Here is a 110,633-nt window from a genome sequence, read left to right as displayed (position 1 = left end):
TGCCATGAAAACGCTAGAGGACGTCACCCCAAGGGTCAGACATGACTCGGTGTTTGCACAGGGGATACCTTTACCCTTAATCTGCCTTGAGTCTCAGTGAGAAAGGTGGACTATACATAACCTAAATAAATTTTAACCCACCCACCCCTATAAGTCATTGTTTTCTGTAGGTTCAGTGGTACTGAACTCCTCTGTCCAGGAGCTGTAATAGTTCTTGCTCCCAGGGGGCAATTGGCTTGGCCTCTTTAGTCTCACTAGTCAATAGGGCTACACCCGCAATAAACGGATACCGAAATACACTGCAGCCTTCCCTGCCGCCTCCACCTTGGCACAGGAGGCTGGGTTTGGGAGAACTCCAGGCCGGGCTTTCCTGCTATCCTTGGAGCGCAGAAGCACGGCCTTTGCTTCGTTCTAAGACGTGGGTAGGCGCACAAGCTGAGCTGAATCCAGACCGGATTTTGTCTCCTCCTCAGCCAGCGCCTCCCGGGCTCAGTGCCTGCAGTGGGGTGTTCAAATCTCAGCGAGGGAAGGAAAGCTTGACTCAGGGGCTGCCGGCGGACAGAGGAGAGCTGGCTGTGATCTGGTCTGTCTAGCGGTCGGGTCTGTACGCTGCAAACATGGTGAGTCAGAAGTGGCCGCCGCACTCCTCGGGGAAGCGTTGTTGGGTCCGGTTTCTGTTGAGATCCGGCCGGCCGAGTGGTTCTTTGTTTCCGGCTCTGTTCGGACACCAGCATTCCTTTCCCCCTGCCCCAAACCCTGTGCCAGAGTCGATTGAGTCCCCTTATTTTTCGCACGTGGTTCCCTGCTCGTCTCCGAACACGGCCGCGAGCCGCGCCGACCCCACCGATAGCGAAAAAGACGGCTAGTTTGCAGATTTTCAACCCAGCAGGAGTGGAATGTCCCAGATTGAGAGAGAACCAAGAGTCAACTTTGAATTGTGTGTGTCTGTGCGACTTCCGTCCCCCCAAGTGAGGGCGATCCTTTATTGAAACTGCGTAGTAAATAGTCTGCGCAGCAAAAATATTCGGCATGTGCGATGGTACCCGATTTGCTTGAGAACTTCTGTTGGTGCAGAGGTTGCCTCCTAGAGAACTTCGTATTGTGACATTCATTCCGTGATAGTTTTCTAATTAGTCGTAGATCTGGATAAACCGGAACGCATTATAGTTTTGATGTGTGTGCTTCCTTGCCTGCCCGGGCTCTGCCTTTATCCTTTGAGTTTATCAAGCTAGGCTAGTGGCATTACAGATTCTCTTGCTGTCAAACACCCTGATAATTTACCCTCAGTGAATATGAGTTTGCCACACCTCTAGGGTTAAGCAGTTTTCCTTCTTACTGATACACGAGTATGAAAGAAAACAATACACGACCCCCTCCCCCAAAGCTGTTTTGTGTGTGGTATCATTTACTGTGGATTAAGGATTCCTTTATAGCCCCTATAACTCCTTTGCACTTAAAATCAAGGATTGAAGATGGTGAGGTGTAAACTTAAAAAAATCTTTTAATTCATGTTATGTGCGGTTTGCAAAACAGAAACCATACATAACCGACCTGGATAGCCCAGGCAAGCCCAATCCTGTCAGATCTTGGAAGCCTAGCAGGGTCACCCCTGCCTAGCCCTGGGGGGCCAAGCAATGGCAAACCATCTCTGGATGTCTTGCCGGACAGCCAGGCAATCATAGCATCTCCTGGCTATATTACATACTTGCCATATGATAGTTAAATAAATAGAATCACTTCAGGCAGCTGTTTGCCTGGAATCAGGGTGTGGCTGTTATTTTTAATGAAGAAGAAGAGTTGGTTCTTATATGCCACTTTTCACTACCCGAAGGAGTCTCAAAACAGCTTACAATCGCCTTCCCTTTCCTCCCCCCACAACAGACACCCTGTGAGGTGGATGAGGCTGAGAGAGCCCTGATATCACTGCTTGGTCAGAACAGTTTTATCAGTGCTGTGGCAAGCCCAAGGTCACCCAGCTGGCTGCATGTGGGGGAGTGCAGAATTGAACCTGGCATGCCAGATTAGAAATCTGTACTCCTAACCACTATACCAAACTGGCTTCAGATTAATCTGGAAGCTTCTGTTGCATGTATGTATGCTATCTGTATTGTATGTAATCCTTTTCTCTTCCACTTTTTCCTGTGGTCTTTGTTATTCACAAGGAACCATGAAGACCGTCATTTTATTCCACATGGCCGCTTTCATAAGAGGACAGTGAATCCCACCCATAGGCTCCTGTTGTGCAGCCATGAAATACCAGGATGGTTCCCTAGAACAGTGGTCCCCAACCCCTGGTCTGGGGACTGGGACCGGGCCGCGGCTCCTCTTCGTCCTCTTCTCCGGCTGCTGCCTTGGGGGCTGCCCTGCCACTCTGCCACCAGCTCACTTTTGGTACTCTCCGGCGCCCACCATGGCTGGGGCTCCCCCTCAGCATGGCACTGTGCAGCTACTGCTGGCAGCGCCCCCCAGCAGACAGCGGAAATTTAGGGGCACCGGCAGGAAAGCAAGCGGAGCAGGGCTTCAGGCGGTGGCAGCGACGTCCCTTGGCAAAAGACTACCCCCCTCCACGGGCCTCAGTAAAATTGTCAAGCTTTGACTGGACCCCGGTGATAAAAAGGTTGGGGACCACTGCCCTAGAATGAAGCGAATGCTTGAGGTGGCTCCCTTTCCTCTACGATTCTAGCCTTCTTCTTAGAAGAGACCACCTGAAAAAAGTGTGAAAAGTACAATTTTTGTTCTTCCTCAGAAGAGTTCTTTGCATGTAATAACATGGTTATGTCCCATGTTAACCAGTCATTAGCTTGGATTTCTGGCCTCCTTATTTTTCAAAACGTGTCATAACAGGTTTTACTTTTGTGCTCCATAAGTGACAAGGCAAGCGTACATCCTGACTTGCTCATCTGGAACGATGTAGGTCTTCCTATTTATTTTAGCTCATGTTCTGCTCTATCCCAGATGCTCAGGATAAATAACAATACATTTTTTACTGTTTAGTAGAATACAGTGAGCTTCCTGCTTGCTTTGTGTCAGCAACTAAATGCTAGTCTTTTAATTTTAAAAGCCTGCATTCTACTTTTTCAAAATAGAGCCAAGGGCTCTAATGAACCTACAGGAAAAGGAATTTCACAACCTCTGTTACCATTTGCAAAGAGTGTACCCTTCTGTGTACCCTTAGTGATATATGAATACAAGGTACTTTTTGTCAGTTGTAGGGATCATGATGGAACATGGGGAACATAACATTTAGGATTTTATAGGTGAAAATCATTAATGCTAATTGTATCACAGTATAAGTGGTATAAATTGTGATATAAATTGTGATATAAATTGTGAGACTCTATTTCTTACCTGCCATAGATGGGACAACCCATTACATTCCATACCTGTCATAGTCTCTATATACAAAGGCAGCCCCCCCTCCCCAGTATAGTGATCAGACTGGAACGGACAAAGGTGTGAATGATGATAGGTCTGTCTGAAAAGAAAGGAAACTATAGCCGTTTACCTACTGCTTAGGTGCCACAATGGGTTCAGCAAGTGTAAATTAGTGGCTCTGCTGGAAGAGAAAATCCGTGGATTAGAGAAATGATTGAATACACTGCAGAAGGAGGGAAAGCTATCAAAACAAAATCAGGAGCACCTAACACAGGAGAGTAATAAACTGAAGGATCTTACACATGGGAGTAGAAGAATAAGGAGAAGGTCTGACCCACTGATGCTCAGCAATCGGTTCCAAGGTCTGCCTGAAGAGACTGATTCAGGAACACAGGAGCATGTGCAATCCCCCATGAAGAGCAAGGCCCATCATAGAACAGGAAAAAATTCACAGGCTCCTACAGGTGAGAGTTTTAAGTCTTCTCCTCCGCCGACCCCACCACGAAGCTCAGGAAACACTTCACAGGCACCACAGGTAAGAGTTTTAGGTCTGCTTCCATGGGTACAAAGAAATAAGTACTGGTAATTAGGGATTCCTTGTTGAGAGGCATAGAGGCCAAAGTGTGTAGACCAGACTTGTTGTCTCGAGAGGTCTGCTGCCTACCTGGTGCACACATCAAGGATGTCACAGAACGGCTGAACAAGCTCATCAAGCCCACAGATCATTACCCCTCATCCATGTGGGAACAGATAATACTGCCCAGCAGAGCATGGAACATATTAAGAAAGACTTTGTAGATCTGGGGGAAAAGGTAAAGGACCTGGGAGTGCAGGTTGTGTTTTCATCAGTCCTTCATGTAAGTGGCCGTGGCTTAGGAAGAGAGAGAAAAATCATGCAAGTAAATGACTGGCTACGTGACTGGTGTTGTCAGGAAAGGTTTGGATTTCTGGGTCATGGTCTACAAAGTCAATATGAGGGGCTACTATCAGGAGATAGTGTGCACCTCACAAGGGACGGGAAAAGTATTTTTGGAAGAAGAAGAAGAAGAGTTGGTTCTTATATGCCGCTTTTCCCTACCCGAAGGAGGCTCAAAGCGGCTTACAGTCGCCTTCCCTTTCCTCTCCCCACAACAGACACGCTGTGAGGTGGGTGAGGCTGAGAGAGCACTGATATCTCTGCTCGGTCAGAACAGTTTTATCAGTGCTGTGATGAGCCCAAGGTCACCCAGCTGGCTGCATGTGGGGGAGTGCAGAATCGAACCTGGCATGCCAGATTACAAGTCCGCACTCCTAACCACTACACCAAACTGGCTCAAGACAACCCTTGCACACCTGGTGAAGAGGGCTTTAAACTAGACACAAAGGGGGAGTGAGACATAAATTCAGAACTTCGTGTGATGCCAAGAAGATTGCAAATCTACAGGGAATGTTACATAAGCAGGGAAGTACTAGCTTACAGAGCCTCTTGTGGCGTAGAGTGGTAAGGCAGCCAACATGCTGTCTGAAGCTCTGACCATGAGGCTGGGAGTTTGATCCCAGCAGCTGGCTCAAGGTTGACTCAGCTTTCCATCCTTCCGAGGTCGGTAAAATGAGTATCCAGCTTGTTGGGGGGGGGTAAATGGTAATGACTGAGGAAGGGAATGGCAAACCACCCTGTATTGAGTCTGCCAAGAACACGCTAGAGGGCGTCACCCCAAGGGTCAGACATGACTCGGTGCTTGCACAGGGGATACCTTTACTAGCTTACGTTCAGAAACCAAAACCATGAGGCACACAAAGGATGATGGTATCTCTACACTAATGCACAGAGTATGGGAAACAAGCAGGAGGAACTAGTAGTCCTAATAGAGGAAGGGAGCTATGACCCAATAGGAATCACAGAAACTTAGTGGGATAATACTCACAATTGGAATACTAGAATCAAGGGGTACAATCTATTCAAAAGGGATAGACAAGAAAGAAGGGGCGAGGTGTAGCAATATATGTTAAGAATCTTTATACTTATGAAGTATAAATCTTTATACTTATACTTTGTTGTCATTGGTGTTTGAACCAATCAGTGATTCCATCACAATTTGGTGATCCAAGGAAGTCAGCATGGATTTGTTTCCAAAAGGTCCTGTCAGACCAACCTGGTTTCCTTTTTTGACCAAGTGACAGGTTTGCTGGATCGTGGAAATTCGGTTGATGTCGTTTACTTGGATTTTAGTAAAGCTTTTGATAAGGTTCCCCATGATGTTCTGATGGATAAATTGAAGGACTGCAATCTGGATTTTCAGATAGTTAGGTGGATAGGGAATTGGTTAGAGAACCGCACTCAAAGAGTTGTTGTCAATGGTGTTTCATCAGACTGGAGGGAGGTGAGTAGCGGGGTACCTCAGGGCTCAGTGCTCGGCCCGGTACTTTTTAATATATTTATTAATGATCTAGATGAGGGGGTGGAGGGACTACTCATCAAGTTTGCAGATGACAACAAATTGGGAGGACTGGCAAATACTCCAAAAGATAGAGACAGAGTTCAATGAGATCTAAACACAATGGAAAAATGGGCAAATGAGAACAAGATGCAATTTAATAAAGATGTGTAAAGTTCTGCATCTGGATCAGAAAAATGAAAAGCATGCTTACTGGATGGGGATACGCTTCTAGGTAACACTGTGTGTGAATGAGACCTTGGGGTACTTGTGAATTGTAAGATAAATATGAGCAGGCAGTGTGATGCTGCGGTAAAAAAGGCAAATGCCATTTGTCATAGTCCCATTGCACTGGTCAGACCACACCTGGAGTACTGTGTGCAGTTCTGGAGGCCTCACTTCAAGAAGGATGTGGATAAAATTGAAATGGCACAGAGGAGAGTGACGAGGATGATCTGGGGCCAAGGGATCAAGCCCTATGAAGATAGGTTGAGGGACTTGGGAATGTTCAGCCTGCAGAAAATGATAGCCCTCTTTAAGTATTTGAAAGGTTGTCACTTGGAGGAGGGCAGGATGCTGTTTCTGTTGGCTGCAGAGGAAAGGATGCGCAGTAATGGGTTTAAACTACAAGTACAACGATTTTCGTAGGGCAAACTTTAATAAACTTGGATTTTCGTAGGGCAAACTTTAATAAGCTCAGAGACATGATGAGTGTCATACCATGGACGAGAATGCTGGAAGGGAAGGGAGCGTGTGAAGGGTGGGCGCTACTCAAACAAGAGCTATTGCATGCTCAATCAATGACTATCTCAGAAAGACGAAAACACTGCAGGAGCTCTAAGAAGCCTATTTGGATGAACAGAGAACTTCAAGAGGAACTAAGAAAGAAAAGGGAAATGTTCAGGAAATGGAGGGAAGGACAGAGCTCTAAAGAAGAGTACCTACAGGTTACTAGGCACTGTAGATCAATCATCAGAAAGGCCAAAGCTGAGAGTGAGCTAAGATTGGCCAGGGAAGCCCACTGTAACAAGAAAAGATTTTTCAGTTATGTGAGGAGCAAATGTAAAGTAAAGGAGGCAATAGGCCCACTGTTGGCTGCGGATGGACAAACTCTAACAGAGGATACAGAGAAAGCAGAAAGGCTCAGCGCCTATTTTACATCTGTTTTTTCCCACAGGTCAAAGGGTTTAGGCACATCTAGAGATGGCAGTAACCAAGAGATAGTGTCTGGGTGGCAGGTTGACATGGACAGAGAGGTTGTTGAGAGGCATTTAGCTGCACTGGATGAGCTCAAATCCCCTGGGCCGGATGAAATGCACCTGAGAGTGCTCAAAGAACTTTCCAGAGAATTTGCACAATCCTTGTCCATCATCTTTGGGACCTCTTTAAGGACTGGAGATGTCCCGGAGGACTGGAAGAGAGCAAACGTTATTCCGATCTTCAAAAAAGGGAGGAAGGATGACCTGGGCAACTACAGACCAGTGAGTCTGACCTCTGTTGTTGGTAAGATAATGGAGCAGATATTAAAAGGAGCGATCTGCAAACATCTGGAGGACAATTTGGTGATCCAAGGAAGTCAGCATGGATTTGTCTCCAACAGGTCCTGTCAGACCAACCTGGTTTCCTTTTTTGACCAAGTGACAGGTTTGCTGGATCGTGGAAATTCGGTTGATGTCGTTTACTTGGATTTTAGTAATGCTTTTGATAAGGTTCCCCATGATGTTCTGATGGATAAATTGAAGGACTGCAATCTGGATTTTCAGATAGTTAGGTGGATAGGGAATTGGTTAGAGAACCGAGTTGTTGTCAATGGTGTTTCATCAGACTGGAGGGAGGTGAGTAGCGGGGTACCTCAGGGCTCGGTGCTCGGTCCGGTATTTTAACATATTTATTAATGATCTAGATGAGGGGGTGGAGGGACTACTCATCAAGTTTGCAGATGACAACAAATTGGGAGGACTGGCAAATACTCCAGAAGATAGAGACAGAGTTCAACGAGATCTGAACACAATGGAAAAATGGGCAAATGAGAACAAGATGCAATTTAATAAAGTTAAGTGTAAAGTTCTGCATCTGGGTCAGAAAAATGAAAAGCATGCCTACTGGATGGGGGATACGCTTCTAGGTAACACTGTGTGTGAACGAGACCTTGGGGTACTTGTGGATTGTAAACTAAACATGAGCAGGCAGTGTGATGCAGCGGTAAAAAAGGCGAATGCCATTTTGGGCTGTATCAACAGGGGCATCACATCCAAATCACAAGATGTCATAGTTCCATTGTATACGGCACTGGTCAGACCACACCTGGAGTACTGTATACTGTTCCATTGTATACGGCACTGGTCAGACCACACCTGGAGGCCTCACTTCAGGAAGGACGTAGATAAAATTGAAAGGGTACAGAGGAGAGCAACGAGGATGATCTGGGTCCAAGGGACCAAGCCCTATGAAGATAGGTTGAGGGACTTGGGAATGTTCAGCCTGGAGAAAAGGAGGTTGAGAGGGGACATGATAGCCCTCTTTAAGTATTTGAAAGGTTGTCATTTGGAGGAGGGCAGGATGCTGTTCCCATTGGCTGCAGAGGAAAGGACACGCAGTAATGGGTTTAAACTACAACTACAACGATATAGGCTAGATATCATGGAAAAAATGTTCACAGTCAGAGTAGTTCAGCAGTGGAATAGGCTGCCTAAGGAGGTGGTGAGCTCCCCCTCACTGGCAGTCTTCAAGCAAAGGTTGGATACACACTTTTCTTGGATGCTTTGGGCTTATCCTGCGTTGAGCAGGGGGTTGGATTAGATGGCCTGTATGGCCCCTTCCAATTCTATGATTCTAAGAAATACAGGTACCTAGCATGAAAGTTCAATTGAGTATAGTTGGATAACTATAAAAGGAGTAGGAAATGAGAGTGGTATTCTTGTGAGGGTCTGCTATAGACCACCAAGCCAGTCAGAGGACTTGAATGAGATAATGCTAGACCAAATTACACAATTTTCAAAAAGGGGGTAAACACTCGTCATGGGGGACTTCAATTACCCAGATATCGGTTGGAGGACCAAGTCTGCTAAAAATACAAACTCTGTTATATTCTTAACTTGTCTTCTTGATAGCTTCATTTCCCAGAAAGTAGAGAGGGGAACCAGGAGGTCTGCTATTGTAAGACTTGATTCTTATCAACAGGGAAGATGTGGTAGATGAGGTAGAAGTAGTAGGCACACTTGGTAGTAGTGACCATGTGCTTTTGGAATTTTCAATTGTGGGAAAGAGAAAATCTTTACATAGTCGGATGTATAGACTGGACTTCAGGAAAGCCAATTTTAACAGACTAAGAGGTATGTTGGGTAGAGTCCCATGGTCAGAAAAACTGGCTGCGTCGGCCTGGAACAGCTGATTTGTATGCCGCCGCACATAACCCTATATCAAATGGTGTATCATGTTCAGATCACAGGAGGTGATGGTACCACTTTTCCCTGCTCTGTTTCGGCCTCACTTGGAGTACTGTGTTCAGTTTTGGGCATCCCAGTTGATGAGGGATGTACACAAACTGGAGCGTGTCCAGAGGAGGGCAACAAAGATGGTGAGGGGTTTGGAGACCAAGATGTATGAAGAAAGGCTGGGGGAGCTTGGTCTTTTTAGCCTAGAGCAGAGATGACTGAGAGGGGATTTGATAACCATCTTCAAGTATTTAAAAGGGTGCCATATGGAGGATGGAGCAGAGTTGTTCCCCTTTGTCCCAGAGGGACAGACCAGAATGAATGGGATGAAAATAATTAAAAATAAATTCCGTCTAAACATCAGGAAGAAGTTCTTGACATTTAGAGTGGTTTCTCAGTGGAACAGGCTTCCTCGGGAGGTGGTGGGTTCTCCATCTTTGGAAATTTTTAAACAGAGGCTGGATAGCCATCTGACGGAGAGGCTGAATCTGTGAAGGCTCAAGGGGATGGCAGGTTACAGTGGATGGGCGATAAGGTTGTGAGTGTCCTGCATAGTGCAGCTGGTTGGACTAGATGACCCATTGAGGTCCCTTCTCTATAGTAGTCATCTGCAAAGGGAGGACTTCCATCATTGGCAGGTGTCTGCTCCATCTGACAAATATTCTTTGTGCTGTCTGGATTCTGCTTTCGTTAACGTGCTCTAGACCAGTGGTTCTCAACCTTAGGATCAGGACCCTATTTGGGGTCGCCTGGCCTCTTTCCTGGGATCACCAGCTTGCCCCTCGCCATGGTGGCAGGCGGCAGCATGTGGAGGCATGTGGTGCCACCTTGATTGTTGTGTGCATGCATGCGCACATGCATTTCCAGCACCCTACTGGCTCCTTCTGTAGTTGCCCAGCCTGCCCGGAGGATTGCGCCGGAACCTGCTGAGCAATGCACTGAAATGCTTTGCCCAGCTCTTTCAGAGCTGGCATGAAAGTGACTGCCTCCCCTCATGGGTCCAAAGTGCCCCATCCCACCCAGCAAACCCCGCGCGCTCTGCAGCAGGGCCGCTGCAGGACACCCCCCCCCCCCGCAGTTAAAAGAAGGGAGAAAGGAGAGAAGCGGTGAGCCAGGGGAGCAAGACGCTTTCCCAAGCCCGGCCCGGAGCGGGAGAACGAGCAATGTGGATGCGGTGGTGGCAGCAGCCCACTCTCCCAGGAAGGGCCTTCGCCCCCCTCCACTCACCTCCTGTGGGGGGTCGCCTATGGCCACAAGTGTCGGGGCTGGCAGAAGCGCCTCCGTAGGGCTACCTGGCAGCTCCTCCGGCTGGGTCCCCGCTGGTCTTCGGTGATGAAGTTGGGGTCACGGTGAAGAAAAGGTTGAGAACCACTGCTCCAGACCATAGGAACTGAAATTGTGCAATTATCAGTGCCCTGAAGATACTTGTTTCCATATCTTCACTCAAGAAGCCACAATGTGGTTCAGTATAAAAGAGACAAGATGGAGCCCCAAAGAATTCCATAAGGGATATCCAGAATAGGTGATAGGCATCTGCCACACCCCCGTGGTCCTCTTGGCATGTACCAACAGCCAATAAGTATGTTGCTGCAGTCTAGCCTCAAATTCTTATTATCAACGGTAGCAATCCATTGGACTGGAGGAAACAGCAAGGTCATGTTGTGCAGCAAGGAACATGGCCCCTCCCCTAAGATCAATCTATACAATCCAGACCACAGTGTTCCTAAAGCAAAGAGAGGGTGCACTGCAAAAATAGATTGAGATGATTCATATTGCAAGCCAAGACCCACAATGTAGGGGAACATCAAAGCACTGGGCTCACTGATCACTAGGGCAGGAATTCCTAGCCCCAAATATAGTGATTAGTCAGATCATGAAGCAGTACCATAAATAAAGTCTTAGTATTATAACTCAGATCAGAAATTAAATTGGCTTGGGTAAGAATAAACATTTATGTTTCATTACCATAAATTACACACCTTTCGGGTGGCTTAATCTTAGCCTGATTCTATTTGGTAGGTATTAGCAAAACAATGCAAAAATCAAATCAAATAAAAATTGGGAACAACAGAGATAGAAGTAAAGCTTTTTTGCTTATTTATTTATTTGTTTGTTTGTTTGTTTGTTTTATTTATTTATATACCGCTCTCCCTGAAGGCTCATGTTCCTTAGTCTTGGCAAGGGAATCCAAGCTATGTTTGTGGTGCTATAAAATCAAACAAGAGCTTTATAATGCTTGAGTGTGTTGGATTGAGGAGATCACCCTTCTTCTTTCACAAGGAATTATCAGACAAACCAAGACATATCCATTTGGTTTTGACCTTGTCTTATGATCTGATGTAATATAACAGTGAGTAAGTTGCAAGCAGAAGGGAGGGAAGGCAGCATGGTCTAGTCTGATCTCATCAGACTTTGGAAGCTAAGCAGGATTGGTACTTAGAGGAGAAACCACCAAGAAAGACTCTGCAGAGAGGAAGCCAATGTCAAACCATCTGTCCTCATTTGCTAAAGTCGCCATATGTCAATCACAGTTTAATGTCACTTTATACACATGGTTACAGGCAGACATTAACGTAATGACATCTTCTCCCCCTGTAAGAATGGTTTTGGTGTGCTGCACTATAAGCAGATGTATTGATATTTTACTCTCCTTTTTATCTGCATAGTGGATATGATGGCAAGGAATAGGTTGCGTTGCTCTGAGCCTGGATCATGTGTGTTTTATCTGAGATCTGGTTTCTTGCAGTATTTAAAATGTCTTTGGCAAAGGACTATGAGGAAAAGTATGGATGACCGAAAAGAACATTAACTAAAGGTCATGCATTGCACACAAGATCCACACCTACTCACCCCCTGGGTTACTGGCACATTGCCTCTAGTCATTCAAATCTGTCTCTACAATCTCAAACATTATTTTAAAAGAAAGCTTTGGTTTTTAGAAATTCAGAAGTATTAGATTATGCATACCATTTTGTAAGCACAACTTCTGTAGGTGGCACATTAACTCAATAACTCAGTAGTAAAGTGAATGTTCTGCATGAAGAAGGTTCCATGTTCAGTCCTTGGTATCTGCAGTTAGAAAAGGTCTCAGGATCCTGTTCTCTACAAAACCTTGGAGGGTGACTGTCAGTTAGTACAACCCTTGACTATAAAGGCCTGTAATCTGACTGACTCAGTATCATGTAAGAAGGGTAGCCATGCTAGTCTGTAGCAGCAGAAGACCTTTTATGCACGGCAGCAGCTACCCTGCGCTGCCGCCATGCCGTTGTGGCAGGGCACAATGCCCCGCCATTCCCCGTGTACGCACAGGGGCGGGGCATGCTGGGCTGCCCTGGTGTAGCGGGCACGCGTTACGCGGGGGCCAGATCGCTGCTGGCCGAGGTAAGCGAAGTGACGGGTGGGGGGCAGGGGGGAGGGGCCAGAGGGGAGGGGCCACGGAGTCCACAGGGGCATGAGGTGTCCCTGAAGTCAAACCGCAGGTCGGGGCGATTATGCACAGCGCTGGCCCGCCTCAGCCCCTGCAGGCCCCCGGCGTACCCAGGAAGCTGCGGAAGTTCCCATGTTTTCTTAACATGGGCCTTCTGGAGCCTTGGGCCAGGACACATCTGTGCTGGTGGAGGCGGCGAGCATTATTGGGGATTTTCCCCGAAGCGCTGCGACTGCCAGTGTGGGCATTATGGCCCATGCATAATGGGCCAAAAAGAGCAAAAGTCCAGTAGCACCTTAAAAAGTAACAACACTTGTGGGAGCATTTGACATGAATTGTGTAGATCAGGGGTAGTCAAACTGCGGCCCTCCAGATGTCCATGGACTACAATTCCCAGGAGCCCCCTGCCAGCGAATGCTGGCAGGGGCTTCTGGGAATTGTAGTCCATGGACATCTGGAGGGCCGCAGTTTGACTACCCCTGGTGTAGATCATAAGATTCTACTAGACTGTTGATTTTTTTTCAGTATAATGCAGGTTCATGTGTTAGGATTCCAAAGACTTATTGACTTTTACAGAATTGTTTGTGGGAATTCAAAGCAGCATTTCTCTCTGTTAATGTTTTTTTTTTTTAACTTAGCCATGAAAATGTATACTCTTGAAGTTATATACATTATACACCATCTTAGTCTTCTTCACCATGTAATTCTAAATGGTGTAGGCAAAAAAGCAATGATGTTTTTACTATAGTTGTGTGGTAATTAAGGACAAATATCTGGTTTGTGTGTGGTGTCTTTTTTGGTTCTTTTCAGGCTGAAGGTAGTTTTCAGGACAGTCAAGCCTATTGGGGTCAGGAGGACATGTGCACTCAAGCACCAGTATGAATGGGATTCGGGTGTCTGGGAAACCTCCTTTGAGTGTTTGACTAGCTTCTCTTTCTGAAAGGGAATTGATGATCAGTGCAGAGCCAAAGCTGAGAATACTCATACTCAAAGGAATGTCTGGGGTTTGCTTCTGACCTTGAATGCTCTGAACATAGTCAGCCCTACTTGCCTGGGGGTGTCACAAGCTGTTTCCTGTAACATTGCTATTTTTAGAATGAGAAGGATACAGGACACAGTAGCTACTTCCTTCTGTCTACTCTTTCAGGACTATCATGTGAACAGTGTCCCCAATACATGAAGAACAAAAACATAAGTTCTGTGATTAAAAGGGGATCATTGCGTACACAGTTCCAAGCCTAACACAATCAATCTCCTAGGCCATTTCCACAGTTGTCCATTTTCTCCAGGTCTCCTTCATATTGGTCTTTGGAGGTCAACTTCGCATTTCCACCTGGCCATCTGCACATGTAGTTTCCAAATGACAATAATGAGGATTTGCTTTCTTTTCATGCCATTCACATTAACTTCAGAGGCAGGTGTTCCCATGTTTTTTTCAGAGGTGGGCAGCCCTGCCCCCTTCCTTTTTTCCTCTTTTTTTTTTCTTTGTGCATGCACAATAACGCACATTCTCACGTTTGATTTAATACTTTTGTGATACCTTTGTACCTGAGGAATGGGAGCTAGATGGAGCACGCTTGTTACCGAAGAAGTGTATATGCACACTAAAGCTTATACCTGGAATAAAACTTTGTTCATCTTTAAGGTGCCACTGGACTCCAAATTTGTACTGTAAAGTTGAAATGATTGAGGAGGGATCCTGTTCAGGAAGAAGGCGAAAAGGAGGGGTGGAGAAATGACGCCATTTCTGGTTTGCGCCACAAAAAGAAAGGTAGGAAAAAGGCAGGCTGAATGAAAAACAAGTGCAGTGCCACAAATACTTTCAGAGAAGCCCTTGGATGGTAGTGGGGAGGACATAATCATAATTACAATCATGCGTCTTAAAACAATCAGACAGAAAGAAAAAAAAACACAAGAAATCGTATCTCGGAAGCCCCACATCTGGTTCCATGGTTGGTGGGATTAGAGGGGTTCCTAAGTGAACACACATTAGGTGGTCATTCTAAGCTGATTTTAGATGCTAAATGGAAATAATTGTTGTTATTTTTTTTGTGGGCGTGTTAATTTCTAACAACGATCATGCATCTTAATGCAACCAAAAATAAAATAAAATAAAATGGCGGCAAGGTGCAGAGGGAATGAAACAGGAGGCAAAGAAGGAGATAGGCGAGCTTGCAGGTCCACGAAAGCATGTTGAAGGCGGGGAAAGAAGAGGGAAGCCACTTTGAATGCTGATTACACACACTGGATTACTGTGGATTCCCAAGACAGGAAGACTGAACTGTTCAGTAGCAACAATACAGCAGTAATGTATGCTATTCTGACAAGGACATTTGCCTTTGCACTGTCTTGCTGTTCAATTGTATTACTTGAAGCTAAATGGCTTTTAAACCAGATTGTTTTACTCTCATGTCATTAGTCCAGAAAAATCAACATGAATAGAAGAGAAAGTTGATGAGTTGCTCCAAGAGGGACTAAAGGTTGCAGTGGAATAAATAGGGAATTATTTCCAGGTGAGAATGGAGAATAGTTAGAGGGGGGATGCTTCAGAAAAGCTGACTGGCAGTAGGACAGACTGGCTGACAGTGGAGAAAGGAAAAGCTAAGGGATGGGAGAAGGTAGGAAAATGTGGAGGGCCAAATATGGGGAGGGAAGCCGAATAGAAGAACAAAAAAATACTCTGCTTTGAAGAAGTCCAATGATTTCATTGTTGTAGTGATGGATAAAGATTCAGGAGCAAAATGAAATACCATACTTGGGGGGGGGGAGAGTGGGATTCTGTGATTTGAGCAGCAAAAAAAGGGTTGGGAGCTGAGCCAGCTACAAAAGAGGGCTTTACATGCCCTTATGTACCTCAATTTTCCTGGACACAGATAGGGGAAACACTACTATTAGCTGAATTTGGTATAGGACTAGGATCTGCGATGGCATTGGACAAACAGTGCAGGGTCCTGCTGTGCACTGGTGAGCTGCAGTATGATGATGTGCAGTTTTAGAATACAAGACTGGATTGGCACAAAAATCAGGATCTGAGCTGTCATAGGACAATTCTAACTTTCTGTGTTAAAGTGGTTCCCAGAGAAGAGTAAAGAGATCAAACTGGCCTCAACCAAAGCCAGGGCCTTTTTGCCCTTGGCACCAGCCTAGTGGAACGCTCTGCCAATTGCAGTAACTCTACCAGTTGCCTTCCAGTTCTGGTTCAAGGCTTTGTTTCTAACCTTTAAGTCCCCGCGTGGTCTACGACCCACATACCTGAGGGACTGCCTATCACCCAATGCCCCCCGCAGAGTCTTATGTTTTGCGGGTGACAATTTACTGGTCATTCCAAGCCCCAGAGAAGCATGTCTGGCCTCGACCAGGGCCAGGGCCTTTTCGGTCCTGGCCCTGACCTGGTGGAATGAACTCCTGGGTGAGCTGCGGGCCCTGCGGGAGCTTTTTTCTATTCTGCAGGGACTGCAAAGTGGAGCTCTTCCACCAGGTTTATGGTTGAGGCCGGGGGCAGTGAGGAAGAGTGGTGCCCCCCCCCCGGGTGTTATGCAACAATCATTTGTCATCTTGAGCCTCTTTTCTTCCCCCAGAGGTATGGATGGGGGGGGGGGGGGGAAGGTATTATCACCATATTGTTTCTGCTTTAATTTTGATTTTTTTTGCCTCTTTTAATGGAGTTTTTACTGGGGGTTTTATCGGACAAATGGGATCAGAGCCCTGCAGGAGTTTAGACAGTTCCACAGGGCTTGCAACAAGACAGAGCTGTTCCAGCTGACTTGTAGCTGAGGATAGATGTTTGACATCTGATGTCATTGGCCTCTCTGCCTGCACCTGCCAAACTATACTCCTTAGGGTCATACCATGCACACACACCCCCATCCCAGGTTAAGAATCTTAAGGGCAATATTGGAGTTTGTGTTGGAAATGTTAATCTAAATTAGATTTTATTTTGTATTTTAGTGATTTCATAGTATATTTTATGTGATTTCAAATATGTTGTGATCCACCCTGAGCCTGCTAAGAAAGAGTGGAATAAAAGTCTAAATAATAATAATAATAATTAAAAAATATTCCTAGGTGTTATAATGGAGATATGTTCAGTTGCTTCTTGGGTGATCAGCATGATTTGGACTTGCTGACAGTGGCCAGGAGATGGGCTGATGGCCTTTCCTGGGCTTCTGGTTGAGATTTCAGGGAAGTCTACATTGTGAGGGAGAGTCTGAGAATTTTGGTAATTATTCAGCAAATATGGGTTATTACTCATGGCCACGGGTGTGAGGAACTTTGGAGGGTCACACAAAAGGGCCTTGATTAATGTTTCCCTAGAGCTCCTAAGCTGCCAGGCTACTTCCTCTTAAAAGCACCTGGCAAAGTACATTATGCAATTTAGAGACTGTGATTCACCCATGCTACTGAATCCTGAAAGCCAGAGGATGGGTATACTGCCAAAGCTTACTGCTTTAAAAAACTTACACCAATAGATAGGTGATAAGGGAAGCAAAGTTTGTGCTGGCTGCAATATTTTCTACATGCTTTGAAACTTTAAGACTTTGTACTTGTTTTGTGACCCCAAAACCTTTTGCTTACAGCACACACAAGTATTGGGCTGTTCAGGTATATAGCTTTCAACCTTTGGTGACCGGAAGCTTATGTCCCTGTATTGATCTGTGTTGCAGTAGTGTTTGGAATACTGTTCTGGTTACCCTCTTCAGGAAGGATATAGAGTTAGAGAAGGTATAGGGAAGGGTAACTGAAAGGTTCAAGGGGTTGGAACCCCTTCCCTAAAGGTTTCAGCTTGGGGGTTTTCAGTTCATGACCAATGTTTATCAAATTATACATAGTGGAGAAAGAAAACTTTGTCTCCCTTTTCCAGAATATTTGGGGAACCCAATGAAGTTAAAAAGTAGTAGATTCCAGACCAAGAAAAAAATGCTTCTTAATACAGCATGCATATGTATATATATAAAACTCTGTGTGTGTGTATATATACATACATACAGTGTGTACACACACACACACACACACACACACACACATACATACATACTAGATATTAAGCCCACTGTGTGGGTGGATGGATGGATACAAAGAAGGAAGAAAGGAAGAAAGGCATGAAGACAGAATGAGAGCAAGTGAGAGGGGGAGAGAGAGGAAGGAAGGAAGGAAGGAAGGAAGGAAGGAAGGAAGGAAGGAAGGAAGGAAGGAAGGAAGGAAGGAAGGAGAAAGTGAATTCTGGGAGGAAGGGAGGAAGGAAGGAGAAAGTGAATTCTGGGAGGAAGGGAAGAAGGAAGGAGAAAGTGAATGCTGGGAGGGAGGGAGGAAGGCAGGCAGGGAGTTAGGTGACATGAAAGGGGACCGGGCAGTGATGGAAGGAAGGGGGGGAAGGGTTGGGGGGGTCAAGACACGAGGGGGGGTCGTCGCTAGGGGGGGCGGGACATGAGGGGGGGGAAGAGTTGGGGGTACAGAAGGGTGGGTGGCTGGGAGTCTAGGTGCAGGGAGGGAGAAAGGAAGAAAGGCAGAAAGAGAGGAAGGGCGAAAGCGAGCAAGTGAGAGGGAGAGAGAGAGAGGCAGACAGGAGGGAGAGAAATAGAGGAAGTCTGAAAGTCAAGAAGGGAGGAATCAGGAAGGAAGGCAGGCAGGCAGGTGGAATGGGAGGGGGGGAAAGAAGGGGGGTGTAGTCACAAGGGGGGCGCAAATTGGGAGGGGTGGCGGGGGAAGAGCATGGGGTAGAGAGGGGTGGGTGTTCGGGGTGGGCGGAGCGGCGACGGATTGTGGGAGCGACTTCTGGGGGGTGGGTGGCGGAAGACAGCAGCGGGTGGGTGGCTGGGTCGGGGGATCTGCAGCGGAGGGGGGGAGCGTGAGGGTGACGGTTGGGGAGGGTGGCCGGGGGAAGAGTGCAGTGCGTGGGAGGCAGCATTGGTGGGTGGGGGTGTTGGGGGGGGTGTGGGGGTGTTGGGGGGTGGGGAAGCTGCGATGGAGAGGTGGCGGTTTGCAGAGGCAATATGGGGGGCGGCGGAAAAGTGAGGTGGGTGAGTGGGTGTGGGGGGGCAGCAGCGGGGTGGGAGGACCCCCCCCAGGGGAGAATGGAAGGGTAGGCCACAGGTCAGCTTACCTTGGGTGTAGTGCGCTTCCTGGGCGGGGCTGTTGTGGGGCAGTCTCAGGCAGGTGGCGTCCAGGAGGCAGGCGGGCTTCGTGGGTGGCAAAGAGACAGGGCCAGTGTGTCAGTGATGTGTCGGGGCTGTCCGTTTGCCGGGGCCGAAGGCTCCTTTGGCAGGGCCCTGCTCCTTTCCCACCCTCTCCCTCCCCGCCCAATGTCCCTGCCTCGCCGGCAGGAAAGAAGCAGGTCCGCTGCGTCTTTGTGGCGGCGGCCCTGCTCCTTTCCTGGTGGCGAAGCCTCTCGCCAGGCAGTCCAGGGCGGGCCAAGTGGCCAATTGGCCCCAGAGTGACACTCAGAGGAGACAATCAGGAGTTTCACGGCTCCTGATTAGCCCCTCCGAGCTTTTATCACGGACTCCCCCCATCCCTTTCTCCTCCCACCTACCCCCTACTGCTTTATTCTTACCGCTCCATAGGAGCAGTTTACAGATATATATATGTCCAGCCTTACACACACACACACACACACACAGAGCATATAAATAATATGTGTGTATGTATGTATAAACTGCAGAATATGTGGACACAGGATACAATGATGTCCATTAGCAGAATGTCTTTAAAAGGGATATTTCCTGCAGATAAGCCTGCAGATTATGAAAGCAGCAAAATTGGGCCACCCACAGACAAAGTAGGAAGTCTCTACATATTGAGAGGATCCTTCTAGGCAGCACTTTCTCAGTCACTATTAGGTAGAACCGCCATGTTCAGAGATAATATACCACTGAAAACAATCGCTGTCAATAAAATAGAAAAACGTTGGCTTTTGTCCCCTTACTTGGACTACTAGGAGCTGGTTAGTCATTGTAGGAAACAGGATGGTAGGTCAGATGGAGCATTGGTTTAACTGAGCAGGGCTCTTCTTATGTCCTGTTGACCACTGAACAAGAATGTTACTTCTTAGCCAGTGTCATATGTGCCACTTGACCCTAGCATCATCAGTGACTTACTATATTCTTTTCCATGTGATTGGTTCCACTTGGACCTTGCCCTCCCTAACTTCCTGTTCTTTCCTGCTGTACCTTATGTTTGCGCATGCTCCATGGTGGACTTCTGGACCCTAAACTGCAGATAGCTTTACATGCTACATGGAAGCTCTGAAGAGTGTGCACAAGTGAGTTGCTTATCCTCTTTCCATGCTTCTTGGACTAGGTAATGTCCAAAGCTGCACAATATGCATAAGGAAATATAAGAGCAGGGTGCAAAACTAAGATTTTTGGACTCATAGATGCTTGGACTCATAGAAAAATGTTGTGCAAGTTGCTTGTACATTCGTCCTTTTTAATAGCATGGATAACATTCAAGCTTTTGTATGCTGCCTTAGTTTTGATCCCGATCAATTTACCTGCCTTTCATGTTTTAGTGTTTGTCTTAACCCTGTTCACTTGCGACCTCTATCCATATTCTATCTTTTCTGCTTAATTAGACCACAAATATGCCCAGGCTTTTTTGGCCTATTTCTGCCAATACATATGCCCACTTCTTTAAAAATCTTAAAAGGAGATACCAGTTTCAATATCTGACAGAATCAGGTTTTCATCATGATGTGAGTAGTGCCTGTAGTTAGGGCAGAAGGTCTCTAATAGCAGGGAACTATTTATTAGCCCTGATTCTTAGCACAGATATTAACTGCATAAGGCCCATCACTTTAGTTTAGAAGCTCGTCTCTTACCATAACAGCCTCTAGGGTTTCAGAGGGAGGTGCAAAATTAATGCATGGTGCACACAGTCTGCAATGATGTGCCTCAAAAAGGCAGTACCCCGATTTTTCATAATAGGATGGAACTTAGCCCTGAGGTATGAAATATTTATATTCTTCTAGCAGTGCAACACCAATTATTCTTGTTCTACTTACCATTTATAGAGCTGTCCAATTTTAACTTTAAATCTTGGTTAATCTTAAAACCCGCCTGCGGCGCCGCGGACTAAATAAAGCCGTAAGGGCTTAGGGGGAGGAGTTAGGGCGGGCTCTGTCCGGGATGAGGAAGGGTGCCGATTGGCCCCTTTCTCTGGACAGACCATTGGCGGGGCCAATCGGCAGGTGCAAAGCGTCTGCCGATTGGCCTCTCCGATTCCCGCCCCACCGCCAAGGGAGAAATTGCGAGCCGCTCACAGCGCAGCTCGCAGTTGCTCCCTTGCTGGCGGCCTGACGCATTGGGAGGCGCAAAGTGCCTCCCACGCGTCAGGCCGCCATGTCCCGCGTGCCAGCGGCCTGCCGACTTGCCGGCCGCGAGATAGTTATCTAGCGCCCGCTGTATTGTGAGTACAGCAGGCTTGATTACTACTCACCAAATATGACCTATGGCAGAGATGTCTGTAGATCAGTTAAAGGGAATGTGGAAGAGAGTTTCCTTTAATTATGTTGAAATTAACTAGGTTTCCCTTAAAGGTCATTTGTTTTCATGTTATGAGAAAGGAAAGACCATAAGCAATTCTTTTCCCCAAGCTTGAGCTTATGAAAACTAATGCTGTGGCAAACTTGTCATGCAATGCATATTCTATATCAGTTTCTTTTTTTGTACGTTCCTTTCTCTGTCATCTACCCCAGTGGTCCCCAACTTGCGGGCCACGGCCCGGTGCCGGGCCACGAAGGCCATGGCACCGGGCCGCGGCTCCCTCTCCCCGCCCCCCCGCAGTAAAAAACTTCCCAGGCCGCAAGCTTGCGGCCTGGGAAGCTTCTTACTGCAGGAGGGCGGGGAGAGGGAATCAGGGCCGGGCCGCGCCCGTGCGGGCCGCGCCTGCGCATTGCGCAAGCGCATGGTGCATGCACGCATGTGCAATGCACGGGCGTGGCCCGATGAGCGGCCCGATGCCCTGCCGGTCCCCAGCCTCAGAAAGGTTGGGGACCACTGATCTACCCAATTCTAATTCTGCCACAATTGTATCGGTGTCAGACTTTTCCACACAGGAGCTGAACTGCTTGTTAAACTGAGTGTTTTCTCCCACCACAAGGTGCTTTCTATCTATAATTTTTCAAATTCTGTCCATTTTGCAAGGAGCTAAAGGCAACATACAACTTTCTTCTCTCTCTCACTTTATCCCCCACAACAACTTTTGGTAGTAGGCAGAGAACATATGTATTTGTATTATAATTCTGTATGGATGTTTAGCATGGCCCATAGGCAAAGTGAAATAATGGAAACTGAAGTCTCTGTCTTTAGGGATAAATGTATAATGTTAGTTTAAAATAGATATACAAATACCACAAAGACATCCTAAAGAATGTGATATTATCTTTAATCCGCTCCTCCTTTCCCGCCCCCCCAAAATGCTCCATCACAATCCCTACTACCTCCCTCGCCCCACAGACCCCTTCCCACCATGCTGCCGCTTCCTACACTACACGCACACACACACAGCCCTTCGGGACTACTCTCCCTCGCCCCCAAGGCCCCTTCCCGCATAGCCACCGCTCCGTCCACTACACAAACTTACACACACACACACGCATAGAACAATCAACCCCCCCTCGCCCTCAGACCCCTTCCCGCCATGCCGCCAGACACCGACCGACACATTACCTATCCCGCTCCGCAACCGTTCTCGCCCTTCCCAACCTCATCCCAACCCTCCCTTTACCCCGCTGGTCGCTGATCACCGCTCACCCCGCGCCTCCTTACCTTTCCCTTCTCCTCTCCTGTGCCGTCCCTTCTCGGACATCCCTCTGGCACTGCGGCTAGGCCGCACGGGCTGCCAGCCACGGCCACGGCCCTAGACTGAGCCAGGCATGCGCGGATTCCCCTGCCCAGCCCCCTGCCCCAGGACTGCCCCACCCCCCTCCACCACGCCTGCGCGCCCTGCCGCACATGCGTTTCCCCTCTCCCCGTTGCTGCGCCGCACCCCCAACACCCCCGGCAAGCTGCACGACTCGCCGTGCTGCCACAGCAGGTATGGATCCCCCCCTGCAAACCCCAAGCGCCCGTACGCGCACACCTGCCTGCCGCCGGCCCGTCCCCTCCCAGCGCCCTCCACCCACCCCTCCCTAGCACTGCCGGCCGCCCTCCCCGACCCTCTACTCCCTTGCCCATTTTTACAAATGGGCTTTATTTCTAGTTATATATATAATTAGGCATATCCTTCACCTTGACCTGGATAGCCTGGGCTACTCCCAATCTCATTATATTGATTGATTGATTGATTGATTGATTGATTGATTGATTGATTGATTGATTGATTGATTGATTGATTGATTGATTGATTGATTGATTGATCGATCGATCTCAGAAGCTAAGCAGGGTCAGCCTTGGTTAGTATTTTGATAGGGGAAATCCAGGATCATTGTACAGAGGAAGGCAATGGAAAAAACACCTGAGACTGTTTCTCACCTTGAAAACCCTATGGGGTTGCCGCAAGTTGACAAAGACCAGATATAAAAAAAGCAAAAGATATATCTGCATAGAGCAAATTAAAGACAAAAAAGACTAGAGAAAGAGATGGCAATCTGGTGGGGCAGGCTTTTATGCTAGTAGGACTAGAAAGCAATGGATTTGCATACAGTGTGTCACTGCTCGGACATGTGCTGAACAGGAAACCACAGTCCAGCCATAAAAAAGATCCTATTTTCAGCTGTCTTCACCTCCACACAGTTAATTCTGAGCTGTCAGCTGTAAGCAAAACATGGACCGCCCCCCCACCCCATCCTTTCATTTTTCTGAAGGCTTTACAAGATTGGCTGTTGAGAAAAGTTACTTGGATCCTTTGACGGGCAAGGACACAGTACAGGGCCAGAGTTGACTTTCTCAATAAATGTATGTGTGGCAGCAATTGAAAGATAATAATTTCCATCATAGTTTATTTGCATTACAATCATAGACAGTGTTAGAAGTCAAGCCAGCAGAGCTTGGCAGTGTGTAGGAATCTGGGTCACGAGCTCCCCTAGGACATAGTGAAATACCTCATCCTAACCTGACACTGCGTCTACTGGGACAGAATCTATCTTTTTCTACCATCCTTACCCCATGGGCTGAAGATCCACCTATGTGGAGCAAAAAAGAATAGCTCTTATTCTCTGGTAACATCTACTAAATATGGGCTGGCTATCTGCCATGGGCCTAAGTGGTACAGACTATTTTATTGTTGGAATATACATAATTGAGTCGAATATTAAGAGTGTCCTGCAATGTCCTGCAGAGGGCATTGGAGGAGATGTGTATTTAACATAGTTAGAATATAGTTAGAATAGGAACTTGCAGATCATTTTAAAATTATCTCCTCCAGTGTCTTTATTGGCTCACTGAGGGCTTTCTGCTCCATTGAGCATACTTCCTTCCTGCTTGCCTCCAGAACAGCAGTTGAACAGAAGAATGACTGCAGATGACTGTTAGTTAGGTCTGCGTCTCTCACTCTCATTTCTCTACAAAGTAGCTTCTCTTCTGAATAGAGACTATTTTATTCTTTAATCAGCCTGGTGCTGTACACGTTCACATATTTAAACTCTGAAGACAGTCACCATGTGTGGGAACAGTTAAGATGCGTGGAGGACTGCTGCCATGGTAACCTTCCCCTTTGGGGACATGACTGGAACAGTATTACTGGCTTCTGTAGTATGGAATGTAGAGTTTTGGCTTCTGTTCCCAGCATCACAACTGACTTTTTAAATGTGTGTGTGTGTGTGTGTGTTTTGGCAAAGCTCTTTATCATTGTCTGGTTTTGTCTTACGGCATTGTCCTGACCAAAAGCTGTGGGCTAATTAGTTAACTAATAATTAATTGCTCTGTACAAACCTTAGCTTATGCACTGTTTCTGCAGGCATAAGGACTTCCACCCGCAGGTCATGACTTTTGTGACTCCTGCTTCCTATTGCAGCCCAAAGTGCCCCTTGAAATCTTTGGGGGTCTCTTCTCCCTCAAAAGCAAGATTTCAGGGGACATTTCAGGCTGCTGTGGGAGGAAAGAACTGAAAAAGTCATGCTTTGTGGGCAGATGTCCTTATGCCTGTGGAAACTTTATGCAGTTCAAACCCACCGTCTTGCAAGGCCAGAGCATATGGCTTCAAGCTCCTTTAAAGTAGAGATTTTGAAAATGTTCAGCAGTGACAGCAATTAGTATTCTTTCTGCTTAGCACCATTCAGAAAATGAGCCCTCATCTGGTAAAAATAGAGATTCCCATTTTGTAACACTGAAATTAATTTTTTATCATCTTGAGTAAAAACATCTCTCAAGGTGCTTTTTGTGTGAATTAGCTGCTGTCTGTAGTGGGGAACCTCTTGCCACTTAACACTATTGATGCTGCAAGTTGATTTTACACCCTACTGATTTACGTCCCGAAAGCAATATGGTGCTAGACCCTGTGTCCTGGGCTCTTCATGCTCAACACTAAATATATATAATTTGTTCTCCAAAGAGCTGTGGCATTTCTGTCTTTCACCTGGAAACAGCAGCTTACAGCTCCCTCCTAGCAGTGCTGAGTATTGCTAACTTTCACACCTGCACAGGAAATGTGCAGTCGTCTTGCATCTCAATGATCCTTTCCTGTTTCCTACAGATCAGCTGTCTGTGTCCCTTTCATGTGTTGTTAGCATCTGTTTCCAGTTCACTTGCCTAGAATATTACTTACTGAAGGGAAACTGTGCTTCATCAGAATGATGCCTGGAAACATATTTTAGTTCTTACCTAGACTGCTTCCCCTCACCAAGCAGTTAAGCATTTACTACAAGAGGCATAGTGGCCAGTTTAATGGCAGAAAGCGAAGAGGAACTAAAGAGCCTCTTGATGTGGGTGAAGGAGGAGAGTGCAAAGGTTTGCTTGAAACTCAACATCAAGAAAACAAAGATCATGGCATCCGGCCCTCTCAATTCATGGCAAATAGACGGGGAAGAAATGGAGATAGTGACAGATTTTATTTTCCTGGGCTCCAAGATCACTGCAGATGGGGACTGCAGCAAAGAAATTAAAAGACGCTTGCTCCTAGGGAGGAAAGCTATGGCAAATCTAGACAGCATCCAAAAAAGCAGAGACATCACCCTGCCAACAAAAGTGCGTCTAGTCAAGGCTATGGTATTCCCAGTTGCAATGTATGGCTGTGAAAGTTGGACCATAAGGAAGGCTGAGCATCAAAGAATTGAGGCTTTTGAACTCTCGTGCTGGAGAAGACTCTTGCGAGTCCCTTGGACTGCAGGGCGAACAAACCGGTCAGTCCTAGAGGAGATCAGCCCTGACTGCTCCTTAGAAGGCCAGATCCTGAAGATGAAACTCAAATACTTTTGACAACTCATGAGAAGGAAGGACTCCCTGGAGAAGAGCCTAATGCTGGGAGCGATCGAGGGCAAAAGAAGAAGGGGATGACAGAGAATGAGGTGGCTGGATGGAGTCACTGAAGCAGTCGGTGTGAACTTAAATGGACTCTGGGGAATGGTAGAGGACAGGAAGGCCTGGAGGATCATTGTCCATGGGGTTGCGATGGGTTGGACATGACTGCGCACCTAACAACAACAAAAGTGGCCAGTTATCCCTTATGGTAGCAGCCCCCAATGTGACACCCATATTGGCGGTATAGAAATCAAAATTAAATAAATAAATAAATAAATAAATAAATAAATAAATAAATATTGTCCTGCTTCCTGACCCTTTCCATAATCTTAACATATTCCGTAATCTTAACATATTTCAAATTCCATTTGTCTCTGTGTTCTCATTTGCACCATTCACATTCCCTCTTTTTCTACTCTTCCTTTGTCACCTTCCATGTACCTTCCTTCCCTCTTTTTCTTTTCCAGCTACTTCCCATGACGTTTAGGCTGCAGTTGCAGCTTAAAAGGTAACGGTCACTGGAATTCACAGCTTGATTCCTTTGTTAAGGGTATGTATTTGCTTGAACAGCTACAGTAGTAGCAGAAAAGAGCAAGGGAGGAACTCCTGCTATAAGAAGTGAAAACATTGGTAAGATTGGGCAGACAATATCATTACCAGAATGTTTTCTTGGCCCCATATGACAATTTAAGCTTACCCACTTAGCACCTACTACTTGGAACTCCATGGCAGCCATTTGGAGATAGAACCCTTCTTTAAACTTCTATAAATGCTCACAAGCTCCACAAAATTGGTGACCAGATTTATGACATAGCAAAGGGGGGAGGCTGAAGCCAAACAGCAATTCATACTGCTTGCTCTGTTTGTTTTATTGGCATTTGGATCTAGTATTTGTCTGGCGCCCATCCTGGAAATCCTAGGAGGCTGGCAATCATTCTGAGCTGTGGAGGTCACAAATTTATCCTGTCCCATTCAGGGCAGTAGACGTTGTTTCAGTGAATACAGAGAAAGTGTGGTCTATAATCATAAGTTTACATGGCATCTTGTATGTCCATGCTATGTGATGGAGGCCAGAGTACAACTGAATTCATAATTTCTGGAAGTATTCTGGAATAATTATGTCATAGCAAAAACACGTCATTTCCCCAGATGAACAGCTTGAGGAATTATCTTGGAAAAAAGAAGGAAATTCTGTAAATGGTAAGAGATTTTGTACTCAGATCAGTGGAGCTGATATGAAAAAGAAATCATAACCTGGATGCTTTTGTCTTCTTTTCAGTCTGCTAACTAGCTACTTAATTGGGTTGTAGCTAAAATAAATTGCTGTTGTTTAATCAGACTGTAATGGCACTGTCATTCTTACAAGACAGCTGGACTGAGGCAGGTCAGTGTCACTGGTGTTGCTTGATCTCACCACATAGTTTGATGTGGAAGACCATGAGCTTCTTGCTTTCTGCCTTGTTGATGTGGAGATATGAGGAACTGCCCTTTGTTTCTCAACGGCTGCGGTCAGAGAGTCTGAGCGAACCAAGCTCACCTCTGCCAACTCCCTTATGGAGTTCCACAGGGTGCAATCTTCTCCCTGACATTAACATCTTCATGTGCCCTCCCATCCAGCTAGTCTGAAGCTTTGACCTTGGATGTCATCAACATATTCTGTCTCTTGATGGGCGGTCACCCAGATGCCCTTTGAGTACATTGGTCCAGTGTTTGCATATGATGATGGAATGGCTCAAAGCAAGACACCTTAAACTGAACTCTTCAAAGATGTAAGTTGCACAATCAGCCAGAAAGTTGAGAGCAACCTTCAATGCCTCCTTTAACAATGGAGGCTCAGGTCACGAAGGTAGCACAGCTGGTGTTTTCCCATCTACACCAAGCGAGACTACTTGCACCTTATCTTGCCCTGGAACACTTGGCCACTGTGATCAACATGATGGTCACCTCCAGACTTAATATCTAAAACTTGCTCTATGCTGGCCTACCCTTGACCCTGCTCTGGAAATTACAGCTGGTGCAAAATGCAGCTGTTCTCACTCAAACACCATGGAGAGCCCATATAAGACCAAACCGAGGCAGTCGAGTGCCAGATCCGTTTCAAGGTCTTATGTGGTCCAGGCCCTGCATATCTGAGGGACCACCTTTCTGAATATGCTCCTCAGAGAGGACCGACCAACTGAAGATCCCTGGCTCTAAATAAATATGTTTGGCCTCAACAAGAGCCAGGGCTTTCTTGGCCCTGACTTCTGCTTGGTGGAATGAGCTCCCTGAGAACATCAGGGCCCTGATGGAGCTTCCTAAATTCCGCAAATGACACCTTACCACTGGGCCTATGGTTGAGGCTAACACTTACCAGTCCTCCCTCTTCTCATCTCCCCTTTCATCCTGACTCCACCAGCTTGGTTCCCTGCTAATTAGGTGAACTACAAATATTAAATAACTGGCAGTAGGCAAATATTTATTTTTATAATTTGAACTGGTTTTTATGATAAGTGTGTATTTTATTCTATAAATATACCACCCTGAGACAGCCAGTTTGAGAAGGGCAGTATATAAATAATCAGAAAATAAACAAATAAATAAATAAAGTAGAAAACCAAGTCTGAATCCTGGATAGGAGCTTCATTACTTGTTGGAGTACAACTACCAATGTCAGGCCCAATTCTTCTGCCCACCAGTGCAGCCACAATAGACAGCAATGCCATATATGAGTATCTGCAAGAACCCTAGCACAGTAGGAAAGGTTGCTGGTGATTGTCATCACCCATCATTGGGGTCCTTATCAAGGAACAGAAAGTTTGTCTCCCTATCTAGGGCAGCCTTAGAGATGTTTTGGGATTGAAGACAAGGAAATGACCTTTGTGAGATTTGAATAGAGAGGAAACAGTAGTTGTTCAAGTAATGCTAGTCTGGAAGCTGCTAAACTCCTTTTTCACCTCTTATTATGCATTTCTTTTGGTTTCTTGCCTAGTTGCCTGAAGCAGGGGGAGGAGATGGATATAGGAATCAGCTGGTCATGGGAAACGAGCAACTTAATTTGGTCTTTTTGGAGAGGAGGACAGGGTGTATTACAGCTCTCTGCTGGAAGTGGCTTTTGCTGGGTGAGCACTAGGATTCTGCTGCGGCTGGGTGGCAAAAATGGTGAGGGAGATTCAGAAGCAAGGCCCCATGTTAGCATTCACATGTTATAATAATAGTGCTCTTATGTTGGTGATCTCAGCTGTCATTATTTGAAGTTGAGGAGAGCTGCATTTCACTGCCAGAAAGTGACTTGGAAAGATTTTTAGCCAGATCTCCTCAGGGGGTAGTGGGAAAAAATAAATAACTTTTTTGTGAATTTGTATTTGATTTCTTTTGACAGCATTGGGATTCCACTTGTCTCTGAATCTCCATGGCAACAGCACAGGCCTCTCATGTGACCTGTGACCCTATCAGTTGTCTCTCTGAACCTTATTCTCTGGACTCTGAACCTGACAACGACTTCAACATGGGCAGTGTGGGCAGCCTTGTGGAGAAGCAAGATTTCTCACCAGCTACACTAGGAAGTCTGCGAGGAATGCGTCAGCCAGATGGGTTGCTCCGAAAAGGCATGTCACAGCGTGAAGTCTTTGGCTACTTACATGGAGGAAAGAGAGACACTCGGGCTGAGAAGAAGCACCAGTCATCTGTTGGAGGGTTTAAGCGAGATTATGAGAGCGATCGGGAGAATCAATCTCCTGAGCGGTATTTCCGAGACAATCAACGTGGAGCAGATTTTTCCAAGAGCTCTCTGCCTGAACGTGGACGTTTTGATAAGGTGAGGGAGATGGTGGTATGGAAATAGTAAGGAAGGGAGCATCTCTTGAAAGAGTGATAAGAAATATGGACAAGGTGTATTTTCACCAATTTCCCATTGATCTGTTCTGTATCTATATGTAGTAATTGTATAGTATTTCTGAGCTTATGTCTTGTTAATGCAGAAAGCCTCTAGCTTCACAGAAAATCCAGTTGTGTATGATGTGCAGAGGCAGCCCTATGTCCTAGAATTACATTTAAGCAGTGGGAAAAAATAAAGAAAAAATTAACTAGCTTATGGCTGCTGTGCAGCATATCTGTCCCCACAGCCATAGCCCCTGGGTACTTGTACCAGCCCAAAGGTAGACCTTCACATGCTCCTGCTCCAGCAAGCATCATTTGAATTAATAGCTGTGTACAAACTGCCACGTTGAAGCTAGTTGTAGCTTGACCTTCCCAGTGCTGACAGGAGAGCTGTCCAAGAGCCATCTGCATTACCACAGTGGACCTTAGGGGTGTTTCTCTATTTCAGTACTGAGGACTGACTGGCAGACTCAGAAGCAGTGTGTGATTCCACTATGCTGTGTTTAGTATGTGTATCACACTGCTTCTTGAGTAAGCCTGGAGGAAATAGTCTCAGTGCAGTGTGCCTGAGAGTTGAGGGCTCTGTGTGAGCTGGCCAACAACCTCTCTGGCACTGAAATAGAGACTTGTCATGGTGCTGCTGATTAAGCAGCAGGAAGTAGTGGTTTTAAAATTGTCACAAGCGCACAATGCACAGCTTCTGTCCCTTCTAACATGAGAGAAACTATTTCCTTTGGGATGTTTTCTCTTTTCCTGTTGAGGTTGCCCTCCTGCATCTTCACTCTATAGATGGGATCATTCCTGGTAAATTGCTTCAGAGGATGGAATTGAGCTTACAGCCCTGTTTAGTCTCCCATGTCAGAGGAGGTGGCGGTCCCAGCTTTAGCAAGTTAACAGCTGAAAGAGGTTGATATAAGGGTTTTTTGGGGGGGGGGCAGGGAGGTGGTTAACAGACATGGGATGAGTAGGCCAACTTTACAGTCTATGGCAGGAACATGTTGATCTGAAGGACAGTTACATGGAAGAGCACAAAAATGCATCCTTTGCTGCTCCAGAGGACAAGATTAGGCTGGATTTCAGTTGACCATTAGAAGAAAATTCCTAATGGTAAGGATAATTTGATAATGATAGTGGGCTCTCCTCCAATGAAAGCCTTTCAAGCAAATGATGGATACCCATCTGTCAGGAAGACTTGGCATAAAAATTTCTGCTTTGAACAGGAATCGAGTAGATGGCCCGTAAGGCCCCAGCCATCTCTGGAACATTTTGATTCCTCCCTTTCTTGCTCTGCTAAGCGTCACTAGAGTGAGACATTTGCTAATGGCTTTTGTGTTTTCCAGTGTCGAATCAGGCCATCAGCCTTCAAGGTCATGTCTGGGAAGAACTTGTTGTCCATGCAGGGACTGTCATCATCAAAAGGACAGAAGCTGTCAAAGAGCAATGGGAGTCTGCATACACTCTTGACCCAGAGCAGCACAGGCAATTCCTCACAACGTGGCCCACTACGCAGCCATTTGCTGCACACCATCAGCCTGGACGAGGGCTCCAACTCCATCCAAAGCTTTCCTACATACAACACTCGCTTCAAACCAGCCCCAAGCCAGTTTAGTGCTTCTGTAGGCCACATCAATCACATTGGTGGTTCCTTAGACAGGGCTTCACGAGGGCCACGGGATGCTTTGGCTGTAGAGAAAGCACCATTATCCTGTAAGAGCTTGAGCCGGCTGCAGAGTTCAGGGGAACCACCTCCTCCTTATGAGCCCACATACTCTCTGGAAGATGTAGTAAAGCAGCTTGAGGACCGACTGAGTGAGAAGGGCCTGGAACTCCGCCAGCTTACAAGGAACTTAAATGTGAATGATGACCCCTTTGCACAGGTGAGTAAAATTCCCACATGGCCATCACTGAGCACCTGTTTATCATTTTTGCCTCTGCTTTATCCTCCGTTTCGAAAACTCTCCATCCCTAATTTTCATCACTTTCATCCATGTTGCCCTTCACCAAGGCTTCTAAATAACCACTTGTCTGGCTACTTGTGTTTCAAGAATTGCCCCAAGACAACCAAGCTGGGAAGCTTTGTGGATTTGGAAGAGTTCTTCTTTTCTTTTCAGGCTTTTAATGTGCCACAAATTACTGACATGGACATGTGTGGGCAGGTGGGTTAGTAGAAATGTTGGCAGGCTCCTCCTTCATGTCTGCCTTCTACTCCAGGAAACATTTTTAGTAAAAATACTTGTGGGCTTAGTCTGTTTTCTGTCCCACTCCCACCCTGAACAACTGCTTCTGGCCTAATCCCTAAACCCACTTTCAGTTTCTTGTGGTATGTAATCCACAATGCAGACCTTGGAATGCATTGCCATAAGAGAAGATGTCTGTGACTCCCCTGAGTAGTTTTATAGTCGCCTGTGTGTGAGAGGGAAGAGCAGTGTGTGTTGTATCGATGGTGTTTTGCAGGGCCATATTGCACTTTGTATTAATGTATGCTGTACTGTTTATGAGGGAAGGTCAGCTTGTAAAATAACCTTCCGAACAGGTTTACTACTTGGTACCAGCTCACAGATGCTTACTATTTGTTCTACCCACACTACACCTCTATATGTGATTTGTGTGGCCACAAAGAATGGCATTTTGAAAAGTATTTCAGCTTAATTGCCTAGTGAAAAAAGGAGTTGGTTTTTATACCCTTTTTACTATTTGAAAGAGTCTCAAAGTGGCTTGCAATCACTTTCCCTTCCTCTCCCCACAACAGACACCCTTGTGAGGTAGATGGGGCTGAGAGAGCTCTGACAAAACTATTACTAGTCCAAGGTCACTAGTTCAAGGCTGCATGTGGAGGAGTGGGGAATCCAACCCAGCTCTCCAGATTAGAGATCGCCTCCCTTAACCACAACACCACAGCAGGCTGTGTGGTCATTCATATTTCCTGAGTTCGTTCAACTTACCCATGTATTTGTCAGTGTTTATTTTGCTCCTTCCAAGGAACCCAGGACGGCATATACGGTTCTCCCTCTCATGCGAGGTAGGTGAGACTGAGAGGGGTGATGAGCTCAAGCTTACCAAATGAATTTCATTGTGGATGTCTGAACATGGCTCTCCTGGGTCCTAGTTCAAATTGCTAACGCTTACATAAGACTGGCTAATGATGCTTTATCACCCTTTCTGTTTTGTTTTAAAAGCGCCCCTTTTTTGCTGATATGAGAAGTATAATCAGGTGAAGGAAAGAATGGTACAGGTTATAGTCTAAGAATACAAACTGAGCTATTGCTGCCACCAGTGTGTGCCTTCTCCCTGTCAAAGGACCACTGGCAGACCATGACATCCCTGTAGATATGAACTATGGTCCTGAGTTTAATTTGACAGTTCTGATTTTTCTTCACCCTGCAGTGATCTCAGCCAGTGTTTTATTTCTCTACCCGTGAACAACTGGGCAGTAACTTCACATGAATATTAGAAAGCTGCTCCTTTTCCATTTTAAACAGGCATGCAGACATCTATCATCTGTAACTGCTCCACGGGAGCGGTATTAATTCCCTAAGGGCCCTTGGGGCGGGCCCTGTCTGGGATGGGGAAGGGCAGCCATTGGCCCCTTCCCCCCGGGACTGACAACCGGAGGGCCCAATTGCCAGGCGCAAAGCCCCTTGGCCCCTGACTGATGAATTGGCAGGCGCAAGGCGCCTCCCGACCCGCCCTCCTTGCCCCACCGCCGCCGTTACCCTGTGAACAAGCAAGGTAGGCGGCGGCCCAGGCGGCCCCTTGAGCTTCGGCCCGGCAAAGGGGCAAGCTCCAGAACCGGCAGGGAAGTTGCTGGGCCCGCCAAGCTTCGGGGCAGCAAAGGGACAGCCCTACCGCGGTGCAGCCACAGTGGGGCTGCCCCTTTGCCACCCCAGAAGTTCTGGACACGGCCGGGAGCCTGGCGGGGGGGGGGACAGCCCAGGAGGCAGGTGTGGGGCACCCCCCAACAGCCTCTTCACCTCTCCCCCTCCTACCCCCTCCTACCCCCCTGCCACGTCCTCTCACCTTTCCCATTTCCCTCTCTCTCCCCCTTCTGTCTCTCTCTCTCTCTCTTTCTCTCCCCCACACTCCACCGCCCCTTCCCCCCCAAACACCCACCCATCTCTACCTCAAACTCTTCCCCCCGATTCCCCCCTCACCCACCCAGCAGGCCCTTCACCCCCCCTCCTTCCCCGTGCCCTCACCCCTTTCACTTTCCTCCCTCCCTCCATTTCTCTCTCTCCTTTCTGCCTCTCTTCTCTCCCTCTCGCTTGCTTACTTTCTTTCTCTCTTCCTTTCTTCCTTCCTTCCTCCTATCCATCCATCCACCCATCCCTTTATCTCCCCACACTGAGGCGGAGGGGCCACCTACCACACACACTGCCCACTAGCACCCGCTGTATTGTTTCTACAGCGGGCTTACTTTCTAGTACATATATAATCAGGTTAAATATATAAGTAGCTCCCTTGTTCTGAAACAGGCTATAGTACATCCTGTCCTGTCTAAAGGATACCATGTATTAAGCCTAGGACCTTCAGCACACAGAAGAGTAAACCCAACAGCCTTTTCCTGACAGAAGTGGATTTGCCGTCCCTGGAAGGACTGGGCATTTTGGTGTGGGAGAGCTCTTTCACTAACACTGTTGATTCTCCACTTGAGCCTGACCTTCATGTCTCCTCCATAATTTATTTTTTGTTTTCATAGATGTTTGAAGACAAACAGCGATTGTGGATGGAGGAGCTGGAAGAGCTGAAGCAGATGTACGTGGCCAAGTTGCAGCAAGTAACACAACAGGCCCAGCGCACCCAGCGGGCGCTTCAGCTGCAACTGTATAAGGCACAGCAGGAAAAAAAGCGATTACAAGAAGAGCTGGAGCATCAGCAGAGTCAGTGTGAAGAGCTGAGGCAACGACAGCAGCAGGCAGAGCGTCTCAGTCCCAAGCTGGAGGAGACCAAGTGGGAGGTGAGGATGAAGAGGATCCGCAAAAGGAGCAGCACCCCTACATGCACACTTAGTCCTTCTCCCTTGTGATTCTGGCTGCTGGTGCCTTCTACAAGCACAGAGGAGTGGGGGTGGGGAACCAAAATCAAACAAAGCCAATGAGATGCAGAATACCTTAACAGGTATTGTTGGAAATGTTTCATAGAAACACCAAATACACTTTCATAGACATTCTACCCTATTATTAGGGAAATGGACCTCTTCTGCATTCCAGGAATGTTCAAAATTATTATTCAAACTAGAAACAAAGCCCATTTATAAAAATGAGCATGTTTGGGGTTGGGGGGTGAAGCGTCAGCTGTGGCCGTAGGGCAGGGCGCGGCAGAGCAGGGGCGCAGAGCAGGCTCTCGGTGGCAGAGGAGGAATGCGGCGTTGACACCGCGGGGCCGGTGGGTTGCAGCGAGGCCCGTCTTGGGGTAAGTGTTGGCGCACGGGCTGTTAGTGGGGGCCGAAGAGCAGGGAGCACAGAAACGAGGACGGCTGACTCTGGAGACGGCCGACTCGCCAGAGCGCTCCTCCAAGGACGGGCCAAGTAGCCAATGGGGAGCCACGTTGTGCGCGGCTCCCCATTGGCCACTTGGCCCTTGAGTGCCACTGGGAGTGGCTTCGCGGCTCCTGATTCGCCCCTCCAAGTTTTTATCACGGACAGGGCCCACCCACTCTCCTCCCCTTTAGGGCTTAGCGCTTTATTTATACCGCTCCGCTGGAGCAGTGTAAAGATGTAATACAGTTTGAGAAGCCTTTAAAAAAAATTGTAGTAAATCAATGTGGGAATGTTATAAATAACTCGTATGCTTAAAACATATGTATGTTTTTGTAGATTCCCAAGATAAAGATTAATGGGGAAAGTTACCAAGTTGAGAATTTTCTGTGAAATAATTGCTTTGTATTATGTGGATTTTTCCTAAACATATAGTTCTTCAAGACACTATAGTCTGCCTCTCAACAAAGTTCCTGAGGTTATGCATGGGATTGCTGATGTTCAAACTGCCCCCATCTAAGAAAGTAGGCAGGGTGCCAGTGATAATTAATTCCCTTGTGTCTTTGTGAAGCAGATTAGCTTTAGCTAAATAGCATTCTTAGGTAACTGGGAAAGTGACTAGGACTGCTGCACATGACTTACCCAGCTAAGCAGCCAGGTTTCAATCAAGTTATAGCAAAGTCTCCTTGAGTATGTTCATTTCCCCCTCGGAACCTTTTCTTTTTGTTTCTGAGAATTCTTATTGTTCAATTGATTCCAGTGTGGCCACAACTCTGGTATTCAGAAATATTTCAGCTTTCCAACTTTTGCTGCTTCAATGGATCATCAGTTCTCCCTTTTTAGCCTAGTTCCCTATTCTCACTATGTAATCTTTTGGCAGGTTTGTCAGAAGACTGCAGAGATTTCATTGCTCAAGCAGCAAATCCGAGATACCCAGGAAGAGATGACCCAGAAACTAGGTGAGATCTTCAGCTTGAAGTCCCAGCTGCGGGAGGCCCGAACAGAGCTGCAAGTCAAGGATTCAAAACTGGTACACCTGGGGGACTCTTTGCAAGCTTTGCCAGAGCACGGTTCACCCCTTCCTCCAAAGGACTCCCCAATACAAGCATGCCAGGACTTTTTGGGGTGTGAAACGGATGATTCCAAAAGCAGGGGAATGCAGGGGGAAAGTGCAGAAGGTCCAGAGTGGCTATGGGCAGAGCTGCTGCGGGAGAGGCACCAAGCTCAGCTACAGGCTGCAAACTTTGAGCAAGAGCGCAAAACCTGGCAACAGGAGAAGGAAAAAGTCCTGCGCTATCAGCGGGAGATTCAGGCCAACTACATGGAGATGTATCACCGGAATCAGGCCCTGGAGAGGCAGCTCAGTGAATTCCGGCAGCTCCAAGCTGAAACCAGGGGTATCAACTCGGAGTCGCCTTGGATTGAGAGAGTTGAGTCCTCGAAGATCTGAAAAGACTATATGGTAGAGGCCCTGTGCTCATAAGGTTCAAGAGGCTACACTGCATCATGTTCCCATAGGAACTGGTACAGGAAGTTGTTAAACTAAGGGGCTTGTCAGTCTGGCCAAGAAATTTACTCGTGATCTACGTGGTCACTATAAGTCAGCTACAACTTGACAGCACTTTACACACACACAACACGTAGGCACTGGCCTCCATTTCTGTAACCATTAGCATTTTGGATTTTGCAGATTGTTGCCATACCTAGCATAAAGGCCTAGCATCACATCTGGCCTTTTTAGGCCTTCTGGGGGCAGTATTCTTTCCTAATGTGCCCCCTCTTGTGGTCACATTGGGACCACCTTTCAGGATGGAGTATTTGTTCTTGTGGAATGGCCATGACTGTTGAGGGCTGAAGCCACCATTGATAACACCTATTAGGGAAAACCAATGAGGAATGTTTATAGGGTTGTAGTACCCTGTCTTTTTATAGCTTGCCAGTTGGCCTGTTGTACACAGAAGGAAAAATTGACGGCAAACCCTCTTCAGCATGGTAAGCTTCGGCATGCCCTATACAATTTTATTTTCTCTCCATCTGGTTTGTCTTTATACTTTGCCTAATTTTAAAGCTCCAAATGTGACCTGGTTGTGTGTGCCTTGTATTGTAAATGACTGAGAATATCTCTGCGTGCTTGTCTCCAGAATGTGAAAAATTCAAGCACAACAATTGGCATTATAGGTCTATGAAACAAAATCAATGAAGGCCAAGACTCTTGGGCTCATCCACCCCAAAGGCCTTAGGCCAATGCCATGTGCTTGGGCTAGTTTTTCCGTGGGCAATGAGAAAGTGACTATTTGGGGTTATGGGCATCTTCCGTTTGGTTGCTGCTTGGTGCCCCAATTCTGGATTTGAAGGTTCTAGCTGGAGTTATGAGCCATAAAGTAGAAGTTCTTCCTGGCAACTCCTTGAATAAAAATCTTACACTTCCAGTTCCATGACTGATGCTTTCTCTTTCTGCTCATGGCACACTGCTCATTCACACTCTAGAATGGATTTTTGCAAAAGATTATATGAAATCTAAAGTTATTCTGCAATCCTTGCAGTTTTCACAAGCAAAGTCAGCCAGCACTGTAGGACATGGGGTCATGTAGATAACAAGAAGTTAAAATGGTAGAAGTGCTGAAAGGGAGGTTTTACAATGCATCTTAAAAAAACAAGAAAAGTGACCATAAGATCCTATAGTGGCAGTAATCCGAGAAAAGGTTATTCATATCCTGTTTTTATCCCAAAAGGGGACCCAAAGAGGGTTACTATACAAAAAATAGAGAGGAAGGAAGGAAGAAAGGAAGAAAGAAAGGAAGAAAGGAAGAACAGATGGGGGGAAGCTTTTGGAATGCAGAGCAGGTCATTCTCGCTGCTAGCAAATCTTCCTTGCGGAGCTAAAGTAAGGACCTCAGGCTGGGAGCCCTATCCCTTCCACTGCCCTGCCCTGGTGAATGTGATGTAGTGGTTGGAGTGCTGGGAGACTCCAATTCAGATCCTTACTCTGCCACAGAAGTTTGCTGGGTGACCTTGGGCAGTCACTCTCCCTCAGCCTAACCTCTCACAAGGCTGTTGTAAGGATAAAATGGAAGAGGGGAGACTGCTGTAAGTAGCTAAGGAGAAACAAATTCAGACATATCTTACTCAGCTGCTGCTAGCCAGCTAACAGGGTCTTCTCTAACTGCAGCTTCTCTCCCAGTTTTACAAAAGTTCTTGCTGGTAAGGGCAGTGTGAGGTTGAACTATCCTCCTGATCCCAGTTAGGCACACCTACCTTGGCATGTAGGATCAAGATGTGAGCTGTATAAAGGTATAGAAATGTATCATGCCTGTGAAATAAGTGAATTTAAGAATGGTAGTGATAAGTTGGGAGGGAACCTGGCATGGTATAGCCTGATTGTGTCAATTCTCAGAATCTAACCAGGGTTAGTACTTGGAAAGGAGGCCACCAAGGAAGGTTCTACAGAGGAAGGCAATGGCTAACTGCCTCTGCTTCTCATTTACCATGAAATCCCCTTGCTGGGGTTGCCATAAGTCCGCTGCAACTTGACAGTACTTTACACATACACAGAGCAGTAAGTTAGTGAGGCCTTCTGCAAGGCTATGGTATCTCCATCCTTATTCACCCCAGAGGAGAACATTGTTCCAGTAATTGAGGGAGTGAAGCTAAAGTCCTGTTTTTGTACATTCCCAGTGCAAATATATTAAAGCATGTTGTTTTTGGACTGCCAGAACCCAATATAGTGCATTAATCCTGGAAAGCTCTCTTTAAAAAATGTTGTATGATCTTGCTGTGACAATTCTTCAGATATATATGGGGTTCTGGTTGAAAGGAGTCCTGTGGCACTCAGCTGCACCACTTGCTTTTTCTCCAGGATCCCTGCTGCAATAGGTAGCCTGGTTGGTTTTTACCATCAATACCATGCTTGGAGGCTAACCATGGTAGTATTGCTGTCTGTAGCAATCCATTTTCTACATCAGAAAGCAGACTGTCTGATAGCTGATCTTATGGATTTTATTGGAGCAAGTACCTTTGCTGGGTATGGAAGGCTCGAGTCCTATGGAACATACAGGGTTTGTAGATCCTACCCTGAAAAATCATTTCTAAACTATAGTGGAGCTGAAGCACCTAAGCATTTGATAATTTATTCATCTGATAAGCTGGCTGAACTTCACTGTCACCTCCCCATCACCTTTAGAAATCTAATGCTATTATTGAATAGCTATGATACATACATGACCAGTGTCCAAGCCACTCCCAAAAAGCAATGGGCTGGTCAGCTTAATGAATGATGGAAAAGGACTACATTAGAACACAGTGGCAGGAAAGGGGATGTGCTTCCTGTCAGTACAGCTGGATTTGACTCTTCTGCTCCTAGTAAACTGCTAAGGTTGGGCTTGTTTTTCTTGTGAGACAGCAGGCTGTTGAAATTGTTTGTTTTATGTGCCCACCCCACCCCACAACTCTGCTGGCGCCTCACTCCAAAAACCCTGCAGCAGGTTTCCACCCATCAATTAGAATTGCAGGGGGGTGAACAACCCAAGAGAGGGCGGCACCAAAACTTGGCAGCAGAGCTAGAAACCAAGCTGCTGGCTCAGATGCCATAGGGAAGAGTCGAGGCGTTGCAAGAAGCGGGAGTGTCCACCTCTTAGTGCTGGCAGACAAACCAGTTTCCTGAATACCAGGGGGCTGATTCATTCCCTTAAACAGCTGTGGTCCTGGCAGGTGTCAGTGATATGAGCAAGGCTACAGTGCTTCGTCTGTGATCCAAAAATCCTTGGAGAGCTCAGGCATCCTGAGCCCTGCAGCCATCTTGGGCCTTTCTGCCAAAAACAGCTTTCCCTTTTTGGCCTCAAGCCTGGAAGCCTGGTCTCCATGGCCTCTCCTACCATGCAGACAGGGCTATCATTCTAGCTTCCACTTTACATGCCTTTCTTAATTTCAGACCATTTCCCTCAGGCATGATCTTGTATCCAGCATTTCTTCTTTGGCTTATCTTGCCATTAGGATCCTTCCTGATTATAATGCTTGCTCCATTTTCCAGATGTCTAGGTGTACATCAATCAGCACCTCCTTTTCCATCCTATAAACAGAACATACATGGACACTGTAGATTTCTTGTCCCAAGCCAAGCCATGCTTGTCATTGGTTGTCTCCTGTTACTTCCCTCACTTTGATCTCTGTCCAAGAGGCAGACTGGCTGTTGGCTCACCTAAATCTATAGTACAAGGTAAACAAGCAAGCCTTTTTGTATAAAGTTCCTTCTCCTATATACCCAATTTTGACTGCCCTCAAGCAGCCTAACTAAATTTTAATATAAATGTACAATGCCAGTGGTGGTCAGAATGTTGGACAAAGGTCTTGGTGACTTAGGGTCAGATCCCCACTCTGTTGGCCATGTCCATCTCACAGGGTTGTTGCTGTTAGGATAAAGTGGAGGAAGAAAGACTGATGCTGTCAGCTGCCTTGAATTCCCACTGAGGAGACCAGAGGGGGGGGGGAGATTATAAATGTCCCAGTAAACAAACAAACAACCAAAAAAAGCCCTGAACCGATCACCATCATCCCAACCTCCCTAGGGACAACTAGGGCATCGAGGACAGTCCAGTAGGGACTCCCTTGACTGATAATAGTTCTCCATAGAACCAAACCTGAGGCCTTACACACACAAAGCCTGTACTGTGTAATGATAAGCTACAAGTCTTCTAGTCAAGGTGTGAAAGACATTTAATTCACATATTTACTAGGAAGGAAATACTATCTTCAGACATCTACACTGAAATGCCATGTTTGTCTTATTTGAAAGCTCTTCTACTGCTTACCCCAGTTGACATCAATTCAGAAAGGTAAGATGACACCTTGAGTGTTTCATTTGAGTTTAGTATATTCTTATTGTCTGTACTATCTGTTTGCTGAGGGAGTCTTCTGAGATAAGCTTCTTGCCCCAGATTTGCTGACTTTGTACAGTCCTAATATATGGACTCCAGAATTTTGAAGAACTCAGCGCCACAGTTGCCTCCCTGGGGTCTGCCAAAGTGCTCTCGCCGCTTCTGCTTTGCGGGTTACAGGGAAGGGAATCTCCCCCCCCCCCCGTGACGGGGCAAGGATGGAGGATAGGAGGTGGAGAGGGAGGGCCAATCAGGGTGTGGCCCGCTTCGCTGGGCGCACCCTGATTGGCTCTATTCCATCTCGGGCAGGGAGGACAGTCTCCACCCCCAGGCCTGTTTCACAAATATATAAGAGGAACAATGGATAAGGATGGTGGGTGTACCTGCTAACACAGGACACAGCCATGTACTCGATAAAATCAGCTCTAGCTCATGGAAGGTTATGAAATAATAGTTTTTAAAGTGCCACATGACTCTCTCATGTCATGGCATATAGAATAACATTAGAAAAAAGAGGCATCTTCCTTATCCAAAAGGTCTCAGGAGAAAAGCCTAGTGCGTGTACTGAGTACACTAAAATTATCACCATCCAATAAAGCATACTGTAATCTGGCATCCCTTCAGGCCACAAACATGGGATCAGTTAATAATGCAATCATAAGATTGTTCTACTGAGGGAATGTGGCATGCTATAGCCTGATCCTGTCAGTTCTTGGAAGCTAGGAACTTGGAAGGGAGACCACTAAGGAAGACTCTGCAGGGAAAGGCAGTGGCAAACTACCTCTGCTTCTCACTTGCCTTGAAAGGCCCTTGCTGTAGTTGCCATAAATCAGCTGTGGATGGTGTGTGACTTATACACTTTCAACAAGATTGTTCAAAAATCTTAGATTATGTCAAATTTAGGATTCTGGGCTATTCTCTGTAGTCTGGGAACAAAGCTGGATTCTTATTTCTGTTAGAGAACTACTTTCTAGCTATACAGTTCCAAAACTGGCCTATAACAAAGTTAAACAAAAACAATGATACAGTAGTATGCTACAAAATCCAGCAGGAGATTCTTAAAAGGTTGGGAAGATTTTTAAAAAGTTTTCACTGCCCTTCTTAAATGGGACAAGGATGTAGAACTGTTGGGTTTCCCTGGGAAGGGAGTTCTACAAAGAAGCCATTCCCAAGGTTGCTATTTAATGGAATTACCATTTTGTAGTTGTGAGCAAAACTAAGCAGAGAATCTGAAGTATTATCAGCATCACTTGATATTTAATAATGAGCTATAGTATAAATTTAGACACCACCTTAGTAATCAATTATTAAATTTTATAGCAGCCCAGAACATTTGCTGCCTTCTTACACATGCATATTGCACATGTCACAAATAGGGCAGTGGCTGAATTCAACCCCATTCTGAAGACTGAAGAAAATTTTTCTCAGGCAAAAGCACTTATTTTCCCTTCCATAGCAGAACCCCACAATGCTGTTCCTGACCAAAGGGTCCACCAAAGGGAGTGGGGATTCAGCAGAAACCATTGTCCCCTATGAAGACAAATTAAAGCCACTTTAATAAACCTGCCTGGGCAATTAATATTTGCTGAGGCAACAGAGACTTTTGCAGCTAAGCTAATGGAGAAACTGCTCTTCCTTGAGCTGGAGCTCAGTGGATATAATAATGGCTTTTTGAAAGAGTATTTGAATTCTGTTCAGCATGCAAACCTATGTCCCTGGAAGTAATTGCAATGAACTTTGGTAGATGAAATAACCAAAGTTATGTAGGCAACTGAATGACTTCTCAAAGCAGCATTTCTACTGTCTGATAATGACCCATTCCGCACACATAGGATAAGGCACTTTCAATGTGCTTTGGCAGCTGGATTTTCCTGTGCAGAACAGGAAAATGTACTTCTAAAGTGCATTGAAAGTGCATTATCTATTGTGTGCAAAATAGGCCAACCTTAGCTTTCTCAGCAGGGAAATGGGTTCTTATACCTGCTTGACATTCTCACGTGGCTTGGATGTAGGTCACTCACAGCATCTTTTCTGTTTTGGCAACATCCCTCATCTTAGAACCCCAGAGAGCTCTAATGTATTAAATATGCGTCACTTCTTGCAGCAGCCCCAAAGGGTAAACTGTGCTGTTACCAAGAGGCAATGTGAAATGAAATAAAGCATACCATCTAAGAAAAGTTGTGTGTGTAAATTTATTTATCCTATTTATTTTCTGCAAAAAAGTCATCAAATTAACACTGTCAACAATAAGTCCATTCAAGCAGACAGATTTTTACAATTTCAAGGCACAATTTAAACAATTGGAAATACAGATGCACATTAATGAAGATGGATCAACATCTGGTGAATGAAGCAGCGTAGAGAACGAAGAGAGCGAGCAGCAGCGCAGCTATGGGTCCCATTTTTTCTTTGATCCAATTTTTCATAAGAAAATTCGTTATACAACTTACACATATGCACAAGAGAGAGTAAGCTTCCAGTTGGCTAATGTAGTACTTAAAGGTGTCCCCTGTGCAAGCACCGAGTCATGTCTGACCCTTGGGTTAACACCCTCTAGCGTTTTCCAGGCAGACTCAATACAAGGTGGCCTTGCCATTCCCTTCCCCAGTCATTACCGTTTTACCCCCCAGCAAGCTGGGTACTAAGCTGGATACAAGCTGGGTACTAATTTTACCAACCTTGAGCCGGCTGCTGGGATCGAACTCCCAGCCTCATGGTCATAGCTTCAGACAGCATGTCGGCTGCCTTACCACCCTGCGCCACAAGAGGCTAATGTACTTACCATTGTTTAAATCTGGATTTATATAAGTTTCCATCCAATTTTTAGGCTATCCATAATAAGATAAGATATTCTTTGACACAAACAAGTTTTAGATTGTATGCTTTTATTTTAGTTTCAATTCACATTGCTTCTTGGTAAAAACACAGTTCACCCTTTTGGGCTACTTTTGGGTTTGTAGTCTGATTATTATGCACCCCTCTTTTTTGTAATACTTTGTCATCACCTTCTGGATACACTAATGTGTCTGGACTGTATTCCAAGACAGTGTCTTCTAGAACGCACAGTTCCGTTAAGTTCTAGGTAAACTGCCCTGAGCCTCAGGGGAGGGCAGTAAAACAAATACAATGAAAAAAAGTTACCCAGGGAAGCAATGTAACCAGTGTAAAAGGCTTCTAGGGTCTCATGACTCCTTAAGTTGAGAAATTAACAGGACTTCAGAACAGCTGAGCAAAGTGTCAGGTTTGTGTCACCACTGGAGATCCTGAGACTTTATCCATCTCAGTGCCTAACCTCCACTGCAGCTCCACCCAGGGTTCTCTATTCAGAAGTAGCTCTGATTTGCTTCACAGTGGTTCATTCCAGCACGGCATGTGACCCCCTAATTTACCACAGCCACATGGTATGTTCCACCCCGCTGCTTCCAGTATATGGTTCATTCCAGGCCCACCCTATCTAAACGAGGATGGTTTGCTCCATCTTTTGAGAACTTTATACCCGTACAGGACTGCATCAGGAGAAAGAGGACGCTACCATAGAACATCAGCCTGTTCTCCGGGACTGTCCTTTCACAACTCTCTGGTGAGTTTCCCTTTAAGCTCCCTTCTCCACCCCGCTTTCCTCGAAATAGCTCAGTCCGGTGCTTACACCTACCAATAGAGGAATGTGCCATTGCAGCGGGCAGGGGAGTGTTCGCGAGAGGGTAGTGTCTTCCCAGGCCAAGCTTTTGTTTGCGGCGAGCAGCCGTCTTCCGGGGTCCTGTCCCCTTAGCTTCGGCGCTTCCAGACTCCGAGAGGCCGCGTTCACACAACCTTTTCTGACACGCATCCCCTCTCTGCCACGCGCCCTGCCCCCTCAGCTCTTCCGCCAGCGGCCGCTTCCTTCTTCCCCGGCAAGCGGCGAGGTCCATGGCCAGGCGCCCCTGCTCCTTGCCCGGCCTCCTCGCAGGGTCGGCGATTGATTGAACGCTCTCCTTCCGCCTCCAGGTCGTGCAGAGTAGGCAGGCCTGGCCAATGGAGCGGTGCGCCTGCGTGGAGAGGGAGCTGGATAAAGTGCTGCAGAAGTTCCTTTGCTACGGCCAGCATTGCGAGCGAGGCCTGGAGGAGCTGCTCGTTTACGTCAGCCAGCTGAAGGAGGAGCTCAGCACCGCAGGTGGGCACGCAGCGAGGAGGCAGGAGAGAAACGGGGAGACAACTGCCCGGAGGGAGGGGGGAAGCGTCCTGACTGCCCGTCCAGTCGAGGCTAGACGGAATGCTGTTTATCTGGTCCGGCCATTTATCTCTATGCCGGGAAAAGCTTCGCCTGCCCATTTCCACCATTCGGCCAAAATTGAATAGACATTTAATTAAATGGGCATTTTTCTTCAGGACTGTTGGCAACCTTTTTCGATGCATAAGAGTGCCTCTCCTTCAAGGCCAATATTTATGCACGACTGAAATGTATCCAGCGTCCACGTCAATATAACCGGGGGAAATAGCAGTCTCCTTGGGATGCTTTCCAAAGCCAACTAGGAAAAAGTCAACTGCGCTTTGATCTCATTTTCTTTTTAAAAGGCCTCCCCATGTTAAAAGAAATCCCAGTGTTCTTGAACGTGGGAGTGATGAGCTTGGAAATCTGTCCTGATGTGGGAATGGCCTTGAAGATGGTATTTATTTAGAAAACATATTCATGCTGCTGCTCCACAGCTTGTGGTGGCTCAAAAACAACAACTCATATTCATGCATTTTTTCTATTCAGAAATATACATACAAATAATCCGAAAAACATCAGGAAATAGCACTCATTGGCCCAACAGTGGAAATGGGCAGGAGAAGCTTTTCCTGGCATGGAGATAAATGGCAGAACCAGGTAAACAGCTACGGAAAGGGCTGCTGCGGAACAAATATCAACATAGGAAACTTCAGCCCTTGACCCTTTCCAGTTGGGTTTCCGGCCTGGCCGTGGGGTAAAAACAGTGCTAGTTGCCCTAATGGATGGCTTCAGCCGCCAGCTAGATCAAGGCGGGTCAGCGCTGCTTGTACTATTAGATCTTTCAGCAGCATTTGGCACAGTCAACCATGAACTCCTAGCTCACTGCCTCGCTGACACTGGGATATTCTAGGTAATTTAATAACTAACTAAATATGAGGGACAGCCCTCAAATGGCTGAACTTTCTCCAGGGCCTTGGACAATGGGTAGCTCAGCTGATGCAAAAGTTTGGGCTAGGGTGTCATCCATTTGCAGATGAAACCCAGCTTCTCCTCCTGATAGATGGCTGCCCTGATTCTCCCCCTGAATCCTTAGTCAGATGCTTGGAAACGGTAATGAGGTGGCTCAAGCAGAGTCGTCTGAAGCTTAACCCTTTAAAGATGCGAGGTCCTATGGCTGGGCTGGAAGGGTCCAAGCAAGGAAGTGTACCTGCCCAACCTGGATGGGGTGCAACTAACAGTAGTTCACTCTGCCAGAAACCTGGGTGTGATTCCTGATGCCTCTCTTTCCATGGAGATTCAGGTCATGAGAGTAGTGTGGCAGGCTTTCTACCACATACGCCAAGCCAAGCTACTAGAGCCCTACTTGGCACCAGAACATCTAGCCACAGTGATCCATGCGACGGTCACCTCTAGACTAGACTTCTGCAACTTGCTCTACTTAACCTTGATCTGGAAACTGCAACTGGTCTAGAGTGCTGCTGCTAGGATCCTCACATACATATCATGGAGGACATATATCCGGCCAGCACTCCAAATACCCTATAGGCTCCCAGTTGTATTCTGGATCAGGCTTATGGTTTTAGTAATCACCTTCAAGCCCAGTGTATCTGAGGGACCACCTCCCTGTCTAGACCCCTATGGTCTTCATTTGTCTTGTCTCCTTATTTAATTACTATTTATTTATTTTCTATACTACAGCGGGCTCAGGGCAGTTTACCATAGTAAACCACAATAATACAGTAGTGAAGCAAACCATTGCTTGATCTCCATGATCCTGCCAATTACCGCCCTTTTTCACACTTAGCATTTTTGGGGAAGGTGATTGAAAGGGTTGTGGTGGATCAGCTCCAAGCCTTTTTGGAGAATACTTCAGCCCTTAATCCCTACTGGCTTCTGTCCTGGCCATGGGGTAGAGATGGTTCTGGTTGCTGTGACAGAAGATGTCTGATTCTAGCTGGATAGGGGTAGGTTGGCTCTTCTCATGTTGTTAGACCTGTTGGTAGTGTGTGACATTGTCAACCATGAGTTGCTGGCCCACAACCTTGCTAGGGCTGGTATTCGAGGGACAGCAGTGGTTCTCCTCTGTAACCAGATGTAGAGTGTTGCAGTGGGGGAAGAGTAATCCCATTCCCAGTGAGGTTTTGCAGGGTGCAGTTCTCTCTCCCATGCTATTTAACATATTTATGCACCCTCTGGCCCAGCTTGGAAGTTTTCGACTGGGATGTCATCAGTATTCTGATAACACCTAGCGTTTCTGGGGAAGATGGTAGAAAGGGCTGTTGCAAACCAACTAAAGGCATTTCTGGAAGAAGCTTCGGACCTAGACCTGTTGGGCTTCCGGCCTGGCCATTGGGTAGAGACAGCACTAGTCGCCCTGGTGGACGACCTCTATCGCCAGTTAGACAGAGGCGGGTCGGCACTCCTGATACTACTAGACCTCTCAGCAGTGTCTGACACGGTTGACCATGAGCTTCTAGCTCGCTGCCTGATTGATGCTGAAATACGAGGGACAGCCCTTCCATGGCTGATCTCCTTTCTCCAAGGTTGTGGACAGAGGGTTGCAATAGGAGAGAAAACATCAAACTGCCAACAACTTACTTGTGGAGTCCCGCAAGGGGCGGTCTTCTCTCCTATCCTATTCAACATCTTCATGCGCCCTCTCGCACAACTGGTACAGAAGTTTGGACTGGGTTGTCATCAATACACAGATGACACCCAGCTCTTTCTCCTGATGGATGGCCGCCCTGACTCTCCCCCAGAAGCATTAACCAGCTGCCTGGAAGCAGTGACGAGATGGCTCAAGCAGAGTCATCTGAAGCTCAATCCTTCAAAGACGGAGGTCCTGTGGCTGGGTAGGAAGGGTCCTTGTGATGAAGTGCGCCTGGATGGTTTGCAGCTCTTTACAGATCACTCTGCCAGGAACCTGGGCGTGATCCTGGATGCTTCCCTCACAATGGAAAGCCCAGGTCGCAAAGGTAGCACGGCTGGCATTTTACCATCTCCGCCGAGCCAAGCTACTAGCACCCTACCTGACCCCGGAACACCTAGCCACAGTGATCCATGCAACGGTCACCTCTAGACTGGATTTCTGTAACTCTTTACGCAGACCTGCCTTTAGCTTTGACCTGGAAACTACAACTGGTCCAAAACGTGGCAGCCAGAGTCCTCGCAGCAACACCATGGAGGTCCCACATTTGGCTTGTTCTCCACCAACTACAATGGTTGCCAGTTTAATTCTGGATCAGGCTAAAGGTTCTGGTAATTACCTTCAAGGCCATATGCCCCCAAAAGAGCTCTACGTTCCACCACTACCAACCAGCTAATGGTCTCTGGCCCTAAAGAAGCCCGCCTGGCTTCAACCAGGCCCAGAGCCTTCTCTGTCCTGATCCCCACCTAGTGGAATGAGCTCCCAGAGGAGATCAGGGCCCTAACAGAGCTAAAACAGTTCTGCGGGAGCTGCAAAAGGGAGCACTTCCACCAGGCAAAACCAACATCTGCAGCCCCCCTGCCCCCCCCCCCCCCCCCGAAATCCATCAAGGTATTTTGCTCCTTGGACCTGTTTGTACTATTACTGTTATAATGTTCTGTTACCACTGTTATAATTAGCAGGGAGGGTGGTATAAAAATGTGAAAAATAAACAAACACCCAGCTCTATCTTTTGATGGACAGCCGCTCCAGTCTCCCTCCAGATTGATTTGCTGGTTGTTTGGAAGCAGTGACTGTTTGGATCAAAGTTGGCTAAAACTCAACCCCTTCAAGACGGAGGTCCTGTTGTTTGGTGGACCTGGGCCAGATCAGGAAGCACATCTTCCCTTCTTGGCCAATGTGCATAGAATAATAGAAACATAGAATCATGGAAAGGGCCTCCAGGTCATCTAGTTCAACCCCCAGCAGAATGCAGGAAATTCACAACTACAGCAGCTTAAGACTTCAGCAAGAATTTTTGAGTGATATTGGATTCCTCTCTCTCATTGGAGGCCCAGGTCACCAGAGTAGTCCAACTGGCATTTTTCCACCTACGTCAAGTGAGGCTACTAAGAGAGCCAGTTTGGTGTAGTGGTTAGGAGTGCGGTCTTCTAATCTGGCATGCCGGGTTCGATTCTGCACTCTCCCACATGCAACCAGCTGGGTGACCTTGGGCTCGCCACGGCACTGATAAAACTGTTCTGACCGGGCAGTGATATCAGGGCTCTCTCAGCCTCACCCACCCCACAGGGTGTCTGTTGTGGGGAGAGGAATGGGAAGGCGACTGTAAGCCGCTTTGAGCCTACTTCGGGTAGGGAAAAGCGGCATATAAGAACCAACTAAAAAAAAAATAAAATAATAATGCCCTACTTGTCCTGGGACCACCTTGCCACAGTGATCCAAGCGACAGTCATCTCCAGACTAGATTTCTGTAACTCACTCTGTGCAGGCCTTCCCTTATCCTTTATGTGGAAATTGCAGCTGGTGCAGAATGCAGCTGCTGGGGGTCTCTCTGGAACATCTTGGGGAGCCCACATCCAGTCTGTGCTGAGGCAGCTGAATTGGTTACCCATTGTTTACTGGATCAAGTTTAAGGTTCTGGTTTTGACCTTTAAGGCCATTTGTGATCTGGGCCAAATGTATTTGTGGGACCATCTTACTCCCCATGTACCCCACAGGACACTGTGCTATGTAGGGCCCCATCAGTTGGAGATAGGGTTGGACGCTTCAGCATCCAAAGCAGCCATTCCCGGCCAAAGCAGCCTGCAGCGCGGGTGCAGGGAGAGGGGGGCGCGGGTGTGCCAGTTGGTGCACCAGTGCCCGCGCCTCCCCTCTCCCCCACGCAGTGGTGCTGGCTGCTTCGGGTGGGAATGGCTGCTTCAGATGCCGAAACGCCCAACCCTAGTTGGAGATCCCTGGCCTGCGTGCAATTTGCTTGGCCTCAACTAGGGCTGAGATCTTCTCAGCCCTAGGCCCTGCCTGGTGGAATGTGTTCCCGGAAGAGCTGAGGGAACTGCAGAAGCCAAATCACTTGCACAAGGCCTGTAAGATGAAGCTCTTCCACCAGGCGTTTGCTTGAGGCCAGGCTGTGGGAGAGGGAACAGTAATGAAGACCAACTCCCCCTTATCTCTCCTGGGACATCTAGATGGACCTGGTCACTGCAGAGGCAGGTGGAGAAGGTTTGAACTGAGTAGGGGGGTCTCTGAATTGGGAGGGGAATTTTAATTGTCAGAGTGTTTTTATGTGTTGTGAGCCTCTGCAAACCATCTGGCCAAGGAGTGGTGGCCTATAAGTCTAATAAGTAAATCTATAACAGTAATAAAAATACAGTAATAAAGCACAGTTAAAAACTGTCAGGATCTGTGTTAGCATCAGCATCCAGCCGTGTTCTTTATTGTTTGTATACTTATGTTGCCTGCAGAAGGGGAGATGGAGTGACTATTGGGTCACCTTGGTAATGTTTGGGAGTATTGAGTTATTTATCATTTCACTTTGATCTCCGTGTTAACGTTATGTTAATAAACGGGTGTTGGGAGGAGACTTCAGTACTATCTACAGCACTCAAATAGGTAGCCATGTTGGTCTGAAGTAGCACAATAAAATCAGAGTCCAGTGGCACCTTTAAGACCAACAAAGATTTATTCCAGGCATGAGCTTTCGAGTGGAAGCACTCTTCCTCAGACTCCCTACATGACAGTGGGAATATATAGCAAAAACTAATTCTGTTAAATTAGTAAACTGTGTCACACATCCAAATACAGCCATATGATAATTCTTTGCCAAAACAGCCAATCAATCCCCTGGAATTCAATTGTGGTTCACAAAAGCATAGGAGAAATAAAATTGTCTGTCAGTGATCAAAGTTGCTCCCACCTCACCATAAGCTGCTGGCCCCATCTGTCTCAATACAAATGTGAAACATTCCTGCCAGTGAATTGCTGCTCTGGCAACATCTCATCCCAAGACCAGGGAGTAAACTCAAAATTCCATTACATATCCCTACCATCACCTTACAGTCGCATTGTCCCAAATAAAATAAATTTTGAGGATGTGGATGTTTCCACTCGAAAGTTCACACCTGGAATAAATCTTTGTTGGTCTTAAAGGTGCTACTGGACTCTGATTTTATTATCTACAGCAGTGCGCCGCAACCTTTCTAGGGCTGCGGACTGGCGGTGGTGGGGAGGGCGATTGCGCGTTTGCGGCATGTGCGGCCACGAACACACATGCGCAGCACTTCTGCGCATCTGCGGAAGTGCTGCGAATGCGCATTTGCGGCTGCGCATGCGCGGCCCTGCTTCCCCCCACCCCTCCCCGCAAAACGAAGCTTGTTGGGCCGCAAGCTAATAGTCCGCTTTTGCGGCCGATTTGCTTGCGGCCTGGGAAGTTTCTTACTGCGGGGGGGGGGGATCGGAGAAAGGGAGCCACGGCCCAGTGGTTGGGGACTACCGATCTACAGCACTCTCCCTGGAGCCATGGGGTCTGGCGGTTTGTGTTCACACTTGTTTGTGACAAATGTGCTTGGGAAAGTGGGGAGGTTACTTTCCAGAGTAGGTGGTATGATGTGACATGAAGGTGGGGCTGATGGGGGAATATATTGATCTGTATGGGTATTGCAAATTAGTCTTAACAAAAAGTATCATAAGCTTAGTTAGCCCCCCAGACACACACACAATAAATTGCTTTTGCTGAACGTGCCAACCTGTTTATTTGTGAAGTCGACTGGGAGCATGACAAAAACCAGTCTCCCTCCTCTTAAACACCCTCTGCCAGCTACCTGGACTGGAGATGGTATCAAAATAAAAGGGGGAGCCAAGAAGGAGGAAAAAAGAGGGTGGCCCATGCAATTTCAGACAGCCATGGCCTTAGCCATAAGTCAGGTGGAAGAACTTTGACAGCCCCGGCAGGGCCCAGATTTCAGCCGGCACCTCATTCCACTAGGTTAGAGCCAGGCCAAAAAGTCTCTGGCTCTGGTCAAGACCAGGCAAATATCTTTGGGGCCAGGGATTACCAACAAATTGGTGTTGTCATAGTGCAGTTCTCTCCAGGTCGCATATTGGGAGAGGCAGTTTCTCAGATAAGCAGGGCCCAGACTGCATAGGGCCTTAAAGGTCAGTGCCAAAATCTTGAACCTGATCTTGAACTCCACCAGTAATTAATGCTGGAGGGCAGGTCAATTTTGGGTGCTCCATGGGGTCCCTGTGGTTTGGGGAAATGGTCTTCATTAGTAGACTGGTCTGGGAATGGGGTGTTGCATGAGTCTGAAGCAGTTCTCTTTCTATCCATTGATCTCTCCTTCTATCAAACTATAGAAAGAGAGAAAATGTCTCCCGTCTGTTTGGGATGTTCTTCCTCCTTTATTGTATTGTATTCTGACTGGTATTTGTCATTTATTTGTAAGTATTAGGTTTTTTAGAATTAATTCAATTCTTCCACTATAGAGACAGTGGGGAAAAGTGTTTTTTTAGTTCCCCTAAAACATTAGATTTGGTCCTGTTGAATCTACGTTACTTATAACATCTGAGGGGAGGGGAAATTGTTTACTGTTTGCACCAAACTGTTTTCAGATGACAGCTGTGGGTAAGGAAGCTTTTTTGTAAACTGTCCTACAACCTGCACTTATAATGTCAAATATTTTCTCCTACTACAGCCTTACAACGGACACCACTATCTGCCACTTTGTCCCTGGTAATGTCTCAGTGCTGTAAGAAGATCAAGGACACAGTGCAGAATTTAGCTTCAGATCACAAAGACATTCATAGCAGCATTTCTCGAGTAGGCAAGGCAATTGACCGGGTGAGTAACTCAAGCAGCTTAGGTTTGGGTTTCAAGAAGTTGAAATCCAAGGCATTTCAACCCCGCTATTGTATAGTTAGGTTTTTAGGGGGAAATGAAACCCTATTTTTAGTCATGCAGCATGGATCTCATTAATGAAGCACTGGCCAGTGTGAATGAGTGCAATGCATATCTTCTCATTTTTTTGTTTTGGTAACACCCACACTGTTGTCAGAATAGCCTTCTGCTGTGCAGGCAGAAAGATGTTCTGCTGGGTTTCAAAACCTGTCCCTGTATGTATTACACAGAAATCTAGAATTCTGCATGAGACAATATCAGATTTTATTTCAAGACACCATAGTATCCAAACTTTAGCCTATAATATAGTAAGCATGTATGTGTGCTTTGTATTACTTGAACAAGTTTTTCTTCACCGCCACCCTTCACTTAAACTGGTGCTATTTTAGCCCTGTAAAAAGCTTGTCATAAAATCTTTGCTGAATAACCCCTACCAGATAATTGCTTCATTAATATTTGAAACTGTTTGTTACAAACTGATACTAAACTGTAGTTCCTTCTCAGAAGCTGAGGATATGGCAGATTCTTCTTCAGATGGTAAAGGTGGGAGGGTGGATTTCACAGTCAGAGTAATTCAGCAGTGGAATCGACTGTCTATGGGGGTGGTGAGGTCCCCCTTACTGGCAGTCTTCAAGCAGCAGCTGAACAGATACTTAACATGGATACTTTGTGCTGATCCTGCATCGAGCAGGGGGTTGGACTAGATGGCCTCTATGGACTCTTCCAACTTTATGATTCTATCTCATTTCAAAATTGATAGCCTCATGTATAGTGTTAATGTATTGGCCAAACTGAATTACTAATTCTTCAATGTCTGTCCAGATTACTTATTTATTTACAGTTGCATTTATAGTCATCTAGATTATTTGTAGTCAATTACATATCTTTTTAATAAAATAGTATAGTTCTTATTTGTTGTTAGGTGCGAAGTCATGTTTGACCCATCGCAACCAAGGGACTCGCAAGAGTCTTCTCCAGCACCAGAGTTCAAAAGCCTAAATTCTTAGATGCTCAGCCTTCCTTATGGTCCAATGTTCGCAGCCATACATTGCAACTGGGAAGACCATAGCCTTGACTAGACGCATTTTGGTTGGCAGGGTGATGTCTCTGCTTTTTAGGATGCTGTCTAGATTTGCCATAGCTTTCCTCCCCAGGAGCAAGTGTCTTTTAATTTCTTTGCTGCAGTCCCCATCTGCAGTGATCTTGGAGCCCAGGAAAATAAAATCTGTCACTATCTCCATTTCTTCCCCATCTATTTGCCAGGAATTGAGAGGGCCGGATGCCATGATCCCACCACCACCGAAATACTGCTCTAACTCCCAGGAACTTCTGGATGTTTAGGCAAAAATTCTTTTGAATTAATTTCATCCCACTGATTCTGGTTCGACCCTCTGGAGCAACAGAAAACAATTCTGCTCCATCATTTAAGTGAGAGCTCTTCTGATACTTGAAGATGGCTCATATCACCTCTTGGTAGTCTTCTCTCCAGACTAAACAAACCAAGCACCCTCAACTTTTCCTCATACGTCTTGCTTTCCAAACCCCTCACCATTTTCATTGCTCTCCTCTGGACGCACTCCAGTTGGTCTACATCTCTCTTCAATTGTGATGCCCAAAACTGAACACAGTAATCTAAGTGAGGTCTACCCCGAGCAGAGTGAAGCAGTACCATCACCTCATGTGATCTGGACACTATACTTCTTTTGATACACGCCAAAATCCTATTTGCCTTTTTAGCCACTGAGTCACACAACACTGCAATGTGGTACAGAAATGATGTGGGTAGATTAAAATTCTCTCTCCTTTCCAACATATGTAAATACTTCAAGAACCTCATCTTGTGGAATGTTAATATATAGTGACACAACCAGCAGCTCCTCATTGTGTAACTCTACATTCCAGGTATGGATGAAAAAATCTGTTGTACCCTGTACATAAGAAAAGGTCCAAATACAAGTCTTGGGGTTCAAAATAGATCCATACTCTAGGACAGTGGTCCCCAACTCCCGGTCCGAGAACTGGTACCGGGCTGCGGCTCCTTCTCATCCTCCTTCCCGGCTGCTGCCTCGGGGGCTGCCCTGCCACTCTGCTGGTGGCTCACCTTTGGTGCTCTCCATCGGTGCAGTACCCCCCAGTGGGCGGTGGGAAGTCAGGGGCACCGGTGAGAAAGCAGGTGGAACAAGGGCTCAGGCAGCGGCGACATCCCTCGGCAAAAGACTATCCCCCCCCCCCGGGCCTCAGTAAAATTGTCAAGCGTTGACCGGTCCTCAGTAATAAAAAGGTTGGGGACACAGTTCTATTACCTGCCTTCAGTTTGCAAGAGGAAATCATATTCATATATATAAATATAATTTTCTAACAGTCCCTCCTGTAACTATCTGTTCCTTAACCATCTTAGTTGGATTTTCGGGGCTTTTTGTATAGTGTTTTGACATTTAATTGTCTATGCGGCTCTTTGATATATTCATCTCTATCCCACCCAGCAATAGCACCACCCTGATCTGCTGATTTAAAAATAACATCATTAACATCATTATGCTGGCAGAGCTATTTAAGAATATTTCTCTCCAAATTACTTAAACTGTGCCAAACTGGTGTCTGAACCTGTTAAAATAGCTTTATTTCCTCCAGGACCAACACTTGAAAAACCAGGACTCTACCATTATTAAAAGGGGAGTTAAAAGTAGACTTTGAATTTGAATTTAACAGTTGATCATGGCTCTTTAAATTCCCCTTAAAATGAGCACTTTAAATGTTTTAATAGACTTGTTTACAGTATGCCTATCTAGCTGAGAGTTAAAGCAGATGATAGTTATAAACAATGCAATGAAACATAAAATAAACCATGCAATAGAACTGCCATTTTGTTCATAAACAGTAAAATATAACCATAATCTGTTTGTTTTGTTTTACTTCTTCTCCACATAAAAATTGGCAACTCTTGCTCTTTTAAAATGAAAGCTCATATGCATAGGCAGGTTAGATTTACATTGAACAGCTCATGTGATCATTCTGTCAGCCACTTAACCTGCCCTGTTTTTACTCTAAGCTGTGATTTCTGGCCACTAACAGAACACAACTCAATGCTGGTAGGAAGTAGGTGGTTGTTTGGTGCCAGTGTTAAATGATTTTTCCAGGAAAATAATTCATGCCATAAACAGTGCGTGATGTGATTTTAGCATGTATATTTTGATTTATAAACAAGCAGTTTGGAAATTTTATGTGGAAACTTTTTTTTTTTGGAAAAGTACTTGCAAAAATTTAAACACCCTATAACTTATCCTCACTTACATTATTTAAGGGGAAAAAACTAAAGGCAGTGAAAGCTGTTCACACAGTAATCTTAGCACACTCAAAGGACTGTGCATGTTATGCTGTGGACATGGTTGTCCATCAACTTCAACAGAATTTAACTGTCTTCCATGGAGGTCACTGGGAGCACCTTAGTTTCACTGTCAGTCTCTGAAGCATCACTTGCATTACTTGTTATTGGTGATTACAATATCTTTACTACCATGTGGAAGAGACATTTGCTTTAGCTGTGCCAGTCAAATAAAAGCCTCATTAAAGCCAGTCGGGTGACTTCAAAACTTGATTTTTATTTGGGTTGCTGTACATATTTGTGCTTTTGTAACAAATGGATAAAACATACATCTATTACAGAATTCATAGGAATAATCACATGAAAACTATTGATTGCAACTTTGAAGCTTCAACCTTGGTTAATATTGTATTGACAATGCCATCAATTCACTGACATTTGGGAAAGGGAAAGCAGTGAAAAAACCCTATCCTGTATGTATGCTTGGGGTTTTGGAAAATGAGTTGTTAGCAGGGCTTCCTGATAGCACTCTGGAATGGCTGTTCCCCTCTCTCTCTCTCTTGCAGAATTTTGATGCAGATTTATGTGGCATTGTTCCTGCAATGGTCTGGGAATCCCAGGAAAAGCAGATCCTGGTGCTGGCCATTATAGAGCACCTTTACCAGCAAGGGATGCTTGGAGTGGCTGAGGAGCTTTGTCAGGTACTGGGATTAAAGGAAATACGAGTACAAATAGCCCTTGTTGCAATATGATGAGTTGATGATCATAGGGTTGCATTTTTACTATGCTGTTGAACATTGCTTGGCAGTGAGAGTTCAGCTAGACTTTTCTGTTCTTTGCCTTCAAAAACAAGGGAAACAGCAATCAGACCCTGCTAACTGGTTTTATTATAACTTATGGTTAACATCTTCCATCCTGCCTACAAAGTAGGTAACTTTACTTGAAGCTCCCTCTGAGGATATTTCCACTTCCCTATTGCGTTTTCTGCTTCTTCAAGAGATGTGTTCCCATTCAACGTTTAGATTTTCTATCCACAGGAGTCCACCATGAATGTAGATATAGATTTCAAAAAGCCATTTCTTGAACTTAACAGCATACTAGAAGCTCTACACAAACAGGACCTGGAGCCAGCCTTGAGGTAAGAATGAAATGTTCATGTATAGCTTTTCTCCATAGGATTGTCTTTTCTCCAGTATTCCCTGAAAAGATGGCTGCTGAATTCAGCATGTGCTTCAACACAAGGATCCTTGAAAAGGGTTGGATCTACGCTAACATTTTTGTCAGTGTAAAGATTTCTGCTGGGAAGCATGACTTTCCTTCCTCCCCCTATAGGAAAATCATACTTTTTGGATGGAATCACATATGTGGAAACACTAGTCTGGCCTCAATCCATAACTTGCTCCTAAAAACTAAATTTCTAAGTGGTTTATCACCTCTTCTCTTGGTGCTTGGACAAGCATTGAGAACTTGTGCTTGCCTTTCTCCCACTGATTCTGACGCACAAAGCCCAAAATATATTTGTAATTCATAATGAATACTGTTCTTGATCATTCCCCTTGACTGTCTCCAAGTCCAGGGAATGAGGAGGATATTGCTAGTATTCTCTACCTGCCTCAATAAAGCTTCTCTGTAAATATGTGCTTTGAAGTATATTTTTTGGCTATGACAGCTGCTCCATCACATTCTCTCTCTGGCACTAAGAAGAGCTATCTTTTGCCCAGTTGGGCTATCTTTCACAGACAGCAGCTGGCAGAACTAAACAGCTCTCTGGAATTCCGGCTACATCGACTCCACTTCATCAGGCTTCTTGCTGGTGGCCCAGGCAAGGAGCTTGAGGCCCTGAGCTATGCACGCCATTTTCAGCCTTTTGCTCACCTACACCAACAAGGTGAGGCTTTTTGGAAGCCTACACTAGCACTTGTCATCTTGGCAGGGATTCATCTTTCCTGCCAGCATTTCCTCCAATGGGAACTACTATCTCAGCTTTTTACAAAACAGGTTATTATGGGCAAACTTTCTCTGGATTTTACTAGGTCCAGTGAAGTCAGATCCCATGTTTATCTTTTAAAAGGGAGCCCTTTAGCACTGAAGACTTATAAGCTTCCCCTTTTAGTAGAGGAAGATGTAGGGTTCCCTTGCATGAAAACAAGAGAGTGATTGGCTTGAGACTGATTTGATCACAGGACAGAGTGTTGTGTTAGTGAAAGCATGTTAATGTGAGTGGTGTTTCCTGTATCTTGGTACCTAGAGATTCAGGTGATGATGGGCAGTCTGGTATACCTACGCCTGGGCCTTAAGAACTCACCATATAGGCATCTGCTCGATGACAGCCACTGGACTGATATTTGTGAGACTTTTACTCGTGATGCCTGTGCCCTGCTGGGCCTCTCAGTGGAGTCTCCCCTGAGTGTCAGGTAAATCCTGATGTGGGTGGGATGGGGAGCAGGGCTGGGTAGTGCTGAGTTCTCTGTCTCTCTACAGTTTTGCTGCAGGATGTGTAGCGCTGCCAGTGCTAATGAATATCAAGGCTGTGATTGAGCAGAGACAGTGCACAGGCGTCTGGAGCCACAAGGATGAACTGCCTGTGAGTGTCTGACCTATTCTGGGAAAGGATGGAAGAACTGTAGGTTATGTGTGTGTAATTCCTTAAGGAGGGAGGCATGAAGGGACTGAGTCATCTGTTACTCTTGACAGATTGAGATTGAGCTGGGGATGAAGTGCTGGTACCATTCGGTCTTTGCATGCCCTATCTTGCGCCAGCAGACAACAGATTCCAACCCACCCATTAAGCTCATCTGTGGACATGTCATCTCTCGAGATGCTCTCAACAAACTCATCAATGGAGGAAAGTGAGTGTTACTTGTTTTTGCCTGGAGTTCTTGTGAATTGTTGAGTGATAAGCCTTTCTAAAAATCAGATACCCTGCTACTAAACCAGTGTTCTCAACCTAACTAATGCCGCAACCCCCAGCCACTGCCTTCACCAGCAGCAACCCCTTTTTCCCACCCTTCTCCCATCTCCCAAGCTAGCTGAGGTTTGTCTGCTGGAGTCTCATCGTTCATCTGTTGTAAGGCTCATGCTTTCCCCCTTCACCCAGCTCCCACCTTCCTCCCTTTCCCAGCCCCCTTTCTATCCCCAGTTTGAGGGTGACTATGGGGCTCCAACCATCCCCCTCCCCCGCAATTTCTCCCCTCCAGCCTACTGCATCTGGGCGAGCTGTAAATGGATCTCCGTGAGGTCTGCGGTGCCTGGACAGCGGTACGGCACCATGGCACTGCCCACCATTGCCCACCAGGGGGGACACACCACGCAGGCAGGTTAGGCGCGGGCGGGGAAGGGGCCAAGAAGCTCCCGTCTCTTTAATCAGAAGCTACGCGTGCAAAGGCAGCTGGGCCGGGCGTGTGTGCATGCAAGAAGCCGCGGGAAAGAAAGGGCAGGTCATCCAGTGCAGCCACGGGAGCTGGTGTGGGCATCACGCTGGGGGGGGACAGGAAGCCAGTGCCTGTGCGTGGAGGAAGCAGCAGGCTCAAGGGCCTCCTTCCCCGACCTCTCACTGCTGCCATCCTCTCTCTGCAAAAACCAGGAGCTGGGAAGGGAGCTGCTTAGCGTCCTCCTGGGGTGGGAGTGGGAGGGAAGAGGAGGAGAAAGCTGCTTTTGAGTAAAAGTGTGTGTGCATGTAAGCAGCCGTGGGAAAGAAAGGGCAGGTCATCCAGCACAGCACAGTGCAGCCACAGAACCTGGCGTGGGCATCAGGCTTGGGGGATGGATGGCCAGAGGGCATCTGGCCACGCTTTTGTTCTGGCTGTCTCACTGGCTCCCTCCCCGTGCCGATGAGCTGGACAGGACAGGAAGCTGGCGCCTGCCCACGGAGGGAGCAGCAGGCTCTACGGCCCCCTTTCCCGACCTCCCACCACTGTCCTCACCTCTCTGCAAAAACCTGTGGTTGGGAAGGGAGCCGCTTAGCTTCCCCTTGTGGTGGGAGGGAAGAGGAGAAAGTGCAGAGCGTACCCCAAGCTGCTTGAGTAACAGCACTTTTGGGGTCGCTTTGGGCTCCTTGTTGGCCAGCAGCACAGCAACATCCGTAAAAGGGTCAATTGACACCCCCTGCTTCTGCCTCCACCTGCTGCTGTGATGCCACCAACCTGGCAAATCCGCGGAAGGAGCCAGGGGACCCCAATTGGGGGTTGAGAATCAATGTACTAAACAATCACCAAGCAGTAGTATAACCACACTGAGATAATGTAGGATATCCCGACCCCCAGGTGTGGCCAAACTGTGGCCCTCCAGACAGACGTCCATGGACTTCAAATCTCATGAGCCCCTGCCAGTGCCGCCTGGGACTCATGGGAATTGTAGTCCATAGACATCTAGAGAGCCATAGTTCTCTAGATGTCTATGGACTTCTAGTACACCCCTACTAGGATGTAGAAAGTTGGATTCCTCACCTCTATTCAGTTTCTTGGAATCAGCACTATACTTCAGCAGCACTGTCTGCTACCCTCTGCTGAGTAGCGTTATAAAAGTTGTAACGAGAACCCCTAGCACTGCCTACTGTAGGTGCAAAGTTAGGGATCTGTTCTCTTCTTACCAACCCAGAGGCAAGAAAAGTGTGTAGTGGAACTGCAGTAATGGAATTTCCTGGTTGATCATGGGAGAGGCCATAGGAAGGGAGAGCCAGTTTGGTGTAGAGGTTAGAAATGCGGACTTCTAATCTGGCATGCCGGGTTTCTGGGTGACCATTCTGCACCCCCCCCCCCCGCATGCAGCCAGCTGGGTGACCTTGGGCTCACCGCAGCACTGATAAAGGAATTCTGATCGAGCTCTCTCAGCCTGACCTACCCCAGAGGGTGTCTGTTGTGGGGACAGTCGTCGTCTTCTTCTTCTCCCTTCTTCTTCATAATAGTACTCTTGTAAAACTTGTTACTGACCAGCACTCAGAGCTTCTCTTTCTAATCTCTGCTTTGTATATTTTCTGCAGGCTGAAATGTCCATATTGCCCTATGGAGCAAAACCCAGCTGATGGGAAACGCCTCATCTTTTGATAATAACACGCCTTGGAGGTGCTGTCGGGGGAATGGACAATGGGAATAAGCATCTTTTGGGACAGGGCTTGATAGGGAGTTCTTATGTGCCTGCAGGAGTTCATATTGGCCTGCTGTAGTCCTAAAAGTTGCTGCTTGCTCAATGAGGCAGAATAGCAGCTTCCTAGGTCAGAGGAGAGTGGTTTCTTATGGGTGCTGTAGGTTACAACAACTGAATGTGTACACGTAGCACCATAATTCCCCCCCCCATACACACACTTCTAGGCTTCTTCATAGGGAGCTTAGCTGAGCAGCCAACTGCTTCCCACCAAGATATTCTGCCCTCTCCCCATGCACAGATCTATTCTTGTTGGGGTTAGGGTTGCACAATAAATAGATGAAGAGCTGCTTCTACTACTTCATTATACCTTGAAAATAAACCTCTGTCATTCTGTTTTGATCAGTAAGGCAAAAGTGTTGTTTAAAACATAATGGAGGTCTACATCCTACTTAAGTTTTAAGAATGTCTTTAGAACTTAGTACTGATCTTCTGAGGAAAGTTTTCAAGTTCATGGGATAGGAGAAAAGTGCAGCCAAGACACTAACAAAGGTGATCTCTGTGAATCTCTCAAGCATGGAGATTGGTCCACTGTGAAGCCATTTGGCCTAGACATGAAGGATATGATACTGAATGCCTCCTGCTATCAAACTCCTTGCTTTATGGATAAGATCAGGAAAACTGTATGGAAGGGTCTTGTACCTGCTGATAGTATATACTTAGAAGCCATCTTGTATCTTTCAGTAAAGGTAGGAAACCCTCTTGAAGCAATAGATTAGTATAAAGTGTAACAACTACTACAGGGTGAGAAATCTGGTGTAGCAGTCACTACAATTTTAACTTGATGGATATAGGAAAGATAAAATGCAATCCTTTCCTTCTCATAATTATGTCAACAATTTGATTCCAAGTATTTCTTTAGCTTGAAAGAAAAAAAATCATTTGAAGCAATGATTAAAAAGGCTCATAGTGTTGGTTAATCTGTATAGTATATAGCCTAAGGTGGAAATAGGCCTCTTAAGTTCAATGAGAGGCAGAATGCCAACCGCACATCGTTATGGAGAACTCCTTTGAAGCAGTGGGGAAAATGCTGGAACCACTGCCAGAAGCATTGGTGGTACTGGATGCCTTCATCTACCACTTACCAGGGAAAATACTACATGTGATAGTTTTATGAAATAGGCCTTCAGAGTGGGGCCTGTTTGGAGAGAACTGCTGAGCTTATAGGACAGTACATACAAATACTTCAGAAGGGATCCCACGGACAAGAGCCGAGCTGTTCAACTTAAAGGCAGTCATGATTATGTGAGAGCCAGTTCCTACCAACTGTGCTTCAGAAACACAGCTTGTAACCATGTTCTCTAAAGTAATCTCTCTAAAGTAGCTGTGGGAAAGATCACCACAGGCCTCGAGAAGGATATATTTCCCAAGGGTTTTTCTGACATCTGAGTTGTGGCCTGTTAATTTCACACAGGGTTTTGTCCCATTGCATGTAATCTTAGGGTTTTTCCCCCCTTGTCTTGTTTGGGGCATCCCAGCTACCACACCTATGGAAGGATGTCAAAGAGATACTTCTAAATAAACCTCTTTTCAAATGGACTTGGTAGGTGATTTTTTATTGTAACTATAAGAACTAATAAGGAATTTCTTCCAGGGGCAACTGCTATAAGGAAGGAAAAACTGTTCAACATGTGGTATGGTAAAAGCCAGTAAAAGCATTTTGTTGCTTGCATTATATAATAATCTCATCTTACTGAGAAAAACACAAATACTGGATGAGACTGGTTCACACAAATTAATATATTATGCCATCTGCTGGGAGTGATGTGGGGTGAGTACTTACTGAAGACACACCTAACTGGGCAATTAGCATAAGACATAAATTAGACACTCAAAAATATTTAGAAATAGTACAAATATTTTAATTGCATTAGCCTCCCAAAATGAACAAATCAACTTTTAGAGCAGAATGGTAAACTCCTTAGGCTAGATTGGGCACAAAATATACTAATGAACAGACACCAGTCAGCACTGCTGTGGAACATGCAACTGATTTTTTTCCAAGCCAGTGATCAGTCTGTCTTTGAAGGCTACTGGTACTGCCAGTTGCAGTATTCTTCACAAAGACAACAAAAGAATAAAGCCAACTTCTGTATCCATAGTCTTAATATCAATATTCAGCTACTGTCTTGCAGAATATGTACAAGTCAGTTTTAACAGCACCTTTCTTCAATGTTCCTCACAAGGGGAGAGGAAGAGCCTCGACCTCTTCCAAGCACTCATCATAAGTTTCTTGGTATTCTTCGTGTGGCTTGACCATGATCACACAAGTTGGACGCTTTGAACCTGCAGCTGCTCCTAAGTCCTAAGAAGAGAAACCGCAAGAAAACAAAATTGACTTCCCAGATCACGCATGACAGCTTCCCATCAGCCAACAGCAAACATACATCCCTTCTACTACACAGCACATGACAGGTCAATTCATGTGTATAGAATGCATAATTAATGTGTGCTATTCACTGCCTGTGGAAGCAGTGGTGGGACCTCTAGCTTTAAAAGGGAATTAGACAGATTCATGGAGAAGTCTATCAATTGCTATCAGGCATGGGGGTTAAATGAACTTCTGTTATCAGAGACAATCTGAGTGGCCACTATGGCCTGCAGGACAGAGCTCTCCCACTAGGTATTTGGTTGAGGCCAGGGCAAGGAAGATGGTGGCCCCTCCTTGGAACATTGGCCACCCCATTTATATCAAGACCTCATGGTGCTGGATGGTTGAAGTTTGCCGAGCAGGGGTGGGAGGTGGTATTTTCATTGCTACTTGGGGCTCATTTTTATGACTGTAAGTTTATTGTTTTAAGTCAGGGTTTTATTGTGGGGTTTTATTCTGTAACCCACCACGAGCCAGCTTGTCTGGAAGCAGCAGATAACAAATCTAACAAATAAATAAAATAAAAATAAATAAATAGGTTGCTAGCCTAGATGGACCTTTGCTCTGTTCCAGTAGAGTTATTCTAATGCAGTGGTTCTCAACCTTCCTAAAGCCTTTAATACAGTTCCTCATGTTGTGGTGACCCCAAACCATAAAATTATGCAAGTGTTCTTTCACAGAAATTAAACCAAAACTGACCATTGGCGTGAAGATCCATTGTTCATGATTGTACATAAATTGGTTTTTTTCTGGGGTTTCTCAGTTCAGTTCTGCCTCTTGTCCCACCATGTAGATCTCGCTCTTTTCCACTGCTCCAGATAGATGAACGCTCTATCTCGATCTACCCCGCAAGGCTGTTGTATGGATGGTGCCCCCCCTGGCAAAGTTGCTTGCCCTGCTGCGACCCTTGTGAAAGGGTTGTTCGACCCCAAAAGGGGTCTCATGCTGAGATGCTTGTTATGGAGTCCCTTGTTTCAGAATATCAATGTGAAAAGGTGTCAGGATGCAGGTCAATCTGATATAAAGATCAGAGACTGTAATATGGAACTTATGAAAATGTGCAGATAAAAGACCCATGGCCTAGAGCAGTGGTCCCCAACCCCTGGTCTGGCGACCAGTACCGGTCCTTGGGTCAGTGGGTACCGGGCCGCAGCTGCTCCTCATCCTCTTCTCCAGCTGCAGCCTCGGGCTGCACTGTCGTTCTGCCACCGGCTCACCTTTGGTGCTCTCCAGTGGCCGCCGTGGCTGGGACTCCCCCTCGGTGTGGCACTGCACAGCTGTTGCTGTGCAGCAGGAAGTCAGGGGCGTTGGCGGGAAAGCAAGTGAAGCAGGGGCTCAGGCGGCGATGATGTCCCTTGGCAAAAAACTACCCCCCCCCGGGCCTCAGTAAAATTGTCAAGTGCTGACCAGTCCCTGGTGATAAAAAGACTGGGGACCACTGGCCTAAAGCATAATATATTCAAATATTGCCTCATTTTCTTTTGCTGGGAATGGGTCTTCCATAGGCTTTGGTGCAGCTTTACCCACAATTTAACCCTGTACTGCTGGTGCATTTATGAATTTATGGCAGTCCAAACACAGCAATTAATGGAGAAGAAAAAAAGTTGATTATATCAAATACTGAAGGAGGTACAAAAACTTACATAAATGAATATTTAGACCCATTGAAAACTGGGGAAGGGGTTATCAGGAATACATGTACATCCAGACCAGAAGAGAACAAAGTGATTGAAGAATTACTGAAGGTTTTCATGGCCAAAGTTAACTGTGGGTTTTCTGAGCAGCATCACCGTGGTCTGGTAGTTTTAGTCTCTCACATTTGCCTTTAAATATTTGTTAATTAACTCACAATTTGTTGTTGGCCCTACCAATCAAGCAGGCCACACTCTGGATCTCATTTTCGGTACAGGATTAAATGTGCCGTGCCACGGTCAGACCATTATGCCCTGAAGGCCCAGCTAAGGCTGCAAGCCCTTACTCAGTTGGGCGCTAGGCAGATTTTAGCTTGCCCACAGAGACTTATGGGTCCAATAGGATTCCTGAATGCTCTTCGGCAGTGGTCCCCAACCTTTTTATCACCGGGGACCGGTCGATGCTTGACAGTTTTACTCAGGCCCGGGGGGGGGGCAGTCTTTTGCCAAGGGACGCTTCTGCTGCCTGAACCCCTGCTCCACTTGCTTTCCTGCCAATGCCCCTGACTTTCCGCCACCCTCTGGGGGGCGCTGCCAACAGCAGCTGTGAAGTGCCACGCTGAGGGGGAGCACCAGCCATGGTGACCTCCGGCAGAGTGGCAGGGCAGCCCCCGAGGCAGCAGCTGGGGAGGAGGATGAAAAGGAGCTGCGGCCCGGTACCCACTGATCCACGAACCGGTCCTGGTCTCCAGACCGGGGGTTGGGGACAGCTACTCTACAAGACCCAATGCCTTCCAGCAGTTCTCTAAATGGTCTGGTCAGCAACTGGCACAACAGAATGCTGGCCACCATTGACCAGATTTCCCCCCCCCCCCCCCCATCTCAAGCAGGCCTCTTGGCACACCAAGGAGCTCTGTGAGAAGAAATGAGAACTGAGATAACTAGAGTGAGTCTGGAGGAAGATTCATGATTAAGTTTGGGGAACATCTTATAGAATTCAGTTGAGAATCTATGAGATGGCGGTGAAGTCAGTAAAACACAAATTTTACTCAACCACCATTGTGTCTGCTAACTCACACCAGTGCAGTTATTTAGGATAGTTTGGTCTCTCACCACCCCGAAGGAAGTGTGCCAAAGTAATAACCAATTGGATATCAGCTGCGTGGCATTCACAAGTCCTTTTGCAAGCAGAATCTTGACACTCCACCATGACCTCCCTCCAACCTTAGATACAGAAAGTGAACTAGAGGCCCCTTGGCCATCTTTGGAGAGCACAATGAGTAACTTCAGATGACTCACGCTAACTGATTTTTAGTGGACAGCATGCTAAAGGGAACGAAGCCAACCACATGTCAGGGATCAGGCAAAGCCCAGTTAGTAAAGTCCGTGATAGAGAGACATCCAGGATTCCAGGGTGAAAAATCCTGAGAAGAGCTTTATTAAACAGACGATACAGAATACTGATACGTGCCAAGACCCATTGAGCAAAAGTCTTGACGGAGATAAAGGCACAATAGACATTAGGTGATACAAGGGAGGGGGGAATAGGACCTTTGGCAGGAGAGCAAGCGATACAAAGAGGTGCAAGGTTTCCCAGCTAAGCCAGATGGCTTCACTATGATCTAAACTGTTACAGTTGTTTGGTCTCCGGGAGCCCAGCAAGGTCGCCAGAATCACATAGATAATAGGGCCCCGCTGAGAACTTCAGTGGAATGCAGAGGAGGTGAGGAACCAGGACAGGATTTATAGTTTTATGATACTCAATCTGGAAGGCATCAGGAAAGAGACACATCAAGGAAGGGGGGGCATGAATTGGGGTTCATGACACCACATGCCCTTTAGACGCATGCCCATCACGGCTGCTAAAAACAACCGATATAAGAATATTGCCCCCCCTCCCTCCGGGAGATAATCAACATCACCAACAGGAGAATTCCTGGAAGGGCTAAAAGAGGCAGTGGTTTGCCTGCTGATAAAAAAAACATCTCTGGACCCATGACAACTTATCAACTATAGTCTCCTACTTTCTGGGGACGATGCTTGATAGGGCTGTAGCAGACCAACTGTAAGCATTCTTGGAAGAAGCTTCAGTCTTGCTCAGTTGGTGCAGACATTTGGGCTGGATTGTCACCAATATGCTTATGACATCCAGCTGGACAGCCACCGTGATTCTCCCCCAGAAGCATTAGCCAGCTGCCTGGAAGCAGTGATGAGGTGGCTCTAGCAGAGTCATCTGAAGCTCGGCCCTTCAAAGATGGAGGTCCTGTGGCTGGACAGGAAGGGTCCAAGCAAGGAAGTGCACCTACCCGGACAGAGTGCAGCTCATTACTACAGGAACCTGGGCATGATTCTCGATGCCTCGCCCTCAACAGAGGCTCAGGTCATGAAAGTAGCACAGCTAGCATTTTATCACCTTCACCAAGGCAAATTACTAGTGCCCTACTTGGCCCTGGAACCACCTACCCACAGTGATTCACTCTAGACTGGACTTCTCCAACTCACTCCACGTAGGCCTGCCCTTAACCTTGATCCAGAAACTACAGCTGGTCCAGAATGCAGTGGCCAGGGTCCTCACAGCAACACCATGGAGGTCTCACATCCAGCTCATTCTCCAACAGCCACAGTAGCTACCAGTCAAATTCCAGATCAGGCTCAAGGTTCTGGTAATCACCTTCAAGGCCATACATGGTCTGGGCCAAGTGTACCTGAGGGATAACCTTTCTTCCTATACTCCTCAAAGAGCTTTATGCTTTGCTACCTCCAACTGCCTGCTGATCCCTCGCCCCAAGGAAGCTTGCTTGACCTCAACTAGGGCCAGAGCTTTCTCCATCCTGGCCTTGACCTGGTAGAATGAGCTCCCAGAGGAGATCAGGGTCCTAATAGAATTTGAACAATTCTGTAGGATCTGCAAATGGGAGAGCTTCCTCCAGGCATTTGGTTGAAGTTGACCTGAACCAATCACCTTCCATTGGCCCTCAAGCCTTACTCCCCTGGAAACCACCGCTGATTTGTCCAACCCATGGGGTTGTCAGTATGTGGTTTAGTTACTGTCCTCACCATTGCTCCACTGTTGTATTATATTGTTCTATTTGTCATCACTCATAAATAGTACTTGTTTATAATTACTGAGTTATCCATACTGTTCCCTGTTCACCTAAGTTATATGTAAACTGCCCTGAGCCTAAGGGGAGGGCGGTATATAAATATATAATAAAATAAACTATGGCTGGCATCTTCAGAGGTAGGACACAGCAAGATGATGATGATTAATTTTGATTTGTATGACCACCAATCTCCAAAAACGGCTCACGGTGGTTCACAATATTTCAATACAAATACAGTAAATTAAAAACCTTTAAAATACCCCATTAAAACCCCATACACAATGACGGCAATTAAGAAAAAACTATTCCCATACAGGTCTACTGGACGAGCAGAAGGGAGCGGATGGATAATTGGGCATAGGGTGGAACAATCTGGGGAACCAGGCCAGTCTAATACTGGCCTCCCCATCTGGGGAGAGGGGCCCGATCTTAGCCCCCAGGCCACCACCCAGCCTCAGACAAACACCTGGTGGAAGAGCTCCATTTTGCAGGTCCTGCAGAACTCAGAGAGCTCCGACAGGGCCTGCAGCTCTTCAGGGAGCTCATTCCACCAGGTAGGGGCCAGGACAGAAAATGCCCTGGCCCTAGCCAAGGCCAGGCGTGCCTCCCGGCGTCCTGGGATCATCAGCAGATTCTTACCCACAGAGTGAAGTGCACTGCGGGGGGCATAACAAGATAGGCAATCCTTTAAGCATGCAGGACCCAAGCTGCGTATAGCCTTGAAGGTTAATACAAAAACCCTGAACCTAATCCAGAAACAAACTGGCAACCAGTGCAGCTGCTTCAGCAGAGGCTGAACATGGGACCTCCAAGATGATTTAGTGAGGACCCGTGCAGCTGCGTTCTGTACCAGCTGTAACTTCCAGGTTAGGGACAAGGGTAGGCCCATGTAGAGTGAGTTACAGAAGTCTAATCTAGAAGTGACTGTTGCATGGATCACAGTGGCCAGGTGGTCTGGGGGCAGGTAGGGCGCTAGTAGCCAAGCTTGGCATAAATGGAGAAATGCTGTCCGGGCTACTACCACTCAAGAGCTGCAGGAAAGAAGTTCAACAACTCCCTTTTTGATACTCTGAATCTACAGTACCGTTTTGGAAGGGATATAGACATACGGAAGGCTCCTGTCTTCACACATTATGGGGATGTGACAATAAACATCAATTGGTAATGTGTCTCCTGCAAGGACTATGATCCTTTAAAAAGAAAAAGAAAAGAGGCAGTGAGAATTTGCCAATAAGACTCTGTACCTAGGACTACTGTTCTAAGTGTTTTCCCCACATATATTTATACATCAGCATCAATATGTTAGACAGACCATTAACCTAAGGAGCTTATAGTATAGAACGTGACATAAGTGGGGACGTCAGAGGGAGACAGAGGTAAAGGTAAACATAAATTTATTTTAGTTATACACACCTAAATTTACAGAAAAATCCCAAAGAGTGTTTAGACTGGAGCAACTTTTCTTAAGATTGCACTGCTAGTTTCAGTACAGCCAGACCTTTTCCATACCAGGAATCTAGCATGGCACAGCTCTTGTCTGGTTGCAGGACTAATGCTGGCACCAGTCTGGGGTAGTCCCAGGCCTGGCACGACACAGGCCCTCATTTGCCCTGTGAAAAGGGAACACAGATTTATGAGGGCCTGCTTCGTGCCAGGCCTGGGACCGCCCAGGGCCTGTGTCTGCATCATCCAGAAGTGAAAATTAGCCCCATGACTGGACAAGCACTTTGCCAGTCTGGATTCCTGGTGCAGAAAAGGTCCCTGTGAGATGTTTTGGCGCAGACCGTTGGGGTGAAACAGCCCCAGGAACATTATTTGCTCTACTGCTGAACCGTAAGTACACTGGACACTGCACATGTATCCCCAGAGCTATTTCAGTATAGATAAACATCTGGGATGGGGCATCCATGTCATGGTCCCAATGTAAATCAGGCCCCATAGTGCCTGGGAGCTTTGTTTCCTATTTGTTGCACCTGACTTTATGATGAGACTTGCACAGTTTGGCTCCAAACTCTAGCATCAAAGGCTTTAGAAAAAAGTGAGTTCTTGAGGAGGAACAAGAGAAGTTAAAAGAACTTTTGTGTGTAAGAACTCCCTTACTAAACTAAGTACCTAATGGAACAACTGCACCAAATGTACGTGATACTTTAGCTCAGAAGGCTTACTCTGGGGAAAATTATGTTAGTTTTGCAGATGCTGTTGGACTCCCGTTTATTTTGCTGCAACAGGCTAACACGGCCACTCTTACAGGATCCGAATCACAGAGTGCACAAAGAGTGACCGATTGGGTCTCAACGTGTTTGGTAAGCCTAACAGACATCGAAGAAAACGCTGACGAAATCAATTGACGCCCTTACCCCTTCTCGCCTTTGTTGATGAACTTCTGAACCTCTTTGACACCTCGTCGGATCTGTTTATGCTTCGCCGCTGCAAGCCAAACGGGAGCTGTTTAGCGCGAAGCCGCCCGGCCTCGAGAGCCCCGAAGAGGAGTTCTTTCCACCGCCCGCCATCCCGCCATCCCGCCCGCCATCCCCGCACCTTTCTTGATGCACTTGTAGAGCCTGCGCGTGAGCTTCCGAGAGGCCAGCGGCCGCGAAATCGCATTCACGTTCTCCACCAGCTCCTGGTAAGACCGCTCAGGTGCTGCCTCCGGCTCCGGCGCTTCCTCGGGGTCCTGCCGCCTGCTTCGTCCCATGCTTGCAACGGAAGGCCCCCGTACCTTCGTGACTCCACTTCCGGTTCCGGTTCGCACCAAAGAACTCTGGGTGGAGCAAACTCTCCTCCATCAACCAATGAGAAAGTGGCTTTGAACTACCCACGGAACTACCCACGGAGGCGCTGCAGACGCGATTGCTTGTATCCCAGCAAGCTCTGGGCCTGGTTGTTTCTTCAGGAAAATGGCCGCTGGGACGGGTAGTGAGTGAGGGGCTTTCTGGAGGGAGGGAGGGAGGGACGGTGGGTGGGGCTCCAGCAGGGTAAAAGATTGCTCTCTTTAAACGATAAGGTTTTTTTTCTGGTTGTGATAAGTCATGGAGAAGAAGCTATGGGTTAGTCGAAGAGTGCTTATTCCCAATTGCCACGGAATAGGTGACCTGAAAATTTTTCACCTGCTATTATGGAAAGCTGCTGTTCAGTCAGAGTAGACAATATCTGGTCTTGGTAAACCAGTGTTCACTGTAGAGTAGCTTCATTCATTTGTGAAAACAAGAGGGGCCTAGCCTTTTGCTTCATTGAATTTCCATGCAAAGCAAAAATTAATTGGTCAGTTTTATCTACTGTCAGACACCCTATCTTTGTTTTTTAAAATGTCAGTTATAGAAGAGGGTCTCTCCAGTTATGGATCCTTTGTGAAGTAATATGTCCACAATAGATTTGAGAAGCATTAATATATTATGGTGTGGAAAAATGGGCTATTCTAAAATTCTTAGTGTTCTTCCATAGGATGGTGGCTTCAAAGTAACTCCGAATGGAGCCTACAGAGGCTTTGGCTTGGTTCATAGATGCATGAGAATGATATGGTAGAATGAGTTATTAACAGGTAGTAGACCTGACCACCACCTCCCTCCAGATTAGTGGTGGTGAATACCAGTTGTCATCGTCTCTTTGCATGTAAAAACTCTGTCATTTCAGTATTCTACCTTGTACCCTCATGTCTGAAAAATGTCTTAGGAAGTGACCATTGAGTTTGGGAGGTGGCATAAATTGAAGTTAGATGGGTTGCTACTAAGAACAATACCTTTCTGGTGCATGTGATTAGGTTGCAACACTGCTGTTTGTTTTTATTTTTTCTGTCAGAGCACAAGCTGCTGGGTGTTGGACCTACAGAACCATGGTCTATCCGGGAGAAGTTATGCTTGGCTTCTTCTGTCATGCGGAGTGGAGACCAGAACTGGTGAGATGCATGTTCCTGATGCTAATGAGAAATTTTTTCTATGTGCTCATCCAGGAAATATTTGAACGGATATCATTATGCCTATAGACTTGATTAGTTAGTGATATTGAAAGCAATTGAAGAGAAAAAGCTGGCTATGCAAAACTATCTTATTGTGAAGTTGAGACACATTTACATCCATATATGTTTGAATGTTGCTGAGTTATGTATCATTTGCACTGATTAGATAGTTGGGAATGTGAAATAATAATAATAACAACAATAATAATAACTAGTTGTTTGTCCTTGAAACCCTGATACTAACTAGCTCATGAGCCTGAGTACAGAGCCATTTTCCAGCAATTCTCTCTGTAGCTGTTTAGGTATCACATGTGTGGTACTTCATATTTAATCTAGTTATTTGCTTATGGAATGAGATAATCGAGTCAGGTGAGCAGCTGGAATTTCTGAATATCTCATGATAACTAAAGTATGCATGCTTCCATGTTTCTTTCAGGCAATGAATCAAACATGAGCTTTTTCCCTGCTGTATCTTTATAGTAAAAGGAAGGTAAATCATATTCCTGCCTTTTTTTTCTCCTATAGGGTGTCTGTTAGCAGAGCCATCAAGCCCTTTGCAGAGCCAGGCCGCCCACCTGATTGGTTTTCTCAGAAGGTATGGTGCTTAAATTTCCCCATTGCACAGAATGGCCTGTCATTTTGTTATTGAGAAATATTTGTGTGAACCTGTTCCCATGTTGAACTAAGTATTAGTGGGAAAACTCTCCAGAAAGAAAGTTTTTCTGCCCCTTCCAATGGAAAATTTAAGGGTGCATTTGAAAACTCCTTCAAAATATTTTCTTTTCTTGAGTGAAGAAAACATCTTACAAAACATTTCACTCATTCCAAATGTATAGCACAAAAAGAACTGTGGGCTCTCTAGAGTTTTCAGAAGAAGAATTGGGAAATTTGGGGAAGAACTAAAATAGTATATATTTTAAATAAACACATAAATTTTATACGAGCCCTTGTTAAAACAGTAAAAAGTTTAGGTTAGATAGGAAAATAAATTTTGCATATATTTCTGTTTTTCCTCAAAAAGTTTTCTTTAGAACAATGTTTTCCCCCTATAACTTCAACATTTACATTTCTAGGTATTCCTTTCAGCAATTAGAATAAGTAGTGTGACAGGCTGAGGTCTCTCTAGGTATTTCCTACAAAGCATAGGTGTCCAACATGCAGCTCACAAGCCAAATATAGCCTGTCTGAGATTTTTAGCAAAATGTTTTGGCTTCTACTACATTTGCATCCTAAAACTGGCATTATGAAGAATTACTGACAAAAGAAAAATGGGTATGAATAAAGCCCTAATGTAGCGATCCCCAACCTGTGGGCAGCGGACCATATGTGGTCCTTCGACTAATTGGAGGTGGGCCCCGAAGGACGCCTTCTCCCCCCCCTTTACTTCATCCCCCCCAGCCCTTTACAACACACTTCATTGTTGTGGCATGTCTGTATCTTATTTTGGATGTTTAAACATTACCATAGCGATCAGAAGGCGCTAGGGCAGTGGTTGAGAGTAGAGGAGTAAACTACCCCCCCCCCCACCGAGCCTCAGTAAAAGGCGTTGAGTGGTCCCCGGTGAGTGGTCCCCGGCGTTGAGTGGTCCCCTGTAATAAAAAGGTTGGGGACCACTGCCCTAATGCACTTAATTCACACCTGAGACACATTCACTATTTGTATCTTAAACATGGACCCTCTGGATTCTGATGTTCAGGTATTATTTTGCCACATAACTGTTATTAAGTTGGCTCATGGCAGAGCCTCATAGATCACGTGGCCTACCACTGAAAAAACGTGGGTGCTCCTGCTGTAGAGGGAGGTGAATTCAAGAAGCATTTCCCAGTCACTGTCATACTGAAATTGTACAAAGAGAGCCTATTCTCCTTCCAGCAACCAGTATAACAAGCTTGATTTTACAAAATCCCTCACTGACAATGCAGTCCTTTGCAGAGTTATCTATGCAGATTTCCTATGCAGAACTCAATGGGCTTAGACTGTATAGGATTGCACTGTGAGTGACCTACGTGTAAATCAAATGTGCAGAGGACACATCGGAATTTCAATGGAACAAGTGTACCATGTAGAAATTGGCCCTTTCCGCCAGAAGAATTGTTGCCAGTTGCAGCCCCCCTTCCCATTTATGGAGTGCAAAATCCTTACTTGCAGTTCCTAAAATACCCCCCTAAAGTCTCCTATTATCAATCCCCTAAAGACTATGAAGATGCTTTGAGCGATCTGTCATTTATTGTTCTCTGAGAATTGTGTGTATTTTTCTAGCACTGTGCATCTCAGTATTCTGAACTCCTGGAGACAACAGAGACACCTAAGTGAGTGCAAAAGCCAAATCATACGATGTTTTCCTTTTCTTTATAACAGGGCAAGGGTTGAAATACAAGGAAGATACTTTGCATTAACAAATGTTGTAACTGATTGAGTTGGGTTTTTCATTTTGTGTCTGGTAATCTTTTTCTTCCTTTCATACTCCTTGCAGTCATGTTGTAATCAGAATCTTAATTGCTTATGCAGTTTACCTCTTGGACAATAGGATGCTTTACATCCCTCCTGCTTTCAGTTGTTTGTTCAATTACCAGCATACCGCAGGGCCTGTAAGACGGAGCTCTTCTGCCAGGCTTATAGTTGAGGCCGGGCGGTAAGAAGATCAGCCCCCCCCCTCATAAACTGGCGGTAGAGAGTGTCACCCCCCCTCCTGTAGTTGAGGATGCGGAGACTAAATGAGTAAGATTAAGCCATCATTGTAAATTTATTGGAACTTATTGTTATTTTATGGTTTTTAGGGGATGGGGGTATGTAAGCCGCCTCGAGCCTTCGGGGGGAGGTGGGGTATAAATACAATAATAATAATAATAATAAAATTGTATTTGTTAATATCTTGGTCAACTTTGTGCATCCACCCACAGTTCTACTAGAACATGTTATTTCAAAAGATGATTCCTCAACCAGAGAGAGGGAATCAAAACCCATAATTGTATTGGAAGAGAGAATGGATTAATAGATGGAACCTAGAGAACACTAGGGGCAAAGCCAATTGCATCCAGGAATACAATGGATGCTAGGCCTCTCCTCCCCTGCCCTGGGAAGGCCAGCCAAGGCCTCCGTGGCCCCCCAAAAGTCTGCCGAGCCCTGGGCAGGACAGGGGGAGCACTGGTGGGGATCCCGTTCCTTCCTGTGCCACCCCAGGAAGCCCTGCCAAGGCCTGGCAAGGCCACGGCCGGATTTGTTCAGGGCGGCAGGAGTGCTGGTGGGGGCTCCCTCCCTCCTCCCTCTATCCCCATAGCCACAGTCCCTGATCCTCCGCCCTTCTTCCCAGCTCCAGCTGCCTGCCTTCTTTACTGGGGACTGGCACTTCTTCCATATGGAAGAAATTGGAGGGGACGCGATAAGGGCCGGACATCCCCCTGATTGTCTGTTGTCTGTTCGTTGGACAGACAGCCAATCAGGGAAGGACAGCCTCCCTGATTGGTGGTTAGTTGGTTAGCTCCTCCCAGCACCCTCTTACTGTTTTATTAAGAGAAACAGATTGGGGATTGAAACTGGTTGTAGTTCAGCCTTCTTATGAAAGTGACTGTGTAAGAATTGCCAGCTAATATAATTTTGTCAAAAGCAATTGGCAGCTCACCCAAACAATGTTCCATCTTAAAGCTACATTTCTGAAGTGCATGCAGGGATTACTCAGATGCATATACCCTCTGATGTACTGGAAGGCACACACTAGGCACATAATTCAAGAAAGAATGAGGGAAGTCTAAAGCTGCAAAAGTTTCTTGTATGTGTTCATTTTGGCCTCGTGACAGAATTGTGTGGTGTTTGTTTCCTACATTCTTTACAGTGATTGGGGAAGGAGGCCTCTTGAGATGTCTGTGACATAGTTCCCACAATTCAGTATAGTGTTTCAGTGTGGCTGACTGAACCAGTGATCCTAGGCATGCTAACTTGAGAGCAGATACTATTAAAATCAACAGAACTCATTTTCAAGCGATTAGGCATATAGACATGTACTCTAAGAGTAGTAGTTGAATATTTAAGTATAAACTTTTAGTATAGCAGTTCCTGTGGGTAGAAGCCTGAAAAGGAGAACAAGTAATGGGCATGAACAGCAGGCTTGGGGAGGAAAACACTTTCTGCTTCTCATAGGACTGGTTGTCACTTAAGATCCCTAGATTATTTTCCCTTTTTGATGTAGAAGAAAGCGTGGTGAGAAAGGAGAGGTAGTAGAAACTGTGGAAGATGTTATTGTGAGAAAACTGACAGCAGAACGGGTCGAAGAGCTGAAGAAGATGATTAAGGAGGCACAAGAGAAGTACAGGTATGTGCCTAATAAATTAGAATGTAGAAAACTCTTGAACTGCTTTGTTGCTTCAGAATGGATCGATAATGGTATAAAATGTTACTTCTGTTTGTATTATCCCTGCAGGCAGCTGAAGAGGGATGCAGAACTGATTCAGGCGGGACATATGGATCACAGACTGGAGGAACTGTACAATGACATTGTGGTGTGGGTTATCTTATTATTCCCCTGTTGCAGTTCTCTCTGGAATTTCACATCTGAGCTCCGGAGCTTACTCCTTGGATTTCACTGAAATCAATAAACTTCAAGGTTGAACCTAAAAAGGAACTCTGTAAAGGATTAAGCATTTGGCTTGTCAAATACTATTCGTGTTTTAAAAAGCATAATCTTTTTGAGAACAGCAGGCATGTAAATAACATATTTGATTTTTATCAATTACAGAAATTAGTTAGTTGGTATTCTACCATCACTCTTAGCTGGCATTAAGTCATGATGATTTGCCAGGCTCACATGCATACCTCAATTCTCTTCCCATTCCAGTCTCTTGCCCCAAGAATGCAGTGGGTCATTTGTAACCATTATTTTTGCATCAGAAATGGAGCAGGGGGGCATGGTGCATGCGTTATTAATGCTGATTAAAAATGTATACTGTCTCTTAATACTGGTTATAAGTGAAATATGCATGCAGCCATTGCTTCTCAAGTTCAAGTTTGAAAGATAAAATTTCTTTTTGTGTGAATGATTGAGTGAACAGTTCTCCCCTTTAGTTTCTTTCCTAAAGCACCAGGGTCAGTCTGTGGTTTCAAAATTAATGGCATTAAAAGAGAAAGAATGAAAAGTTACAGTAGCTGTTTAGCAAAATGTAGCTGTTGCTAACAATGAACATTTCAATGGGGAAAACTGATCAACTGACATAGTGGCATTCTTAGTTTCATGAGACAGTGGCAGACAGCCCAATTAATTGACCATTATGGCATCCTTCTTTAGGCTTTTGCTAAAGCCCATATTGCACAGACTGGGGGGGGGGGGGGCTCTACAATTTTTGCACTGAAAATACTTTGACTTATGTAACTCAAAATATTGATGGGAAGAGATCAGTTAGCATTCAGTAACCTTCGGGTCTGCTGAATTTCTTCAGGAAAAAAAAAATGGAAGAAGAGGAGGCAGAAGTGAAGAGGAAAGCTACCGATGCTGCTTATCAAGGTTAGCTGAGATTCTTTGTTTGCCTATTCTGTAATGAGTATGAAAACATTTAGGATGAAGATCTGACTGATTGAATCCAGATAGAAAGGCAAGGGCCTACAGAAATAATTGATCAGTATGATTTCCACAGGCTCTCCAGTGTATGTAGAAAATATACCACATGCCACCGCCTAAGCTTGCAGAGCTGGATTTTGAGGTGGGAGCCCTGAGTCATGGTAGAATGCTCTTTTAGCAGTAAAAATACACCTGTTAGAGGGTGATATGGTCAATGTTTTAGTTGGATATTAGGCAGTTTGCTACCAGTACCACGTTCAGAATCATTATGAAGTGAATAGCTGCTGGAATTCAGGATATAACTGTAGCAGCTGAATGTCTGATTTGGTGGTTGACAGTCATCTTTTCTATTGGGATTTCCTGTTTCTCAATGTGACTGTCTGAACTACAGCTTTGGAATTCAATTTCCTTTCAGCTCGTCAGGCAGTTAAGAATCCATCACGAAGAATGCCAGGAATGATGGTACGCTCTCCAGCAGGCTCAACTTCACCAGGAGGAGACTACACTCTAGGGGATTTATCCCAGCCCACTGTGGAAGAGGCTAGTCCAGGGGTAAGGATTTGGCAAAAATAATAAACCTATAATATGCAGGCATCTGTACAGCTCTCCAAGACCAGATGGGCTTATCCACCTTTCTCCACAATCTCCCTCTTCCCCATACTGATAGCTTTTCCAGAGACTGAAGTCTGCTTTGTGGCAAGGAAGTGGAATATATTTTGATTAGTGTAGAAATATAAAGGCAGAGATACACAAAGGGTTAAGGGGAGCAAGAGTGATGTAGAAGGTACTCGGTGGGTCATTGGCCCTGGAGGGAGGAGTCATTGGGACTTGTCAAGGTGATGAGGATGTGGCTTTGAACAGTGTGGTTTTTCTCTTTCTCAGGTAACTCCAGGGACATTGCCCAACACCCCAGTTGCCTCCTTCATTGGGATCCCTGACACCCCTATGGGCTCCACCTCAATGGATGCCCCCATGACCCCAGTCACAGATGATTCAGCCCAGAAAAAGATGCTAGGACAGAAAGCAACTCCGCCTCCTTCTCCTCTGCTTTCAGAGCTGCTGAAGAAAGGCAGCCTCCTGCCCACAAGCCCCAGGCTGGTATGGAGTTCACTGCTTATATATGCAATAGTTCTGGTGAATCTCTGTGACTGACTTTCACTACAAAAAGCAAAACGAACAAGCAGTTTTGAAAAAAAGCTTAGATGTCTGGCTTGTGAGTGGGACCGTGGCTCAGAGATAGAGCATCTACTTGTCTTATGGAAGATCCCAGGTTCAATTCCCTTCAATAATGGCTCGAGCAGAGTTGCCTGAAACTCAACCCCTCCAAGACGGAGATCCTGTGGCTGGGGGGGTAAGGGGCGAGAGCAGACAGCACGCCTTCCCACCCTAGCAGCTTACCATCGTGCCCCAAGCTAGGAATTTGGGTGTGACCATAGATGCCTCCCTGACTAGGTCAAGAGAATAGCGGTATTTTTCTATCTTCGCCAGGTATTTTTCTATCTTCGCCAGGCTCGGCTACTAGCGCCCTACCTATCCCTTGACCACTTAGCCACAGTGATCCATGCTACAGTCACCTCCAGAATAGATTCCTGTAACTCACTCTACGCAGGCCTACCTTTGTCCCTGACCCGGAAACTACAGCTAGTGCAAAATGCAGCTGCTAGGGTCCTCATTGAAACATCCTGGAGGACTCACATCCAGCCTATGCTGAGGCAGCTGCACTGGTTGCCAATTGCTGCCTGGATCCAGTTCAAGGTCTTGGTTTTAACCTTTAAGGCCATGTGCAGGTTGGGACCCACATACCTGAGGGACCGCCTACCACCCTATGCCCCCTGCAGGGCCTTACGCTCTGCGGGTGAGAACCTGTTGGTCGTCCCTGGCCCAAAGGAAGCGCGCCTAGCCTCGACCAGGGCCAGGGCCTTCTCGGTCCTGGCCCCAACCTGGTGGAATGAGCTCCTTGGTGAACTGCAGGCCCTGCGGGATTTGTCAGCTATCTGCAGGGCCTGTAAAACGGAGCTGTTCCAACAGGTCTATGGTTGAGGCTGGGGTCAGTGAACCAGGGACATCGCTCCCCCCTAGGAGTCAGAGTGTACATACTCCCCTCCATCCTATCCTTTTTACCTTTTTTGATACTGGGGGAGGGATGGGATTTTTAGCCGTCATGTTGGTAGTACAATGTTTTTAATGGGAATTTTTATGGGGTTAGACTGCTGTGACCCGCCTCGAGCCTGTCGGGAGAGGTGGGAAATAGATATAATAATAATAATAATAATAATAATAATAATAATAATAATAATAATACCTCCAGTAAAAGGATGTAGTAGCAGGTAATGTGAAAGACCTCTGCCTAAAACCCTAGAGAGCTGCTGCTAGTCAGTGTAGGCCATATTGACCTTGATAGACTAGTGGTCTGACTTGGTTTCAGGCTTCTTCGTGTACTGAGGAGCCAGAAGCATCAGACTTACACACACTTTCTAGGCACACAAAGAGGTTTGATTACATAATCTCACTACCAAAACTGCAGAGAAAGAAAGAGGGAAAGAGATTTTCTGAATTCTGTTCCCAGTGAGTTTCTGGCTGTTGCAATATTTGAGCCAGGAATTTCTGGATCGTGGTTCATGCCTGTAACTGCAGCTCTGCCACTGTGGCCAAGTGTAGCCTGTTAAAGAAATGCAGTTGCAGATTGCTCATACTCTTAATTCATAATTAGCTTTTGTCTTTTTGATTTATAATACTTACATCCTGCTCTTACATAGTCTGCCGCTGCTTTCCCATTACAGAGCACTGATTAGGTCTACACTCAGTTAGCTTTAGTAATGCCACCTCATTGGATGCTTCATCTTGGCCTGTTTCAATAGGTTCTTAAATATTTATACATATCATAAGCCACAGCTTGTTTTGGAAGGGATGATGCTAGAAATGCTTTAAATTCTTCCATCTTTGATATGGTATTGACACTGGAGAAGAAGTGACTATCAGGGAGCATATATATATACTAAAATAAAATAGTATGTATCAGCTAGATTAAAAAGATGATGAATCAATGCATTAATACAGGCGATCTTTCATAATTAGTCAACCATTTCCTTGCTATTCACCTCTTTATAACTTACATGTTTGCCGTGGCTGGATGTCATATTTTAATGTACTTAGGTGTCAATCCTTCCTCCTGCATGGGCACAATAACTGCATGCAGAAGGATCTACATAGGGCTCATTGGAGCTTCTGTTTCCCCACTGCCTCCCTTCCTTGCTCACCCTCAGAGCTTATGGGAAATGGAGGGGCCACACACTGGGAATGGGGGAAGAGAACTGTGAGTCACAGAGGTAACTAGTGCTGCATGGATGGTATTCCCATGCATAAATTGGGGGGAGGGAATGGAATCTGTAGATCTCAAGAGGATGCACAGTTTGTGAATACCACACCTTTGCACAGAAAAGAATCATACTCTTGCTATATACTTGGTAGCCAGGGCTTATTTTAGCATACCTTGTCTTATTTATTCCCCACTTTTAGTGACTTTTGGTGGTATGCCTGATCCCTTTTTGTATCTCTTCTGCATGCTAAGGAGATGTCTGGGGAAAGTTTCTAAGTAAAACACCTGACTGTAAACCTCTTGCTTCTTTTTGGGCTGAACATTTGAGTTGGAAAGGTTCTAGCATTTTAATTAAGCAAATTGAGTGAGCTCAGAGAACAAGCTTCTAAGTCCTTTGTGAGAAATACAGTTCCCTTTCTATTAACAGAAATAAGAAAAGATTTTTTGGTCAGTTGGCTCCCCCCACCCAATATCTGCACGTGTTCACATGGCAGGATACCTTGATTCTCTGTTACCAGGTTACCAACAGAGGATATGAGTGTGTCAATAGAGTGATAGTAAGTGCTTGGAAACATGGAATACTGCATGAAATACAACATGGAAGAGAGACCTGATATTGTGTGTTCAATACTGCAGTAGACTGCAAGTTGATTTTAACATCTAAATATCCTTCATCCTTTGGCAGGTTGGTGAGAGCGAAATGACTGTGGTTTCTGGTCATGCAAGCAGCTCTGGTATCCTTCTTGATGTGGGAGGGGTCCTTCCAGTGCTGCATGGTGGTGAAATGCAGTTAGCTTCTACGACCATTCCTGCATCTCCTGCTGCTTCTGGTAAGTCTTGAGAATGCTACTGTTATTGTTGCGCCCCCACCCCCCGCCCTCCCCCTTCCTGCTGTTTTGTCTTCTCTCTACTCCTGTGTTACATACTTGCATTATTCAGCCACACCATGCTTCCTTTCTTCCTCCCTGTTCTGTTTTTCTCTTCTTTTTGCGTTTTATCTTTGGGATTCTCTTCGTACTGGTGTTTGTTCTGCCACTTCCTTGTACTCCAAACACTTCTTCAGACATCTCTCTTAAGTAATCCTAGAATGTTTTCTCTCATGATTGATCCTATTTGGAAAAGCTTTTTAATTCCTCATCCCTCCCAGTTTCCATGTCTCACCAGTAGTGTGTCTTCTGGATTAGCCTTTAGGGCTGAGGCCATTTTTTTTTTTACTTTTTCTGATTGCTAAGTGTCTCATTTAAGTAGTCTGGGAATTTGACCTTTGATTTTAAATGGGATTTTCTCTAGCTCTTTAAAGCTATGAAAGTAAGCCTAAACGTATGTGAGTAGTATTTGCAAAACTCAGTTGCCTGAATGGGTGAGGGAAAGGAGTGCAGGGATGTTAGTGGCCCCAGTGAGCTGTGGATGACTGTGTAGGCCTCTTATAATTCCCACAAATGATGTCCATGTTTATATTATATTTTATACAGGCTGCATCATTTTTATGCTGCCAAATGGCTTACTTTTCGTTTAGGCTTACTTTCATAGCACAACATGCACAGCCCTGTCTTTATGATTCTGTATCATAGTCTGCTTTGCATACTTTATGCAACAGAATCTTGACTCTGATGGAGAATTTGATTTCATGGGTTTCTTGATCTTTTGAAAAATAAGTAATTGTTATTACAGTATGAGAAAATTAGTAGTGGACAGAATTATTAAATTAAATAAACTTAAAAGAAAACACGTGTGGGATGGATCTAGGGATGCCAGCTTCCAGGGGGGACCTGGAGATCCTCTGAATTACAGCTCCTCCTCATATGAAAATGGATGTTTTGGAGTGTGGACTCTGTGGTATTGTACCCCACTGAGGTATTTGTCCTCCCAGGCTTCATCCTCAAATCTCCAGGAGCCCCCCAACCTGGATCTAGCAACCGCTGCCCCCCATCCCTCACTGATGGCAAGGGGGGACTTGCGAACCTTAGGTGGATCCAATGATGCATCAGTGGAAGGAACTAATGGTTTTGAATCTTTCCTGCCTTTCCTTCCTCCCATCAGCCATTTCTGACCCTGGGAATCTGTTTTCCTGCAGTTTGAAGTGGCTGCTGGGTGAAGGGGAAAGTGGGGAAGATCTGTGATCATTGCACTAAAGATTCACAACACTGGTGCCAAGGGAATTTCTGGATCTAACCCATTTCAGCTGAAGCCTCAGGGGCCAGCAGAAGAACTTGGCAGGTCATCTGTTAATCGGAGGTTACAGAAATAGCCCTAGGTGTACCTGGTGTCCCACGTGCCATCACTTTGCAGCCTACATTTCCCTTGCTTCCTTTAAACCATTTAATCCTTATCAGTATCCCATGAATTCTTGAAGCCTCCAGATGTTGGAACGTGAACAAACAAATAAAAAAATATTGCACAAATCTTCATTTTTCAGTGTGCAGATAATGGGTGGGTTTACAAAAGATTTGAGTCTCTTAGGTGCAGAATGGAATTTTATTAATGATATCTAATATTGCCAGGCTTGACATTTGAAATTGTAGTGACTTTTGGACTTGCTAGGGACCCTAACAGACTCTGAAAGCTGTTTATATCCAGTTTTGTAGATATGTGTCATAGTTTACAACCCCAGACCAAAGATTCTATGAAGAGCACAGGGTTTGCTTGCTTTATTGGCCTGTGTAGCTGTTGCTTCTTGGCTAATGTGCCTTTCCCCTCTTCATACTTTGTTAGGTGCTCCTACTCTTTCCCGCCTTTTAGAAGCTGGTCCAGCACAGTTCACCACATCACTTGCTTCCTTTTCTGCTGTCACCAATGAATCTCCAGCCAAACTTCTGCCTCCCCCTGTAGAATCTGTGTCTCAGACAACTATAGTCACGGTGCCCACACTACCAGCACCAGCTGCTGTGCCACCAGCCACCACTCCTGAAAGTGTAGCGTCAGGTGCGTCCTTGCACTATGTCACTTGCTGCCTTAAGGAAGATTTCTTTTAGGGTTAGCAGAAGGGGTGTATGAACAGGGGCTTTGGCCATCTTGTATTGGTAGCAAAATGTTTGACCCCAAGATTCAGAAGGTAATTGTGCCAGTGGGGGGAGGGACAAATAATGGTATTGAGATAGCCACAAAGAAGCACTCAGGGTTTCTGTCAGAATACAGGAGCAAATGAAAGAAGGATATTTGGGATGAGTGACTGGGACTAAGCTAGGCTGTGGTGCATAGACTTCCTGAGTGAATCCTTCTGTTATTGTTGGGGAGGGGACACCACGCTGTATGTGCTTTTGGTTTGGGGTTGTAGAATGCTTTTGATTTCTTGATCTGACCCACGCTGCTGGTTGCTGCAGCTGCCAGGCTTTCACTTGACTTGTCACTCTTGTCCAGTGAGTCAGCCCAATGCGTGTGTTTCCATGGAGGCAGTGCCCGATCCTCACTCTGTGACAGTGTCAATGGACAGCAGTGAAATTTCCATGATCATTGATTCCATCAAGAAAGAATGCCTGGGCTCTGGGGCATCCGTTGCTGTAGGGACTTCCAAAGACCACAGCATGGATGAGAAGGAAGACCTGGATCTGGCTGAGAAGATGGATATTGCAGTTTCCTATGCAGGGGAAGAGCCTTCCTACACAGGGGAAGAACTGGACTTTGAGACTGTTGGGGATATCATAGCCATAATTGAGGACAAGGTAATTATCTGCTTATCTAGCTTTAAGGAATTGCCTGTTCCTTGGGACATTTCTTCCTCCTTGACTACTTTTCTGGGCCCAGAACCCTAAATCATACTTACTGTAAGTTCTCATGTTAAAACGTTCTCTTGCCACACATAGGTAGGTAGCATTGGGGGTTCCCCAGTGGGAGTTCAATTCCAAGGTGCAAGTGGGCTCAATTTTGATTGTGACTGGTATTCAGGGAGAGTGAGTACTTAAGCCTGCTCCTGTTACTGTTTTCCCAACCTGCTGTTTGCCCTATTGGATAACCTTAGGTATGCTAATGACTACACATAAGTCTCCCCAAAAGAGCAAACAGAGGCTTCCCAGGAAATGTCAGGATGGCAAAAGGGATAGACTTAAATGGTTCTTCCAATGTCTTATTGTTCCAATCCAAATTGGTAGTTTTAGATGGGGAATTCCTAGATTACATGTGTCAACCACCATATGGACTCTGTAACTTATGAAGTGGCCATGAAGGTGACCAACAGGAAAGGTCTGTAAATTTTGGTTGGACTTCGTGGTCAGCAGAACTATCCCTTCTTGAACTCAGGGGAAGATCTTTTCTCTGACATCTGACTTAAGAGGTGCTTGGAGCATCTTTACATTGTAGCACAAGGCCAGAGCCACCTGTTACTCCCTCCCCACGTTGAGAGGGAATTCGCAAGTTTTGGTGCCCTTCCTGTCTAGAATTGGATGCTGGGTGTACTGGAAGCCATATAGCATGGTCTATTATTTCTTTGGTATAGGTGGATGACCATCCTGAAGTCTTGGATGTAGCAGCAGTTGAGGCTGCTTTGTCTTTTTGTGAAGAGATTGAGGATCCCCAGTCACTGACTAGTCCCTGGGAGCATCCAATCCAGCAGGAGCATGAGAAGCAGAATCAGATTCCTCAAATGACCATGACCATAAAGCAAGAGAGAGCTGACTGTGATGAGTCTGAAGCTAAGGGGATCAGAGATCTAATGAGCATGGGGGATCTGGGGACAGACATAAAAACAGAGCCTGCTGAGCAGGAGCAGATACATCTGGGCTCTAAGGAAGTGACCAGAACAAATGAAGCCCCTGAGCTGAGGGGCCATATCTCTGAGGATGAGCAGGCTTCCATTGGTGGTGTTCAGAGCTCTGAAATGGAGATGGAATCTACAAAAGAGGAAGTGCATCATGGCACAGTGAAGACAGAGGTATGTAGTTGAGGTGGCTTCCATGGGACTTTTGTGCTGGTAAGTGAAGAATGAGAGGGTGCAAGAGAGGCCCTGCGTTTGATGCTCCTTTCAGTAAGTCAGCAGAAAATGGAGAACGGACAGTTTCATTTCTGGTCGCATTCATGACCATGTTTAACACGTGTAAAATGATGATTACATACCCAGGCACCCTCAAATTCAATTGCTTGTATGCAAATAAAAACCATCTGCGCATTGCTGCTTAGATCATTCTACTTTTGCTAAGCAGGGGGTGGGCAGTGAAGCCTCAACCCCATGGAAATCTTTCTCGGACACCCTCCTGGATTCTGAGGTTGCTGCCAGCACTGCCCACACACCTGAGTAGTCCTTTTGTTTTGTTTGATTTTTTGTCATCAGTGAAAAACAGAGAGACTGAGCTCTTCACCCAGTGCCACATTCTGCATGTTCATTGTACTCACACAGGACTGCAACATGCACACAACTCTGGCTACATATTATCTCTTCGGAAATAAATTGGCTAAATATGGACTGCTTTTCTGTGTAGGCAGCCAGCTTGCTATTGCCATCTTCTTTCTAGGCCCTTAAACATATTTGCAGGTTTTATGGTAAACTCAGGACAAAAAAGGTCCTAATACTTAAGAACATTGTGTTTCTTCCTAGCTTCCCCTTGATGATGAGACTTCCTCTCCACATGCTCCAAGTGCAAGTGAAGACTCCTCACAGGCAGACCTTCACCACAAATACGAGCTTTCAGGTACTCTGATTGGGTTGATGAAGAGAGAGAATCCTTTGCTATGGGATTCGGGAGGGGGTAGTACCTGATGGCCCAGAACGCCTGGTGAGTGGATGTTCCAAAATGGAAGAGCAATCTTAATTATTCCTTAGAATAAAGCTTTTTATGTTTCTCCCTCCCCAGAATCAATGAAGGAAGAAGCCCAGGCTCTTTTTGAGAATCAGATGAAGGTATTTTGTTTTCTCTAAAATCATTTGTCATAAATGCATGCTGAGAATAGTGCTTAGCTGCTAAGAGTCCAGAGGTTAAGGTAGCCAGAACTGATGCATGCTGTCATCTCAAAGGTATGCTGACTACTCAGAGTGTAGACTGCAAGGAAAATCTCAGTTAATCTTTCCCAAAGCAGGGGTCCAGATCTTTCCTGTAGTTTTTAAGGGGCCACCACAAGCAGAAACCAGCCACTCCCAGAGTGTCTTCTAGCTGTGACGGGGATGATTGTCCATGTGACTCTAGAATGGCTTTGCAGTAGCCAAAGCCCTTTTGCTTTCCCCACCGCTGTCATCTGTGGCCGCTGTCCTAGGTGCTGGTGCTGGCAGCTGGTTATGCTGATTGCTGGAATTTTAATCCTGTACCTCAGGATGCTCAGGGTGAAGAGGATGAGGAGGATGGTGCCAGCGAGGCTGCCAGTCTGGAGGAACCCAAAGAGGAAGATCAGGGTGAGGAGTATCTTTCAGAAATGGACAATGAGCCCCCTGTGAGTGAGAGCGATGATGGCTTCAGTATCCATAATGCACCTTTGCAGTCTCACACACTGGCTGACTCCATCCCCAGCAGCCCTGCCTCCTCACAGTTGTGAGTATCGGTGAACCTATAGCTACTCATAGACATTCAAGATCATGCCACTAGCCTCCTGAGAGGTCCAGGACTAACGTAACCCTTTGCCCATCAATCTGTAGTGTAAATTAGCTTTGACTGCTCTCATTGTAAGGCTTTTATTTTTTTAATACTTGTATTGCTGTGTGGAGGAGCTTCATAGTTCAGACTTCAGCTGCTACGAAGAGAGTCTTCCTTCTTTCACTTGCATGCAGAAATGTGGGCTGGTGGGGACTGTTTTGTGAGGCGTCCTGCCTAGTGGCCTGGTAGACCCAGGCATATCTGGCTTTGGAACCTTTATGTGTCCTGCTCTGATCGATACTTTTCTCCCTCAAGCTCTGTTTGCAGTGAGGATCAGGAGGCCATTCAAGCCCAGAAAATTTGGAAAAAAGCAATTATGCTGGTTTGGAGAGCGGCAGCCAATCACAGGTAAGTTAACAGTCTCCTGACTCTACTCCAGTGTTTTGGGAATCCATCAGTGTCTGGGATAGTAAAAAGAAGACTTAGTGCTTTTAATTCTGTGGTTTTTGAAATTTCCATGGAGCTTTTTAGCACAAAAATATGGCAGCCTTTATGACATTCTGAGAATCCAAAGTGTCTCATATGCCAACATCTTGACCAATCCCTTGTGGCTATGCTGGGAAACTCAGAGAAAGTTCCAAAATCCATAGACAGCATTAGCTTAGCTGGGATTAGGTTGGCTAGTGCTCATTGGAGGGCCTCCCCTCACTGTGAAGTTCTGTCTGCCAAGAAGCAATGCTGGCACCATCCCCGCAGGGCTTTCAGGCTGAATTGAAATATTTTCTCTTACAGAAGACCTTTGAACTGGATAGAAGACGGATTGTTGAGTTGGTTTTTATGAATAAAGGAGAATTTGTTTATTTGATTTTACTTACACATTGGGACTGAGTAATGAATTGTAGGTGTAGTGGAGACCAGGCACTTATCTTGGTGCATGTTCCTGTCAAATCTGATCACTTCTTCTGTGTCTACTAATAGGACAGTGAATGAAAAGATGGTTAATAGATTAAATGTTTTCAAAGTGAGTGGGTATCTAGAATGGCCTTCTAGTGGTTAAGGAGTGGCAAACCATCACCTATTGCAGCTCTCACTTCATGCATCTGGTTTTTCATATTGGCAACTATGCTATACATGTCTCAGTTCTGCTTCCCCAGTTTGATAGAACTGATCCAAACAAATAGACAAAATGTGGAAAATTGCTTTGTGCTACTTGATTTGCAGAATGTGTTTTCAGACTGCAAAATTCCTTGGCTTGAATGTGTTGAATAAATAAAGTTGGGGACGGTGCTGCCATCTTGGCCTGGTATCTACGTGGGTTTCAACAGCCAGTCATGTCATTTTACAAAGACTCAATAATGCCTGTTTTTTTATATAGATATGCCAACGTCTTCTTGCAGCCGGTGACTGATGATATAGCACCAGGATACCACAGCATTGTACAGAGGTCAGTAACCACTTCTGTACTGATGTTGAATCAATATGTTACAGATCAACACTGACTAATGATTGAGCGTGTGTTATTCAGAATAGGAAGTCTCTTCAGCCTAGCACCAATACAGTCAGGCTGTTGGGGTTGTGTGCCCTTATAAATATTTATATGCCACTTTTCAAAGTTGTTCAGAGCAGCTTAAAACAATAAGTAAGAGAAGAACTAAGCTTAAATCAGCAAAAGGTAAAAAAGGACTAGGAAAGATGAAATATCAAGGAAAAAGAACTTTAAAACTGAAGATGTAAATAACTAATTATGGTGTAGGAGACACTCATCTGCATGAAGCAGTAATAAAATGAATCAAGATAATAACTGACATAATTTGGGGTTTTTGGAATATACAGAAGGAAAGAGGCTAGTTTTAAGAGTGGTTGCCATTTGTATTTTCAAAATGTATTTTTAATACATTTGTTGCTAAAACTAACAACTTGATGGGTTTTTGATAGGCCAATGGATTTATCAACCATTAAAAAAAATATTGAAAATGGGCTGATCCGAACCACAGCAGAGTTCCAGCGAGATATCATGCTCATGTTCCAGAATGCTGTCATGTACAACAGTTCTGACCATGATGTGTACCACATGGCTGTGGAAATGCAGCGAGATGTCTTGGAGCAGATTCAGGTAAAGGCACAGCCAAAGCAGTATTCATGTCCTGGTTTGGTGTGGGGAGGTACTGATCAAAATTAGAGAAGAGGCCTGCTCCTTTTGGCATCTTGAATGTCTCATCGGCTTGTCTGGTCCCCATGGAACTTAATCTGCTGACTTACCTTGAAGCAAAAAGAATGCAGGCTTAGGAACAAACCAGTTAACTGGAAAGTCCAACATTGTAGTAGCAAAGCCACTAACATGCAATCATGTTGAGAACCCTAATAGCTGTTATGTGGTTTCTTGCAGCAATTTCTAGCCACACAGCTGATCATGCAGACGTCTGAGTCTGGGATCAGTGCAAAAAGTCTGCGTGGACGAGATTCCACTCGGAAACAAGATGCTTCAGAGAAGGTGGGGGCTAATGAGCTGGTGATCCTTGGATTTATTTGGGGGAAATTGTTAAAGGCATATGTATTTATATTTATATATATATATATATATATAATATATTTTCAAGGGGTGGGGTTACTGTAAATTCAGAATCCAATTTAAAGAATTATCTTAGAATAGAAGCTTGTTTGCCTTCTTTGGGTTGATCAGTAACAAAGATGGCTGTTTCAGTTCCCTATTCCCAGCAGTCAGGCAAGTTGAAAAGCTCTGTTTGATCTTTCAAGTCAAAGATTGTTCCAAAGTGAGTCTGTGAAGGGCAGTTCCAGGGTATAATCTGAACAGAGAACTTAAAGACAGACAGAATCAGAGTTTTATCTGTCAATAATTGTTAGTGAAGTAATTTCACCTACCAGCACTAAGTCCAACTGAGGAATAGTCTTTGGTGTTTAGTCTATCAGCATGTCTGATAGTATCTAATGAACTGGGAACTTCTTGATCCTTGGGTGTCCAGTGCATGAAAGAACAAATGTGGATCGGCTGAAGGAAATTCTTCATCTTGGAGCTCCTCCTGCAGCCAAGCTAGCAGCCCCTAGTTTTTGGTGTTTTAGTAATTCAGCATGTCTCCTGTGTGAGAAGTTCCCCACAGAGGGGATGGGACTGAGTAATGAATTGTAGGTGTAGTGGAGACCAGGCACTTAGCTTCTTGGTGCATGTTCCTGTCAAATCTGATCACTTCTTCTGTGTCTACTAATAGGACAGTGTCCCTATGGGCTCTCCTGCATTTCTTCTTTCTCTTTTTGTAAGTATTTAATAATTCAGTTTCTCCCAGCATATCTACAAGGGGGGGATGTGATGATGCCTTGTTAACATTACTGTAGGACTGGAGTTCCGTCAATGAAATATAAGAGATGTGTCTAGCTCCTTAGGTTCCGGTGTACTGTTGGTGATTGTACTACTCTTGGCTCAGGCCTTGATCTTCCATAATCCATGTTCTACTGTTCTGGGTATATGTAGAGTACAAGATTCTTACTTTTTTATCTTGCCTTGAGGGTAAAATAATCAGTGCAGTCTGTGTTACTCAGTAATTACAACTCTCTCCTAGAGTCTCTCCTAGACTCTCCAGAATCCTATATAAGGTTTAAGTATATTTAACATTTGCATACTGCATTATTGCTTATAGAGCTCTTTCCAAAAGAGATGAGAGCACAATACACATGTAATCAAATTCTAGCATTGGATTAAAATAGTCAGCAAATATCAGTACAGTGCCTAAAGTGAAGCTGCTCCACTATCTACAATCACATTCCTGTAGCATGAAAGCCTTTTAAAATGAGAAAGTTTTGGTCAATCAGAATGTAAAAAAATCAGAATGTAAAAATCAGAATGGCCAGATGTCTCTCTAAGACCGTTTATGCACTGGAGGTTTCAAGTCAGGTCAAATACCTTTATTAGCATAATAGCAAAACATGTATATAAAAGACAAAGCAATTCAGATTCCAGGTCACTTGCAGAAAATCCCGTGGAGGAATTTTGCAGTGCCTTCGATTACTTGAGGATTGTGATCCAGTAAAAAAAGAGAGTGCGCTACTGTTGAGGGACTGTGAATCATGCTTGCCCACATGAGAGGATATATGTAGCGTTCTCTAAGATGGTTGTGTTGCACTCAAAGGAGGAGAATGTGCTCCACTGACTCAGCTTTCTTGGCGGGACCTGAGCAGAGTCTGTCGGCATATCGGATTTTAGCATATTGACTTCTAGTCACTGCCGTAGAAGGTTTAGCCTTGCTAGCATAAAAAATAGCTTCAGGGAAGACAATTTTAAAGATGTAAAGTACTCCAGGATCCTTCTTGCTGGGGAGGTTTCATGCCAGGCTGCAGGCTGGAGTTTTAGTCATGGCAGGTTGCCTCACCTCTTCCTGCACCCACATGGGGTGAGCATTTGGCTGGGTGCGCCTCATCCGCACCCAATTTGTGCTCCTGCATGGAAGCTGGGGCAGTGAAGTTCCCAGTGCATAAATGGTCCTAGATATGTTTACTGTGCTCCCAAATTATAAAAGTACATAATACAGCTTACCCCAAATGGTTCTTTGTTAAAATACTGGAGAGTTATATTGGAATCAAGTTGTATTAGTTTACTTAGAAAAATTGGCATTTCATAAGGTCTTCTTAATATAACATATATGAAATGTTGAATTCATGGCAAAGCATAACATACTTTGTGCAGTCCTAATCCTAATTGTTTATATCTTTCTTGATGTCAGGCTTATCAAAATATCTGAGCCTTTTCATCAGGTCTTGTAAAAGTGTTTTCTACTAGGAGACAAGAAGAAAACCCATTTAAAGCAGTCTGTCCCAAGTACCTTTTGTCCATTGGGTTCAGTTCTGGGCACATTTGTAGTTAATACAGTGCAATGGATATATAATTCCAGTGACTTGTTTCATTCTGTATAAGAGGGTATAGAACTCACTACTTCTAATTTCCTAGTCTTGTTTGTCAACTATAAGATAGTATGCTCAGATCCTGGACCTGCCCACAGATTAGCCCTTTGGACAAGAGCTGAAACTAGCTCTCATTTTAAGTTTGCCTTTTAAAATTGATCTAATTGTTACTAGTCAAACATATTGTGTCATTTTAAAGTACTGTGCATAATTGTTTCTACTGTTTTGCCCACTTAGGAATAGAATGTTTAAATAACAGATGCCTCTGTTATTTAAAGAGAAAGCAAGTTACAGATAAGCTGCAGTTTCTTACACATTTCTCAGAACACTTGGTTTCAAGCCTCAGCTACCTCTAGCACTCTGCAGCGAATGTGATAATTCACAAAGGTGTGCATAGCGAAGAGACGAAAGACATATTCACTTACTTCTTCTACAGATATAGCATGGACATAGTTTATTTTCTTAAGCCTTTTTTTCCAATGACAAACCTTTAAATAACTTATCATATCTTAATAAAGGTTGGTTTGATGCTGGATGTAAGATGGCCAGGAAGAAACTTGTATCCTATACCAGAAAGTTTTGCCACTCAAATACCAATATCTCAGCTTCTGCTCTTAATTCACTCAGATGTAAATAAAAAAATCTTCTTAAGCAAAAGAAACTGGATCATTCAAAACAATTGCTTGGAGCTGATCCTGCGTTGAGCAGGGGGTTGGACTAGATGGCCTGTATGGCCCCTTCCAATTCTATGATTCTATGAATTATGGCAAGAATTAAGTAAGACTGTTACAAAGAAGAATGAGGCACGCTTTTGGCGACTCATTTCTTCTGGTTTTGGGAGGCCTCATTTACAATTAGATGCCCAAATTTCTGGTAAGGATTGGTATGTATATTTTAGAAACATCTTTAGTAGTTCTCATTCCAATTCCTTGAACGATGGCCCTCAAGAACAAATCCCCCAAATTTTACCAGCTTGGCCCCAAGTTAACTGAATCGGAAATCAAAAAACTTATTCTATCATTAACAGGAGGAAAATCTCCAGGGGAGGACATGATTCCCCCAGACTTGTATAAATCCTTTCCGGACTGGTGGGCTCCAGTATTAGCCAAGATATTTACAGATATGGAAGCAACCATTGACTGAATAGTCTGTAATCCTCCTTGAATTCTAGTGAGAAAGGTGGTCATAAGCGGTGGTCATAAGTGAAGCTAATAATAATGACTACATTTCTGCATTAAGAAGCTTGTTGATCTGCCAAGGAAATGTTTCAGCTAATTTTCTTCAGCCCAAGATAATTGGAGTGGGGTGGGAAGTTGTGTCATCTTCTAACACTTGTCTGTTAAAGGCAGAACAGACCATGAGGAAAGGCAGCCAATTGGAGAGGGCAGCAGATGGAAGTAAACTCTCAAATTCCCTACATTCATGGAAAGCCACTGTGAGGAGATGCTAGGGAGGTAGTGCCAGGGCCACGCACATGGAAGAGAACTTCTGTAAAGATCAGCAGTTGGATCAGGTATGTTAGCCAGCATTCCCTTCTGTCCACTAGGAGAAACAACCTGGAACTTTTCACATGGGGCAAAAGCAGCACTGTATCCTTGCCAAAAGGAGTCCCCAAGCAAGTGTGACTCCACTGATGCACTAACCACCACACCATTACATGGGGGCGTAACACTGCTGCAGGGTCATTTAGGAAGGAGAACAGCATTGCTTGTTCATGTGTGGAATCTCTTCTGGTAACCCAGCTGGCAATCAGTCTGTCAGCCTTGGCTGATGATCTTGTCAATACTTGCTTTCCCCTTTTTTACTTTGCATCTTGAATAGGATGGTGGAACCAGAGGGCGCCGTTGTGCTATTGAAGCAGACATGAAGATGAAAAAATGAAGCAGGAGGTAACAGACCAGACCCAAGAATCAAAACTAAAACCTTCCTGATGCCAAGTGGAAACTGCTACAGACAGAAAGAGGCAGCTTCTGGGACTGACCAGTCTGTTCAAGATAGTAGTTTTCTAGAATGTGTTACCAGGGGAAATCCCAGGAGAAAGCAAACACCCCACTGCCTGTTGTAAGGCAGCACAACTGGGACTTTGTTAGTCTCCTCCTGTTAGCTAGCAACTGGTGGCTATTATGTACTGTACTGTGAAGTGTACATATTTTTTTGTATTAGTGGAGTGTAAATGTGTATATTAAACTGTAGTAGAGAATCCTATATAGATCTGTGTGGTTTTTATGTGTGCATTGATTTGTGTACATCTCTACAAAGAAAGTCAACTTTGAAAGTACTGAAATAACCTTCTATTTTTAGGCCACATAGGCACACAGAATAGCACGTGAATTTCTCTCTCAGCTAGCAAGCTGCATGCTAAAGGAAAGTTAGTGTGGTTAAAGGCCTTACGAAGGAACAGTTATTGTGAATTACTAGGGCATATTGAATGTCTTCAAACACACATGTGTTCCTACAGGTTAAAATATACAGAAGCAGCCTATGATAAGCTCCTTCCTGGACTGAATCATGTCAGACTGTGGGTTCAAATGCTTGTTTTTTTTCTTTGTGGAAGAATAGGCACTCTGCACATGGAAAGACAAGAAGAAAAGTAGGCTGTTATCACTGGCATACTACTTTTCTGCATACATGTACATGTGTGGGTAGGTTTTCAGACCAGTGGAGTTTTTAAATGTGTAATTTGTAATTCACTGTTGTACTCTGTAGCAGTATGTTATAATGCTCTTTCTGAATATTTGTATTGGTTCTGAAATTTATGGGAAAGTAGCATATTGGTCAAAAAATTGTGTTTTCCTTATATGCGTGTGCAATGTACCATTTGGTGTCCTGGGCTTTGATCTGCCCTCTTTCCTCAGAAGAAAATCAAGACTAAAATATAAGGAGCTGTCTTGTACTGATTTATATCACAGGGCCATCTAAGCCAGTACTTTTAATCCTGATTGGTATCAACTATTCTAGGTTTACAGTCCTGATACTTCAGAACCCCTTTTCTTACAGCTGGAGAAGGCAAGGATGGATCCTAGGGCCTCACAGCTGTTGAAGCAAGGGGAGGGGCTTTGGTTCAGTGGTAGAACAACTACTTGGCATGCAAAAGGTCCAGTTTCAATTTGTGGCATCTCTGGTTAAAAGGACTGGGTGATGTCAGGCCCTAGAGCAGGGGTAGTCAACCTGTGGTCCTCCAGATGTCCATGGACTACAATTCCCATGAGCCCCTACCAGCAAATGCTGGCAGGGACTCGTGGGAATTGTAGTCCATGGACATCTGGAGAACCACAGGTTGACTACCCCTGCCCTAGAGAACTTCTGCCAATCTCGGTAGACGATGGAGCAGTGAAATGCATGTGAAACGGTTGTAGTAGGACTTATGTGGAGAACAAATTCTGGCTCCTTTCTGTAATCCCCTGTTGTTTCCACAAAAGATCAGGGTTTCTCACAGCACCAACATGTCATTTCCATCACTTCAGCAATTGAGTGAACAAATTCAGTTTTCTACACATTCAGCGGGTCACTTCAATCATCCAGTAACCCCAGGCAGTAACCCTTGTCCAGTGTCAGGCCTAATTCTAACTCTGTTGAGAATTTTATGCTTACTCATTAATCTTCAGTACATTTCCTTTTGCTGTGTACACGGAGAGCCCATCCACGGAGAGGACCAGTATACAAAGTTAATAAATAAAAGCTTTTTAGACTGGAGTTCAAATAGGTGTGCATTTTTTTTTATTTTCCAACCATGCTAAGTGACTACCCCACACTTAGAGTGTGGTGCCTTCCCGCAATATGCACATCTCATCAACTTAGTCCTACTGAAATTAGGATCACCACAAATAAAAATGAAAGAGAGTACCTTGTGATGGTGACTGCCAATTGTTTCAGCAAAATTGTTCAATCAATCAATACCTTTAATGGCATATAAAATATGTAAAACAATATAAATTTTAAAATGGTTACAAAATCACAATGTCAAAGCAAAAATAGTTTCTAATTTCTAGGGAAGGTCAGATGGATATAGGTTTGAGACTTGACTCTTTCAGATGAGCCAATCACAATCACTACAATTTTCTCCATGTACAGTTGGCATGACAGTTGTATTTTTATACATGCCCTTAAGTCAAACTAAGACTAAGATGAGGTTTAAATTCTGATTCAAGTCTGAGTAATTAAGACAACAGCTTCCAAAAGTTTTCAAGAGGTGGGCTGCATCATTGCATTTTCATGTTCCCCTTTTAATCTCTACTTCTGAAACTTCTGTAGCTTTTAGATTTGCATTATTTTGAGTCTGGCACATGTGGTAACCTACACTCAAGGTTAGAATAACCCATTGGAAAATCTTTGCTCACTGTTTGGAGTTCCTATAACCTAATGAGTGCCTTTTGCTGGCTTTGGGTGGAGCAGTGCTCTCTAGGCAATCATTTATTTAGCTTATCTAAAGCCTGCCTTTCTTACTGGGATTCAAAGCAGCTTAGAAGCTGAGAATAATTTTGATAAATGCTTTCTTGGGAGACACACCCAAAAATGTTTACAACAGCAGAAAGCATTCTACAAGGAGTGGGCTTAGGAACTCTTCAGGCTTCAATGGTGCTTTTTCTGCCACTTATGATATGGGCAGAAACTAGCATGTGAGTGACAAAGCCTTCTTTCTGTCTTACAAATCCTTGCAGATGGGTCATGTGTGGACGTGGCTGGAATCCAAAAGTGATAGTTTCTTCACAGAGTCTGAAAACAGCAGCTGCTGCCAATCTCTCCTTGGCTCCCCAGACTCCGGCGCTGATCTGGATCTGAGCCACTGGAGAAAGACTGAAGAAACTGCTGAGGAGGAGCTAGAGGACAGCAGCAGCCAGGAGGAAGATAGCCAAATGGAAAGCAGTGATCCCCTCGCATGGGGTAGTGCCAGTGAGGGGGACCAAGAAGAGGCAGGAAAGTTCAAACAGGATGTTCTCTTGAGGTTCCTGTCAGAGGTACAACTGTTGGAGCAGGTGACTGAATAGGAGTAGGAGGCAGTGGTGTCCTGGTGAAGCTGCAGAGTTACAGCTTGCCCAGCAAAGATGTGCTCACCTGTAGTACAGTGGAGACATCCTGAGGCTGAGGGATAAATGTCATGGATGCCTTCACAGTGGTTTTGAAGGTATGGCTAAACAGGGGTGTGTGTCTTCTCTATTTGGACACAGGCTCAACTCTGCAGCAGATCTGATGCTTATGTCACGCTTTTGCTAAAATTCACCCATTTGAAGGAAATAATATTTTAATGGAAAGAACCATTAGTCTGTTCCCATCACTAATCACACTTTGGTCCTGTTATGGAGTTCTAAGCTGTTAAAATGCCATCTTCCATTGCAGGTGACACACCTGATGGAGCCACTCTGCATTAGCAACACCTTCCTGGCCCAGGGTCCTCAAACGATTTGCAGTGCTCAGGAGCAGAAAGGAAGTGGACTCCTGGCTCATAACAGGGATGCACAGGCATCTCCTATTCCCAAAAATGATGAATGCAAGGAAGAATGTCAATTACAGGTCTTAAAAGAGCTGGTTGGGGAGAAATCTCCCCAGAGAAGGGAAAAGTTGGCACTGCAGGTCTTGGAAGACCTACCACTCATGAGGTGGGAAACAAGGAAAACTGAAGAACTTCCGGATCTGTGTGAAGAGGCAGGAGAAATTCAGGACAGTGATCTTAAGGCTATTGAAAAGGATTCAAAAAGGAGGGATCTGCATATCCTGGTGGAGAGTGCTGGAGAAATGGATGAAGATGAAGAGTACTCATCGGAGCTTATGAATCTGGCTTCCTTCCACTGGAGAACATTGAAGAAAGAGGTTCCACAAACCCTTGAGGTAAACAATAAAAATGACTTGGAAAACTATGATGAGAGTAGATTATTCTGACCTGGATGATCATTCATGAATAGACCAAGTTATTCCCTGTCTCATTTTCTCATTTAAGGTCATGCAGAATATTCCTGTGCATGTCTGATCCATGTTGTAGAAGCCAGCAAGAGGAATAATAACTTGGGGGCTTAGTAATAATTGTTGTTGATGGGAAGAGGGAAAATGAGAGCAAGCTGGGTGTAGGGAAGGAAGCTCAATTCTGTGGAGCCATGCATCTCCCTAATCTGAATCCTTGTTGCACCTTTCCCCATTGGTCTCTGGCCCTTGGTTTGAGAATTCCCAGTACTACTTTGCTAAGTGATCTAATCCCTGTTGTTTTCAGGAGATAGATGTGGAAAACTCTGAAGAGCAATCTGAGGACTGGAAGGATAGTGATTTCCATTTGAGCTTTAGCAATGATGATTTCAGTCCCTATGAAATTTCCATAGCAAGCTCTCCTTCTACAAGTACCGTCTCCTTGCCTTTGTGAGTATTGCTTGTCTGTAATAATGAAATGGGTCACAAACACTCCAGGATGTGGAGTGTCGTAGAAACTCCTTGGCTTCCCAGACTGGCTCTGGATCTGAGCTGGCTGCACCCTGATTGGCCCTGGAGAGGCCGGACCGTTCATCCCCCAAGGCTGTTTCACAATTATTAAGAGGCACAAATGGATAAGACTAGCAAGAAAGCCCATTGCAACCAGGAATACAATGAGCGCTGGGACCCAGGGGACACCAGCAGGCGCAGATATCTCTTTCTCTCTATCTCTCTCTGTCTCTCTCTCAGCAGGAGCCATAGCGGGAATCAGGGTTCGTTTGCAATTTGGGGTGGCTTTCTGTCTCTCTGTCACAGCAGGAGCCATAAGAGGTAATCAGGGCTCCTTTGCAGTTTTGGGTGTCTCTCTGTGTCTCTCTGTCTCTTTCTTCCTCGCAGCAGGAGCCATAGCAGGTAATCAGGGCTCATTTGCAGTTTGGCAAGGCTCTCTGTGTCTCTCTCTCAGGCGTCTTGAGAGCAAAGTGGCTAGCTTCCAGGGAAAGAGGACAGGAGCTGTAGGGGCAGCTTTGCTGGCTGCACCCTGGTTGGCCCTATTCGAACCCGGACACCCCCAATGCATTCTACCCCCCAGGCTGTTTCACAAATATTAAGAGGAACAATGGATAAGGATATTAGCCAGCAGATGCTAAAAAAATTGATATCGAAAAACTCAAGAGAATGTTGATGTCAGAAATGGTCTGCCTTTTCAAAGACCAAATGGCTTCAAATGATACAAGAAGTGTGGAAGCACAAGTCTAACTTGTAATTCCTGTTCTCCATTCTGAGATGCCCCATGCCCTACCAGAACATTTGTGCACACAACCCAGGCGGTGAGTTGCTCAAGTTTCCAAGGCAGGGAACATGTGTACAATTCACAATGAGGAAAGATGGAAACATATCCTTTTTGTAGTGATAAAACATCCAAAGGCACGCATAAAAATTCTCCACCTCCAGCATCTTTCTTCCCCTCTCCTGGCTCAGGCAATCAGCTCTGAAGCAAGCAAGGACCAGCATTGCTCAGAAGTCAGGAAGGGAGGGGTGTTTTTTTTTTTTTAAACAAAACCAACTCTTCTTCTTAGAGATCCCTCATTGCTCCCCAGTTCTCCCAAAAGCTTGAGAGGGGGACGTCCCCTTTGGTAGCCACAGCATCTCCTGGTATTTGCCCCCTTACAGTTTGCTGCCAGGAGGAGCATTAAAATGGGGGCATTTTAGTAATGTTAATCATAGCAAGGCTTGCAGGTATGAATCAAGGCAGTCTCTTTACCTCTTAAATAAAAGCTTTATTCTACTTTTTAAAAAATTATTATGGGATTTATATTCACTCCTGTATTGGGGAAATCTGGGGGGTTCTTTGTCTTTAGATCAGCGTTTCTCAGCTTTTTACCATTGAGAAATCCCTGAAACATTCTTCAGGCTTCTAGAAGCCACAGATGTGGCTCAGTCATAAAGAACATGGTTGGGAAGCATAGCTGTGCACACACCCATCCAGGGCCTCTCCCCTTCCCACCCCATCTAGGTTCATCACTGGCCATTTGGGGAGGGCAGCAGATTGATATGACCATATATATGATAAATGTTTAACACATTTAAAAAATATATATTGAATAATTAACTCCCCCCATTCAGAAATCCCCTCTAGGGCTGTCAAGAAACCCTGGGGTTTCATGAATCCCTGGTTGAAACAAACTGCTAGAGAGAGTATAAAGCCTACAGAAATTATGATTTGGATACTAACAATGGAAATGAAATGTAGAGAGAATTCTAACCTAACTAGGAAAACTACAGTACCTGGCATCTGCTCACCCCTCCCACCTGGAAGATGTTGAGAGATGTATGCCTATAGAGGATGCTGCAGCTGTCATTCATGTGGATGTGCTCCACATGAACTCCCCAGAACCCACCAGCCAATAGGCAAATGTTTGGACATCAGAGGGGTTTAGTCTTTTTCCTGATTGCTGGGTGTTCTGGGAGAAATGAGGCTTCCCTGACACTACCAACATCGATCCATCTCCACATCACTGTGAGCCCCTTCCTAAGAGGGATTTGTCCTGTTTTCAGTCCATGACATGAGAGTGGGTGAAGAGCAAAAAGTCAAGAGCAGACAAAGCCTAGAATAAAATGATAACAGCATTGAACAGCAGAAGTCAGGACTCCGAGGAAACCCATGAAGGATCTGGTAAAACACCTGTGGCGACATGTAGTTTCTAGCAAAAGTAGAGGAAAAGTCTGCTCTGTCAACTGGGAATGAAATACTCTGTATCCCCCCAGCAAGGATGCTGGACTTATATCAAGTTCCTCTTGGGAGTTGCGAAGGACAGAGCAGACATTTCCATGCAGAAATTCTTACTCCATCAATTCCTACGCATATTGATTTCTAATCAAATGGTAGTTCTATATGAGACCAATTATGTTGCAAGAGTAGCAGGTTTTTGAGCTGCACAGATCTTTCCTACAGCCAGGGGCTATCTAACCCTACTCTCTCAAATGACTCAATAACATGTATCCCCCCCAACCAATTTCATGTTGCTTTTTTAGATTAAGACTGCAGATTTCCCCATAACAATTTAGAGTACAAAAAGAAGTAACATTTGCTATCATCTCTCCACCCACACCTCTTTGCTATGTTTTTTTATTTGTGTAGGGTGCATGTGAGCCAAGATGACCCTGCCAGGCAAGATTTGCTTTTCAAAAAGACTCTGCTGTCCATCTGGAAGATGGTGGCCTGTCACAGGTGCGTTACAGAGGGTGGGGGAAAAGAAGAGGATTTAAACATGCATCCAGTTGAGCAGTACTCTCTATGTTCTTGGTAACTCATAATTGCACACAAGAGCTGGTGCAATCTGGTGATTTGCCACTGTTTTAGGGTATGTTTGTTTGTTTTGGCACAAAGGCTCACCTGTGGTCTGCTCTGAACAGAAGTCTTTCTCTTGTCCGTCCAGCCTCCTGCTTCACCATCAGAATGTTTTGATGCCTACTGGTGAAATTGTGCTCTTGCTGTATTGGTGCAGTCCCTTCCACCCAGACAGCTTGTTTGTTTCATTTGCTAAAGTCTTCTAGCAGAAATTAAATCAGGCTGGCTTCATGACCCTGAAGTCCAGTGACTTTTCAAAATTTCTTGTTTGTGAAATGTCTCACGTTCACCATCAGACTGGGGGGGAGGGGGAAAAACAGCTGCACACATCCAATATTTATTAAGAAGGCGGTAGTAGGAGAATGGAGCCTGGAAACTGAAGAAGCAGAATCCTACACTGCAGGAAGCATGCCAAGATAACTGCTGGACCAGGGAAGCACAAATATAAAGCAATGTGGATTTTTTAAAGAATTAGCTCCGAGAGTAATTGCCAGAGCAGAAATGTGGTGTGTGTGCATGAAAATTCTGCGCACATGTGTAGACTAGAAGAGTTGGGATGCTGTGGATCAACCTTAAAGGGCATTGGCAAAGCTATATGGGAAGCTGCGGGGAGACCAGGGTTGGAATAGAAGAAACTAAAAAGTCAGAAGAAAGCCTATTAACAAAGGAAATGTATCTCTTTGCCTAAATCCAGTACAGTAAACCAATGACATTCTGGCCAACAGTTTGCATGCACAGCAAAGCTGCCCAGTGCAAGAGTACAATAGATTGTATCTGCACATTTGACCCCTCCCTTTGTTATGAGTGTATCATGATTCCTAACATAGAGATGAAGCATGAAGTCCTGTGTCATGCTCGATGCAGAGAAAAGTACACTGAAAAATCTAGGTAGTTCTCTTCATTCCATCTGGCTTTCTCTGTCTAGATACAGCGGCCCTTTCCTGAAGCCGGTGTCAGAGAAGCAAGCCCCTGGATACAAAGATGTGGTAAAAAGGTCGGCTGGGTGAAGGAGGGAGAGCTGGGGTAGAAGATGCTTTTCAGTGGCTCTTTATATTTAAACAAATAATAGCTGGTCTGTGTCTTTCAATTCAGTGCTCATGTCAACTGCTCCATTTCTGGGACCAGCAGGACGGTACTGTTCCCTCCGACCTCTTTTCTAGACTCAAGCATCAGAATTCTTGTCCTTTCTTTCTTCCAGGAGAGGATAGGATTAAGAAATCTACATAGTACTGTTTTCTAATGGTGTTTTCAGATGCTAGATAGCATTAAAATATTTCCTTCAGTCAGGCCCCTCCAGCAAGAATGATCAGAGGTACATCTCATTTCCTGAAACTTGGAACAGCGTAACATTTCTTGCCCTGAAAGATCTGTACTGACCACCCATCTGTTTCTGGGCACAGTTCAGAGTGCTGGTTCTTACCTTTTAAAGACCAAAAGGCCTAGTGCCGGGATACTTGAAGGGCCACTTTCTCCCATATTGTTCAGCCCTCTAGTTAAGATTCTCTTCCCAAGCCATGGTCTGTGTACCCTCATCTGCAGAGGCAAAGTGCGTGGCAACCAGGGACAGGCCTGTTCAGTTATCTCCCTACTGAGACTTCCTTGCTGCTTACCTCATTTTGTTAAGTGTCAGACCAAAACATGCCATTCTATTCAGACTTTTAACTGAGGACTTCCATCACTGAAAGCTGATTTTATGGCCTGGATCTAGTTTGAGGGCTGTTTTATGGCTCTCCAGATCTCTGGATGGACTTTTCAGATTGTTCAAGCAGATGTTCTCTTGCTACATGAGATTAACTTCTCAAGTCAAATACTCTGTATGTTGGGCATTTGGAGAACACAGTATCACAGTAAACTTTCATGCTATGCCTTGCCTCTTCAGAAATATTTTCCATTAGGGCTGATGCTAAGCTTTGTGCTCAGGATCATGACTTTTATCAAAATGTTGGAGAGGACATCACCTGTAATAAAATGACTGTTCCTCTGTGCCTTGATTTCTATTACACTAATTTATTCCCTTTTGCGTTTTAACTGCTGTTGGGCTGCAGTTGAATGCTGACAAGGGAAAACAATCTGACAGGGTCGGATCTATGATCCAGTTGCTTTGGGGACCTCTGTAGACGTAGGTTGCTATGTGGGTTACTATGAACTGAGATTTGCTTCCTTTTTCTTGCTTTCTGAAGACCAGTGGATCTTCACAGCATAAAAAGAAGCCTCTCCAAGGGCCTGATTCAAAACATGGTCCAGTTCCAGCGTGACCTTATGCTGATGTTCCAGAATGCAGTCATGTACAACAGTTCCAACCATCACATTCATCGCATTGCTGTGGAGATGCAAAAGGAAGTCCTGGAGCAGCTCCAGATGCTGGGGGAGGCACTGTTGTGCTCAGAAGAGATGCGAGTCTTTGTGAGAAGGTGCGGAACAGATGAGGAGTAGCCACATCAGTTATTCTTTTCCTCTGTTCTCATGGCCAGAAGAACAGTGGGCCAACATCCAAAACATTTATTCACAAGATAGCCTTAAGTACAGCACCCCAGTAGTCTTTCCCAAACATGAGGCATAGAGAACAGTCCTAAGCAGGGCTGCTTATTATGCATATACTGCTATCCTCCGCTGTTGACTTGCTGACCCTTTTAAATCATCTTTAACCGCTCCTGTGGAGTGGAATAAATAAAAGAGTAAGCCCTAAGGGGGAGGAGAAAGGGCAGGCTCTGTCCGGGATAAAAACTCTGTCACACCAGGGCCAAGCGGCCAATGGGGAGCCGCGCAAAGCCCGGCTCCCCGTTGGCTGCTTGCCCAAGCCTCACCTTGCCCGGCCGGGGACTCACCACACATAAGGAGAAGCAGCCTTCCCTGATGGTGAGTACTCCCGCTGGCTTCCCCTCGCCTACACACACACACACACAACCCCCCTGCCTGCCCCCCAAAGCACCGCCGCCGCTTCCCCACGCCCAGAGACACAAACACACACAACCCCCCTGCCCGCCCCCCATCGCTCCGCCACCGCTTCCCCATGCCCAGACACACACACACACAACCCCCCTGCCCGCCCCCCATCGCTCCGCCACCGCTTCCCCATGCCCAGACACACACACACACAACCCCCCTGCCCGCCCCCCCATTGCGCTGCGGCCGCTTCCCCACGCCCAGAGACACAAACACACACAACCCCCTGCCCGCCCCCCCATCTCACCGCGGCCGCTTCTCCCGCACCCAGAGACACGCACACACACAACCCCCCTGGCCGGCCCCCCTTCATGCCACTGCTGTTTCCCCGCGCCCAGACACACACACACAACCCCCCTGCCCACCCCCCCATCACGCTGCCGCCGCTTCCCCACACCCATAGACACACATACACAGCCTCACCTGCCATACCCCTCTGTCCGCCTCCCCTGCGATCGCCCCGCCGCTGCTTCCCCGTGCCCAGAGACACACACACACACACAACCCCCCTGGCCGGCCCCCCTTCATGCCACCGCTGCTTCCCCGCGCCCAGACACACACACAACCCCCCTGCCCGCCCCCCCATCACTCCGCCCCATTTCCCCGCGCCCAGACACATACACAACCCCCCTGCCCGCCCCCTCCATCACGCCGACGCCGCTTCCCCGTGCCCAGACACACACGCCCCCACACACACACAGCCTCACCTGCCATACCCCGTCTGCCTCCCCGTGACCGCCCCGCTGCTGCTTCCCCGCGCCGAGACACGCACACACACACACACAGCCCCCCACCCACCGCGCTCTCCCACTCCTTCTCCCACCCCACACACCCATGCACACCCCTCTCTACTCCCCTCTTCCCTCGCCACCTCCCACTCCCGATTCGCCCCCCCTCGCAATTCCCCCCTACCCTTCTCACACACCCTGTCCCCTCCCCTTTTACCTACCTCTCTGCCTGCCTTCCTTTCTTCCTTCTTACTTCCTGACTTCCTCTGTTTCTCCATCTTCTTCCTGTCTCTCTGTCTCTCCCTCTCACTTGCTTCCTGTCTTTCTCTTTTACTTCCTTTCTTTCTCCCTTCTACCCATTCCTTCAACCACACTTTGCCCTTTTTTCTCCCTCCCATACCTCCTTTCCTCTTCTTCCTTCTTTTCCTACAGTCTGCCTCCCCATTCTCTAGCGCGCCCACTGTATTTCTTCTACAGCGGGCTTAATTTCTAGTCATTTTATAAAACAGTTTTAAAACATTCCCATTTATGCATGTGCTTTGATTCTGTGCTGTTTTGACTGGAACTGTGTGAGGTGGAACTTCCTCCCTTGTGCCGCAAAGTTGCCTGACCACCACTCTGGCACATGCTGCTGGCAGAGCCTTATGGGAATTGTAGTTCATGGACATGGAGACTTTTTCATGGGGACACACAGGCCTCTGAATGCCAAAACTCCCACCTTTCCCCCGCTGAGGTATACTGTTCCTTGTAGAGAGTGGGCAGGATGGATCACAGCAGACCACAGGCTTCCATGCAATGTTAAAGCCCCCATCATACCATCCCTTCCTCTGTTAATGTTTTTTTTAATCACTGGCGAGTCCAAAATGGGAGCCTCTGCCCATAGCCTGAAGCAGCTCTGCTTCCTCATTCTCCTACAACCTGGAACCGGCATTTCAGACTCCTCTGCTTTGCCAGCCTGATAAACCTTCAAACAAGCCCCTCCCCCCCCATGGTTACTGATCACAGGTAGAGCTTTGTATTCTCAGAAGCATTCGCGGAAGGCTGTGGAGGAAATGCCATGCACACCAGAGAAGCAATCCTCATTTACATGGCAATTAGTTGCCTTAGTTGTCAGGGCAAATGGCCTATTCACATGATCACCTACAAAGGCAGAGTATCAGCAGCTGGCGTGCGAGCTCCCATTGGTAGACAAGGGACTGCAAGAAAAGGGGAGGAGACCAAAAACACTGTATAATTTATGCATCGAAGAAAGACCGTCCTCAGTGCCATCACACAAGAAAAGTCACCATAAAACTAATTTCAGAAGCCTTACTGAAAAAATGCTGCTGGAACTGTAGGCAGCATTTGTAATGCAAAAAAATAAATAATAGAATGGCTTTCGTGCTGTGAAAATGGTGCCACGTTAAAAATGTAAAAATAAGATGTTTTTGCCAGTCTTTTTGTGAGTTTTCTGTGCTGCATAATATACCCTGATCTCAGAGTCCTAGTTAGGGCTATAAAATGAGACATTCATAGAAAAGTATTCTTAGGATTGCTTCAGTGAGGGGATGAAAGCCTCCTTGGCTTTCCCAGTGATGATCAAACTTTCCACTCCAGAAGGTACAGGTACTGTTTCTAATAGAAACAATGTAGGCAGATCTTCACCCCAATATTGCCTCCCATGAATAGGGCACAAATAACACTTGATATAAACTATTGTGAGACACTGTGACCACCCTGAAATTTAGGAGACTTACTGTCCTCTTTTTCCTTGTAGGTGCTGAAGAATCAGGCATATATAGCTAACTCACGACTAAGGAACTAGAATTCAACCCAGCTACTTGAAGTTTTCTCTGGGGAAAAGTTATTTATGACTACAAATTCATTTCACTCTCCCAACGCTCCCCCCCTCCCCCAGGTCTCCAAGCTAAAAGAACAGGCTGCAGCAGAAGCCAAGGCCTTTCTGCTAACTACATGTCTCTTCTATGTGAGCAGATAGCAATGTACAGGTTAGATCCTATGATCCATCAGCAGAAACCACACAGACACACAGACCTGCCCAAATCTTGCCTCTCTCCAACTAGGGGAGTGATAGCCATGTGGGTTGGTAGGCTGCCATAGGGAGAAGGAATGGGTTGAAATAGCTCTCCTGCCTCTTCTCTGAGCAGAACTCCACTAATGGTCAAAATGGCTGCTGAGTTGAGGCGACAGCCAGGAAGACTGGGAATCTTTCTATGGACTTTATATGTAAGGTCCTTGTAGTGAATCCAACTCTGTATTTCTACAAAGTAAGTGTTGTCTGTGATTGTCTTCACATGTTTCTGTTCATTCTGTTTCAGCCTTGTTGGCTTCCTTTTAAGAAAATATTAAAACTGAATATGTTAACTTTTCTTACAATGGGTCAAAGGTTCCTGATTCGAATGGGCTGTGTGGTTTGCAGTCAAATTTTATTGCACTAGTTAAAGGGTAAAGGTATCCCCTGCGCAAGCACCAAGTCATGTCTGACCCTTGTCCCCCCCCCCTAGCGTTTTCATGGCAGACTCAATACGGGGTGGTTTGCCAGTGCCTTCCCCAGTCATTACTGTTTACCCCCCAGCAAACTGGGTACTCATTTTACCGACCTCGGAAGGATGGAAGGCTGAGTCAACCTTGAGCCGGCTGCTGGGATTGAACTCCCAACCTCATGGGCAGACAGCTTCCGACAGCATGTTCCTGCCTTACCACTCTGTGCCACAAGAGGCTCTTTTATTGCACTAGACCATTGCAAAATCAAATACAAAGTAAAATTCTTCACTAGAGTAGATTAGTTCAAAACACACACCGATCTATCACAGTTATCAACTAAACAAAATAAAAATTACATGTAACTCATGCACTCTGCTCATCAGATGTTTAGGAAGTCCACAGTATTTGCCACAAGGGCAGCTTGAATCTTTCCTGCAGCCAATGCAAAGATAGCAACCTTTTGTGTCACAAATGGATCCATTCCAGAGAGCATATACCTTAATGTATCATGAGCTAATGAAAATGCCCCTGGGATATTATTTAGAAATTTCCTCCTTGGATCTGTGTAAAATGCCCATTCCAACAGATAATGTGAACAATCATTCATTCGTTTATTTAGATTTTTATACCACCCTTCTATAATGCTCTGGGCATATCCCACAGATACAGAGATTTTGTGAAAGAGGAATTTGAGCATATCTCCTGGTCAAGACAGAAGAGCGCATTGACTGAAATCTCAGGGCCAAAAACGCTACTGCTATCTGATTTGTACTATGAATGTTCTGAAGATGGAAGTTTGCAACCTTTGCAAATGACAATGAACTCTATTGTACAAGAAGGAAAAATGTCAGAGTCTTGGAAAGAAGTTAATATAACTTTAAAGAAGGTTGAGACCTGATATAGGTAAAGAATTATAGATCAGTTTCATTGTTGTATAATGACTATAGATTGTTCACTACAATTTTAGCAGGAAGATTGAAAAAATATTGCAAGATTTTATTCATGAAGATCATTGTGGGTTTTTACCAAAGAGGCAGTTAAACAATGTTAGAGAAATGTATTGAATATTCTGGAATATTTAGAAAAGCATAATGAAAGGCAGGTGGCACAGAGGTGGAGAAAGTTAACTGGGTTTGGGGTTCTGAAAGATATAGACTTAAATGGGTAAAATCAATTTATACTTAACAGTTTACTCAAATAATTGTAAATTGACAGTTAACCAAACCATGTGAGAGTCATTGAGGAACAAGACAGTGGTCTATTATCACCTCTTGTTTATACTGGCATTGGAAATCCTAAATAGAGATACGTCAGGATGAGAGGAGTAAAAATGAGTAAAAAAACAAAACAAATTCAGAGCCTTTGCAGATTATTTGGTGTTGATTCTGAAGGATCCCTTAACAGGAGTTGATATATTAATGAATAAATTGAATGATTTTGATACATTAGCAGGATTTAAAATTAATAAAGAGTTGGAGAGGGGCAGTATATAAATCCATTTATAAAGATATTAACAACATTAACTTACAAAATCAGAGAGTACAGATGAATAAGACAAGCTTTAATGTTGAAAGATGGTTAAATAACTGGGTATTACATTGTCGAACATGAATTATATGTTGTTTCAGAATAATTATGTAAAGCTCTGGAATGACGTGTAAGAAGATATGATGAAATGGGAAAAACCACAATTATCACTGATGGGCAGATTTTTGGTGAAGATTAATGTTCTTCCCAGAATGTTATTTTTATATCAGACAATACCTGTTTTTTATTTCTTATGTATCTTTTAAACAATGGCATAAAGCCGTAATTAAATTTGTCTGGTATGGGGAAAAACCAACAGTAAATTTAAAGTATAAAAAGATACAAAGGAAAGAGGTGATTTGGGTTCACCTGACTTTAAATTGTTTTTTGCATCTATTGTTCAGTTTGGACAAAAGACTGGGTAGAATGGAAGAATAGAAGGCTATTGGATTTAGAAGGATGATCTGTGAATTAGATAGCATGCCTATTTATATGACAAAGCAAAGGTTAATTTAGAATTTAATAATTATATTAGACATGCCATTTTAAGAATATGGAATAAACGCAGACTATATGCAAAAGCACTCCCTACGATAATGCTTGTTGATGAGATTCTTCTGCGGTTGTCTCCTTGTTCTGTGTTTCCAGTCCCAAAAAAGAAAACTTTTCCAAACAATGT

At 45.4% G+C, this 110,633-nt stretch overlaps 4 protein-coding genes and 1 long non-coding RNA gene across 16 annotated transcripts; 3 read left to right on the top strand and 2 right to left on the bottom strand.

The window, feature by feature from the left end:
• Positions 1 to 403: 403 nt before the first annotated feature.
• Positions 404 to 39,088, top strand: N4BP3 (NEDD4 binding protein 3). Of its 5 annotated transcripts, XM_077326183.1 has the most exons (6): positions 404 to 620; positions 27,659 to 27,810; positions 29,403 to 29,837; positions 31,240 to 31,776; positions 34,596 to 34,853; positions 36,254 to 39,088. In XM_077326183.1, exons 3-6 carry the CDS (start codon positions 29,433 to 29,435, stop codon positions 36,821 to 36,823), a joined length of 1,770 nt encoding a protein of 589 aa, XP_077182298.1. In that variant the 5' UTR covers positions 404 to 620; positions 27,659 to 27,810; positions 29,403 to 29,432; the 3' UTR covers positions 36,824 to 39,088. The 5 variants fall into 5 exon arrangements, with proteins under 5 accessions (XP_077182298.1, XP_077182297.1, XP_077182301.1 ...); XM_077326182.1 differs by lacking the exon at positions 27,659 to 27,810 and having other exon boundaries at positions 406 to 620; XM_077326186.1 differs by lacking the exons at positions 404 to 620; positions 27,659 to 27,810 and adding an exon at positions 19,755 to 19,908.
• Positions 39,089 to 39,353: 265 nt separating this feature from the next.
• Positions 39,354 to 45,281, bottom strand: LOC143832189 (uncharacterized). Its single transcript, XR_013229128.1, has 2 exons — positions 44,896 to 45,281; positions 39,354 to 40,438 (listed from the first exon to the last, which is right to left on the bottom strand). It is a non-coding gene; the product is annotated as an uncharacterized LOC143832189 (long non-coding RNA).
• RMND5B (required for meiotic nuclear division 5 homolog B) lies at positions 44,481 to 63,252 on the top strand. Of its 2 annotated transcripts, none has more exons than XM_077326188.1 (10): positions 44,481 to 44,823; positions 45,228 to 45,393; positions 53,050 to 53,195; positions 57,141 to 57,275; positions 57,612 to 57,712; positions 58,296 to 58,462; positions 58,823 to 58,988; positions 59,056 to 59,158; positions 59,269 to 59,423; positions 59,772 to 59,807. In XM_077326188.1, exons 1-10 carry the CDS (start codon positions 44,647 to 44,649, stop codon positions 59,794 to 59,796), a joined length of 1,341 nt encoding a protein of 446 aa, XP_077182303.1. In that variant the 5' UTR covers positions 44,481 to 44,646; the 3' UTR covers positions 59,797 to 59,807. The 2 variants fall into 2 exon arrangements, with proteins under 2 accessions (XP_077182303.1, XP_077182302.1); XM_077326187.1 differs by lacking the exon at positions 59,772 to 59,807 and adding an exon at positions 61,553 to 63,252 and having other exon boundaries at positions 44,485 to 44,823.
• A 301-nt stretch (positions 63,253 to 63,553) lies between these two features.
• NHP2 (NHP2 ribonucleoprotein) lies at positions 63,554 to 71,604 on the bottom strand. Its single transcript, XM_077326189.1, has 4 exons — positions 71,358 to 71,604; positions 71,177 to 71,246; positions 69,904 to 70,009; positions 63,554 to 64,018 (listed from the first exon to the last, which is right to left on the bottom strand). Exons 1-4 carry the CDS (start codon positions 71,512 to 71,514, stop codon positions 63,893 to 63,895), a joined length of 459 nt encoding a protein of 152 aa, XP_077182304.1. The 5' UTR covers positions 71,515 to 71,604; the 3' UTR covers positions 63,554 to 63,892.
• On the top strand, positions 71,596 to 108,221 carry BRD8 (bromodomain containing 8). 7 transcript variants are annotated; one of them, XM_077326180.1, is made up of 28 exons: positions 71,596 to 71,735; positions 72,615 to 72,711; positions 73,297 to 73,366; positions 75,031 to 75,080; positions 76,955 to 77,077; positions 77,186 to 77,266; positions 78,198 to 78,262; positions 78,732 to 78,868; positions 79,199 to 79,414; positions 82,318 to 82,462; positions 84,345 to 84,554; positions 84,990 to 85,291; positions 86,062 to 86,496; positions 87,157 to 87,250; positions 87,413 to 87,459; positions 87,867 to 88,081; positions 88,439 to 88,531; positions 89,499 to 89,567; positions 90,059 to 90,236; positions 90,510 to 90,614; positions 91,348 to 91,392; positions 97,690 to 97,986; positions 98,366 to 98,854; positions 99,231 to 99,373; positions 102,063 to 102,152; positions 103,198 to 103,266; positions 104,453 to 104,683; positions 107,700 to 108,221. In XM_077326180.1, the coding sequence occupies exons 1-28, from the start codon at positions 71,717 to 71,719 to the stop codon at positions 107,704 to 107,706; spliced, it is 4,122 nt and encodes a 1,373-aa protein (XP_077182295.1). In that variant the 5' UTR covers positions 71,596 to 71,716; the 3' UTR covers positions 107,707 to 108,221. The 7 variants fall into 7 exon arrangements, 3 of the variants coding, with proteins under 3 accessions (XP_077182295.1, XP_077182294.1, XP_077182293.1); XR_013229125.1 differs by lacking the exons at positions 97,690 to 97,986; positions 98,366 to 98,854; positions 99,231 to 99,373; ... (2 more) ...; positions 104,453 to 104,683; positions 107,700 to 108,221 and adding exons at positions 94,377 to 94,544; positions 94,853 to 95,231; XR_013229126.1 differs by lacking the exons at positions 97,690 to 97,986; positions 98,366 to 98,854; positions 99,231 to 99,373; ... (2 more) ...; positions 104,453 to 104,683; positions 107,700 to 108,221 and adding exons at positions 94,377 to 94,544; positions 94,853 to 95,231 and having other exon boundaries at positions 71,631 to 71,732.
• The last annotated feature ends 2,412 nt before the right edge of the window (positions 108,222 to 110,633 follow it).

This window comes from Paroedura picta, chromosome 3 (genome assembly GCF_049243985.1).
Source record: "Paroedura picta isolate Pp20150507F chromosome 3, Ppicta_v3.0, whole genome shotgun sequence".
NCBI lineage: Eukaryota > Metazoa > Chordata > Lepidosauria > Squamata > Gekkonidae > Paroedura > Paroedura picta.
Note: the sequence above shows the minus strand (reverse complement) of the source record. Positions and strands in the feature narration are given on the sequence as shown.

Excerpts from the sequence above, each read along its gene's own strand:
- BRD8 (XM_077326180.1), top strand. Across the intron at positions 78,869-79,198 it reads TGGAAGAGGCTAGTCCAGGG|GTAACTCCAGGGACATTGCC; the intron begins GTAAGGATTTGG and ends TCTCTTTCTCAG. Across the intron at positions 98,855-99,230 it reads AGGTTCCACAAACCCTTGAG|GAGATAGATGTGGAAAACTC; the intron begins GTAAACAATAAA and ends TGTTGTTTTCAG.
- N4BP3 (XM_077326183.1), top strand. The coding sequence starts at position 29,433 with ATGGCAACAGCACAGGCCTCTCATGTGACCTGTGACCCTATCAGTTGT. Across the intron at positions 29,838-31,239 it reads AACGTGGACGTTTTGATAAG|TGTCGAATCAGGCCATCAGC; the intron begins GTGAGGGAGATG and ends TGTGTTTTCCAG. Across the intron at positions 34,854-36,253 it reads TGGAGGAGACCAAGTGGGAG|GTTTGTCAGAAGACTGCAGA; the intron begins GTGAGGATGAAG and ends ATCTTTTGGCAG.
- NHP2 (XM_077326189.1), bottom strand. The coding sequence starts at position 71,514 with ATGGGACGAAGCAGGCGGCAGGACCCCGAGGAAGCGCCGGAGCCGGAG. Across the intron at positions 70,010-71,176 it reads ATCAACAAAGGCGAGAAGGG|GATCATAGTCCTTGCAGGAG; the intron begins GTAAGGGCGTCA and ends TTCTTTTTAAAG. Across the intron at positions 64,019-69,903 it reads TCTATATCCCTTCCAAAACG|GACTTAGGAGCAGCTGCAGG; the intron begins GTACTGTAGATT and ends TTCTCTTCTTAG.
- RMND5B (XM_077326187.1), top strand. The coding sequence starts at position 44,647 with ATGTTCCACCCCGCTGCTTCCAGTATATGGTTCATTCCAGGCCCACCC. Across the intron at positions 57,276-57,611 it reads TGGCTGAGGAGCTTTGTCAG|GAGTCCACCATGAATGTAGA; the intron begins GTACTGGGATTA and ends TTCTATCCACAG. Across the intron at positions 57,713-58,295 it reads GACCTGGAGCCAGCCTTGAG|TTGGGCTATCTTTCACAGAC; the intron begins GTAAGAATGAAA and ends TCTTTTGCCCAG.